Below are 102399 nucleotides of genomic sequence, written 5' to 3'. Positions count from 1 at the left end.
CCAATGGGATCGCAATTGCTCGGATTGTGCGTAGGGAAATGGAAGGGCCAAGGGAGAAGCATTATTGTGCTGTTCTTAGGAAAATCAAGGGGCCTGGGACGGGGGGGGGGATCATTGTTGGTCTATGCTTAGGGCAATGGAGGAGCCAAGGGGGGAACCATTGTTGGGCTGTGCTTAGGGCAATAGAAGGGCCAGGAGAGGAACTGTTGTTGGGCTTTGCTTAGAGCAATAGAGGGGCCAAGGTGGGCAGCATCGTTGAATTGTGCTTAGGGAACTCGTCTGGCCAAAGGGATTACAATTGTTGAGATGTGCTTAGGCCAAAGGCTTTTTTTACCACTGCAATCTGTTAGAGAGGAGGAAATCAGCTGCTTGGACGTTCACCAAATTACGTATTCCTACTTCTGTTGATCCATATTAAAGCTTCTTCCAAGAATGGACCCACACCAAACTGACACATACAAGCTATACAACTCAACTTTATTTTAATAAGAAGCAAATTTTGTACAATAATTTATACTTCAAGAGAATTAGCTGTACAGTTATATACTATATCATACAATGTGCAATAAAAAAATATTTTCGGAAGCATTTCCTAGTCACATTTATTGCATCTATCTGCTGTTTCTGTGCATTTCAGCAGTAAGCTAAGCTGATTTCTTCGTTACACTTGCTTCTCCAAGCCGTGGTTTGTCCGCTTCACCAACGCTTCCCGGGTATCTGACTGCCACTGCTGCACCAGATCTGTCGGGGTTTTCCCATCCTGCGTTGCATACAAAAGGGAAAATTAAGTTATTGGAGAAGTTTTCCCTTAACCAATTCGCCTGCAGAAGATTTTACCCCCCTTCTTGTCCAGGCCTTTTTTTGCGATACGGCACTGCGTTATTTTAACTGATAATTGCGCGGTCGTGCGACGCTGTACCCAAATAACATTGATGTCCTATTTTTTCCACACAAATAGAACTTTCTCTTGGTGGTATTTGATCAACTCTGCGTTTTTTTTTTAATTTTTTTTTTTATTTTTTGTGCTATAAACAAAAAAAGGGCAACAGTTTTGAAAAAAAAAAAAATAATAATAATATTTTTTACTTTCTGCTATACACATCCAATAAAAAAAATGTAGGAAATTAAATGTATTCATCATTTTAGGCCAATGTGTATTCTGCTACATATTTTCGGTTTAAAAAAATCCCAATAAGCGTATATATTGATTGTTTTTTTCGCAAACGTTATCCCGTCCAAAAACTATAGGATATTTTTATGGAATTTTTATTTATTTCTTTTTCTTACTAGTAATGGCGGCGATCAGCGGATTTTAGTGGGACTGCAACATTGCGGTGGACAAATCCCGACACTTAACTTTTGACACTTTTTTGGGGACTAGTGACACCAATACAGTGATCATTGCTAAAAATATGCACTGTCACTATACTAATGACACTGGCAGGGAAGGGGTTAACATTGGGGCGATTAAAGGGTGAAATGTGTTCGCTGGCAGTGCTTGCTAACTGTGTGGAGGAGGTGCTTTGACTGGGAGAAGACTGAGATCCGTGTTCCTGCTTAGCAGAGACACAAGATCTCCATCTTCCCCTCTCACAGACCGCCATTCTGCCTCTCTCCCGAACGATCGCGAGGTGCCGGCGAACATTGGGTTTACCAGACCTGCTGATTGGCTCCCACTTCGTCCAATCACAGCAGGAGTGGGTCGCCGGAAGCGCGCACGCGTGCCCCAGTCCCATTGCACTAAATCACGTACAGGTTTGTGATTTCCCGCAGGAGGGCCGCCCTGCCGCAGTATACATATATATATATAATCGTATATATAATATATATATATATATACGATTATAATAAAATATATATATAATCGTTTACATCTAAATGTTTCAGAGAAGGATTGGGAGAAAGTGCTGTGGTCAGATGAGACCAAAACTGAGCTCTTTGGTATTAACACGACTCCCTGTATTTGGAGGAAGAAAAATGCTGACTATGACCCTAAGAACACCATCCCTACAGTCAAGCACGGAGGTGGAAACATGATGCTTTGGGGCTGTTTCTCTGCTAAAGGTACAGACCGACTTTGCCAAATTGAGGGGCCAATGGATGTGGGCCATGTATTGTAAAATCTTGGATGAGAACCTTCTTTCCTTCAGCCAGAACACTGAAGATGGGAAATCCGCAAACAAATATGTGTGGCGTGCATTTGTATTCACCCCCCCCCCCATCCTTTACTCTGATATCCCTAACTAAGATCTAGTGGAACCAATTGCCTTCAGAAGTCACCTAACTAGTAAATGGAGTCCACCGGTGTGTAATTTTTATTCTCAGTATAAATACAACTGTTCTGTGAAGCCCTCAGAGGTTTGTTAGAGGACGTTAGTGAACAAACAACATCATGAAGGCCAAGGAACACACCAGACAGGTCAGGGATAAAGTTGTGGAGAAGTGTAAAGCAGGGTTAGGTTATAAAAAAATATCCCAAGCTTTGAACATCTCACGGAGCGCTGTTCAATCCATCATCGGGAAATGGAAAGAGTATAGGACAACTACAACCCTACCAAGACATGGCCGTCCACCTAAACTGACCGTCCGGGCCCCTACCAAGACATGGCCGTCCACGTAAACTGACCGGCCGGGCCCCTACCAAGACATGGCCGTCCACCTAAACCAACCGGCCGGGCCCCTACCAAGACATGGCCGTCCACCTAAACTGACCGGCCGGGCCCCTACCAAGACATGGCCATCCACCTAAACTGACCGTCCGGGCCCCTACCAAGACATGGCCATCCACCTAAACCGACCGGCCGGGCAAGGAGAGCATTAATCAGAGAAGCAGCCAAGAGGCTCATGGGAACTCTGGAGGAGCTGCAGAGATCCACAGCTCAGGTGGGAGAATCTGTCCACAGGACAACTATTAGTCTGCGCTCCACAAATCTGCCCTTTATGGAAGAGTGAGAAGAAGAAAGCCATTGGTGGAAGAAATCTATAAGAAGTCCGCTCGCAGTTTAGAAGAAACCATGTGGGGGACACAGCAAACATGTGGAAGAAGGGGCTCTGCTCAGATGAGACCAAAATTTAATTTTTTGGCCTAAAAGCAAAACGCTATGTGTGGGGCGGAAAACTAACACTGCACATCACCCTGAACACACCATCCCCACTGTGAAACATGGTGGTGGCAGCATCATGGTGTGGGGATGCTTTTCTTCAGCAGGGACAGGGAAGCTGGTCAGAGTTGATGGGAAGATGGATGGAGACAAATACAGGGCAATCTTAGAAGAAAACCTGTTAGAGTCTGCAAAAGACTTGAGACTTGGGGGGAGGCTCACCTTCCAGCAGGACAACGACCCGAAACATCCAGCCAGAGCTACAATGGAATGGTATAGATCAGGGTTCTCAAACTGGCGGCTTTCCAGCTGTTGCAGAACTACAAGTCCCATCAGACCTCTGCCTATGGGAGTCATGCTTGTCAGCCTTGCAATGCCTCATGGGAATTGTAGTCTTGCAACAGCTGGAGGGCTGCCAGTTTGAGACCCCTTGGTTTATATCAAAGCATAAAGATATAAAACTTCCGCGCTAGTGGTCTACTCGGAAAAGGGATATATGTACAACTAAATGTAAAGGTGATGTAAGATTAGGCTGCAGCCTCCCTAAATAATAGTCCGAGGACTATCACCATAAATAAATGAAAAAGAGGGATAGTGGCGCTGCCTAAAATGTGCAAAATATATAATATGTATAATGTAACGAAAATCTAGATAATAAAGTGACTGGTGCATATAATAGTATAATGCAGTGATATCAAATACTATATATCAATCCAAAATGCAATCAACTTTAAAAACTTGCTAACAGTGCATAATAAATCACAAAGTGCAATATTAAAGGTGCTGACTGTACAGGTTATAAAGTGACTGGTGCTTGCAAAAAAATATATCATGCGATGAATAAATTAGAAATGATAATAACCAGCAAATATATTGATGTGCAATAAAGTGCTTAACAAAGGAGTGCTTCAGTGAATAAAAAGCCCCTCCCTACCATATGCTATGGTATGAGGGTAATATATAAAGTGCCAATAGTGAATGGCAATCAATATGCACACAAAGGACAGTCCAGTGAAAAATATACAGTCTTTATATCACGTGCAATAACCAAAAGAAGGTGTAGAGAGTTCAAGATCCATATAGGTGACCACAATCTGGTAGTGCTATATGAGGAGTGACCCCGTGGTGGACAGTGAGGTAATGGGTGACCCTTCTGGTAAGAGGACACACTTACCATAAACCCCCACCCCACACAGGGGTATAGAGCGGGTGTAGGAATATATCCAGCGATCCCTCGAATCCGATTGGTCCTGAGCAGGGACGTCCTATCGGAAGCCTAGCTGGTCCTAATGTGAGGTATCCCCCTATGGTGTACTTGGGTCCTAACAGGCTCTTAGTGTTGGATGGGTCCAAGGTGTTCACCGGTGTCACTCCGGAGTGTATACCAGGGAGTAATGATAAACAAGGGACATAGCGTAATTCCGTATAGAATTTTATTAAATGCAATAAAGAGAGGTACTCACAAATCGGTAGAATCAAACAAGTATGTAGCAGGAAGGAGCGCGATGCGGTCCAAGCCTTTTACCAGAAGGGTCACCCACGGGGTCAATGGATCTTGAACTCTCTACACCTGCTTTTGGTTATTGCACGTGATATAAAGACTGTATACTTTTCACTGGACTGTCCTTTGTGTGCATATTGATTGCCATTCACTATTGGCACTTTATATATTACCCTCATACCATAGCATATGGTAGGGAGGGGCTTTTTATTCACTGAAGCACTCCTTTGTTAAGCACTTTATTGCACATCAATATATTTGCTGGTTATTGTCATTTCTAATTTATTCATCGCATGATATATTTTTTTGCAAGCACCAGTCACTTTATAACCTGTACAGTCAGCACCTTTAATATTGCACTTTGTGATTTATTATGCACTGTTAGCAAGTTTTTAAAGTTGATTGCATTTTGGATTGATATATAGTATTTGATATCACTGCATTATACTATTATATGCACCAGTCACTTTATTATCTAGATTTTCGTTACATTATACATATGATATATTTTGCACATTTTAGTCAGCGCCACTATCCCTCTTTTTCATTTATTTATATCAAAGCATATTCATGTGTTAGAATGGCCCAGTCACAGTCCAGACCTAAATCCCATTGAGAATCTGTGGCAAGACTTGAAAATTGCTGTTCACAGACGCTCCCCATCCAATCTGACAGAGCTTGAGATATTCTGCAAAGAAGAATGGGCAAAAATGTCCCCCTGCAAAGCTGGTAGAGACATCCCCAAAAAGACTTGCAGCTGTAATTGCAGGGAAAGGTGGTTCTACAAAGTATTGACTCAGGGGGGTGAAAACAAATGCAGCCACACTTTTCACCGATTTATTTGTAAAACACTTTGAAAACCATTTATCATTTTCCTTCCACTTCACAATTATGTGCCACTTTGTGTTGGTCTATCACAGGGATATGCAAACTGTGGCCCTCCATCTGTTGCAAAACTACAAGTCCCATCATGCTTCTGGGTGTCATGCTTGCGGCTATCAGAGTCTTGCTATTCCTTATGGGACTTGTAGTTCTGCAACATCTGGAGGGCCACAGATTGCATATCCCTGGTTCAAAATCCCAATAATAAAAACATTTACATTTTTTGGTTGTAACATGACAAAGTTTGGAAAAAAATCAAGGGGTGTGAATACTTTTTCTCAAGGCTCTGTACATGGTGGTCATTAAAGTACTTACTCCGTTCTTTGTCATCATGTTGGCTCCGTAGATTATCAGCATTTTTATAATTTTGTAGCGGTTGAGTCTGACCGCATCATGCAGTGCGGTGTCACCTTCCTGTAAACAGCAAAGAAGAAGACCTTAGTGTATGTGTCATAGAAACTCGGCATCAGAAATAATGACCAACCCCCAGCTAGCCAGATAGCAAGATTTGTATATGTTCGGGATCTGAATACTGAGTTATTAACCACTTAAGCCCCGGAGGATTTGGCTGCTCAAAGACCAGGCCCTATTTTGCGATTCGGCACTGCGTAACTTTAACGGACAATTGCGCGGTCGTGCGACACTGTACCCAAACGAATTTGACGTCCTTTTTTTTCCCACAAACAGAGCTTTCTTTTGGTGGTATTTGATCACCTGTGCGATTTTTACTTTTTGCGCTATAAACAAAAAAAATAGCGACAATTCTGAAAAAATAACAATATTTTTCACATTTTTTTATATGAAATTCCCCAAAAAAAATGTAAAAATCAAAATTTTTTAACATTTTAGGCCAATTTGTTTTCTGCTACATATTTTTGGTATAAAAAAAATTGCAATAAGCGTATTTTGATTGGTTTGCGCAAAAGTTATTGCGTCTACTAACTACGGGAAAGATTTATGTCATTTTTATTGTTTTTTTTTTAATAGTAATGGCGGCGATCTGCGATTTTTTTTTTTTTGCGGGACTGCGACATTGCAGCGGACAGATCGGACCCCTGACTGACATTTTTGACACTTTTGGGGGTACCAGTGACATTTCTACAGTAATCAGTGCTATAAATATGCACTGTTACTGTAAAAATGACACTGGCAGGGAAGGGGTTAACTTTATTGGTGATCAGTGGGTTAAATGTATCCCTAGGGGCGTGATTCTAACTGTGGGGGGGGCGTGGCTTGTGATGTAACCACAGAGACATACGATCCTACATAGCAGGATCGTATGATCTCTGCAGTTACACCAGGGAGAATGACTGCAGTTACACCAGGGATAATGACGGACGGCTTTGTTTACATCAGCCGCCTGCCTTTCTCCCTCTCCAGCGGGAGATCGCGAGTGACCGGCGGACACCGTAGCCGCCGGTCACTCGCGCGGGGAAGGCAGGGAACGAGTGGGGGCGGGAGCTCACCCCCTAGAGCAGGGATCCTCAAACTACGGCCCTCCAGCTGTTGCAGAACTACACATCCCATGAGGCATTATAAAACTCTGACATTCACAGACATGACTAAGCATGATGGGAATTGTAGTTCCTGAACAACTGGAGGGCCATATTTTGAAGATCCTTGCCCTAGAGGCTCGAGGGCGAGCGACGTAGCCCTACGTCGTTTTGCCTGTAGGGGGCTGACTGCCGCCGTAAATAGTCGTGCGGCGGTCGGCAAGCGGTTAATACTATAGTGGGTATAGAAAAGAATCACCCCCTTTAAAATAATCACATTTTGTTGTTTTGCAGCCTGAAATGAAGACAGACACAGTTTTTGTTTTATCCACCTGTATTTACTATAAAAAACCAACACGTTAGAAAAAATAAAATTAAAACAATGACTGAGTTGGAAAAAGGACCCCCCCTCCCCTTGTGTCAGTATTTTGTTGAAACACCTTTTAATTTCAGCCTTCAGTCTGTTGGGATTTGTCTCTACTAACTTTGCACATCTAGAATTTGCAATTTTTGCCCGCTCTTCATTGCAGGAGGGGGGGGGGGTGATCCTTTCTCCAACTCAGTAATTCTGTTTTTTTTTTTTTTTTTTTCTGATATGTTGGTGTTATATCTTTCACTTGGATGTTATAAGAGTAAATACAGCTGGATAAAACAAAACTTGTGTCTGTCTTCATTTCAGACAAAGTTTGATTATTTTAGAGGGGGGGGGGTGATTCTTTTCTTTACCCATTGTAATTCTTAATCATCCAAAATGATATGATTAAAAAAAAATTTGATAAAACTGTTGTAGCAAATGGCGCAAGTGTATGGAGTTTTATTTCCCCCTTTAACCACTTAAGGACCGCCCACCGCAGTTATACTGCGGCAGGCAGCCCCTCCTCCGCGAACCGTCGTAGGTATATGTTGGTCGTGTCCCTGCAGCTAGGGGGCGCGTGCCCCTGGCAGCGCGCTCCCGCCCTCACTCGGCAGCGGGGAAGCCGATGCATGGGGCAGGTGGCTCTGATTGCCGCCTGACACCCGTGATCACTCCCCGCTGAGAGAGAAGAACGGTCAGCTGTTGTAAACACATCTGACCGTTCTTCTCCCTGAAATGACCACAGAGTTAATGTGATCCTTCTATATAGGATCACAGGTCTCTATGGTCATTTCACAAGCCATGCCCCCCACAGTTAGAATCACTCCCCTAGTCTCACATTTAACCCATTGATCACCCATAGGGTTAACCCCTTCCCTGCCAGTGTCATTATTACAATAACAGTGCATATTTTTAGCACTGATTACTGTAGTAATGTCACTGGTCCCCCCAAAAGTGTCAAAAATGTCAGTTAGGTGTCCGATCTGTCCGCCGCAATGTCGCAGTCCTGCTAAAAATCGCAGAACGCCGCCAATACTAGTTTAAAAAAAAACAATAAAAATGACATAAATATTTCCCGTAGTTAGTAAACGCAATATTTTTTGCGCAAACCAATCAAAATACGCTTATTGCGATTTGTTTTTTTACCAAAAATATGCAGCAGAAAACAAATTGGCCTAAAATGTTAAAAAAAATTTAGATTTTTAAATTTTTTTTGAGAATGTTATTATAGCAGAATGTGAAAAATGTTGTTTTTTTCAGAATTTTTGCTCTTTTTTTGTTTATAGCGCAAAAAATAAAAATTGCACAGGTGATCAAATACCACCAAAAGAAAGCTCTGTTTGTGGGAAAAAAAGGACGTAAATTTTGTTTGGGTACAGCAGCACACGACCGCGCAATTGTCCATTAAAGTAACGCAGAATAGGGCCTGGTCATTAAGGGGGCAAAACCTTCAGTGGTTAAAGCAAAAGGCGGTTCAACAAAATACTGACACAAGGGGGAGGGGGATCCTTTTTCCAACTCAGTGATTCTGTTTTTTCATTTTTTTTTTTTCTGACATGTTTGTGTTATATCTTTCACTAGGATGTTATAAGTTGCACTGAGGAAATACAGCTGGATAAAACAAAACCTGTGTCTGTCTTCGTTTCAGGCTGCAAAGCAGCAAAATGTGATTATTTTAGAGGGGTGGGGGGGCAGGGGTGATTCTTTTTTTATACCCGTTGTAATTCCTAATCATCCAATAATATGATTAAAAACAAATTTCGATAAATCTGTTGTAGCAAATGGCGCAAGTGTATGGAGTTTTATTTCCCCCTTTTAAAGCGGAGTTCCGGGCACAAAAACGATATTTTTTTTTTTGTGCCCGTCCGCTATTTCAGCCTAACCTGAAAAGGAATTGGATAGTTAGATTTTTTTTTTTTTAAAACTCACCTTGTAATGGACGATCGTAAATACTCACCTATGACAGCTTCCTCCTCCAGCGCCGAGGCTCTCCCCGTCACTTCCTGCCTCGCAATGATTCCTGGGAGCTAAACGTCATAGCTCCCAGGAATCAATGCGCCGCACCGGCCCCGCTCGTCATTTCCGGGCGACGCCGCATTCCCCTGCTAAACAGCTTCTGGGCATGCCCAGAAGCTGTTTAGGAATGCGGCGCCGCACCGGAAGTGACGAGAGGGGCCGGTGCGGCGCATTCTGGGACACGAAGACGCGGAAGAAGACAGAGAAGAGGACCGCGCCGGCTTCAGCTGCCCACAACCAAGATGGAAACGCTGTGGAAGAAAACTTCTAAGTAAGTATTTCTTCTAAAAGGTAAGTGCGAACCGGGACAGATCAGAGGCTAGCCATTGTGGAATGTGCTAGCCCTGACTGTCCCGGGGGTATGTTAAAAAAAAAAACGTTTCTCTGCCCGGAACTCCGCTTTAACAATTAATTTTTTTTTACACTTCCAAACTTGCATATGTTTGCACATTTTCATGCGCCCCTGGGCTGATGTTGTAATGCGACACGAGCAGGTTGGACGCGTTTCAGCTATTTCTAGAATTTCGAACATTCTCCAGACTGACTCATTCCAAACACATTCCTATGTGATCAAAGGGGAGCAAATCCTTGGAAGGGATCCCGAGGACAGGGAAGGGATCTGGCTTAGTGCAAGCAAATCCTCCTATTTGTATATTCAAAAATCGATAAATCAATCTTTACATAGTTAGTGAGGTCGAAAAAAGACATCAGTCCATCCAGTTCAACCTACGATGTGTGTGTGTTTGCTGTTAACCGTACATTGTATACCCCTGTATGTTGTACATTGTATACCCCTGTATGTTGTACATTGTATACCCCTGTATGTTGTACATTGTATACCCCTGTATGTTGTACATTGTATACCCCTCTATGTTGTACATTGTATACCCCTATATGTTGTACATTGTATACCCCTCTATGTTGTACATTGTATACCCCTGTATGTTGTACATTGTATACCCCTCTATGTTGTACATTGTATACCCCTATATGTTGTACATTGTATACCCCTCTATGTTGTACATTGTATACCCCTGTATGTTGTACATTGTATACCCCTCTATGTTGTACATTGTATACCCCTCTATGTTGTACATTGTATACCCCTCTATGTTGTACATTGTATACCCCTGTATGTTGTGGTCTTTAAGGTGCCCATCTAATAGTTTTTTGAAAGTATCAATGCTCCCTGCTGATACCACTGCTTGTGGAAGAGAATTCCACATCCTTACTGCTCTCACAGTAAAGAACCCCTTACGTATTTTAAGGTTAAACCGCCTTTCCTCTAGTTTTAGTGAGTGGCCACTTGTCTTATTGTATTCCCTTTCTCTAAATAGTTTGTTCCTTATGCTCGGGTCACCAGTACAGTATTTGTACATTGATATCATATCCCCCCTCAATCGTCAAAAGTTCAGTGCTTGTAGTCTTTCCTCATAGCCGATGTCCTCCATTGCCCTAATTATTTTTGTTGCCCTTCTCTGGACTCTCTCCAGTTCCAGCACATCCTTCCTGAGGACCAGTGCCCAGAACTGGACAGAATACTCCAGATGTGGCTGGACCAGAGTCTTGTAGAGAGGGAGAATAATCTCTTTATTTCTGGAGTGAATCCCCTTTTTTATACATGCCAGTATTCTGTTGGCTTTGCTTGCAGCAGCTTGGCATTGCATGCCACTGCCAAGCCTGTTGTCTACCAGTACCCCCAGGTCCTTTTCCATCCTAGACTCACCCAGAGGTTCCCCCCCTAGTGAGTAACTTGCTTTCGTGGTTCGGACGCCCAAGTGCATTACTTTACATTTTTCAACATTAAACCTCATCTGCCATGTAGTTGCCCAGCCCATTATTTTGTTCAGGTCCGCTTGTAAGGTTTCCACATCCTGCATAGAAGAATATTGGCATGCTTAGTTTAGTATCATCCGCAAATACCGAGAATCTCGAGATTGTGCTGGATATCCCATCCTGTAGATCAGGGGTGTCAAACTCAATTTCATTGTGGGCCGCATCAGTATTAGGGTTGTCCTCAAAGGGCTGGTTGTATCTGTAAGACTATGTCTGTAAGACTATGCATCTACTTAGATACTTAGAAGTATACAGTGTACACAGTGTAGAGTTCACAATTGTACTACATACAGATTGAAGAGTTCAGGAGTGCGTTATGTACAGACTGCAGGGTTGAGGAGTGTTTGACATACAGAGTGCAGGGTTTATGAACTACGTGGTGTGCAGAGTTCAGGAGTGCGTTATGTACAGACTGCAGGGTTGAGGAGCGTTTGACATACAGAGTGCAGGGTGTGCAGAGTTCAGGAGTGCAGAGTGCCCCCACCCCCCAAAAAGCTTCCTTACATCTCATCTGCCTGGCTGTAGTACCTCCCGGCAGTGTAGGTGGCTCTGCATCTCTCTCCCACTTGAAGGGAGATTATTGGTCGGTACTGCTGTGCAGTGCAGGCAGAGTAGGGAGGGATCTGCAAGAGCCAGAGGTGGCGGAACGGAGTTTCACCACCTTCCAGCTGAAAAAAAGTCCTGGGTGCAGGGGCCACAGAAAATGGCCTGGTGGGCCAGATTCGGCCCGTGGGCCTTGTGTTTGACACCTGTGCTCTAGATCATTTATAAATGAATTAAATGAGAGGGGTCCCAGGACAGATCCTTGGGGGACCCCACTTTCCACACCCGCCCAATACAAGTACTCCCCATTTATCACCACCCTCTGGACTCTCCCCTGGAGCCAGTTCTCTATCCAGGTACTCACCCTATGGTCCATACCTACCTTCCTTAGTTTGTACAGTAAGCGTTTGTGGGGAACGGTGTCAAAGGCCATTGCAAAGTCCAGATACACCACATCCACAGGCTTACCTTTATCTAGATGGCAGCTCACTTCATCGTAGAAGGTTAATAGTAATTAATCAATATAAAATAATGTACAGCTGGTATCAGACCACTAATTTTTTTACCATTTATAAATCCTGCAGTTTTACGCAATTGTTGGCGATGCTACTGGCTTATGCATTGGACATGTCAGAAACTACAATCCTATTGGAAGACAGTCCACAAATGACTTGAACGACTAACTAAGCAATCCCTACCATTAGGTCCTCAGTCCTACTTTCTCAGGCCTTCCTTTCCAACCAGTTGTTTAAATGTCTTGGGAAGCTAACCTCTCCAATACTAATGGCCACGTTCAATGTATGGGGGTGCTCTTAGTTTCTCTATGGGTTTGGGACTCCACTGTGAGAAGGAGCACTAGGTCTAGGCCAGTGATGGTGAACCTTGGCACAGATGTTTTAGAACTACATTTCCCATGATGCTCATGCACTCTGCAGTGTAGTTGAGCATTATGGGAAATGTAGTTCCAAAATATCTGGGGTGCCAAGGTTCGCCATTACTGGTAGGCTATGACACGCTTGCTTTTTTTCTGCACTATGCCTGATGGGCTAGGCCTTTTTGTTAAGACTTGGGCAATTTTTGTTACCAAGCCACAAGGCCTAGCCAATGCACCTACTCTGGCACATTTTTTTTGCATATTTATTTGCTCTCCATGTGTGTTACACTCTACTTATGTTTGCGTTAACTTTTTTACTAAGGATGTCGATCCTTGTGCCTACTATGAAGTCTATGAGGGGGGGGGGAGGTATGGCCATTAGGTTCCACCCTCCCCTGCCTTGGAAAGTCTGTCTTCCAAGGAGCTCCCCACCTAGAACTCAGAGGTCTACTAGGCCTTTTGGCTAGATGGACCTGAGTGTGCCTTACCCTCATTAGGAGCCTTGTGGGAAGTCTCTCTTCGGGGGAGCTCCTCACCTAGAACTGAGTAGTTGGCTTTTGGCTGATCAGGAGGAGAGAGGTCTGCCAGGCCTTTTGGGTAGGTGGACCTGAGTGTGCCTTACCCTCGTCAGAAGCCTTGTGCCCCCAGGGGTCAGGGAAGTCTCCCTTCGGGAGAGCTCCTCACCTAGAACCCAGTAGTTGGCTTTTGGCTGATCAGGAGGAGAGAGGTCTGCCAGGCCTTTTGGGTAGGTGGACCTGAGTGTGCCTTACCCTCGTCAGGAGCCTTGTGCCCCCAGGGGTCAGGGAAGTCTCTCTTCGGGAGAGCTCCTCAACTAGAACTCAGTAGTTGGCTTTTGGCTGATCATGAGAAGAGATGTCTGCCAGACCTTTTGGCTAGGTGGACCTGAGTGTGCCTTGTGCTCCCAGGGGTCAGGGTGGGGCACACTCTAAGTGCACTTTTAGAAGCGATCCAGTCCCCAAATCACCACTAACTGTGGAAACTTCGCACTGGACCTCATGCAACTTGGATTCTGTGCCTCTCCACTCCTCCTCTAGACTCTAGGACCTTGATTTCCAAATGAAATGCAAACTTTTCCACAGTCAGTGATGATTTGGGGAGCCATGTCATCAGCTGGTGTTGGTCCACTCTGTTTTATCAAGTCCAAAGTCAGCGCAGCCCTCTAGCAGGAAATTCTAGAGCACTTCATGCTTCCCTCTGCTGACCAGCTTTATGGAGATGCTGATTTAATTTTTCCAGCAGGACTTGGCACCGCCCACACTTCCAAAACTATCAATACCTGGTCACATGATCATGGTATCGCTGTGCTTGATTGGCCAGAAAATTGGCTTGACCTAAACTCCATAGAGAATCTGTGGGGTACTGTCAAGACTAAGATGAGAGACACCAGACCCAACAATGTAGACAAGCTGAAGACCACTATCAAAGCAACCTGGGCTTCCATAACACCTCAGCAGTGCCACAGGCTGATCACCTCCATGCCACGCCGAATTGATGCAGTAATTCATGCAAATGGAGCCCCGACCAAGTATTGAGTGCATCCTACACTGTACATGGACAGACTTTTCACAAGGCCAGCATTTCTGTATTAATAATCCTTTATTTTTTAATGGTCTTATGCAATTTTCTGAGATACTGAATTTTGGGGTGTCACTAGCTGTAAGCCATAATTATCAAAATGAAAAGAAAAAAATGGTTGAAATATATCACTCTGTGTGTAATGCATCTATATAAAATATATGAGCTTCACTTTTTGAATTAAATTACTGAAATAAATAAACTTTTTTGATGATATTCTAATTTTATTACTTGCACCTGTATAAAATGTTTGGGGGGTTCTAAGTAATTTTCTATAAAAAAAAAAAAAGAAAATATACAGATTTTTAGTTGTAAACAAAAAATGCCAGAAGCAGTTCCAGTGATTGGCTACCAAACTGAAAACAAGGTACAATAGTCTAAGGCAGGGTTTCTCAAGTTTCTCAACCAGGGTTCAGTGGAACCCTAAGGTCAGGGGCAGACTGGCAACTTTCAGCCCAGGGGGCAAGTACAAACCAGAGGCCCAAGGGGCAACGACTTGGCCCCCCTCCCACTCTCCCTCTTCCCATCCTCCTCCTGACCCCCACTCCAGGCTGAAGCCCTGCTCCAGGTACTCTCTACTCACTGTCTGAATCCGGGTTCCCAACCTGGCCAGCAGGGGGCGGTTGGGGGGAGCTAGGACAGCTTGGTTGGGGCTGGCCAGGGGAGGAGAGTCTCCAGTGGGGCATGGAACCGGCCTCGGCTCAGACAGTTTACACCATCCATGCTGGGGAAGGAGGCCTGCACTCTGTCCTTGCCTTCAACCCACAATCAGTAGGTCAGTGGTGGGGACTTTTTTCTTCTCTTCACCAGAAATCCTTTAGGCATGTCTGTGGCAGAAGCGGTGCAGCCTTTCTACAGGACATCAGAGCAGCCCAGGGGGCAATTGCCCCCCTGGCCCAGTCCTCCCCTGCTTAGGGTTCCTCCTGTGGTTGCTAGGGGTTCCTTAAGAAATAGGCTCTCGGATAAATTCCTAATGACACCATTATTCTTTTTAGCTATTTGTAAGGGGGTAATCCTTCCCAATGATGACAAGGAGCATTCTTCCCACTGACTGTCACACTAATGTGTCATGAGTTGTAGATTTTTAATTTTTAGCAGGGGTTCCCCGAGACCAGAAATTTATTTCAAGTGTTCCTCTGTGTTGAAAAGGTTGAGAAAGGCTGGTCTAAGGAGAATGAAGTCAGCTTGCCATTTGGTAGTACGATTGTATGGATGTTGGCGTTGGGGTCTGGTTAGTAGGGTTGGTGCCTTCCAGTAAAGTGCTGAAATTAGAAGTTCAGGAACAGCTACAGAACGTCCCTATTTCTATGTACAAAAATTTAAAAAAAGCAAAGACTCACTCTGTCCTTGGAGTTGATATCCACCCCAGTGGCAATAAGATGTTCCACGATGTCTGCGTGACCGGTACGAGTGGCAACGTGCAGAGGACTGCTCAAAGCCTGAAACATGGCATGAAAAATGAAAAACAGACATCAGAATTCTCTGCAGTTACTGGATGATTTCACAGCTAAAAAACAGAAATTCTAGTAAAATATAATTCCAACAAGAACCATAGACTTTTTAATATTTCTCAACCCATCAGTTGTTTGCACAGTTGTCTTAAGGCCCCTTTCACACTTGTGCAACCTAAAAGTCATGCGACTTAGACGCAACTTGAAGCAATGCCTGTGTAGTCTTGAGGTCCATGGACCAAAAGTCACATCAAAGTCGGACCAAAGTAGTGCAGAGATAACTCGAGTACTTAAAGCAGAGTTCTACCCTGGTTATACATGTTTTAATAAAAATACCCCCGGGACAGTCAGGGCTAGCACATTCCACAATGGCTAGCCTCTGATCTGTCCCGGGTTGCACTTACCTTTTGGGAGAAATACTTGTCCAGCGCTGCCATCTCAGGTGTGGGTAGCTTGAAGCAAGCGCGATCCTCTTCCGCGTTCTCTTCCTTCTTCCTCAGTCCCACGATGCACTGCACCGGCCCCGACGTCACTTCCGGTGCGTGTGCGTCATCCCTCCACAGCTTCTGGGCATGCCCAGAAGCTGTTTAGAAGGGAATGACACGCGCGCCCCGGAACTGACGTCGGGGCCGGTGCAGGCGCAATGATTCCTGGGAGCGATGACGTTCAGCTCCCAGGAATCATTGCAAAAGCCAGGAAGTGACGAATCGCCGTGGCCGCCGAGGGGAGGAAGAAGGAAGTAAGGTAAGTATATTTTCTCTACAAGGTAAGTAAAAAAAAAATTGCGATTATCCATTTGTTTTTCAGGTGACCCGGAGCGAGAAGATGGAGGTAAGTATAAATTTAGGGTGGAACTCCGCTTTAAGTAGTACTTTTGGCTCTGAAGAAGAGGGTTCTCTCTCGAAACGTGTCAGCCAGACATATACGGATGCCATCACGTCATCCAGCAGCATCAAGGAAGTATTCTGGCAGTCCTGGAGGCGATTGGTTCCATTTTTCTCACATGTGTGCTATTATCATGCGTTTGTGAGTACAATGTATGCTTTTTTGGATTTTAATACATTTTTTAAGTGGTAATGTATGAGGTTGGTGCGCCCTTCTCTTGCTATGGTATTTCAGTATATTTGGATACCCTTGGTCCTGAGAGGGCAACAATACCCTAGGTGGTGATAACAAAGACCACACAAGACCACTCACCTTCCCACATACTACTTGAGCGCAGGAGAGATATTGTTTTGGATTACCCCAGTACATCCCCCAAGGTCATTCTGTACCCCAGTATAATCCCTCCTTGGTCAGTACACCCCCCCCCCCCATGTCAGTCTGTCCTCCAGTACAATCCCTGCTTGGTCAGTCTGTCCACCAGTACATCCCCCCCCCCCCCGCCAGGTCAGGAAAGGGTCCACTGTGAAGTCGATGCAAGACTGGGAAATTACAATATGCAAACCCTCCTCTTATAGATTGGGTGTCAGCTGTGGTGTCTCCCCTGAAAGGGGGGGGGGGGGGATTCCCAGACAAGATCCAATCATACTCTACATGTTTCACGGATATACTGCCTTTTCAGGAGTTTGACTCAAGAGGGTTGTATAATCCGTAACAAAATATAAATCCATAAATAATATCAAAATGTCAGTGTTAATTGAAAAAAATCTATAACAGTGAATGTACCATTTCAAAAATTTCGATCAATAATCCCAAACAAAATAAACCCAGATCTTAATCAACTATATCATACCCCCAAATCCCCAAAGGAACAACGTGCCGGACTCACCAGTGATAACCCAGATGGAATGGAGGACAGGGCCAGAGAAAGCCTCCCGGGTCCCTCTCGAGTCAAACTCCTGAAAAGGTGCTATATCCGTGAAACATGTATAGTATGATTGGATCTTGTCTGGGATCCCCCCCCCCCTTTCAGGGGAGACACCACAGCCGACACCCAATCTATAAGAGGAGGGTTCGCATATTGTATTTTCCCAGTCTTGGATCCACCTCACAGTGGACCTTTTCTGGATATTTGTGATGTAATTTTATACAATCATTTTTTTTTGTGTTGCCCCTTTAGGGGATGTCTGTTATCTATGTATACATAATAAACTTTTGTATTTTTATAATATCTTCTCATTGTTTGTTCAACTCTCTTGAGTCAAACTCCTGAAGAAGCGGTATATCCGTGAAACATGTAAGGAGGGGGTAATCCCAGACAAGATCCAATCATACTCTACCTGTTTCACGGATATAGCACCTTTTCAGGAGTTTGACTCGAGAGGGACCCGGTAGGCTTTCTCTGGCCCTGTCCTCCATTCCATCTGGGTGATCACTGGTGAGTCCGGCACGTTGTTCCTATGGGAATTTGGGGGTATGATATAGTTGATTAAGATCTGGGTTTATTTTGTTTGGGATTATTGATGAAAATTTTTTAAATGGTACATTCACTGTTCTATATTTTTTCAGTTGACACCGATATTTCGATATTATTTATGGATTTATATTTCGTTACAGATTATACAACCCTCTCCAGTCAAGCTCCTGAAAAGGCAGTATATCCATGAAACATGTAGAGTATGATTGGATCTTGTCTGGGATTACCCCCCCCCCTACATGTTTCACGGATATACCACTTCTTCGGGAGTTTGACTGGAGAGGGTTATATAATCTAACTAAATATAAATCCATAAATAATATCAAAATTTCAGTGTTAATTGAAAAAAATAAATAACAGTGAATGTACCATTTCAAAAAATTCAATCAATAATCCCAAACAAAATAAACCCAGATCTTAATCAACTATATCGTACCTCAAATCCCCAAAGGAACAACGTGGCGGACTCACCAGTGATCACCCAGATGGAATGGAGAACAGGGCCAGAGAAAGCCTCCCGGGTCCCTCTCGAGTCAAACTCCTGAAAAAGGGGCTATATCCATGAAACATGTAGAGTATGATTGGATCTTGTCTGGGATCCCCCCCCTTTCAGGGGAGACACCACAGCCGACACCCGACAACCCAATCTATTAGAGGAGGGTTCGCATATTGTAATTTCCCAGTCTTGGATCCACCTCACAGAGGACCCTTTCTGGATATTTGTGATGTAATTTTATACAATAATTATTTTTTCTCCAGTCAAGCTCCTGAAAAGGCGGTATATCCATGAAACATGTAGAGTATGATTGGATCTTGTCTGGGATTCCCCCCCCCCCCCCCTACATGTTTCACGGATATACTGCTTCTTCAGGAGTTTGCTAGTTTATTGTGTTCAATTTTAGGACGAAGGTACCAAGGTAATTACTTAATACTTTCTGTAGCACATACCATATATGTTTAACTTTAGAGGCTGTTTAAATTTAATAAAAGTTGACATCCAACATTGACTTCTCCAATTATTTGTCTTCTTTTTCTTTATTCTTCCTTTTTATTATTATTATTATACAAGAATTTTTTTATTTTTTTAAACAAGGAACAGGAATGTGAATAAAACTCATACCTTGTCTTTTACATTGATTTCAGCTCCGTGCTGCTGAAGAAGATTCACAACATCCAACTTCCCGCCACGGCAGGCCCAGTGAATGGCCGTGCTATCCAACTACAAGGCAAAGAACAGGTAGAATTTTCATTGAACCATTTTCCGGCCGCAATACGTATATATACGTTGGGGATTGCAAGTGGCATCGTTTTTTTGCAGCGAGCGGCCGGCTTTCCCATGAGCCGCTGGACCCCCCCTGCCCCCTTTCCCTCTTCTGCCGCTCACTGGTGTTTGATGGGCTTACTGTTTCCTGCTCCTCCCATATGCGATCAAAGAGTAGATCCTCTCTGATCACCTCTATGGCCTTTGGGGACCGGAGTGACGCCATGACATCACTTCTGGTCCAGGCTGGCAGTAATTTTTTTTTTCATTTTTCTTAAAGCAAAAGTTCAAAAAAAATTTTTTTTAACCACTTCTTGACTGGAAGATTTTCCTCCTTAATGACCAGGCCATTTTTTGCGATTTGGCACTGCATTATTTTAATGGACAATTGCGCGGTCGTGCAACGCTGTACCCAAATAAAATTGATGTCCTTTTTTCCCCTCAAATAGAGCTTTCTTTTGGTGGTATTTGATCACCTCTGCAACTTTTTTTTGCGCTATAAACAAAAAAAAGGGCGACAGTTCTGAAAAAAAAAACAATATTTTTCACATTCTGCTATATAACATTCCCAAAAAAAAATTTAAAAATCGAAATTTTTTTACATTTTAGGCCAATTTGTTTTCTGCTACATATTTTTGGTTAAAAAAAAAATCACAATAAGTGTATTTTGATTGGTTTGCGCGAAAGTTATCGCGTCTACTAACTACGGGAAAGATTTATGTCATTTTTATTGTTTTTTCTTTTTTTCTAGTAATGGTGGTGATCTGCGATTTTTAGCAGGACTGCGACATTGCGGTGGACAGATCGGACCCCTAACTGACATTTTTGACACTTTTGGGGGGACCAGTGACATTACTACAGTAATCAGTGCTAAAAATATGCACTGGTACTGTAATGACATTGGCAGGGAAGGGATTAACACTGTGGGTGATCAAGAGGTTAAATGTAAGCCTAGGGGAGTGATTCTAACTGTGGGGGGGCGGGGCTTGTGAAATGATCATAGAGACATGTGTTCCTATATAGAAGGATCACAGGAGCTCTGTGATCATTCCAAAGAGAAGAACGGTCGGCTGTGTTTACAACAGCTGACCGTTCTTCTCTCTCAGCGGGGAGCGATCGCGGGTGTCAGGCGGCAATCGGAGCCGCCTGCCCCATGCATCAGAGTCCCCTCTGCCGAGTGGGGGCGGGCGCGACCTATACATACGTCGGTTCGCGCAGGAGCGATACAGCACTGTGTCACTTTAACCACTTGCCGACCAGCCGCCGCCGTCAGGTTCCCGCGAATCGCCGCACCTGTACAGCGGTTTGCAAGAGCGATCCTGGGGGCCGCCTTTGAGGACCGGAGTGACGCCATGACATCACTTCTTGTCCAGGCTGGCAGTCATTTTTTTTTTTTAAAAGCAAAAAATAAAAACAAAAATTTTTCTTTTAATATTTTGCCTTTAACCACTTTAGCCCCCCGAAGTTTGACCCCCCCTTAACGACCAGGCCATTTTTTTCCCCTGCGATACGGCACTGCGTCCCTTTAACCACTTGCCGACCAGCCGCAGATTCCCGCAAAATCGCCGTACCTGTACAGCGGTTTGCAAGAGCAATCCTGGGGACGGCCTTTGAGGACCCGAGTGACGCCATGACATCACTTCTTGTCCAGGCTGGCAGTAAATTTTATTAATTTTGTTTTTTTTTTAAAGCAAAAAAAAATTTTTTTTTAATCTGTTGCCTTTAACCACTTCAGACCCAGGAAGTTTAACCCCCCCTTAATGACCAGGCCTTTTTTTTGCGATACGGCACTGCGTCACTTTAACCACTTGCCGACCAGCCACCACAGATATACAGCAGCAGGTTCCCACGAATCGCCGTGCCTGTACAGTGGTCTGCAGAAGTGACCCTGGGGGCGCGCATGCCCACTTGCCAGCTGTGAAGCCGATCCACGGGGCCGCCGGGCACCCGCGATTGCTCCCCGTGAAGAGAGGATGGCGGTCTGCTGTTGTAAATACAGCAGACCGTTGTTCTCTCTGCTATCAACACAGAGCTCCTCCTATTTAGGAACACAGGTCTCTGTGTTGATTTCACAAGCCCATCCCCCTCACAGTTAGAAAACACCCCCTAGGCCAGTGATGGAGAACATTGGCACCCCAGAGGTTTTGGAACTACATTTCCCATGATGCTCAACTACTCTGCAGAGTACATGAGCATCATGGGAAATTAAGTTCCAAAACATGTGGGGTCCTGTGTGTTCCAATTTATCAGCTTACCGACCATATAACAGAGACAACGGGTGCCCTCCGCCTACCCGTAAAATGCCAGCTCACGTACTAGGTACACGATCTGGTGCAGCAGAGCCGCCTTGCCGCCGTTCGACTCTTTTATATGGTCGGCAAGCGGATAAATTACCAAACAAATATTGGAGTTGAATTGTTGGGAGAACCCGAACTTCCATGTTTTTCTGAGAATACGGCGGGCCGGTCACCGCTGTCATGTGAATGGATGGAGGAGTCCGGCCCGTCTCGCTGTCATACCCGGTCTCTCAAGTTGACGGACGCTCCACCGTCGAGGAGTTTCTTGATGATCTCTATGTGACCCTCCAGTGACGCTCTGTGAAGGCCGGTCCGCCGGAACTGCAACAAAAAACACGCCAAGGTGAGCTGATAGAGAGTCATAGAGAGTCATATAGAGTCATAGTGAGTCATATAGTGTCATAGAGAATCTTAGAGAGTCATATAGAGTCATAGAGAGTCATATAGAGTTATATAGAGTAATATAGAGTCATAGTGAGTCATAAAGAGTCATCGAGAGTCATAAAAAGTTATATAGAGTCATGGAGAGTCATATCGTGTCATATAGAGCTATAGAGAGTCATGGAGTCATATTGAGTCATAGAGAGTCATAGAGATTCATAGAGAGTCATAAAGAGTCATAAGGAGTCATAGAGAGTCATAGAGAGTCCGAGAGTCATATAGAATCATAGAGAGTCATATAGAGTCATAGAGAGTCAGGGAGTCATAGAGAGCCATAGAGAGCTATAGAGAGTCATAGAGAGTCATAGAGAGCCATAGAGAGTCATATAGAGTCATAGAGAGTCATATAGAGTCATAGAGAGTAATATATAGTCATATAGAGTCATAATGAGTCATATAGTGTCATAGAGAATCTTAGAGAGTCATATAGAGTCATAGAGAGTCATATAGAGTTATATAGAGTAATATAGAGTCATAGTGAGTCATATAGAGTCATCGAGAGTCATAGAGAGTCATGGAGAGTCATATAGAGCTATAGAGAGTCATAAAGAGTCATAGAGAGTCATGGAGTCATATAGAAACATAGAGAGTCATATAGAGTCATATAGAATCATAGAGATTCATATAGAATCATAGAGAGTCATAGAGAGTCACAGAGAGTCATAGAGAGTCACAGAGAGTCATAGAGAGTCATAGAGAGCCATAGAGAGTCATAGAGAGTCATAGAGAGTCATAGAGAGCCATATAGAGCCATAGAGAGTCATAGAGAGTCAGAGAGTCATAGAGAGTCATAGAGAGTCATAGAGAGCCATATAGAGTCATAGAGAGTCATAGAGAATCATAGCAACACTACAAGAATTACTTCCTAGAAAGATTACAGCATTTGTTACCCCAACACTTCATATTCCTGATATGTGGTGGCTGTACCATCTACTTGTATGAGAAAGTCTCCTGTTCTCTTTGTATCGCTTCCTTTGTGTGAAATCCCTGGGTGTTCCTGCCAGCTTTTCTATTAAAAACTGACCACACTAAGCAGGAGAGGACAGCATGGTCAGTTCTCCAGCTGTGCTGGTAACTCAGCCTGCTCTCCTCCGTCCTGACACCACCCCCCCCCCACTGCACAGCCATTCACTGGGAAGCTTAGTGTGCTGCTGTTTCTACTCCCCCTCTCATTCAGCTCTTTTGCAGCTGAGAACAAAGGGAATGTGATTACTTATAAAAAAAGGGTAAAAAATTTATTTATGTGATAGGAAAGAAAGAATATTGAAACATGTAAAATCCACAACAGTCCCAGTGATCCAAGGTTGATGGGCACTGATGAGGCGGCACTGATGAGGAGGCACTGATATGCAGCACTGATGGGCACTGATGAGGAGGCACTGATGTGCAGCACTGATGGGCACTAATAGACAGCACTAATATGCAGCACTGATGGGCACTGATGAGGAGGCACTAATGGGCACTGATCGGCAACACTGATATGCAGCGCTGATGGGCACTGTTGAGGAGGCACTAATATGCAGCACTGATAGGCAGCACTGATGGGCAGCACTGATGGGCAGCAATGATGGTCACTGATTGGCACTAATGGGGCTGCACTGATGGGCACTGATGAGGCGGCACTGATGGGCACTCATGAGGAGACACTAATATGCAGCACTGATGGGCACTGATAAGCAGCACTGATATGCAGCACTGATGGGCACTGATGAGGCAGCACTGATGGGCACTGATTGGCACTGATGAAGCAGCACTGATGAGGCAGCACTGATGAAGAAGCACTATTTTGCAGCACAGATGGTCACTGATATGCAGCACTGATGGGCACTGATATGCAGCACAGATGGGCACTGATATGCTGCACTGATGTGCAGTAATATGCGGCACTCATGGGCACCAATAAGAAGCACTTATAGACACTGATAGGTGGCATAGATAGGCGGCACTGATAAGCATTAATATATGGCACTGATGGGCACTGAAAGGCATCACTGATGGACACTGACAGGCAGCACTAGTGGGTAATGATGGGCAGCACTGGTGGGTACTGATTGGCAGCACTGGTGGGCACTGTTGGGGCTGCACTGATAATCAGGACACTGATAATCAGTGCCCTGATTGTCAGTGCACATGTCCCTACTGAGGAATGCTGCTTACCGGCTCTCCTCTCCTCACGCCTTGTCAGCATTAGGAGAGGAAAGCCACTAACCAGCATTTCCTCAATACACTGTGATCAGCCGTGATTGGACACAGCTGATCACATGGTAAAGAGCCTATGTCATAGGGGACACGGCACACCACCAATCTCCACGTGGGCATGCATGAATCATATGACCTCCTCCCAGAAGGAGAGTGCTCCCACCCATCCGTCATTTCACTATACGGCAGGTGGGAAGCAGTTAAAGCCGATTTCCAGGAATTCAGTTACTTTGTAATAACTACAGGCATGCTATGAGCTGAGCGTACCGAGGTGCCTGTCACCTCCTAGACTTATCCCTGTTATTTACATCTTAAGTTTATTGCTCCAGGACGATAAGTTCCGGAGCTCCAAAGCTGCTCACTGCGGGTCTCAGTTCCTTCAAAACCATAGTCGCTGAAACTGCTATGCCCGGCCCCTCCCCTCCTTCTGCCCATTCACAGAAGCCTTGGTATTATGTGAACTCATTCACAAAATACAAAGGCTTCTCTGAATGGGCAGTAGAGGGCAGGGGCGGGCGTAGCTTCTGTGTGTGCTTCTTTATACTCACAGCTTGAGTATGTCCCCAGGGCAGTGCAATAAACTGTCACCTATAAGTCATAGAGATAAGTCCCCAAGGTGACAGGCACCTAATTGGACGTCACTCATAGTGTGCCTGCACTTTGTGCAAAGTTGCTGAATTCCTGGAAATCAGGTTCAACTACCTTTTCTGGTCACATGTAACAGTGTTTGGTCATATGTAATCAGTATTTTTTTGGTTAAAAAGTAATTAGAACCCTTAAACATTAGATATCTTTTTTTTTTATAGGTAGAGGGCCCAGAGAATAAATTGGTGGATTTTGAAATTTTTTTATGTCACACGGTTTGCTCAGCGGTTTTTCAAATTCAGTTTTTTTTTGGGAAACAATACCATTTTTTGAATTAAATCAATACATAACCCAATTATTTTTTTTTGTAATAGATAAAAGATGAAGTTATGACGAGTAAATAGATACCAAACATATTAAACCAATACAGTAAACAATTAAGCGCTGCTTCTAAAATCACAGTATAAAAATCAATATTATAAACAGTGTTACATAAAAGTGCAAAATATATATAAAGCCCATAAGTGCATAATAAAGTGTCTTTGCTTGCTGAATTTTCCTGGTGCTCTCAGAGTGCCACTCCGTGCTCCCCTCCTGCAATCCCCACTCACCAGCAACAATGCCGGGACAAGGCCATCCAGCTCCCAGGGCAAAGATGCCAATCTGCGCCCCCCCCTTCCCTTAGGGTTAGGTTCAGGGTGCCCCCATCCCTGCAATAAACTATTGCGCCCAGGGCAGCTGTCCCTGCTACCCACCCCTTGTTCCAGCCCTGGATGCCCCCAAACCTCACATGATACCATAGTACCCAGGGCAGCCGCCCCTCCTGCCCACCGCTTGTCCCGGACCTGGATGCCCCCAAACCTCACATGATACCACAGTGCCCAGGGCAGCCCCTCCTCCTGCCCACCACTTGTCCCGGACCTGGATTTACCCGAACCTCACATGATACCACAGTACCCAGGGCAGCCGCCCCTCCTGCCCACCTCTTGTCCCGGCCCTGGATGCCCCCAAACCTCACATGATATCACAGTGCCCAGGGCAACTTTCCCTCCTGCCCACCCCTTGTCCTGGCCCTGGATGCCCCCAAACCTCACATTATACCACAGTACCCAGAGCAGCTGCCCGTCCTGCCCACCCCTTGTCCTGGCTCTGGATGCCCCAAACCTCACATGATACCACCGTGCCCAGGGCAGCCTCCCCTCTTGCCCACCCCTTGTCCCGGACCTGGATGCCCCCAAACCTCACATGATATCACAGTGCCCAGGGCAGCCTCCCCTCCTGCCCACCCCTTGTCCCGGACCTGGATGCCCCCAAACCTCACATGATATCACAGTGCCCAGGGCAGCTGTCCCTCCTGCCCACCCCTTGTCCCGGCCCTGGATGCCCCCAAACCTCACATGATACCACAGTGCCCAGGGCAGACTCCCCTCCTGCCCAACCCTTTTCCAGGACCTGACCAGCAATATGAATCAAGTAGGCATATAGTGCTCCCAGACACAAGATGTATAAAGCTATGATTCCTCTCCTTCTCCTCCAATCATAAGGTGCTAGGTATGTAGCGCTCCCTGGAGCGGGGTGTCCCTCTACGATTCCTCCCCTTCAGTCACAAGGCACTCATCAAATAGGTGCAAATGAGAGAAAGGTGCCCATAGTGTAATACCATTTGATTTATTAAAAGTTTAAAAGCAAATACACTTACAAGCAGTACATAAATCCAAGCATGTAAAAGCAGGAGGGGTTCGCCGCTCGGCGTGCATTCCAGCCACGCTGCTTGACGCGTTTCACCCCTCCTATAGGGCTCTTCAGAAGCTACAGGGCTGCAACACACCTAAATCTGCACCACAATATCCACTCTGCAACAAACCCCTCAATCCGCACTGCAAGGTCTGCCCTGCAACACACCAAAATCTGCACTGCAAGATCCACCCTGCAACACACCCAAATCCGCACTGCAAGATCCGCCCTGCAACACACCCAAATCTGCACTGCAAGATCCGCCCTGCAACACACCCAAATCCACACTGCAAGATCCGCCCTGCAACACACCCAAATCTGCACTGCAAGATCCGCCCTGCAACACACCCAAATCTGCACTGCAAGATCCGCCCTGCAACACACCCAAATCTGCACTGCAAGATCCGCCCTGCAACACACCCAAATCCGCACTGCAAGATCCGCCCCGCAACACACCTAAATGTGCACTGCAAGTTCCTCCCGGCAACACACTCAAATCTGCACTGCAAGATCCACTCTGCAACACACCCAAATCCGCACTGCAAGATCCGCCCTGTAACACACCCAAATCCGCACTGCAAGATCCTCCCTGCAACACACCCAAATCCGCACTGCAAGATCCGCCCTGCAACACACCCAAATCCGCACTGCAAGATCCGCCCTGCAACACACCTAAATGTGCACTGCAAGTTCCTCCCGGCAACACACTCAAATCTGCACTGCAAGATCCACTCTGCAACACACCCAAATCCGCACTGCAAGATCCACCCTGCAACACACCCAAATCCGCACTGCAAGATCCTCCCTGCAACACACTCAAATCTGCACTGCAAGATCCACCCTGCAACACAATCAAATCCGCACTGCAAGATCCGCCCTGCAACACACCCAAATCCGCACTGCAAGATCCGCCCTGCAACACACCCAAATCCGCACTGCAAGATCCGCCCTGCAACACACTCAAATCCGCACTGCAAGATCCGCCCTGCAACACACCTAAATCTGCACTGCAAGATACGCCCTGCAACACACCCAAATCCACACTGCAAGATCTGCCCTTAAACACACCCAAATCCGCACTGCAAGATCCTCCCTGCAACACACCCAAATCCGCACTGCAAGATCCGCCCTGCAACACACCCAAATTTGCACTACAAGATCCGCCCTGCAACACACCCAAATCCGCACTGCAAGATCCGCCCTGCAACACACCCAAATCCGCACTGCAAGATCGGCCCTGCAACACACCCAAATCCGCACTGCAAGATCGGCCCTGCAACACACCCAAATCCGCACTGCAAGATCGGCCCTGCAACACACCCAGATTTTCACTGCAAGATTCACCCTGCAACACACCCAAATCCGCACTGCAAGATCGGCCCTGCAACACACCCAAATCCGCACTGCAAGATCGGCCCTGCAACACACCCAAATCTGCACTGCAAGATCGGCCCTGCAACACACCCAAATCCGCACTGCAAGATTGGCCCTGCAACACACCCAAATCCGCACTGCAAGATCGGCCCTGCAACACACCCAGATTTTCACTGCAAGATCCGCCCTGCAACACACCCAAATCCGCACTGCAAGATCCACCCTGCAACACACCCAAATCCGCACTGCAAGATCGGCCCTGCAACACACTCAAATCGGTACTGCAAGATCCGCCCTGCAACACACCCAAATCCACACTGCAAGATCCGCCCTGCAACAAACCCAAATATGCACGGCAAGGTCCCCCCTGCAACACACCCAAATCCACACTGCAAGATCCGCCCTGGAACACACCCAAATCCGCACTGCAATATCCGCGCTGCAACACACCCAAATCCGCACTGCAAGATCCGCCCTGCAACAGACACAAATCCGCACTGCAAGATCTGCCCTGGAGCACACCCAAATCCGCACTGCAAGATCAGCTCTGCAAAACACCCAAATCTGCACTGCAAGATCTGCCCTGCAACACACTCAAATCCACACTGCAAGATCTGCCCTGCAACACACTCAAATCAGCACTGCAAGATCCGCCCTGCAACATACCCAGATTTGATCTGCAAGATCCGCCCTGCAACACACCCAAATCCACACTGCAAGATACGCCCTGCAACACACCCAAATCCGCACTGCAAGATCCGCTCTGCATCACACTCAAATCCGCACTGCAAGATCCGCTCTGCAAAACACCCAAATCTGCACTGCAAGATCTGCCCTGCAACACACCTAAATCCGCACTGCAAGATCCGCCCTGCAACATACTCAAATCCGTACTGCAAGATCCGCCCTGCAACACACCCAAATCCGCACTGCAAGATCCGCCCTGCAACACACTCAAATCCGCACTGCAAGATCCGCCCTGCAACACACCTAAATCTGCACTGCAAGATACGCCCTGCAACACACCCAAATCCACACTGCAAGATCTGCCCTTAAACACACCCAAATCCGCACTGCAAGATCCTCCCTGCAACACACCCAAATCCGCACTGCAAGATCCGCCCTGCAACACACCCAAATTTGCACTACAAGATCCGCCCTGCAACACACCCAAATCCGCACTGCAAGATCCGCCCTGCAACACACCCAAATCCGCACTGCAAGATCGGCCCTGCAACACACCCAAATCCGCACTGCAAGATCGGCCCTGCAACACACCCAAATCCGCACTGCAAGATCGGCCCTGCAACACACCCAGATTTTCACTGCAAGATTCACCCTGCAACACACCCAAATCCGCACTGCAAGATCGGCCCTGCAACACACCCAAATCCGCACTGCAAGATCGGCCCTGCAACGCACCCAAATCTGCACTGCAAGATCGGCCCTGCAACACACCCAAATCCGCACTGCAAGATTGGCCCTGCAACACACCCAAATCCGCACTGCAAGATCGGCCCTGCAACACACCCAGATTTTCACTGCAAGATCCGCCCTGCAACACACCCAAATCCGCACTGCAAGATCCACCCTGCAACACACCCAAATCCGCACTGCAAGATCGGCCCTGCAACACACTCAAATCGGTACTGCAAGATCCGCCCTGCAACACACCCAAATCCACACTGCAAGATCCGCCCTGCAACAAACCCAAATATGCACGGCAAGGTCCCCCCTGCAACACACCCAAATCCACACTGCAAGATCCGCCCTGGAACACACCCAAATCCGCACTGCAATATCCGCGCTGCAACACACCCAAATCCGCACTGCAAGATCCGCCCTGCAACAGACACAAATCCGCACTGCAAGATCTGCCCTGGAGCACACCCAAATCCGCACTGCAAGATCAGCTCTGCAAAACACCCAAATCTGCACTGCAAGATCTGCCCTGCAACACACTCAAATCCACACTGCAAGATCTGCCCTGCAACACACTCAAATCAGCACTGCAAGATCCGCCCTGCAACATACCCAGATTTGATCTGCAAGATCCGCCCTGCAACACACCCAAATCCACACTGCAAGATACGCCCTGCAACACACCCAAATCCGCACTGCAAGATCCGCTCTGCATCACACTCAAATCCGCACTGCAAGATCCGCTCTGCAAAACACCCAAATCTGCACTGCAAGATCTGCCCTGCAACACACCTAAATCCGCACTGCAAGATCCGCCCTGCAACATACTCAAATCCGTACTGCAAGATCCGCCCTGCAACACACCCGAATCCGCACTGCAAGATCCGCCCTGCAATACACCCAAATCCACACTGCAAGATCCACCCTGCAACAAACCCAAATCTGCACGGCAAGGTCCCCCCTGCAACACACCCAAATCCACACTGCAAGATCTGCCCTGGAACACACCCAAATCCGCACTGCAATATCCGTGCTGCAACACACCCAAATCCGCATTGCAAGATCCGCCCTGGAACACACCCAAATCCGCACTGCAAGATCCGCTCTGCAACACACCCAAATCCGCACTGCAAGATCTGCCCTGGAGCACACCCAAATCCGCACTGCAAGATCCGCTCTGCAAAACACCCAGATCTGCACTGCAAGATCTGCCCTGCAACACACTCAAATCCGCACTGCAAGATCTGCCCTGCAACACACTCAAATCAGCACTGCAAGATCCGCCCTGCAACATACCCAGATTTGATCTGCAAGATCCGCCCTGCAACAAACCCAAATCCACACTGCAAGATCTGCTCTGCAACACACCCAAATCCGCACTGCAAGATCGGCCCTGCAACACACTCAAATCGGTACTGCAAGATCCGCCCTGCAACACACCCAAATCCGCACTGCAAGATCCGCCCTGCAACACACCCAAATCCACACTGCAAGATCCGCCCTGCAACAAACCCAAATCTGCACGGCAAGGTCCCCCCTGCAACACACCCAAATCCACACTGCAAGATCCGCCCTGGAACACACCCAAATCCGCACTGCAATATCCGCGCTGCAACACACCCAAATCCGCACTGCAAGATCCGCCCTGGAACACACCCAAATCCGCACTGCAAGATCCGCTCTACAACACACCCAAATCCGCGCTGCAAGATCTGCCCTGGAGCACACCCAAATCCGCACTGCAAGATCCGCTCTGCAAAACACCCAAATCTGCACTGCAAGATCTACCCTGCAACAAACTTAATTCTCCACTGCAAGATCCACCCTGCAACAAACCCAAATCCGCACTGCAAGATCCGCCCTGCAACAAACCCAAATCTTCACGGCAAGGTCCCCCCTGCAACACACCCAAATCCACACTGCAAGATCCGCCCTGGAACACACCCACATCCGCACTGCAATATCCGCGCTGCAACACACCCAAATCCGCACTGCAAGATCCGCCCTGCAACACACTCAAATCCGCACTGCAAGATCTGCCCTGCAACACACTCAAATCAGCACTGCAAGATCCGCCCTGCAACATACCCAGATTTGATCTGCAAGATCCACTCTGCAACAAACCCAAATCCACACTGCAAGGTCCGCCCTGCAACACACCCAAATCCGCACTACAAGATCCGCCCTGCAACACACCCAAATCCGCACTGCAAGATCCGCTCTGCAACACACCCAAATCCGCACTGCAAGATCCGCTCTGCAAAACACCCAAATCTGCACTGCAAGATCCACCCTGCAACAAACTTAATTCTCCACTGCAAGATCCACCCTGCAACAAACCCAAATCCGCACTGCAAGATCCGCCCTGCAACACACCCAAATCCGCACTGCAAGATCTGCCCTGCAACACACCCAAATCCACAGTACAAGATCCGCCAAGATTGTAGATGTACACAAGGCTGGAATGGGCTACAAGACCATCGCCACGCAGCTTGGTGGGAGGGTGACAACAGTTGGTGCGATTATTCGCAAGTGGAAGAAGCACAAAATAACGGTCAATCTCCCTCGGTCTGGGGCTCCATGCAAGATCTCACCTGGTGGAGTTTCAATGATCATGTGAACGGTGAGGAATCAGCCCAGAACTACACAGGAGAATCTTGTCAATGATCTCAAGGCAGCTGGGACCATCCACTATGATCTGCTAATGCCCTGTGCCTCCCTGTGTTGAAGCTGTCCCCATACTGCAATATCCCTGAACTCCCTCTACTCCTCTAGCTGCTGCATTTCCTGTTTGACTCAACTCCTTTGGTCGTCCATGGCGAGGCCTGTTCTGAGTGGAACCTGTCCTGTTAAACCGCTGTATGGTCTTGGCCACTGTGCTGCAGCTCAGTTTCAGGGTCTTGGCAATCTTCTTATAGCCTAGGCCATCTTTATGTAGAGCAATCATTCTTTTTTTTTCAGATCCTCAGAGAGTTCTTTGCCTTGAGGTGCCATGTTGATCTTCCAGTGACCAGTATGAGAGAGTGGGAGGGATAACACCAAATTTACCACACCTGCTCCCCATTCACACCTGAGACCTTGTAACAATAACGAGTCACAGGACACCGGGAAGGGAAAATGGCTAATTGGGCCCAATTTGGAAATTTTCACTTAGGGGTGTACTCCACGCTGTTGCCAGCGGTTTATACATTAATGGCTGTGTGTTGAGTTATTTTGAGGGAACAGCAAATTTACACTGTTATACAAGCTGTACACTCACTACTTTACATTGTAGCAAAGTGTCATTTCTTCAGTGTTGTCACATGAAAAGATAGAATAAAATATTTACAAAAATGTGAGGGGTGTACTCATTTTTGTGAAATACTGTATTCTTTTATTTTAAAAAATCTGCAACATTTTGTGGTTTCCTCTTCCTTCTTGCATTGATATTTTTGTATGTGTGCCGTATTCCATTGTACAGGATGTGTGTCCCTCTTACGTCCTTCATATCACCCTCACACCGAGTGCTGGAGATCTCACGTGTAATTCAAATCACTTACAACCGTCTGTCCCAGAGGTCTTTGTGCTATTTATACCCTGTTAAATAAATAATTGCAGAGACCGAACATGATCTGATCGGTTTGCAGCTCGTCTGGGAATAAGTGCAGCCTGCGCGGTTTTCACCGCCTTGCCAGTACATTTTTTTTTTTTACAAACATCGCCCGGCCCCTATGGGACAAGAAGCTTTAAATACAACCAAAGAAGAGACCGAAAGGCTAAATTTGTGTAGCCATTCGTCCAGAGAATTTGCATTTTTATTAGTTCTGTGGAAACTTTACAAAAACGAATGTTCTTCAGGTTATTTTCTCTTCTAAACAAATGTTCTTTTATGATGGGAAGTAGTAAAATTCATTAGGTGTGTGTGTATACCCGCACTAAGGTATTGTAAAGTGCTCAGTAAGTGTACAACTATCAATAAATATCTTTAACCACTCCCCCTTAGGTGGACGTCATGTGACGTCCTGGGCTTTAAGTGGGGATAACTGAATGATGGGCGCATTCAGATATCATTTTTTTCCCCTGGTGATTCCCTTCACCATAAGAACAATCATAGCGGCTGAACAGCCACTTTATCGTTCTTACAAGTGGCGGGAGGAGACACCCCCCCCCCCTCCCGCTGCCCTCCGGAATCGGCTGCTGCCGGAAGTGTACCATAGAGACTACGAGGACCAGATGGTCCCCGGCAGTCTCTATGACTCTCGGAGGCCCGGCGCGACGTGGTGACGTCACGCCCGGCCTGGCAGTTTCAATACTACACTGATCTCGGCATTGAGCTTTTTTTTTTTTTTAGGCTTTCTAGCCTGTAGGAGAGATCTGAGGTCTTATTGACCCCAGATCTCTCCATAAAGAGGACCTGTCATTCACTATTCCTATTACAAGGGATGTTTACATTCCTTGTAATAGGAAGTGATCAAAAAATTAAAATAAAATAAACAATAAAAAAAAAAAGTAAAGTGCCCCCGTCCCCGCGTGCCTCGCACGCAGAAGCGAACGCATGCGTACGTCGCGGCCACATATGTAAATGACGTTCAATCCATACATGTGAGGTATCGCCGCGAACGTTAGAGCGAGAGCAACAATTATAGCCCAACTGTAACTCTAAACTGGTAACCTGTAAAAATTCTTAAAGCGACGCCTATAGAGATTTTTAAATACCGAAGTTTGACGTCATTCCACGAGCGTGCGCAATTTTAAAGCGTGACAGCTTAGGTATCTATTTACTCGGCGTAACATCATCTTTCACATTATACAAAAAAATTGGGCTAACTTAAGTGGGGTTTTTTTTTTTTTTTAATTCACAAAATCGTTTATTCCAAAAAAAAATATGTTTGAAACATTTCTGCGCAAATACCGTGTGACATAAAAAGTTGTAATGACCGCCATTTTATTCCATAGAGTCGCTGCTAAAAAAAAAAGATTTAATGTTTGGGGGGGGTATAAGTAATTTTCTAGCAAAAAAATGATGATTTTTACATGTAGGAGCAGAGTGCCGGAAATCACCCGGTATGGAAGTGGTTAAGAAGCTGCTGCTGGTTATAAAGGTGATGACCTCATGAGATGTTAGTAAAATAGGAACAGGATACTCCCAATGGGAAATCACGTCTAAAGGGATGCCAGTATACCCGTGCTAACGTACTTTAGGGCACCATTCACATATGGGCGTCTCAGATCACGGGCAGAATTGCCGCGATTCTGCCCGCAATTCCGAACCATTGAAAGTCGCGGGGCGCCCGTGTGATTCCCGTGACTTGCAGTGGCACCCCAAACATGACGCGATTTTGCCGCGATTGACACAGTAAAATCGCGCAAACAGAATCGCGAGACGCCTATTGTCCAAAAGACGTTGCTGTACTTTTTTTTAGGGCGACAGGCATCCCGCAATTCTCTTTGCGTGATTTTACCGCAATTCGTCAGGCGACAATTGCGGCAAAATCACGCCATGTTTGAGGTGCCATTGCAAGTCACGGGAATCACACGGGCTTCCCGCTACTTGCAATGGTGCAGGATCGTGGGCAGAATCGCGGCAATTCTGCCCGCGATCCGTGACGCCTATATGTGAATGGAGCCTAAAGTGCTCAGGAAGTGTAAAACTATAGATAAATATCTTTAAGAAGCTGCTGCTGGTTATAAAGGCGATGACCTCATGAGATGTTAGTAAAATAGGATTAGATACTCCCAATGGGAAATCACGTCTAAAGGGATGCCAGTATACCCGCGCTAAAGTACTGTAGGGCACCATTCACATATAGGCATCTCAGATCGCGGGCAGAATCGCAATCAATCCCGAAGCAAGTCGCGGGACGCCCGTGTGATTCCAGTGACTTGCAATGGCACCCCAAGCGTGGCGCGATTTTGCCGCGATTGACACAGTAAAATCACGCAAACAGAATCGCGAGACGCCTGTTGTCCAAAAGAAGTTCTTGTACTTTTTTGGGGGGGGCGACAGGCATCCCGTGATTCTGTTTGCGCGATTTTACCGCGATTAGGATAAGCCAGCGCTGCTTCCACAAAACCTTCTCAATAATAAAAGATCAATACGTCAAACAATACTAAATAAAGTGCAATACATAAATAATAAATAATCAATGCATCCACAATACTAAATATTAGATAAAGTGCAGCGCATTAATAAATAAAGTCCTTTGGTGCTTTCAAAGTGCCAGTGTTGATGCGTTCTTTAGGTGGGTTCAAAGTGCCATTCGGTGCTCCCCTCCTAAAATCCCTACTCACCGACAATATGATGGAAAGCTTAAGTATAAGCTTCTAAAGATGCCCAGTGGGAGGGGTGAAACGCGTAAAGCAAGGGACCGCTAAGTGACGTCATATCTAGTGGTTGGAAAGCACACCATGGGGATTTATAGTTGCTTTCAGGGAACTATTGTTGCTGAGGTAGATCTATTTTTGGTGGGGGAAGGGGGTTGTTGTATGTGGATCTATTGTTGCTGGGAGTGCTTTTGTTGTGGGGGGTCTATCGTTGCTTGGGGGATTTACTGCTGCTGACGGTGTCTGTTGTTGCTGGGGTGAATCTATTGTTGCTCGGGCTGGGGGGGGAGGAGTTATTGTGGGGGGTCTTTTGCTGCTGGGAGGGGTTTGTTCTGGGGGGGTCTATTGTTGCTGCGGGGATTTATTGTTGCTGGCAGGTGTCTATTGTTGCCAGCAGCAATAAACACAAAATTATACTTGGTTCTGTATTCTCTAAAAGAGCTGGTTCTGGGAGGTGGGTAGGGGGCGGAAGAAAGGGACAGTGCTTGGCGGTGGGTAGGGGACCGAACAAAGGGACAGTGCTTGGAGGTGGGTGGGGGGTGTAACAAAGGTACAGTGCTTGGAGGTGGGTAGAGGGCTGGTTCTGGGAGGTGGGTAGGGGGTGGAGCAAAGGGACAGTGCTTGGAGGTGGGTAGGGGGCAGAACAAAGGGACAGTGCTTGGAGGTGGGTAGGGGGCGGAAGAAAGGGGCAGTGCTTGGAGGTGGGTAGGGGGTGGAACAAAGGGACAGTGCTTGGAGGTGGGTAGGGGGCGTAACAAAGGGACAGTGATTGGAGGTGGGTGGGGGACGTAACAAAGGGACAGTGTTTGGAGGTGGGTAGAGGGCTGGTTCTGGGAGGTGGGTAGGAGGCGGAACAAAGGGACAGTGCTTGGAGGTGGGTAGAGGGCTGGTTCTGGGAGGTGGGTAGGGGCGGAACAAAGGGACAGTGCTTGGAGGTGGGTAGGGGCAGAACAAAGGGACAGTGCTTGGAGGTGGGTAGGGGGTGGAACAAAGGGACAGTGCTTGGAGATGGGTGGAGGGATGGTTCTGGGAGGTGGGTAGGGGTGGAACAAAGGGACAGTGCTTGGAGGTGGGTAGGGGGCGGAAGAAAGGGACAGTGCTTGGAGGTGGGTAGGGGGCGGAACAAAGGGACAGTGCTTGGAGGTGGGTAGGGGGCGGAACAAAGGGACAGTGCTTGGAGGTGGGTGGGGGGCGTAACAAAGGGACAGTGCTTGGAGGTGGGTAGAGGGCTGGTTCTGGGAGGTGGGTAGGAGGCGGAACAAAGGGACAGTGCTTGAAGGTGGGTAGGGGGCAGAACAAAGGGACAGTGCTTGAAAGTGGGTAGGGGGCGGAACAAAGGGACAGTGCTTGGAGGTGGGTGGAGGGATGGTTCTGGGAGGTGAGTAGGGGGTGGAACAAAGGGACAGTGCTTGGAGGTGGGTAGGGGGCAGAACAAAGGGACAGTGCTTGGAGGTGGGTAGGGGGCAGAACAAAGGGACAATGCTTGGAGGTGGGTAGGGGGCAGAACAAAGGGACAGTGCTTGGAGGTGGGTAGGGGATGAAACAAAAGGACAGTGCTTGGAGGTGGGTCGGGGTGGAACAAAGGGACAGTGCTCGGAGGTGGGTAGGGGACGGGGCAAGGGATGACTCAGAAGAGGGGAGTACCTGCACCTATTCTCTGAGAGAAAAAGCCCTACAAAGACGTATGTATTTCCTATGCTTATCAGTGCCATCTAGTGGCCATTATGCAGTTTTTTACTATTGCCTATAATAAAATAACGTTCGTTCATAAGAGAAAATTGCTCATGTGGTCATATTAGGTCAGTGATGTCACAAGCACCCCTCCCCTTTGTTGTATGCAGCTGCAGGGAGGGAAATCTCCTGCTTGCATCTCATTGGGTTAGCAGGGATGCAATCATGTGACAGCGTTCGTGGGTTTGGGCAAATTGGGTTCAGATATTTGGAATTACATGTAAAGCTTTAGAGATTTAGGTTTATATCTACTTTAGGTTCAATAAAACAGTAAAATATTCTCAGCGACGGAGGTAAGGGATGTTGATTTTGGGTGTCTATGTGCACAGGCACTGATAAGGCAGTACAGCCAGCCCTTCTGTACTGGGCACGGGCCCCATCAGTTCAAAAAGGGGGCCCAGACACCTGCTGAGCATGAGGGCTGTACTGTCGTATTCAGACACCAATCCTCTTCTGTCTTCCACTGCAGCACTTCCGACTTCTCCTTCTCTCCCTCCGTCCAGCTGCACTTCAGGGGGATTAATTCTAGCACATGGCCCCATTCCATCTGCTGTCCGGACCCCCCCCCCCCTTGTGTGCCCCTTTCCCCCATATCACTGCCAGCTTCCCTCCTCCCCTGTCCCACCGGCAGCTGCTGAGGGCACACAGGTGGATGTCATTTACTGGCCCCCTTCCTTTCCGGAATGAACACAGTGAGTGATTTGTACTAATCACTCCTATGTCCATTCATCACTGAAGCATAGTAAACGGTGTTAACTATGCTTCCGTTTGTGAATGAGTAGGAGGCCTCAGAGCGCTTCCTATTCATTCATCTGTACAGCTGAGGCTGCAGAGAAAGGGACTGAGAAACCTATGTCCTGTCACTTTCAGCCACGGGGGGGCCTGTCAGTTAGGCTGTTTGGACTGCCCATGATTTCTAACAGCAGCCCTGCCTACAGTAGCCAATTTCAACCAGGGTTCTGAGGAAAGCAGTTGTCCCTGAGATTGTTTTAGGAGGCCACACAAAAAAAAATATGCATATAAAATATATACTGTAAATGTTAATTACTTTATTGAAAACATAAAAAATGATTTAAAAGCAGAAGGTGCGCCAACAACAGAGCATAGATATTACACTTCCTTCTTCTCGATACATAATTACAGAATTTATCATACAATGTTCAATAAACAACGTGTAAAATTAATGATCAACATCTTAAATTCAACGCGTTTCTTCAAACATAGTTCACTTCATCAGGAGTAATGTAATGAGTCTGTAATTAATTTCAAACATAGAAACAAAATATAACGTAATAAATGACAAAATGAAAAAAGGAAAAAACAGTTATAAGCTGGTGTTTTATTTTTTTATTCCTTTATTACATTATAGTTTGTTTCCATGTTTGGAGTCATCTTTGGATTTAATTACAGACACCCTGCCAGGAACATCCTGAAGAAGTGAACTATGTTTGAAGAAACGCGTTGAGATTTTATTCTTTATTAACCAGTTCCAGCGGGAATGGTACACTGATCTGGGTGGATGTCGTATGGCGTCCTCCCGGATCACGCGCCGGCCTGCGCTGCAGCGTGATCTATCACCGGTTGTGTCCATCGCAGACCGCACTGAAGCATGGTCCTGCGTGCAATCCAGGAGAATGCCATATGAAGACTGATCAGAGTCGTGGCCCGCTGCCACTACCATGTGATCGCAGTGATCAATCACAGCAGATCACATGACAATTGTAAACAATTTATGGCTTTCTTTCATGCCATCCATTGTGTACAATTGTGTTGCTAGCTGTGATTGGTCGCATTGATCATATGGTACAGACAGGGCCAATCACAGCTATACGATGATCCTGTACTGCACTGGTGACAGTATGTAAAATAAAAAAAATTTGAAAAAAATAAAAATTTAATTTTAATTTTCAAATAAATAGTGACAAAAAAAAAAACGACAACTTCAAAATACTCGCCATGCCCCTTACTAAATACCTCAGACTGTCTACTTTCAGAAAAGGGGTAATTTTGGGGGTATTTGTACTGTCCTGGCATTTTAGGGTCAGTACATTAGGATTAATCAGTTTTTTTTCTGTAAATATATACACCAAAGTTTGTGGACTCTATATATTTCCCACAGACTGAAATAATATACACTGATTTGGGTAATTTTAACCGAAAAAAAAAAAAATGTAGCAGAATACATTTTGGCCTAAATTTTTGAAGAAGGATACATTTTTTTGCAATCTTTTATAACAGAAACGAAGAAAAAATTGTTTTTTTTAGCACTTTAACCACTTCCCGACCGCCCGCCACAGTTATACTGCGGCAGGCAGCCCCCCCCCCCTGCACAAAACGATATAGGTATTTCACAAGCCACGCCCCCCACAGTTATAAACACATCCCTAGGCTCACATTTAACCCCTTGATCACTTACTGTGTTAACCCCTTCCCTGCCAGTGTAATTTTTACAGTAACAGTGCATATGTATAGCACTGATTACTGTAGTAATGTCACTGGTACCCCCAAAAGTGTCAAAAATGTCAGTCAGGGTCCAATCTGTCCGCCGCAATGTTGCAGTACGGCAAAAAAAAATCGCAGATTGCCGCCATTACGCGTTAAAAAAAAACAACAAAAATGACAAAAATCTTTCCCTTAGTTAGTAAACGCAATAACTTTTGCGCAAACCAATCAAAATACGCTTATTGTGATTTTTTTTACCAAACATATGTAGCATAAAACAAATTGGCCAAAAATTTTAAAAAATTTTGATTTTTACATTTTCTTGGGGAATTTCATATAAAAAAATGTGAAAAATATTGTTATTTTTGCAAAATTGACGCTCTTTTTTTGTTTATAGCGCATGATCAAAAAATCGCACAGGTGATCAAATACCACCAAAAGAAAGCTCTGTTTGTGGGAAAAAAATGACGTCAAATTCGTTTGGGTACAGCATCGCACGACCGCGCAATTGTCCGTTAAAGTCACGCAGTGCCGAATCGCAAAATACCCCCTGGTCAGGAAGGGGGTAAAATCTTCCGGGGCTTAAGTGGTTAACCAATTATACTGCGCAAACCGATGTAGGTATATGTCTGTCACGCGCCTCCAGCTAGGGGGCGAGCGCGCAACCGCCCCCACTCGGCAGCGGGGATGCCGATGCTCGGGGCCGGCGGCTCTGATTGCCGCCTGACACCCGCGATCGCTCCCCGCTGAGAGAGATGAACTGTCAGCTGTTGCAGGCACAGCTGACCGCTCTTCTCCCTGGAATGATCACAGAGTGCCTGTGATCCTTCTATATAGGATCACAGGTCTCTATGGTCATTTCACAAGCCACGCCCCCCACAGTTATAAACACACCCCTAGGCTCACATTTAACCCCTTGATCACTTACTGTGTTAACCCCTTTCCTGCCAGTGTCATTATTACAGTAACAGTGCATATTTTTAGCACTGATTACTGTAGTAATGTCACTGGTCCCCCCCCCAAAAGTGTCAAAAATGTCAGTTAGGGGTCGGATCTGTCCGCCGCAATGTCGCAGTCCCACTAAAAATCGCAGATCGCCGCCATTACTAGTAAAAAAAAAAAAAACAATAAAAATGAGAAATCTTTCCTGTAGTTTGTAGACGCGATAACTTTTGCGCAAACCAATAAAAATATGCTTATTGGGATTTTTTTTTTTTACCAAGAATATGTAGCAGAAAACAAATTGGCCTAAAATGTTAAGAAATTTCTGATTTTTACATTTTTTTTTTGGGGAATGTTATACAGCAGAATGTGAAAAATATATATTTTTTCAGAATTGTTGCTCTTTTTTTGTTTATAGCTCAAAAAATAAAAATTGCAGAGGTAATCAAATACCACCAAAAGAAAATTCTGTTTGTGGGAAAAAAAGGACATCAATTTTTTTTTGGGTACAGCGTCGCACGACCGCACAATTGTCCGTTAAAATAACGCAGTGCCGAATCGCAAAATATGGCCCGGGTCATTAAGGGGGCAAATCCTTCCGGTCCAGGAGTGGTTAAGCCTTTTTTATTTATTTAGCAAAAAATCAAAACCCCAGTGGTGATGAAATACCACCAAAAGAAAGCTCTATTTGTGTGAAAAAAAAAAAAGGATAAGAAAGTCTAATGGGTACACTCTGTTGCATGACTGCGCACTTACCATTCAAAATGTGACAGCTGAAAATTGGCCTGGGCAGGAAAGGGGGTGAAAGTGCCCGGTATTAAAGGGGTTCATTTTACACGTTGTTTACTGAACATTGCATGAAGAATTCTGTAATTACATATCAAGACGAAGAAAGTGTAATATTCATGCTCTATTTCTGGTGTGCTTTTCTTATTATTATAATTTATTATTATACAGGATTTAAATAGCGCCAAGAGTTTGCGCAGCGCTTTACAACGTCAGGGCAAACAGTTACAAAATAATTTAATACAGGTTTAAACCATTTTTTTTTGTTCTGTTTTCAATAAAGCGATTAACATTTATACATTTTAAATGTTTATTTTTCGTGTCACCTCCTAAAAAATTCCAAGGGGCAACTGCATTTGACTTCTTTGTAAGTATTCTTTAGGATGGAGGCATTTTGGCCTTTATGGTAGACCCTTTACTATACATTTCAAGGTTCTGTGGAACCCTGGGGTTCCTCCAGAGGTTAGTAGGGGACCCTTGAGCAGTGGTGGTGTGGCCCATCCATTGGGGGCGCAGGGATGCCACCCCCCTATCTATACATCCGGCCCCCTAATCTACATGCAGAGCGCAGAACGCATGGATTCCAATAGGAAGCTAGAGGCTCTAATAGGCTTCAAAAGGCCACCCTTCAAAAAAGGGTGGGCTCGGGGCGCAGAGCACTGCGCCCTGAGCCCACCCAGTTGTATGGCAATAGCAAATAAATATTCGCTATTCCCATATGGAAGAAAAATATATTTCCAATATATTTAGGGAACAATTTTTAGAAATATATTGAATATGGCCAAAATTGTAGCATTTCAAATATATTTCCAATATATTTAGGGAAACATTTTTAGAAATATATTGAATATGGCCAAAATTGTAGCATTTCACATATATTTCCAATATATTTAGGGAAAATTTTTTAGAAATATATTGAATATGGCCAAAATTGTAGCATTTCAAATATATTTCCAATATATTTGGGGGAAAAAAATGAATTTTTTAAAAAATATATTTTAAATATATTTTTCTTCCATGTGGGTTGTCACACTGACTCTCCTCCCAGACAATCAGGAAGAGGGTTGTGAGACCCCATTCCTGACTGGGCAAAAAGAGAAGCAATCTTACTGGCCAGTGGCCAGGAAGAGGCAGAAGACACACGGCTGGAGGAGAAGCACAGCGGCTCAGCCATCCAGCACTCCCCCGCTCGGACAGGAGGAAGGAGGAGGTAAGGAGGCAGACTGTTCGGGGGGGGGGGGGTGTTGCCTGCTGACTGACCGACCGACCAACCGGCCATGCATTGGTTTGCCCCCCCTCCCCCCTGAATTACCAAGCATCAGCCGCCACTGCCCTTGAGCCGTGGCTGAGTAATCTCCCATCTGCCTGCATAGTTTCGATGCCAACACCACTTGGCGGAACTACCTGCATGAACCCAATCATATTTGTAGCTGTCTGTAAAGATGAAAGTCTGACCACAGCTGTAAGGGAAACATTCTTCCCAATAGCCACCAATGTAAGGGGTGTTCTATCACTGACCACCAATGAATTGGTTATTGCAAGGGATAAGGATCTAAAATTTCTTTCAAGGGTTCCTCAGGGGTAAAAAGGTTGAGAAAGGCTACAGATTTTACAGATGAATCCCCGAGAGCAGTGGTGTATTTTGTTTTTTTGCTGCCCTAGGCAAGACTGAAATTGGGCGCCCCCCCCCACTTCCCTCTCCTATGTAAATTTGCCCCCACTCCCTTTTTTAACGGATTTGACTCCCTCCACAATTGAGGTATTCCAAGTCCCAGCATGAACCCCTGAGATCTCACATGAGGGGGGGGTGAGAGGGGGTGGGAGAGAGAGAGAGGGGTTGGGTGAGGGAGAGAGAGAGGGGATGAGAGAGAGAGGGGGTGGGTTAGGGGGAGGGAGAGAGAGGGGGGATGAGAGAGAGAGGGGGAGAGAGAGGGGGGATGAGAGAGAGGGGGGTTGAGAGAGAGAGGGGGAGAGAGAGGGGGGATGAGAGAGAGGGGGGTTGAGAGAAAGAGGAGATGAGAGAGAGAGAGGGGGGATAAAAGGGAGAGAGAGGATGAGAGAGGGGGGCAGTGAGAGAGAGAGGGGGGATAAGAGAGAGGGGGGATGAGAGAGAGGGGGGATGAGAGACAAGGGGGGTGAGAGAAAGAGAGGGGGTGAGAGAGGAGGGGGAGAGAGAGAGGGATGAGAAAGAGAGAGAGAAAGAGGAGGGGTGAGAGAGGGGGGGAGGAGAGAGGGAGAGAGGGGGGGAGCGAGTGAGAGAGAGAGGAGAGAGGGTGAGAGAGAGAGAGGTGGGAGAGGCGACTCTAGTAACCAGTGGACAAAAGAGTCTCAGGTGGAGGGGGGGCGGCTTTTTTGCTGCCCCCCTGCAAAGTGCCGCCCTAGGCCTGGACCTTGTCAGCCTATGGCCAAAATACAGTACTGCCCGAAAGGTGAAACATGTTGTATTTGACATAAGAGAGTATCTTCTGTTCGTTATCTGGGTGTCCAGTCCTTCCTTTGGATGCATTTCCTGGAAATGAGGGGAATATTGCTGATTCATCACATGACTGAACACAGAGCCATGTCCCGGAGTATACTTGCATCTCAAGGTTCTCCGGGGGAATGCAAGTCGCTGTCCAAGCAATGCGTTGATGAGATTCTGTCCTGCTCAGGTTTCTCAGACAGAGTGCCAGGCCAGGCCGGCTCATTCAAGGGATTCTTTTTATAGACCTACCTCATCACAAGTGTCTGGAGATCCACCATCCTCCAAAAACTTCTCAATGATGTTCATCTTGCCCTCAACCACGGCTTTCAGGAATGTTTCTGGCAGGATCGGCCCCGTCTATAGGACAGGAATTATATGCAATGAACATCCAGGTTCATGGGCGGTGATTAGTATATAACACAAAGCAAACATTTGGAAACAAAATACCCTGAGAGGAATTTATTTATAAATGTTTAAAGCTTAACTTGGGGCAATATACAGTTTATATTCACATATGTGAAGTGTCTTATCGGCCAAAGGATTGGTAATTCTGTCCAGCCAACTTTGTGATTCAACTCTGCCAGGAGGGTGACTGTGTTGGAGTTAGAGAACCAATGTAAGGAAATATTCTTCCCACTGACTACCAATGTAAGGAGCATTCTTCCCACTGACCACCAATGTAAGTAACATTCTTCTGTCTGGCCACCAATGTAAGGAGCATTCTTCCCACTGATCACCAAAGTAAGGAGCGTTCTTCCCACTGACCACCAATGTAAGGAGCATTCTTCCCACTGACCACCAATGTAAGGAGCATTCTTCCCACTGATCACCAATGTGAGGCGCATTCTTCCCCCTGACCACCAATGTAAGGGGTATTCTTCCCACTGATCACCAATGTAAGGGACATTCTTCCCACTGACTAACAATGTAAGGAGCATTCTTCCCCCTGACCACCAATGTAAGGGGCATTCTTCCCACTGATCACCAATGTAAGGAGCATTCGTCCCACTGATCACCAATGTGAGGCGCATTCTTCCCCCTGACCACCAATGTAAGGAACATTCTTCCTACTGACCACCAATGTGAGGAGCATTCTTCCCACTGACCTCCAATGTAAGGAACATTCTTCCCACTGACCACCAATGTAAGGGGGCATGCTTCCCACTGATCACCAATGTAAGGAACATTCTTCCCACTGACCACCAATGTAAGGAACATTCTTCCCACTGACCACCAATGTAAAGAGCATAATTCAAGGGCACCTTTATGTTAAAAAAGTTGAGAAAGGCTTCTCTGAGTTGTATTATATAGGGTTGGTAGTAGGCTAAAAAACTAGGCTTGTTCTGTCTAATTTTGATGTATAAGATGTATAAGGTTGCCTTGTACTTCCCCAAGAAAATAATGTAATCTCCACACTGGCCTTTTGTAGGGTCTTTCATCAATAACTTGAAAGTCGACCCTTAATATTCCCCCCCCCCATACACTTTATCTTTCCTTTTGTAAGATGAGAAGAGGAGAGTGCACTAATAAGCAAACAGTCCTGAATTCTCCCGATTGGCCAATCCGGGCCTGGGTGTCACCCTCCCCCCCCGGTAGAAACCCTGGTAGGGTCCGCCCCCTCCGCACCCCCCCTTGTGACGCCCCTGCTAATAGACTTACAATCTCTTCCACTTCAGGTTCCGGTTCTGGTGCCACCACCAGGGACTTCTTTTTCTTTCTCTCCTGTCTTCTTTTGCGTATTTCAATGAAATTCTGGATTCCGCCAGTGTCGATAATTTCCTTTCTTAAGTCCACTGATGTCTTTCTCACTCGATCTTCACCCTGCAGATGTAAATGTCTGTAAGAATACATTTTCGAATAATACATCCAGGTTCAGATTTCATAGGAATAAAGGCAATGGGCAGAGTGAAGTCATCTATAGCAACTGTAGCACCACCCCCGCAGGAGCTGCTGATTAGATTATTGGGTCTAAGTCCTGCCTAACAACCCACAGAATTGGCTCGAACCCTCCCTAGGCACAACTGACCCAGAATAGGACTGGAATACCAAATGGCTACACAGATTGGAATATAACACTTCAATAAATAATAATGACCTGTTACCTCTCTCCAGCTGCAGTCCTTCTGGGTAATACAAGGTGACCACACACAAGCTTGCTTTTAAACAGGAAAGTTATTTACTGTGAATCAAATAAACAGTTTCGATACAGTAAAATATGACTTTGTAAAAGGATATACTAATTAATTAATCAAAGATAAGATAAATACTGTGATATCACTCCTCAAGGGCACATTAATTGTTTCAGGAAATGTCTCAGAGCCTATAGGACCGCCATCTTAATCACTATTATACTTTTGGAGATAAGGCTCAGCATTCAGTTAGACACAGTATCAGAATGTCAGACCTATCTGAGTCCGCTGTTTCTTCTCTATATCTTCGCTAGCAACGTTGGTGCACTCGCAATTTGTAATCCACATTGAGGATGGGTGATCAATAGAGAGAATGGCAGCAAACAGTTAGTAATCACCGCGGGGTGTCTGTGCAGGATTGCCGGTAAAACTTCTGTGAGAGATGTACTGGGCCACCTGGTATATTGCCTTCTACTACTCTAAGGCTAATCCTGACTAAAGTTACTTCTTTGATAGATAGAGTCAGTTTTTGGGCAGGTGCCCTCTCACCAACAGGACTGTCTCCCAGGAAGCCTCCGCTGCTGTCTCAGTCTCCGGCCTCTGTCACCAGCCGCGCTAGGTATTTGGGGTGGATGAGTCTGGTCTCTGTAGAACATCGATGGGACCTCCAGGAGGGATCCTCTACTGGAGATGAAACACTGCAACTTAGTCACTTAAGGCCCAGGAGTTTCGGCCTAGCATACAGCATCAGCCCACAGCACTGGCATCCTGCTTGTCTCACTGTGTCTTTCCCAAGAGAGTGAGCCTGGCTCCTCCCTTCCTTTATAAAGCTTCCCCCAGAAGGCTGTGCGGTGCAGCAGTGCACCCTGGTATTCTCAAAGCACTATGGGCGATGAAGACTGCTCAACTTCCTGAAAGGAAAATAACATCAAAAGACATTCCATAGCCGCTGCAATGTGTCCTTTTGGCCACTAGATGGAGCCGAGTTCCTCTCAAATGTCAAGCAGCAGTCTTTTAGAACTTGTATAATGGAAGACCCCGCTACACACTCCCCCCACTTGAGAAACTTTGGTCCCCAAAGAGGACAACAGCATGTACTCCAGTGCATATGTTGGCAGTACACAAAAAAAACATTAACATATGCATAACAGGGAATCATCTTCCTTTTCATAAGCAGAGTTCAAACTTAACAACTGCATATTACAACACAGGTTCGACATAGGAACCTCCCACCAATTGTCAGGGGAGGGAAGGTAATTCTGTTCACAGACCCCTGACACTTGAGTGGCTTGTACAGATGTGCCTGGGGGTGAGCTAGGGTTGTCCTCCACCAAATCTGCGGTGGAAGAACTAGGCTGATCAAGAGTTCGTTTGGAAGTAAAGATAGCCTCTTCTGAGCATTCACCCAATTGGTCATAGGTCAGTCTTTTGGGCGGGTGAATGACTCTTCTTTCCCTCTGTTCTTTGGGATGCACGATCTCAGAGGTACTAGGACCAGCCACTTCTGGGGATTCTTCAATGTCCTCCTCCTCATGTTCCAACACACAGGAATCTGATGCTTCAAGAGCGGTCAGTTCTTCTTCAGAGGAAGGTGCAACCTCCTCCTCAGGATCTTCATCATCAACTACTTCTTCTGGAAGCATGTGGAAAGGTATGAATTCGGGGGCTTCCGCCCGAAGGGTTCCTCTGTCAGCCAATTCGGATGAAGACAGGGAGGCAGGTGTGGGTTCTGGTAACTGAGACGACCACATCCAGTCAGGTACCTCCTCTTCATCTTCCAGATCTTCAGATGGAGAATTTCCCTCCCTCACATCTGGGAGTGTCGACTGAGATCTGGTGACTGGTCTGGACAGGCGAGAGGTCGAAGGGGTCTCTGGCGAATCTACGACAGGAGGCATGCGAACTGCTTCAGAGAGAGGCAGTAAATGGTTCCTATGCCAAGTCTTCAATGGACCCACACTTCCTTCAGGCCGAATTTGATACACAGGGAGGTTTGGTAGTTGCTTGCAGATAACATAAGGTTGGGACTTCCAGCGGTCTGCCAACTTGTGTTTTCCCGGGACACCCAAGTTCCTCAACAATACCCTGTCCCCTGGTTGCAAGTCTTGGATCCGAACTTTTAAGTCGAAATTCCTTTTATTCCTCAGTCCACGTTGATCAGATGTGGCCTGAGCTTTATCATAGGCCGATTTCAGACTCTTCCGCAGTCGGTCCACATATCCCTTGTGCGATGCTGAAGAGGTGTGATCGGGCGAGATGCCAAAGGCCAAATCCACTGGCAATCGAGCCTCTCGTCCAAACATTAGACGATAAGGGGAATATCCAGTAGCATCACTGACAGTACTGTTGTAGGCATGCACAATGGCAGCTACATGTTTGCCCCAATGCTGTTTCTTCTCTGAGCTTAAAGTCCCCAACATGTCCAAAAGAGTCCTGTTAAATCGTTCCGGCTGGGCATCCCCTTGTGGATGGTAGGGAGTAGTTCTAGTCTTTTGGATGCCTAACAGATCTAACAGTCTCTTGATCAGTCTGCTTTCAAAGTCTCTTCCCTGATCTGAATGGAGGCGTTGTGGTAACCCATAGTGTACAAAGAACTTTTCTACAAGAACTTTGGCTACTGTAGAGGCCTTCTGATCCCTTGTTGGGAATGCTTGGGCGTATCTGGTAAAATGGTCTGTTACCACAAGGACATTCCCTTGGCCACTCAGATCAGGCTCTAGGCAAAGGAAATCAATGCACACCAGTTCCATGGGTCCCTGGCTTTGCAGATGGCCCATTGGGGCTGCTTGACGTGGCAGAGTCTTCCTTTGTATACATCGGACACAAGAATGACAGTATCCTTCAACTTCGGCCCTCATACAGGGCCAGTAGAACCTGTCTCTGACAAGCTGAAAAGTTCTTTCAGGTCCCAGATGGCCATGATTATCATGAAGAGCAGCCAGAACTCTCTCCCTGTATTTAGCTGGTAAGAACAGTTGCCACTTCTCCTCCAGATCTTCAGATGGGCCTCTTCGGTAGGCCACCCCTTCTCGGATCTGTAACCGGGTCCACTCTCTATGCAACAGACGGGCCCCCTGAGGAGAGTCGGTGAGAAGCAACTCAGGGCGCTGGATCTCCAAGGCTTCCAAAAGAAGTTTTCCCAGAGGGTCTTCCAGCTGCTCCTTCCTCAAGTCCCTTTTGGACAGCCGGGGTAAATCTTCCCCTTCAACCTGGGTCACCCTGCAATAGTATTTGGGTACTCCGACAGCCGAAACCCCAATCTCTTCGGCTCTTGATCCTCCTCTGGATCGAAGTTCAGTTCCCTGATATAGGGCACGCACCCCTTCTGGAGCCAAATGGGTCCATTCTTCATCAGGTTCGTGTGGTGCATGCAACCTTCTGGATAGGGCATCTGCATCCCTGTTCCCGATTCCTGGCCGATACTTCAGGCTGAAGTTGAAGCTAGAGAGGGCAGCCAACCATCTGTGTCCTGTTGCATCCAGCTTAGCTGTAGTCAACAGATAGGTAAGGGGATTATTATCCGTCTTGACAATGAATTCAGCTCCGTACAGGTAATCTTTCAGTTTGTCGACCACTGCCCACTTTAAGGCCAGGAATTCAAGTTTGTGGGTAGGATAATTCCTTTCAGCAGGTAGTAGACTCCTGCTCACGTAGGCTACGGGTCGCAGGTGGCCCCCATGTTCCTGGTAGAGTACCCCACCCAGCCCATCTCGGCTGGCATCGACATGTAGTTCATATGGTTTCGTGGGGTCTGCGTAGGCCAACACAGGGGCAGTGGTTAGATTCTTTTTCAACTGAATGAAAGCCCCTTCACATTCTGGGGTCCACTGATCCTGGATGGACTCCTTGGCCTTCCGGGGTCCCATGGTGGACTTCATTGGCTTGACCAGTTCAGGAACGTCATCTTCTTCGTTCTTTAGTAACTCATTGAGGGGTCGGGCAATCTTGGCGAACCCCTCTACAAACCTCCTGTAATAGGAGCAAAAACCCAGGAACGACCGAAGTTCGGTCACATTTGTAGGTCTCGGCCAGGAGGCGACAGCATCCAGCTTGTCCGGGTCGGTGGCCACCCCTTCTTCAGACACGATGTGGCCCAGGTAATGGACCGAGGACTGATAGAATTGGCACTTCTCAGGAGAAAGTTTCAGGCCTTCTTCATGTAGCCTCTTCAGGACCTTTTCCAACCTCTCCTCGTGTTCTTCCAAAGTTCTGCCAAACACGATAACATCATCCAAGTATACCAGTACCTCTATCAAATTCATATCTCCAACGGTCCTTTCCATCAGCCTTTGGAAGGTAGCAGGGGCCCCTGACAATCCCTGAGGCATGCGATTGAACTCAAAGAACCCCACAGGGGTGATGAAGGCTGTCTTCTCCCGATCTTCAGGGTGCATGGGGATCTGATAATACCCACTCTTTAAGTCCATCACACTGAACCACTTCGCCCCTGACAGGCTCTGTAGGGCGTCTTCGATTCGAGGAGTGGTATACTGGTCTGGGATAGTTCTTCTGTTCAGTGTTCGGTAGTCGATACAAAGCCTCAGAGATCCGTTTTTCTTCCGGACTACCACTATCGGAGAAGCATATGGGCTCCTGGATTCTCGAATAACCCCAGTCTTCTTGAGTTCCGCCAGCTGCTGACGTAGATCTTCTAAGTCACCTAAGGGAACTCGCCGGACTCTTTCTCGGAAAGGTTTGTCCTCACTCAGGCGGATCTTATGAGTGGCACTCCTGGCGCATCCCACGTCGAACTCATCCCTAGAAAATATTCCTCGCCATCCAGCAAGTTGTGCCTTGGCCCTCTTCACCCATTCTGGTGGGAGGGCAGCGTTTCCAGAGCAGAGCTCTTCTATAACATCTTCACCCCTTCCCTTCTCTTTAAGATCAGATGGGACAACTGGGGTAGCCGGGTTAACTTGGCCCAACAGCACTCTGGCCGGTACCTTCACCGGTGTAGTAGAGGTGTTTCTGACACTCACTAAAACCCTTCCATGGTTTTTCTGTAACACCTTCAAAGGGATCACTTCAGGGATTACTTCTATCCCTCTCTCCTCTTCCTGTGGACCTGATTCAAAGATGATAAAAGGGCCCGGCTGTTTCCATGTGAGTTTAACGGAAGCTTTCAGACAAGCCACCTCTCCTGGCTGCAAGACCTTTTCCGTTCTGTCCAACTTCCAGAGTCTTCCAACTCCTTCTGCAGGAGTCTCTTGCTCCAATACTAATCGTTGATAGGCCTGCCGTAGCATGGGGTGAATCCTTGGCGCTGGAGCATCCTGTCCCTGGACCAGTTGTGTCAGGAGGCGCCTTACTAGGTCAGTGTTGGTCCCTACGATGAGAGAGCTTTTGTTGGCCCCTGGCGGACGAGGACAGACCACCGCTAGGGTGTCGAAGGTTTCAGCTTCACCAGCCACTGATGGGTCAAAGGTCAACTTGATTGGCAGATACCCGTCATAGGGAAAACTTTGAGTCCCGATACCCCATATCTCCAGATCTTCCAACTTCTGCAGAGGTAGATGGGTAAGGTGTTTATCATAGAAGTCTCTATACAGAAGAGTCACTTGGGCCCCAGTGTCAAGGAGGGCTCTTGTGTAAATTCCTTCTACCTGGACAGAGACTACAGGGGAAGGCCCGACCAAGTTAGTTGGGAATTCTCTTGAAGTGGCCTTGTTGTCTGATTCAGTTCTCTGCACCCAGGCTCTTTTCTTTTTTTTTCTTCTGGACTTCAGTCCCCTCTGGGCCTGGTGTGCATTGATTTTCCTTCTCTCAGTAGCCTGGAGTATAGAACTAGGGGCGTTGTACCTGGATCTGACTCCCTGACTCAGATTCCCTGAATCATTGAGTCTCTTGGATTCCCTTGAAACTGGCGGGCACCCGGTCGACTCCTTCACGGGTGCCCTCTGAAGTTTTTCCGCTGGCTTGCGAGGTTCTGAGGCGACATTTCCTGGGCTGGGACATACTCCTCTAACATGTCCTACTCCCCCACAGTTGAAACAAGTTAGCGATCTCCTAGGTCTCGGTTCCGGGTCTACTCTAAGGTTAGAAGGTTTATCCGGCTTCTCTGACACGTTCCCATCAGGTAGAGTAGATGCCTGACTAGTCAGGATGGACACCATTTCTATCAACTGGGACACCTGGGTCTTTAGGAGTTCAACTTGCGAGTCACTTTCTTTTGCACTTATCACTCTGACACGAGCAGTTGAGTCAAACTGCCGACTCTTCCTTTTGTTGTCTAACATGACCTCTTCTTCTCTGACCATTCGGATCAGGTCAGGGTATTCCAGAATGCCACCATCTTGGCGAGTTCGCAACAGTATGGCAATGGGATCTAAGGGTTGAGCCCCTCTCAGCACCTGCCGTGCACGAGTCTCATCTACCTTCCGGGGGTCTATCCCTTTCTTTATCAAGATCTGGTGGATGATCTTATCTAGGCGTCTAATAAATTCGGACAACTTCTCTTCCTCTTCTTGGTAACAGTGGTCTAACTGGTAAAGAAGTTCAGCCACGTTCTCCGTCCGACCAAATACATCTTGTAGAATGTCTAGATAATCCTGTGCAGTACAGTTCTTTTTGCTTAGCTTGAGATTACGTACGGCCTCTAGTGCAGGTCCCTTTAAACTTTCTGTGATTCTCTGTTTCTTGTGCTGTTCTGGTACCTCCCACTCTTCCAAAGCCTGAGTGGCGGTATCTAACCACTCTTCAAACCCATCTTCTGTCGAAGGCACAGGCTGTTTCCCAGAGAATGTCCTGAGCTTCCTATATTCAGTCATCAGATAGTTTGGGGAGTCCTTACTACATTTTGCTACGATTTCCCCGAGAACAGCACACAGTTCTGAGCTAAAGGTAGACAAAGGTGGTGACTCTGGACTCCCTTCTTGGACACCTTTTTCTTTGCTGGATCCCCCAGGAGTGGTGGATGAGGGACCTTCAGTAAGGACTTCTGGATGTATTAAGAAAAGTTCTGTTTGGTCAGTAGTCTTTACACTGGTTCCCTTAAAGTAATCAGGGACCCCCTTCCTCCACTCACACAATGCATACGTGTGTGGAACGGTGGTGTCTGTCTTTATGTCAGTCACCCAGAATTTCCTGTCTGTGGACAGTGCCCTTAAAACTGGGAGGAGTTTTTCCTCAGTCCAGACCTCTCCCTTGATTTCAACCACCAGGCCATTTTCCACTACGACATTCTCTTCCCTGCACCACTCGGCTGCAGCGGTAGGATCCATTTCTGCGTTGAGGGGGATTCTGTGGCTGAGAGGGTTGTGTTGCAGGACTGTAGATCATCCCGGACGAGCCCCCACGTGTAGCACCACCCCCGCAGGAGCTGCTGATTAGATTATTGGGTCTAAGTCCTGCCTAACAACCCACAGAATTGGCTCGAACCCTCCCTAGGCACAACTGACCCAGAATAGGACTGGAATACCAAATGGCTACACAGATTGGAATATAACACTTCAATAAATAATAATGACCTGTTACCTCTCTCCAGCTGCAGTCCTTCTGGGTAATACAAGGTGACCACACACAAGCTTGCTTTTAAACAGGAAAGTTATTTACTGTGAATCAAATAAACAGTTTCGATACAGTAAAATATGACTTTGTAAAAGGATATACTAATTAATTAATCAAAGATAAGATAAATACTGTGATATCACTCCTCAAGGGCACATTAATTGTTTCAGGAAATGTCTCAGAGCCTATAGGACCGCCATCTTAATCACTATTATACTTTTGGAGATAAGGCTCAGCATTCAGTTAGACACAGTATCAGAATGTCAGACCTATCTGAGTCCGCTGTTTCTTCTCTATATCTTCGCTAGCAACGTTGGTGCACTCGCAATTTGTAATCCACATTGAGGATGGGTGATCAATAGAGAGAATGGCAGCAAACAGTTAGTAATCACCGCGGGGTGTCTGTGCAGGATTGCCGGTAAAACTTCTGTGAGAGATGTACTGGGCCACCTGGTATATTGCCTTCTACTACTCTAAGGCTAATCCTGACTAAAGTTACTTCTTTGATAGATAGAGTCAGTTTTTGGGCAGGTGCCCTCTCACCAACAGGACTGTCTCCCAGGAAGCCTCCGCTGCTGTCTCAGTCTCCGGCCTCTGTCACCAGCCGCGCTAGGTATTTGGGGTGGATGAGTCTGGTCTCTGTAGAACATCGATGGGACCTCCAGGAGGGATCCTCTACTGGAGATGAAACACTGCAACTTAGTCACTTAAGGCCCAGGAGTTTCGGCCTAGCATACAGCATCAGCCCACAGCACTGGCATCCTGCTTGTCTCACTGTGTCTTTCCCAAGAGAGTGAGCCTGGCTCCTCCCTTCCTTTATAAAGCTTCCCCCAGAAGGCTGTGCGGTGCAGCAGTGCACCCTGGTATTCTCAAAGCACTATGGGCGATGAAGACTGCTCAACTTCCTGAAAGGAAAATAACATCAAAAGACATTCCATAGCCGCTGCAATGTGTCCTTTTGGCCACTAGATGGAGCCGAGTTCCTCTCAAATGTCAAGCAGCAGTCTTTTAGAACTTGTATAATGGAAGACCCCGCTACACAACCTTAAAAGAAAATCATTTTTTATTAGGCTAAATATGCGAAACTGCTGAAGGTTAAAATGCAGGTTGCCTATCATTGCTATATGTGATTATATTTAAGTCAACCTGTGGTTAGCCCAAACAGGGCAAAAAAACAGGTTAGCAGCCTGTACTCACCTTATCTTTGCTCCCCCAGCACTACATTTAGCTGCTGGGGATGAGATAACCAAGTCCTGTGTAAGCTGTAGTTTGAGTAAAGTAGCCCTCTTCTAGAGCCATTGTTACAAAAAAAATGTATTTAGTACAGCAGCCTCCAAACAATGGCCCTTTGGTTGCCTTCATCTGGCCCTTGGAGCACTTCTCCTCCCACTGACACCATCATTGGGGCACTATTCCTCCCACTGACACCAATGATGGGGCACCACTATACCTCCCGACTGACTACAACGATGGGGCACTATACCTCCGACTCCAACGATGGGCCACTATTCCTCCCACTAACTCCAACGATGGGTCACTATTCTTCCCATTGACACTGACGATGGGTCACTACTCTTCCAACTGATGCCGACAATGGGGTGCTGTTCCTCCCACTGACATCCACCATGGGGCAGTTTTCCTTCCACTGATACCAATGATGGAACACTATTCTTCCCATTGACACCAACAATGGGGTGCTATTCCTCCCACTGTCACCAACCACGGGGCACTATTCCTCCCACTAACACCAACAATAGGGCGCTATTCTTCCCACTGACACCAGTGATTGGGTACTATTCCTCCCACTGACACCAACCAAAGGGCACTATTCCTCCCACCAACACCAACAATGGGGCACTATTCCTCCCACTAACATCAACATTAGGGCACTATTCTTCCCACTGACACCAGTGATGGAGCACTATTCCTCCCACTGACACCAATGATGGGGCACTATTCCTCCCACTGATACCAATGATGGGGCACTATTCCTCCCACTGACACCAGTCATGGGGCACTATTCCTCCCACTGACACCAACAATAGGGCACTGTTCTTCCCACTGACACCAGTGATGGGGCACTATTCCTCCCACTGATCCCAATGATGGGGCACTATTCCTCCGATTAACACCAACAATAGGGCATCGTTCTTCCCAATGACACCAGTGATGGGGCACTATTCCTCCCACTGATACCAATGATGGGGCACTATTCCTCCCACTGACACCAGTCATGGGGCACTATTCCTCCCACTGACACCAACCATAGGGCACTATTCCTCCCACCAACACCAACAATAGGGCACTTTTCCTCCCACTAACATCAACATTAGGGCACTATTCTTCCCACTGACACCAGTGATGGAGCACTATTCCTCCCACTGACACCAATGATGGGGCACTATTCCTCCCACTGATACCAATGATGGAGCACTATTCCTTACAATGACACCAATGATGGGGCACTATTCCTTCCAATGACACAAATGATGGGGCACTATTCTTTCCAATGACACCAGTAATGGGGCGGTATCCCTCCCTCTAAATATGTGGCATTGTTTACTCCCACTGACACTGGGACATTTTTTTCTCCCAATGGCCACAGTCTGGCCCCCTTTAGGTCTGCTGTATTTATGGAGAATAAAGGAGTCCTATTGATTTTCATTTAACATCTCTGAGTGCGGTCTTTCTCTTTTTGGGGCACTATTCCTCCCAGTGATACCAATGATGGGGCACTATTCCTCCCACTAACACCAGTCATGGGGCACTATTCCTCCCACTGACACCAACAATAGGGCACTGTTCTTCCTCCCACTGACATCAGTGATGGGGCACTATTCCTTCCACTAACACAAACAATAGGGCACTGTTCTTCCCACTGACACCAGTGATGGGGCACTATTCCTCCCACTGACACTAATGATGGGGCACTATTCCTCCCACTGATACCAATGATGGGGCACTATTCCTCCGATTAACACCAACAATAGGGCATCGTTCTTCCCAATGACACCAGTGATGGGGCACTATTCCTCCCACTGATACCAATGATGGGGCACTATTCCTCCCACTGACACCAGTCATGGGGCACTATTCCTCCAACTGACACCAACCATGGGGCACTATTCCTCCCACTAATAGCAGCCGTGGGGCATTATTACTCCTACTCCCATTGACCATCAAGCCTGGGGCATTTACTCCCACTGAAGCTTGGGCATTTTCTACTCTCACGGAGCAGTCCGGCCCCCCTAAAGTCTAAAGGAAAGTAAACTGGCCCTTTGTTTAGAAATTTTGCAGACCCCTGATTTAGGACTTAATCTCAGGTACAATCAAAGGCGAATAAAGAAATGTCTCAGACAAAGTAGAGAAATCTTGGTACATTACTCAAAGATAGACTATAGACAGGAAATACAGATGTATATGACATTCCATAAAGTATAGTTCTAGTGCTCCAATAATGTTGAAACACTGTTGCCAAAATTACACAAGTCGTTCCTATGATTGACATCCATATCTAGTGTCAGATGGTCTAGAAACCTGCCTGTACCGGTTACATCCAGTTGGTATTTTTATTTTTTTGGGAAGGTAAAAAGTAACATTTCATAATGGGGATGTATACGGAATCAGTTAACAATGTAACGGAATGAACTCTCAGGGCTAAGATGGGAAGTTACTGAGGGTAATAGGAAAGGGTGGCAGTGAAATAACATCGGGAAGGGAGTTGGGGGTTATGTAGACATGGTTCGGTAAAATTGTTTAGGGAGGAATTGTGGAATGGTTGAGTAATGGGGGAGGAGGGGCTGTATGGCAGTAGTCCCGTTGGGAGGAATCCTGGTTTCTCAGAAGCTATATAGTTTTAGGTATAAGTCACCTCCATGTCCATTAAGGCACCCTTGGGGGTCAGCCAAACCAAACTTGGGTGACCAATCATGGATTGGGGAAGTGAGCATATGGAAGATTTAGTGACATTTTGTATGCTGGATCCATTAAGCTGTAGTTGTTGTAACTTTGTGATATGAAACACTAATTCTAAATGAAGTGGAATAGTGGTGGCTTAGCAAGTTTTTAAAGTTGAACTTACATTGTTCCAGCTTGGTTTGGTATTCGGAGAACCACTGGGTTACTGAAAACCACTGTAGTAGTTTGCCCTTCATACAGTGATGGCCCTAATTTTCTGGGCCCTGGGGGTCACTCTCTTGGCACTGCCACCATTCATAGAATGTCTTGTATTTTTTTTTTTCAATTTATACAAGGCTTTCTCTGATTGAATGAGGTGTGAAGAATGGGTGAAAATCGTATGTCACCACCCCTCCACCCCACTCATCCAAACAGAGAAAGCCTTGTATTTATTGGATGTGTTGGAGCTGGAGAGAGTCCAGAGAAGGGCAACTTAACTAATTTATTGGATTGGAGGACCTTAATTATGAAGAGCGTCTACAATAGCTTAATTTATTCTCCCTGGAGAAGAGACGCCTGAGAGGGGACATGATAGCAATTTACAAATACCTCAATGGTGATCTCATAGAAAAAAAGCTATTCAGTCGAACGGATTGCATGAGGACGTGAGGGCATCCAATGCTATTAGAGGAGAAGCGTTTTAACCTCAGGCAACGCGGGGGTTCTTTACTGTTAGGGCTACAAGATTGTGGAATTCTCTACCACAAGAGGTGGTTTCTGCGGGAAGTATGGCTACTTTCAAAAGACTCTTGGACATACATCTCAAGGATCAGAACATTCAGGGGTATGAGAGATGATTATGGTCACACACACCTACACAGGTTGAACTGGATGGACTATTGTCTTTACTCAACCTCAACTACTATGTAACTATGTAACTATGTAATTGATTTTAAAAAATACAAGGCGTTCTATCAAAGGCGGCGGTGCTGAGCGAGTGACCCACTGTGGTCAGTGTGTAGAGAGCAAGCCGCTTGGTACAGGACCTGGAAGATCACTGCTATCGTTGTATGTAGTGCCGAGATTTTCAGCACCCCCAGTGGCCCTCTGGATATCACAAAAAAGATACATAAATCAAGCCAAGCTGGCCCAGTGTAGACATAATTTAAAGATAATTCCTGGAGTTCCGCTTTAAGTGTAAATTTTGATTCATAACAACATGAAACACAAACATTACACTATCATCACTTAAATGATATTTACAAAGAATACCTTCAAGTTGGCCAGATTTCGATTGATTGGGGGTTTGATGGTCTCCTCATTAATGGCAGTGCAGTCTATGTCGATCACTCCAATCTTCCTAAATCGAGGTTTATTTATCTAAAGAATAACAGATTAAATATGATATAAGTATCATTGCAGAAATTCCCCGGCATAAACATTTGATGACTTTAAATGATGTAACAGACAGCAGAGAAGTTCCACACAATTTTGTATTGTAAAAAAATAAATAATAAGGCTAAATGAGAAACAGGCTATCAGATGCTGTGGCTCTATATGTCAGAGTTTCATTTTTTGGGATCACCACTGCAGTGGTGTATTTTGGTTTTGTGCTGCCCTAGGCAAGACTAAAATTGGGCGCCCCCCCCCCATGTAAATTTTCCCCACTCCTTGTAAATCCATCCAAAACTGAAGGACTACAAGTCCCAGCATGAACCCCTGAGATCTCATGGGGGGGGGGTGAGAGGGGGCGAGAGAGAGAGAGAGAGAGGGGTGGATGAGGGAGGGAAAGAGAGGGGGGTATGAGAGAGAGAGAGAGAGGGAGTGGGTGAGGGAGGGAGGGAGAGAGAGAGGAGGAATGAAAGAGAGAGGGGGATGAGAGAGAGAGGGGGGATGAGAGAGAGAGAGAGGGGGGATGAGAGAGAGAGAGAGAGGGGGGTGAGAAAGAGAGAGGAGGGATGAGAGAGAGGGGGGATGAGGGAGAGAGAGGGGGGGTGAGAGAGAGAGAGAGAGAGGGGGAGAGAGAGGGGGGATGAGAGAGTGGGGGGATGAGAGAGAGGGGGGATGAGACAGAGAGGGGGGTGATAGAGGGGGATGAGAGAGGGGGGTGAGAGAGAGAGAGAGAGAGAGAGAGAGAGAGGAGGATGATAGAGAAAGAGAGAGGAGGTGAGAGAGAGAGAGGAAGTGAGAGAGAGAGAGGGGGGATGAGAGAGAGGGGGATGAGAGAGGCGGTTCTAGCAACCAGTGGCCAATAGAGTCTCAGGTGGAGGGGGGTGGCTTTTTTGCTGCCCCCCCTGCAAAGTGCTGCCCTAGGCCTGGGCCTTGTTGGCCTAGGCCAAAATACAGCACTGCACCACTGTGACTTTTCAGGTATTTCAAATTCACTCAATGGCTTTCTTAATAGAACCCATCTGAATAATATTTGGTCTATGGACCAAAAAGTACTCTGAGAGCCCATTACAGTGTAGATCTAGTAGTACCGGTAGTTAGTTACATTCAAGTGAACATGTTCTGTAATATTAAAGATGTTTTTCAACTTATCTGATTCACATCCTCAGTTCTAATGAGTGTCAAGAAACTTACAGAACAAGTCAAGTTGAATGTGACCAATTACTACTAGATATACCATGACCTGGATACATGAGAACCTTCTCAGAAATGAGTGGTCACAGCATAGCTGGCAGTGGTAAGTCACATTTAACTGATCATGTTCTGTAATGTTGAAGACGTTTCACAGCTTATCTGAAGATCAAGAACAAGAACAGCTGGATGTGACTAACCACTACTGGCAATGTTGGGATCACTCATGTATGTGAAGGTTCTATGTGTATCCAAATCATGGAATATCTAGTAATAGTTGGGCACACTCAACTAGACCTGGAGTGTAATGTTGAACCGGTATCATTGCTTCTCCAAGACACTTCTTCAGTTCTAATAAATGTCAGAAACATACCCTATAACATACCCTGAAACTTATGAGAACTGAAGATGTGGCTCGAAGAAGCTACAAAACGTCTTCAACATTAACCACTTTACCACCGGAGGATTTTGCTGTCTTACGTCCAGGCCACTTTTTGCGATTCGGCACTGTGCGAATTTAACTGACAATTGCGCGGTCGTGCGGTGCCGTACCCAAACAAAATTTATGTCCTTTTTTTCCCACAAACAGAGCTTTCTTTTGGTGGTATTTGATCACCTGTGTGATTTTTACTTTTTGCGCTATAAACAAAAAAAGAGCGACAATTTTGAAAAAATAACAATATTTTCCACATTTTTTTATATGAAATTCCCCCCAAAAAAATTTAAAAATCAAAATTTTATAAAATTTTTGGCCAATTTGTTTTCTGATACATATGTTTGGTAAAAAAAAATCACAATAAGCATATTTTGATTGGTTTGCGCAAAAGTTATTGCGTTTACTAACTAAGGGAAAGATTTCTGTCATTTTTGGTGGTTTTTATTTAACGCGTAACGGCGGCGATCTGAGATTTTTTTTGCGGTACTGCGACATTGCGGCAGACTGATCGGACCCTTGACTGACATTTTTGACACTTTTTGGGGGTACCAGTGACATTACTGCAGTAATCAGTGCTATACATATGCACTGTTACTGTAAAAATGACACTGGCAGGGAAGGGGTTAATTTTATTGGAGAGGGAGGGGTTAATGTATGCCTGGTGCTTACTGACGTGTGTGGGGGGAGGTGACTGAGTGACACAGGGACAGATCGCAGGTTCAGCTATGCTGAACCCTGCAATCTGGCCCTGCCTGTCACTTAGGAGATCCACCCGCTTTGTTTACACAAGCGGGCGGATTTCCACACTAGATCCCCGACGATCGCCGCCGCTCCTCCCCTGGCCCGACTCCCGCTGTGACTGAATACAGCGGGAGCGAGCCTCCGGCGGTGTGCGAGTGCCGCCCACAAGGGTAGGAGTCCAGCGACGTAGGTCTACGTCGCTGGACGGGAACTAACCACTTTATTGATATTGGCATACCTTCCCGACACTCTTTGGAATTGAAGAAGTGGTTGGAGAAGCTAGGGAACAGTTCTAATAAGTCTTCTTCAGTCCTAATAAGTGTTAGAAAACTTTAGAAAAGGTGTAGTTGGATGTGACCAGCTACTACCAGATATAACATTACAAGGATGCACGTGAACCTTCACAGGCATGAGTGATTGCGGCATTGCTAGTTACAGTCAATTAGACTTCCTCTGTAATGTTGTTCCCTAGCTTCTGCAACCACTTCTTCAATTCCAAAGAGTGTCGGTAAGGTTTGCCAATATCTTTAGAGGTGTGTTATAGGGTATGTTCCTGACATTTATTAGAAATGAAGAAGTGTTTTGTAGAAGCTATGAAACATGTTCAACATTACATACCAATTCCAGGTGAATGTGATAAACTACTACTAGATATACCATGACCTGGATGAATGAGAACCGTCACAGACATGACTGGTCATAACATAGATAGTAGTAGTTAGTCATATTTAACTGGACATGTTTTGTAATAATGAAGATGTTCAGTAGCTTCTCCAAGCCACTTCATTAGTTCTAATGAGTGTCAGAAAACGTATAGAACAAGTCCAGTTGAATGTGACCAGCTACTACTAGATACACAATGACCTGGATACATAAGAATCTTCACAAACATGAGTGGTCACAACATAGCCAGTAGTGGTGGGTCACATCCATCTGATCTTGTTCTGTGATGCTGAAGATGTTTTGCAGCTTATCCAAGCTTCTTCTTCAGTTCTAATGAGTGCTGGGAAGCTTAGATAACAAGTCTAGTTGAATGTGACCAACTACTACTAGATATACCATGACCTGGATGAATGAAAGCCTTCCCAGACATCAGTTGTCACAATAGATAGTAGTAGTTAGTCTCTGTGACGGTACTAACCGTCACTATGTTTTTAAAAATCAGATACTTGGTGGTTTGGATTGCTTCAAATGGGGTCTGTATTTACAAGTGATGCTAACGTGTATTGTACTGCAATGTCAGCAATGTCTTTATATAGAGATGTGAAGATTTACTGTTCTAGACTGCTAATACTGTCTGTGTTTTGAGATGGAATGTGTATTGTGCTAAGTATTCCTGTTCCATTGTTAGATGTTAATGACCCCACATTGTTCTGGCCAGGTGGCTGGATAATTAGTTTATGGTTATTCTGTTTCTGTATACAAATCTATCTGCATAGGTTAATGCGATCACATCTGACCTGGTAGTGTATATAATGTGTGTGTATCAGTTCAATAAACAGTTCTTGCTTAGACTCTCAACATAGAGTTTCATCTCATGTTTGTGGGAGAAGGCTATGCCAGCTCTATCTCTCTTCAGCTTGGATTGCTAAATCCCTAGCTATGGTAAGAGCGGTTCCTGCTCTACTCTACAGCATCCCTCCCACTAGGGGGAAGAGAACATCTCTGGCGGCAAAGCCCCTCTTTCCATCGGGGCGGCCGCTACAGTCTCATTCAACTGAATTTGTTCCGTAATGTTGAAGACGTTTTGTAGCTTCTTCGAGCCACATCTTCAGTTCTAATGAGTGTCAGGGTATGTTCCTGACATTTATTAGAACTGAAGAAGAGTTTTGGAGAAGCAATGAAACATGTTCAACATTACATACCAGGTCTAGTTGAGTGTGCCCAACTACTACTAGATATTCCATGACTTGGATACACGAGAACCTTCACAGATATGAGTGATCCCAACATAGCCAGTAGTGGTTAGTCACATCCAGCTGATCTTGTTCTGTAATATTGAAGATGTTTCACAGCTTATCTAAGCTTATTTTTTAGTTCTAAAGAGTGTTGGAAAACTTTAGAACAAGTCTAGTTAGATGTGACGAAGTACAACTGGATATACCATGACTGGGATGCATGTGAACCTCAATAGACATGACTGATCTCAGTATACTGTAGCTAGTTGTGGTTAGTTACAATCAACTGGACTTGCTGTGTAATGTTGTTATGTAGCTTCTCTGAGCCACTTCTTCATTTCCAAAGAGTGTCAGGAAGGTACGCCAATATCATTAGAGGTATGGTAAGGGGTATAGGGTTATTATAACTAAAAAAGTGTGGTGAATACGCTATGAAACATCTTCACCATTGCATACCAAGTACAGTATAGTTGATTGTGACCAACTACTATAGATATACCATGACCTGGATAAATAAGAACCTTCACATACATGAGTGGTCGCAATAGATAGTGGTTAGTCACATTCAACTGGACTTGTTCTGTAATGTTGAAGACATTCCGTAGTTTCTCCAAGCCACTTCCTCTTTTCTAATGAGTGTCAGGAAACTTACAGAACAAGTTCAATTAAATGTGAGCAATTACTACTAGATATACTATATCCTGGATGAATGAGAACCTTCACAAACATGTGTGGTGTGAGGGGTTAGCTCGGTAGCGGGTGTGGGTGACCCCTTGGGGAGGGGGTTCGTTACACAGAGAGACAGCTGAGGAGTGGTTGAAAACAACGGTCTATGGTTTATTCTTCCAATTTTCTTCAAACAAGTGCAAGCATCCAAACAGCATGAATCAAACAAACATAAAATAAATCCTGGCCACTTTGGGGCGTCTACCTTCACACACAGGAACCTACCTATGGTGTCTGTCCCAACCTACTGCTGGGCAGACACTGCTGGTCATACAGCAGAAAACCAATAGTCTTTGTTTTCTTTTCACACAGAAAAAGTCCAACATCTCACCTTCAGAAGTCTTTCAGCTCACTGCTCTCCTTAACGCACAAAGCCTCAGGATGCAGCAATCAGTAGTCATCCTCTGGATAACTTATAGAGGCCTTAATTGCCTCATCCTGAACAGCTGAAGCTTTTTCAACGTCCTTACACCTTTCTGGCTACCTCTGCAGCCGACACCCTATAGTAATTGGTGAATTGTCTAAACAAAGCAGAAATGTATCTCCCGTCTGTGACAACACCCACAAATTTACCTGACTTCCTGTCACAGTGGTCACAATCAAGATTAGTAGTTAGTCACATTCAACTGGACATGTTCTGTAATGTTGAAGACGTTCCGTAGCTTCTCCAAGCCACTTCTTAAGTTCTAGTGAGTGTCGGGAAATGTACAGAACAAATCCAGTTGAATGTGACCAACTACTTTTAGATATACCATGGCCTGGTTAAAGGAGACAATAGTTAAATCTGAAATCGAAAAGTAACACCAAAATCTTAGAGTTCAAAGTAAGGTTTTATACCAGATATTACTTAGATGTAAAAGTCAATGTGTTTCGGGGGCTAGACATTGTCCCCTTCATTAGGGTAAATATAAATTAGGAGTGACTCTTCTAATTTAAATGACTCTCTAGACCAGCCTCTCTCATGCTTTTGACCCAGAGGAACCGCTGAAGTAATTTTCAGGTCTTGGAGAAGCCCTGCTAAAATAATAAAATTGTTTTTTTTTTGGGAAAAATGCCCCCCTCACAAGGATGATCAATGAGAAGAATGTTCCCTTACAGTGGTGGTAAGAGTTTCACCTTTAGGCCCCTTTCACACTTGTGCGACTTGTCCTGCAATTTGGGACTGCAAAGTCGAATGACAAGTCATACTCCATGGTTTCCAATGAGTACTGTTCACATCTGTGTGACTTCAAGTTGCAACGACTTTAAAGTAGTCCCTGCACCACTTTGGTCTGACTTTGATGCATTTTGAGGTCCATAGACCTAGGCATTGCTTCAAGTCCAGGCAAAACCACGGGTAGAAATTCTGGTAAAATCGCAGCAAAATCGCGCGACTTTTAAGTCCCACAAGTGTGAAAGGGGCCTTAAAGACAGCTAACCACTTCAGCTCTGGAAAGGTTTACCTCCCTTCATGACCAGGCCATTTTTTTTTTTTTTTGCAATACGGCACTGCATTAATTTAACTAACAATTGCGCGGTCGTGTGACGCTGTACCAAAATAAAATTGATGTCCTTTTTTTCCCACAAATAGAGCTTTTTTTTGGTGGTATTTGATCACCTCACGGTTTTTATTTTTTTGCGCTATAAACAAAAATAGGGTTAAGAATTAATAAAAAAAAAAAATATATATTACTTTCTGCTATAAAACACATCCAATAAAAAAATGTAAAAAATCTAATTTCTTCATCAATTTAGGCCAATTTGTATTGTGCTACATATTTTTGGTAAAAAGAAATCCCAATAAGCGTATGTTGATTGGTTTGCGCAAATGTTATAGTGTCTAAAAAAAAACATGGGATATTATTATGGATTATTTATTTATTTATAATAGTAATGGCGAAGATTAGCGACTTATAGCGGGACTGTGACATTGTTTCGGACAAATCAGACACGAAAGTGACACTTTTTGGGGACCAGTGACACCAATACAGTGATTATTGCTAAAAAAAAAATAATGACAATGGCAGGGAAGGGGTTAACATCAGGAGCAATCAAAGGGTTAATTGTGTCCCCAGGGAGTGCTTGCTTACTGTGTGGGAGGTGCTTGCACTGTGGGAAGGCAGAGATCCGTGTTGCTGCTTAGCAGAAACACAGGATCTCTGTCTTCCCTTGTCACAGAACGGTGATCCGCCTTGTTCACATAGGCAGAATGCTGTTCTTCCTCTGTCGGGAACAGTTGGTGGGAGCTAGTGGACATCGGGTCCACCAGGCTCGCTGATTGGCTCCCGCTGTGTCCAATCACAGTGGGAGCTGGCTGCTGGCGGCGCACATGCGCACCACAATCCCGGAAGTAGAAGGCGTATGTGATTTTGCCTGTAGGAGCCGGGCACCCCGCAGTTCATATACGTGGGGTGGTTGGCAAGCGGTTAAAGTGATGTCATGCTGATGGCTGTGCCAAGTTGCATTGGTGCATGGAACTCTGCAGGCATCATCAGATGGGAGCTCCATTAGCCTCAGCTCAAGGAACCTCTAGAAACCTCTTAGGGTTCCACAGAATTCTGGCTGAGAATGGCTGCTCTGGACTGGTTCTCTAAAATCCCATCATGTATAGCATTCAATGTTCATTTTTGTAGTTCTACTTTGTCTTTTTGTCTCCTTATATCTGTCTTTTCTATCTCTTCACCAAGAATCCTTTAGGCATGTCTGTGGCAGAAGCGGTGCAGTCTCCTTACAGGAAATCAGAGCGGCCCGGGGGGCAATTGCCCCCCTGCCCCCTGGCCCAGTCCTCCTCTGCCTGGAGGCCACTGTCACCATAAAAGTGTGAAAACCCAAAACAGGAATGGAAGGGAAATCTTTCAATGGGGACACTCGTTCCGGTGATAGTGTAATGTTCTGGTACCTCTGGTACCCTTGTTCCCTATTTCTCTCTTACTAAATTGCGTCCCATCTTGTTATCCAAGAGACGCATACACCTTTAAGACCGGATGACATCATTGCCGAGCGCCGCTATGAGCAGCTATTTCAATCGCCGGCTTTCTCTCACTCATTGCTCGTTCAAACCACATGTTTACCGCACCTTCTCCTGTGAAGTCGGAGCTGCTGACATTTCCCTTTGCTGAACTGAAGCCGGAACCTCGCTGCTGATCCGTTTCTCGCTACGGGATCACCTCTCTCTAAGGACACTGTTACTACTAACCTATCTAAGTGATAAGTACCCCACAGGGGATTCTTACTAACCAATCTCCTACTGTCATCTACTGCAATTACCAGGACTATCTGTATCTATCTATCTACTATCATCTGCATAGACAGTTAGCTCTTGGGACTACCTTCAACTATCTTTGCACTAGGTTACTCTGTCTAAGTATACTCCATCTGTGTCCTCTCACCATCTGCACTATATTTGACATCAGAACCTATCTGCTTACCATCACCTGCAACTCTCCTAATACTACTCTTAGTGTTCACCATACAATTGCCTGTCTCTCATCTATACATTCTCATATATTCTATCCCTCCATTAAACATCTGATTGAGTATATGTATATTGCATAACAGGCTGTGCACTGTGATGAAGTCCTGAGAGTTGGATATGTTGTTCAACAGAATCTCTACAAGGCTACTGAGTGTAATAATTCTGCAGCTGTAAATCCATCCACTAACAAAAACGCATGAACGTTACAGATAGCTGCCTAAGATGGCATAAAAAAACAAGAGCAAAGAAGAGAAGAGCTGCCAGATAACTCAACCCCAGTAGAATGGGAGAGTTGGCTCACAGATTTCTTCTTCTTGAAAATGGGGTTTTAAAGGCTGTGAAGTCGTCACTAATGATCAGACAACATATTCTTAAAACGTAACACATCTTTATTGAGTTCATCAAATAAAAGATAAAGACAAGATATATATATAAAACTTGATTTTACATCCATAGTTGAAATATAATTGCCATGTCCATAAGGTGAAACAAGGTACTGGTAGGTCCTACGCGTTTCGCTGAGCGATTAGGCTTCTATAGTAGCTTCTTCAGGGACCATATACTTTATTGAAAGAACTGTTTCTAAGGACCTTTTGGTCAAACCACTGCCAAGTATGCTAGGCACATTAAGACAGACGCTCCATAGCATAGGGGATGAGTGTAGAGGACCGGAGGTAATCCCCACATGGACACCAAAAGGGGCCAGACCTGAAAGGGTAGGGCCTAATTAACGGGCACTGGACCTGGCTTGCATCCTACAGAGGTCCACAAGGGCACATAGAGTGGGGGAACAAGCAGAAAATCCCTCTTTCAATAGTCCGGACGCGGCTCCCAGCACACACAGGACTTGGACGGAGGATTTCTCTTTCTCTCCACGCTGCCTGTCACCCATAGGAGACTATTTAAAGAGTGTTTTTCTGCTTGTTGTATGATTATTAATGACAACTTCACAGCCTTTAAAATCCCATTTTCAAGAAGAGATCTGTGAGCCAACTCTCCCATTCTACTGGGGTTGAGTTATCTGGCACCTCTTCTCTTCTGTGAATGTTTGTCTTTAGAACCGATATCTCCTTATTTGTAGCTGTCTAAGATGGGTCTTTCCTCACTTTGGAGAGATTTCTTCTCAGTTTCTGTTGGGTGTTAAGATCAACAAGTATAGGCAGGGGGGGATTGGACCAGGGGGCAGGGGGGCAATTGTCCCCTGGACCGCTCAGATCCCCCGTAAAAAGGCTGCATTGCTTCTCCCTTAGACATGCCTAAGGGATTCCTGGTGAAGAAAAGTAAAGAAGTCCCTGCCGCTGACCTACTGAGTGCGGGTTGAAGACAACGACAAAGCGCAGGCCTCCACCCCCCCCCCCCCAAGCATGGATGGTGTAAACTGTGTCTGAGCAGAGGCCAGTTCCATGCCCCACTTGAGACTCTTCTGCCCCGACCAGCCCCAACCTGCTGGCCATGTCGGGAACTCGGATTCAGCCGGTAAGTAGAGAGTATCTGGAGCAGGGCTTCAGCTTGGAATGGGGGTCAGGATTGGTGGAGAGTGGGAGGAGGTGAGGGAAAGTGGGAGAGGGGCCAAGTCGCTGCACCATGGGCCTCTGGTTTGTCCTACCCCCTTGGCCGAAAGGTTGCCAGTCTGCCCCTGAGAATAGGATAGAGAAGGCAGAAAAAAAGGAAAATGAAAAAAAAAGAAATAGGTTTTGGCTGTAGCTATAGGTACTCTAAGGGGCCTCTCACACTATTGCGGTAACACATACATGTTAAGCTACATATTAACGTGAGTTGCATTAAGGCAGTTCATTCTTCATTTATATGAATGGGCTGCCCAATAAACCAAAACACACCAAATCCAAATGGAGCATTATTGGCAGAGCACCGTACACAACACATTGGTGCATTGCATTGTGCTGCAACACAGGTCCATCAACAAGGTGCATTGGGGTGTCATTGAATGGCACTGCATCGCACCAATGTGCATAATACATTACCGCAGCATAATATTTTGAATGGGCCCAAATGGTTTTAACATGCAGGCTGAACACTTAGAGTAGTAAGAAAAAAGTACAGCCTCTAAAGCATGAATGATAAATAGGGGTCAATTGAGAATCTGTGTTTATAAAGATGACAACAAAAAAACTTCCTAGTCAACTTCCTGGTCTATTCAAACATGGCCTCAGGTCAACTTCCAATTCTCCGGCAAGATGGCTGCGTAACCACTTTCGGTTGTGGTCTTTCAATGAAAATTGGACGCACCTGCAATTGGAGACACTATTCTTTATAAACTGCACCCAGGTGTCATAGCCAAAGGACCCCTTGACAAAGTCCCTTTGGACGAAATGCGTCGGGCGGGATACTTGGTACTGCAGATTCCAATGACTACTGGGTTGAGCAGCAGTCAAAGTGAGCTCATGTAAAATCACTTGGTCAGCGAATTCAGATTCCTTAGAACCATGAAGACAAACTCCAAAGCGTATAAATGAAGAAATGGAAAGCATACTTTGCGCAGATGCCTTTTATGTTTTGTATGAAGGTACAGTAAAACCTTGGATTGGGAGCATAATTTGTTCCGGAAACATGCTTGTAATTTAAGGCACTCTTAAATCAAAGCCAATTTCCCCATAAGAAATAATGGAAACTCAGATGATTCGTTACTCAACCATTTATTCATAGGTCTTTCCGTTTATAGTCCATATAAAAAGATTATAGCAATGTGATAGGTTGTGTAACCATAAAATGTCCATCCACAAATGGCGCCTCCACAAGGGGATTAGAAGCAAAATCAGTGTCAGGGCTTTTTTTCAGATGGAACTTGGTGGAACTCAGTTCCACCACCTCTGGCTCAGGCCCTCTGCTCCCTGCTCACCACTGTCTCTCGTAAACACAAAAGTCTGGCTTTTTTGTTTACTGGTGACAGCTTACCTCCCGATGGCACCCACAGATCTGATCTCCTGAGCACCCCCTCCCCCTCTGAGTGCAGGATGGGGACATGGGAGATGTAGGTGCCTGGGGTGCAGTCAGTGGCGGTTCTACATTAAATTGCTCCCCGGGCAAGACTCCCTCCCGGCGCCCCCCCCCCCCAAAAAAAAAATAACATGACAACATAACAGTAAATGCAGAGTGCCACACCACTGCCCCCCAATAAATGCAGAGTACCACAGCATTGCCCCCAATAAATGCAGAGTGCCACAGCAATGCCCCCAATAAATGTAGAGTGCCACAGCAATGCCCCCAATAAATGTAGAGTGCCACAGCATTGCCCCCAATACATGCAGAGTACCACAGCATTGCCCCCAATAAATGCAGAGTGCCACAGCATTGCCCCCAATAAATGCAGAGTGCCACAGCAATGCCCCCAATAAATGCAGAGTGCCACAGCAATGCCCCCAATAAATGCAGAGTGCCACAGCATTGCCCCCAATAAATGCAGAGTGCCACAGCAATGCCCCCAATAAATGCAGAGTGCCACAGCATTGCCCCCAATAAATGCAGAGTGCCACAGCAATGCCCCCAATAAATGCAGAGTGCCACAGCAATGCCCCCAATAAATGCAGAGTGCCACAGCATTCCCCCCAATAAATGCAGAGTGCCACAGCAATGCCCCCAATAAATGCAGAGTGCCACAGCAATGCCCCCAATAAATGCAGAGTGCGACAGCATTGCCCCCTTTCAATGTAGAGATGCCAGCGTACCACCTTTCAATGCAGAGCGCCAGCGTTCCCCCCGCGAGACCCGTCCGTGCACTTACCTCACTTCTCTTCAGTTCAGTCCCCGGATTCCCCACGTCTCCTCAGTCCTCCCGCGGCGCCTCCTCCTCGTCCAATGGCGTGGGGTTTGCCTTTCGGCCAATCAGGGAGCGGGAGGTCCCGCTCCCTGATTGGCCAGGAGGAGGATTAGTGTGACAATAGCGAATTTTCATTCGCTATTGTCACACAATGGGCGGGCTCGGGGGGGAGCAATGCTCTGCGCCTCGGCTCGGCTGCCACAGTGAAATTATTCAAAGTTCCTCGGGCGGCCCGGTACCATTTGATCCACGGACCGGTACCGGTCCGCGGCGCGACCCGGGGTTGGGAAACACTGTCATGCGCCCCCCCCCCACGTGTCATGAAAAAATGCTGCCCCGTTCGCCCATGCCTAAAACCGCCACTGGGTGCAGTGCAGATTCCGACACCCCCACTGGATGATCTCCCTGAGAGAGGTAGAGCCACCTACAGTGTGTAGGGAGGTGCTAAAGACGGCTGGGTGCTTCAGCTTAACATAGCAACACAAGTAAGACGTGTGGAAGATCGTACAGCTGTTAAGGAGGGAGGGAGAAGATGAGGGCAGTGGAAGGGGGGGTTGCATGCAGAGGTCAGAGCTGAAGAGGGATGAAAGTCAGATGAGGATAGGGGATGCAGAGGTAAGCAGCTGTAGAAGAAGGCTGAACTCTGCACTCTATGTGTAGCGCACCCCTGAACTCTGCACTCTGTACGTAGCGCACCCCGAATTTTTGCACCTAGCGCACCCCTGAACTCTGCACTCTGTGTGCAGTGCACCTCTGAACTCTGCACTATGTATGTAGCACACCCCCAAACTTTGCACCTAGCGCACCCCTGAAATCTGCACTCTATGTTTAGTGCACCCCTGAACTCTGCACTCTGTGTGCAGCACACCCCTGAACTCTGCAATATGTACATAGCGCACCCCGAACTTTGCACCTAGCGCACCACTGAACTCTGCACTCTGTGTGCAGTGCACCTCTGAACTCTGCACTAATGTATGTAGCACACCCCCAAACTTTGCACCTAGCGCACCCCTGAAATCTGCACTCTATGTGTAGTGCACCCCTGAACTCTGCACTCTGTGTGCAGCACACCCCTGAACTCTGCACTATGTACGTAGTGTACCCCCAAACTTTGCACCTAGCGCACCCCTGAAATCTGCACTCTATGTGTAACACCCCCCCCCCAAACTCTACACTCTGTATGTAATGCACTCCTGTTATTTAACATCTCTTTAAGACTCCTCCATTGTTGGTGAAATTTGACCACACCCACTGTTCAATGAAGTTTGTAGGGTGTGTGGGGAGGGGGGTTATGGGGGGTTGTGGGTTGGGCTCCTGCACGTATTTTTTGACAAAAAAAAAAGCCCTGGGTTGTGTAACCATAAAATGTCCATCCACAAATGGCCGTCTCCACAAGGGGATTAGAAGCAAAATCCAGCATGAGCTACAGAGTATAAAAGAGAAGAGAGGTGCCTCTAAGTGTAGAAATATGGTTACATTTAATGAAGGCTCAATATTTAGCAACTCGCATGGTTGATCATTAAAACTGGGACATCTAAGTATGCAGGCATGTGGGGTAAAGCTGTCCACATAGACCGTCCTCCTCACCGCCGGCTTTCACCGCTGTCAGTCTGCAATCGTGACCGGGAAGACTACCCTGCAGTAGAGCGATCTGAAAGCGAGGCGTAAAGCACTCGTGGAGTGCAGGGTGGAAGGGATGAAGTCGATGGCGGTGTGGAGGACGGTCTATGTGGACAGCTTTACCCTGGATGCCTGCATACTTAGATGTGTCTCTTTTAATCAACCATGTGAGTTGCTAAATGTTGAACCTTCATTAAATGTAACCATATTTCTACACTTAGAGGCGCTCTCCTCTCTTTTATATTCAGTTGTGACATGCCACTACTTGTATATCAAGACATCGCTTGTTTACCAAGTCAAAATTTCTAAAAAAAATTTTGCTTGTCTTGCAAAACGCTCTCAAACCAAGTTACTCTCATTCCAAGGTTTTACTGTAATTGTAGCCATCTTTTGAAATAAATGCTTTTTATATCATGATGGGCTTCCAATGGGAGTTTTCCTTTTTTTTTTTTTTTTTATCATTGTGAATCTCCTCTATAGGATCTGTGATCCATATGACGGTTACCCTCCTGGATAAACTTCCCACTTCCTGTTTGACCATTATAATTGATGGTCCTGGACATCTGGTAAGAGGGTGCTGCTGGTGACGGATCCCTTTACTTTCACTTTGATCATTCCTTCATTGCATTGTTTTGCACTTATGGGCTGTTTGGGATTTTTTTTTTGTGTTGCATTATTGAGTTTCTATTTTGCACATGGAGACTTTTTCACTTTTTATGTTCAACTGAAAGTTATTCATTGTTGCACTATTTGGAAAGCTGCTTTTTTTTTTCCTTTTATAATTTACTAACTGGTATCGTGGATTTTATATTCTATTAAAATTGGCTATACTGCTTATGTGTGAGCTGCCCCAGCTATATTCACTTTTTTGACACTCAGCACAGTAATTTTTTACATTTTATTTTGAACGCTTAGATTGTCAATTGCAAACCTTCCATCAGGAAGATGGACCCCCCCCCCCCAAACCCCTCCTCTGCACTTCAAATTATTAAAAACCCTAAAATCTGCACTTTTGAAATCTTTGGATCAGAGTCGTAACTAGAACCTTCAGGGCCCTGATGGCAAGAAACCATGAAGGCCCCTCCCCCCCGGCCTTCCCACTGATCCTAGGGCCCTTTACACTCATTGTGTGGCCCTTTATTATGGTCCCGCAGTGGGACCCTTTCACAAGTTCTGCAGTGGGCCCCCTTCCTGCCATCTTGGGGCCTCCCCACGGTGGTGGAATGCCAGGGGCCCGGTCGCAAGTGTGACCTTTGCGATCCTGGAATTTCACCCACTGGTGTCAGTAGTTTTTATTTTTTGATATTTTAATTGTATTATTTTTTATCTTTTTTTTTTTTTTTTTTTTTTTTTACAGTGTCACTGACTATGACTCTGTCCATTCAGAAAAGGAAGGAGCTGGTAAATTACATATTTAACGACCCCTTCTTGGTTCTCTATTGTGACATATCCTCTGCCCCTGGAGGGGCAGCAAAGTGGGGGGGGGGGACCAGGGGAGCACACAGGGGCCCAAAGACAGCAGAACACAAGTGAAGTGGATAGGAGGAGTGGGGGGGGGCAGCATACAGAGTAACCAATCTCCTCCATTTTCCTCCTGCAGCTACAGGAGGAAAAAGGAGGACAGTGATTTCTCTACATGCTGCCCCCGCCGCCCCTCCTATCCAGGTGTACAGGGGAGATGCACAGGCCCCCTGGAGCATGGGTCGTGGTTGCAATTGCAACCCCTGCAACCCCTGTAGATACGCTCCCCGGTACAACTACTTCCTCAAAATGACGTACAGGTTCCTGATTTTGCGGGAAGTGGTTAATTCTTGAAAGTAGGTGAGTAAATAGGTGCCAGTTGGTAGGGGGCCCAGTGCATTCCTTTGTCCAGGGGCCCATGATGCTATTAAGATTGAGATTGCCCTGGCTCCTACTTAGATTATACTGTATATCGGGGCTTTTTTTCCTCAAAGAATAGGTGCAGGAACGCCACCTTTCTGAGTCACCCCATTTCTCCGCCCCCACCCACCTACAAGGACCGTTCCTTGGTTCCACCCCCTGCCCGCCTCCCAGTACTTTAAAGAGAATACAGAACCAAGTATTATTTTATGATGCCAAGTAATTTGTATGGAATTTGTGAATGATAACAAGAAAAGCAGTAAAATAGATCCCCTGCAGCCAGCAACAACAATAGAACCTCCAACAACAATATATTCCCCCCCAACAGCAGTGGACCACCCAAAGCAAAATATGCCTCCAGCAGCAACAACAGGTTTCCCCACAGCTAGCAACAATAGACCATTCCCTCAATCCTAGATTTCTCCTAGGAACAACTGACCCGTAGTAACATAAAACCCAACCCTAGCAATAATAGACCCCACTCCATTAACAGACTTCCCCAGCAACAATAGGCCCCCTGTGTAAAAAAAAAGATCTCCCACAGCTACAATAGATCCTCCAGCAACCAGCATCAGTAGACCCTTTAGCACACCCCAGAACCCCCCTTGCATACATTCAGCGCTGGAGGTGCCGGAGTTCCCCCGCGTTGCTGCCTGCTGCCTGCTGAAAAAAAGCCCTGCTGTATATATATATATGTGATGAGTTCCAAACAAATGTTAATATATAAAATAGTTGGTGAAAAAAAAAAATCCAATAGCATAGTCACTAAATTGGCTGGACTATCTTTGTTGCTATTAGGATTTTTTTTTCTTTCCGCCAATTATTTTATATATTAACATTTGCTTGGAACTTATCACATATATGGTCATACATATATATATTGGCACTTTGTCACATTGTATTCATTTTGATTACATTTTCTCATTATTCACATTTTTATATTTAGTGTGGTTACGATTTACACACATTTTTTTTAACCACTTGCCGACAGGTCACGTTGACTGTACTGCGGCAAAGTGGTTTGTTATCGCCCAGCGACGTAGACCTACGTCGCTGGACTCCTCCCCTTGTGGGCGGCGCGCGCGCGCCGCCTGAGGCTCGCTCCCGCTGTATTCAGTCACAGCGGGAGTCGGGCCAGGGGAGGAGAAGCGGTGATCACCGCTGCTCTTCCCCGATCGTCGGGGATCTAGTGTGGAGATCCGCCCGCTTGTGTAAACAAAGCGGACGGATCTCCTAAGTGACAGGCAGTGACAGATTGCAGGGTTCAGCATAGCTGAACCTGCGATCTGTCCCTGTGTCACTCAGTCACCTCCCCCCACACACGTTGGTAAGCACCAGGCATACATTAACCCCTCCCTCTCCAATAAAAATTAACCCCTTCCCTGCCAGTATAATTTTTACAGTAACAGTGCATATGTATAGCACTGATTACTGCAGTAATGTCACTGGTACCCCCAAAAGTGTCACAAAAAAAATCGCAGATTGCCGCCATTACGCGTTAAAAAAAACCCACCAAAAATGACATAAATCTTTCCCTTAGTTAGTAAACGCAATAACTTTTGCGCAAACCAATCAAAATATGCTTATTGTGATTTTTTTTTACCAAACATATGTAGCAGAAAACAAATTGGCCAAAAATGATAAAAAATTTTGATTTTTACATTTTTTTGGGGGGGGAATTTCATATAAAAAAATGTGAAAAATATTGTTATTTTTTCAAAATTGTCTCTATTTTTTTGTTTATAGCGCAAAAATGAAAAATCGCACAGGTGATCAAATACCAAAAGAAAGCTCTGTTTGTGGGAAAAAAAGGACGTAAATTTCGTTTGGGTACGGCGTTGCACGACCACGCAATTGTCAGTTAGAGTCGCACAGTGCCGAATCGCAAAAAGTGGCCAAGACGTAAGACAGCAAAATCCTCCGGTGGTAAAGTGGTTAAACAGTGCCTGCTTATAATATGTTGTTCCATTTTTGCACCCCCCTTTACCATGTGCTGTTGATTGGAAAAAGCTAGGAAAGGAGCTGGGAAGCAGAAAGTGCAGGGTTTGGAGGAGGACCAAAGGAGGGCTGGAGTTTGCTGAATGCTAAGACCAGGGGAGGCAGAGATGAGGTGGTTCTGCAGATGAACATAGAGGTACAGAATCTGTATGAGGAGTTCTATCCTCTTCTCTGCTGCCGACTGCTGACAAGGTGGGGACAGAGATGAGGGGGTAGCTGCAGGAGAGGTGCGAGGGCCACATGAAATGGCCTGGAGGGCCGCATTCGGCCCGCGGGCCTTGTGTTTGACATATGCGTTTTAGAGTATGGTAATTAATAATAATAATAATATATTTATAGGTACCTTTAAAAACACCCAAGGTCACCTTTCATTATACATTATATATATAAATTAACTGGCAAGGGGTCCATTCGGGTCCCGAATGACAATGTTTTGGGGATTTTTTAGACAATATTAGTAGCATTTATTTTAATTTTTATAAAGGATACAGATTGCATTAATTATGACCAACATAAAATATACACACATTGCTGAAATATATACAAATTCAAATAAGAGTCGGGTGAAATCTCGATTTGGACAGATCAATTCGCTCTTTACTTGTAAATTTCATTTATATTTATATATTCAATATAATTTCCCCCCATTTAGGTATTTCAGGAAAAGAATCTCATTCACAAGAAACTTAAAATGTGTTTTTAAAATTGTGTATATTTCTGCATTATGTATCAATTTTATGTTGGGGATGGGCTGGGCATAATTAATGTAACCTGTATCTTTTATTAAATCCGAAGAAATACTGTAATTATATTTAAGTAGTGTTGTAGCCTGAGAAGTGTTGGATGGTGTACAAAACCGTATTAATATTTGGTAACTGGGATGGTTTACTGACAGACTAAAAGTATTAAATTACCGGCATGATGCTTCTTGTTTTATTTGGTTCTACAGTAGGTTATAAGCTCTATAAAAATGTGTTGCATCAGTTAATGTTAACAAGTTTTCATTATCATCCTATATACATTTAAAAAATGTATTGTAACTAAAAGTATAATAACTACATTTCAAAAGTCATTATCGTTTATAAAAATAAATAACCTAAACATTTTATTTATTAAATACATTTGAAATCTTGTATTGTAATTAAAAGTATATTAACTAAATTTTAAATGTCATCATTTATTAAAATAATTAACCTAAATATTTTATTTATTAAATACATTTGAATTCTTGTATTGTTACTAAAAGTATATTAACTAAATTTTAAATGTCATCATTTATTAAAATAATTAACCTAAATATTTTATTTATTAAATACATTTGAATTCTTGTATTGTTACTAAAAGTATATTAACTAAATTTTAAATGTCATCATTTATTAAAATAATTAACCTAAACATTTTATTTATTAAATACATTTGAAATCTTGTATTGTTACTAAAAGTATATTAACTAAATTTTAAATGTCATTATCATTTATAAAAAATAAATAACCTAAACATTTTATTTATTAAATACATTTGAAATCTTGTATGGTAATTAAAAGTATATTAACTAAATTTCAAATGTCATTATCATTTATAAACATAAATAACCTGAATTTTTTATTTATTAAATATATTTGAAATCTTGTATTGTAATTAAAAGTATATTAACTAAATTTTAAATGTCATCATTTATTAAAATAAATAACCTAAATATTTTATTTATTAAATACATTTGAATTCTTGTATTGTTACTAAAAGTATATTAACTAAATTTTAAATGTCATTATCATTTATAAAAAATAAATAACCTAAACATTTTATTTATTAAATACATTTGAAATCTGGTATTGTTACTAAAAGTATATTAACTAAATTTCAAATGTCATTATCATTTATAAACATAAATAACCTGAATTTTTTATTTATTAAATATATTTGAAATCTTGTATTATAATTAAAAGTGTATTAACTAAATTTTAAATGTCATTATCATTTCTAAAAATAAATAACCTAAATATTTTATTTATTAAATACATTTGAAATCTTGTAACAAAGGTATATTAACTAAATTTCAAATGTCAATATAATTTCTAAAAATAAAATAACCTAAAAATTGTATTTATTAAATACATTTGATATCTTGTATTGTAACTAAAAGTATATTACCTAAATTTCAAATATCATTATCATTTATAAAAATAAATAACCTAAACATTTTATTTATTAAATACATTTGAAATCTTGTATTGTAATTAAAAGTATATTAACTACATTTTAAATGTCATTATCAGTTATAAAAATAAATAACCTAAATATTTTAGTTATTAAATACATTTAAAATCTTGTATTGTTACTAAAAGTATATTAACTAAATTTTAAATGTCATTATCATTTCTAAAAATAAATAACCTAAACATTTTATTTATTTAATACATTTGAAATCTTGTATTGTAATTAAAAGTGTATTAACTAAATTTCAAATGTCATTATCATTTATAAAAATAAATAATCTAAATATTTTATTTATTAAATACATTTGAAATCTTGTATTGTAATTAAAAGTGTATTAACTAAATTTCAAATGTCATTATCATTTATAAAAATAAATAATCTAAATATTTTATTTATTAAATACATTTGAAATCTTGTATTGTAATTAAAGGTGTATTAACTAAAATTCAAATCTCATTATCATTTAAAAAAATAAATAACCTAAATATTTTATTTATTAAATACATTTGAAAGCTTATCATTTATAAAGATAACTAAAAATACATTTCAAATACTATTATTTATAAAGATAACTGATCGGAACATTGTATTTCTACATCATTTCTACCCAACATTAGTTGCCTAATTACCATTTGGCGTTTACTTTTAAATTCAATTTTTTTTATATGTTTAAATTTTTTTTTTTTGCTCAAACATATAAGCCGTATGCATTTTTTAAATAACATATTTGGCTCAATCACCTACCTCATTTTCTTCTTCTAGCCTTTGGTCAATGAGATCTGTGGCCCATTTCACTTCGTCTTCCATTTCCGCGTTTTTATAATCCAAAACGTAACGAAAGTCAGGAAATTATTTCCAATGAGTTCTATCAATATTAATTATAGATTTTTTTTTTCTGTAATGGAATAATTTGTAGAAAGTTGTGTTGGTATTAGAAGGATGATGAACTGTCCATCTCTGCCCCAATTCTCAGAGAACTTTATAGGGATCCTCCAGAGGACGCTCCACCCTTCTCCCTTTCAGAATAGTCAGGACCACCATTCCAGATGAACAGGTGTAGGCCTCTCGCACATGACCTGGGGGCCTTTACCATGAGCTCATCTTCCACATTATGTCATGTCTCTCTCTCTGACCTTAGGTCACCTTTACAATCCATTCCTCAATCTGCGGGCCCTCGTGTCCTGATTACTCCAGTGACATCTTTCATAAGGACTTGTCTGTACAAAGTGTCAATTTAGGTTTCCTTTCTCATCTCCATGTTTACTATATAAGTACACTGATTTTATATACACAGTTTTATTTATTTATTTTTTTTTATGCAGGAAAATAATTTTCAACATACAGTATCTCACAAAAGTAAGTACACCCTCACATTTTTGCAAATAATTTATTCTATCTTTTCATGTGACAACACTGAAGAAATGACACTTTGCTACAATGTAAAGTAGTGAGTGTACAGCTTGTATAACAGTGTAAATTTGCTGTCCCCTCAAAATAACTCAACACACAGCCATTAATGTCTAAACCGCTGGCAACAAAAGTGAGTACACCCCAAAGTGGAAATGTCCAAATTAGGCCCAATTAGCCATTTTGCCTCCCCGGTGTCATGTGACTAGTTAGTGTTACAAGGTCTCAGGTGTGAATGGGGAGCAGGTGTTTTAAATTTGGTGTTATCGCTCTCACTCTCTCATCCTGGTCACTGGAAGTTCAACATGGAACCTCATGGCAAAGAACTCTCTGAGGATCTTAAAAAAAAACATTGTTGCTCTACATAAAGATGGCCTAGACTATAAGAATATTTCCAAGATCCTGAAGCTGAGCTGCAGCACAGTGGCCAAGACCATAAAGCGGTTTAACCACTTGCCGACTGCGCACAGTATATTTACTGTGGCAGTCAGCCCATCACAGGCAGAGCGACGTAGATCTACGTCGCCAGCCTGTGAGGCTCTGGGGAGCGAACGTGCGCCGCCGGAGGCACGCTCTCGCTCCCGCGCGGTCACGGACCCCCCTGCGAGTGTGACCGGTGGACCCGATGTCCGCCGGTCACTCGTCGATCGTCGGGGGAGAGGGAGAAAGGCAGGCGGCTAGTGTAAACAAGCCGCCTGTCATTCTCCCCTGTGTAGAAACAATGATCATACGGTTCTACTATGTAGGACCGTTGATCATTGTTCCTACACCTCAAGCCACAGCCAATCACAGTTAGAATCACGCCCCTAGGGACACAAACCACCCCTCCCTCTCAAATAAAGTTAACCCCTTCACTGCCAATGTAATTTTACAGTAACAGTGCATATGTATAGCATTGATTACTGTAGTAATGTCACTGGTAACCCCAAAAGTGTCAAAAATGTCAGTCAAGGGTCCAATCTGTCCACCGCAATGTCTCAGTACTGCAAAAAAAATTGCAGATCGCTGCCATTACGCGTTAAAAAAAAAACAACAAAAATTACAAAAATCTTTCCCTTTGTTAGTAAACGCGATAATTTTTGCGCAAACCAATCAAAATACGCTTTTTGCGATTTTTTTTACCAAACATATGTAGCATAAAACAAATTGGCCGAAAATGTTAAAAAATTTTGATTTTTACATTTTTTTTGGGGAATTTCATATAAAAAAATGTGAAAAATATTGTTATTTTTGCAAAATTGACACTCTTCTTTTGTTTATAGCGCATGATCAAAAAATCGCACAGGTGATCAAATACCACTAAAAGAAAGCTCTGTTTGTGGGAAAAAAAGGACGTCAAATTCATTTAGTTACAGCGTCGCACGACCGTGCAATTGTCCGTTAAATTCACGCAGTGCCGAATCGCAAAATACCCCCTGGTCAGGAAGGGGGTAAAATCTTCTGGGGATTAAGTGGTTAACAGGACAGGTTCCACTCAGAACAGGCCTCGCCATGATCAACCAAAGAAGTTGAGTGCACGTGCTCAGCGTCATATCCAGAGGTTGTCTTTGGGAAATAGATGTATGATTGCTGCCAGCATTGCTGCAGAGGTTGAAGGGGTGAGGGGTCTGCCTGTCAGTGCTCAGACCATACGCCGCACACTGCATCAAATTGGTCTGCATGGCTGTCGTCCCAGAAGGAAGCCTCTTCTAAAGATGATTCACAAGAAAACGCACAAACAGTTTGCTAAAGACAAGCAGACTAAGGACATGGATTACTGGAACCATGATGAGACCAAGATAAACTTATTTGGTTCAGATGGTGTCAAGCGTGTGTGGAGACAATCAGGTGAGGAGTTCAAAGACAAGTGTGTCTTGCCTACAGTCAAGCATGGTGGCGGGAGTGTCATGGTCTGGGGCTGCATGAGTGCTGCCGGCACTGGGGAGCTACAGTTCATTGAGGGAGCCATGAATGCCAACATGTACTGTGACATACTGAAGCAGAGCATGATCCCCTCCCTTCAGAGACTGGGCCGCAGGGCAGTATTCCAACATGATAACCACCCCAAACACACCTCCAAGGCGACCACTGCCTTGCTAAAGAAGCTGAGGGTAAAGGTGATGGATTGGCCAAGCATGTCTCCACACCTAAACCTTATTGAGAATCTGTGGGGCATCCTAAAATGGAACGTGGAGAAGTGCAAGGTCTCTAACATCCACCAGCTCTGTGATGTCGTCATAGAGTATGTTAAAGAAGAGATTTGGTTCCCCAATGATTTGGCCTGCCCCCCCCCCCCTAATCTAACATGTGTACAGATTAGAGATTGACCAATTATCAGCAAGGCCGATATATCGAGGGCCGATATGCACTTTCCCCGATATATCGGTATCGGCCCCGGAGGTTAACGATATTGCCGATATTGTGAAATGTTATGTTTTCCGCACTATAATATTGTTCTACTTAACTGGGAGTATTGATAGTGTAGTAGTAGTAGTATAGTACTAGTGTCCACTCCAATCCATTCCACTGTCTAGCTTTTGTCTAGCTTTTTTTTCTAGCAGTTTTGCAGATCACCGCCATTACTAGTTTAAAAAAAAAACAATAAAAATGACATAAATCTTTCCCGTAGTTAGTAAACGCAATAACTTTTGCGCAAACCAATCAAAATACGCTTATTGCAATTTGTTTTTTACCAAAAATATGTAGCAGAAAACAAATTGGCCTAAAATGTTGAAAAATTTTGATTTTTAAATTTTTTTGAGAATTTCATATAAAAAATGTGAAAAATATTGTTATTTTTTCAAAATTGTCACTATTTTTTTGTTTATAGCGCAAAAAGTTAAAGTTGCACAGGTGATCAAATACCACCAAAAGAAAGCTCTGTTTGTGGGAAAAAAAGGACGTCAATTTCATTTGGGTACAGCGTGGCACGACCGTGCAATTGTCATGCAGTGCCGAATCGCAAAATAGGGCCTGGTCTTTGAGCAGCCAAATCCTCCCCCATGTATGTCCAGACATGCCTCAGGTGTCTGGCGGTTCCCAAAAGAGTGTTCCAAATGGCCAAAATCACTGACGGGGAGCACAATATCAATGTTGTCTAGACGAAAAAGACAGAAGTTCTGCGAAGGAACCCTATGTGTCAAAAACAACAAATAAAGATTTGTATTACCTAATTGTGGATTGGGAGGAGCCAGATGTAAATTAGTTATTTAAATGGCTGAAGGTCTGCTTTTAGTATACTTAGATTATGCAAAAGCGTTTGACCCAGTTCCCCACACACGGCTAATGTGTAAGGTAAAGTCTACAGGCTTGGAAAGATCGGTTTGTAAATGCATAGAAAATAGGCTAAAAGATAGAATTCAGAGAGTAGTGGTTAATAACTCTTACTCTGAATGATTTAAGGTTATCAGTGGTGTACCCCAAGGTTCAGTGTTGAGACCCCTATTTTTTAATATCTTTATAAATGATATCGGGTCTGGGATTAAAAACACTATTTCAGTCTTTGCAGATGACACCAAGCTTTGCAGTGGAATAACTTCATTACAGGATGTCTCCAACTTACAAGCCAACCTCAATGCATTTCATTGGACAACTAAGTGGCAAATGAGGTTTCTTGTATTAACAGAGGCATGGACTCCAGAGAGAGAGGAGAGAGATATCATTTTGAGGTCAATAGTGAGACCTCGTCTGGAATATGCAGTTCAGTTTTGGGCACCAGTTCTCAAAAAGGATATCGGGGAACTGGAGAAAGTGCAGAGAAGGGCAAACAAACTGATAAGAGGCATGGAGGAACTCAGCTATGAGAAAAGATTAGAGGAACTGAATTTATTCTCTCTTGAGAAGAAGAGATTAAGGGGGGGATATGATCAACATGTATAAATACATGCGTGGTCCATATAGTGAACTCGGTGTTGAGTTATTCACTTTAAGGTCATCACAGAGGACAAGGGGGCACTCTTTACATCTAGAGGAAAGCAGATTTAATCTCCAAATGCGAAAATGTGGAATAGACTTCCTCAAGAGCTCATTCTGGCCAGCTCAGTAAATTGCTTTAAAAAAAAAAAATCCTGGATTCTTTCCTAGGTGTACATAATAGGGATTGACCGATTATCGGCAACACCGATATATCGGGGGCCGATATGCACTTTCCCCGATATATCGGAATTAGCCTTTGGATTTACTGATATTGCCGATATTTAGGGAAAGTGCATGTACCGGGGTGATGCCTGAAGCTAGAGGCATCACCCCGGTAGCAGTGTCCATAGCCAATGGTCGGTTGGCTTGTAATGACAACCAAAGCGGACGCCCCTCCCGCCACCTTCGGCGGCTCGGCCCAAGTCTCCCGTCCCACCGGGAGACTCGGGCATCCTACCTGCACTGCTGCCATCTGACCGGGTCTCCATGTTTTATAATTCGGCGCCGAGTACCCGGAAGTGATGTCATGACATAACATCACTTGCGGGTACTGGCGGCGCCGAATTAAAAAAACTTACAGCATTCAAAACAGCCAAACTTGGCGTTTTGAATGCTTTTAAGTGCAGAGGAGGGGTTTGGGTTCTTTTAGACCCCCAGATCCCTCCACCACATTACCTGTAGACATTAAAAAACTAAAAATTATTATTTTTTAACCACATAACGATTGCCCGCCGCAGTTTTACTGCGGCAGGCAGCCGCTCCTGGGCAAAGCGACATTATGTTACGTCGCTCGCTCAGGAGACTCTAGGGGGTGAGCACGCGCCGCCGGTGGTGCGCTCCCACCCCCGCTTGCTAGCTGGGGAGCCAGCGCGTGTGACCAGCGGCTCCGCTGGCCACTCGCGATCTCCTGCAGCAGAGAGAGAAGGACAGACGGCTGATGTAAACACAGCCGTCTGTCATTCTCCCTGAAGTAATCACAGAGGCTATGTGATCCTGATATATAGTATCGCATGTCTCTGTGATTACTTCACAAGCCACGCCCTCTGACAGTTAGAATCACGCCCCTAGGGACACATTTAACCCACTGATCACCAGTAATGTTAACCCCTTCCTTGCCAGTGTAATTTTTACAGTAACAGAGCATATTTTTAGCACTGATTACTGTAGTAATGTCACTGGTCCCCCCAAAAGTGTCAAAAATTTCAGTTAGGGGTCCGATCTGTCCGCCGCAATGTCGCAGTCCTGCTAAAAATCGCAGATCGCCGCCATTACTATTAAAAAAAAAAAACAATAAAAATGACATAAATCTTTCCCGTAGTTAGTAAACGCAATAAATTTTGCGCAAACCAATCAAAATATGCTTATTGCGATTTTTTATACCATAAATATGTAGCAGAAAACAAATTGGCTTAAAATGTTAAAAAATTTTGATTTTTACATTTTTTTTGAGAATTTCATATAAAAAAATGTGAAAAATATTGTTATTTTTTCAAAATTGTCACTCTTTTTTTGTTTATAGCGCAAAAAATAAAAATCGCACAGGTGATCAATTACCACCAAAAGAAAGCTCTGTTTGTGGGGGAAAAGAAGGACATCAATTTATTTTGGGTACAGAGTCACACGACCGCACAATTCTCCGTTAAATTCACGCAGTGCCGAATCGCAAAATAGGGCCTGGTCATTGAGCAGCCAAATCCTTACATAGTTACATATAGTTACATAGTAGGTGAGGTTGAATAAAGACAATAGTCCATCCAGTTCAACCTGTGTAGGTGTGTGTCACCATAATCATCTCACATAGCCCTGAATGTTCTGATCCTTGAGATGTACGTCTAAGAGTCTTTTGAAAGCCACCATACTCCCCGCAGAAACCACCTCTTGTGGTAGAGAATTCCACAATCTTGTAGCTCTAACAGTAAAGAACCCCCCTCCGTTGCCTGAGGTCCTTAAATGGTTAATGTCCGAAAATATCAGCCAATATCGGCCGATACCGTTATCCGATGACCAAAATATCGGTATCGGCATTAAAAAAACGATATCGGTCAATCACTAATACATAATATTACTGGATACCCACATTTATAGGCTGATTCAGGGAATATCTGATTGCCTCTTGGGTATCAAGAAGGATTTTTATCCCCTGCTGTAGTAAATTGGATCATGCTTTGCTGGAGTTTTTGCCTTCCTCTGGATCAACTGCGGGTATTGGATTGTGTATATGGGATTGTATAAAAAAAAAAAAAAAATTTTTTTGTTTTCCCTTTTTATTGGTTGAACTGGACAGACTTTGTGTCTTTTTTCAACCAGACTAACTATGTAACTATGTAGGTAGGGGGCTGGGTAGTTGAGGTTTACCTTTTTTCTTTAAGAATGAACACATTTTTTGGGACCCTATTCTTCATATTTGGCAGAATTTACAGCCACTTGTTGATTGTTTGTTACCTTTTCATACATGCATACCATTGCTGGATGATGAGCAGTACAGTCTGTAACAGAGGACGGTGATAAAACAAGCAGTTGTGTAATTCATGTACAAATACATTCTACTAGTACACAGGAAGTTTTAAAGACACCACGTACTTAGTGCTTGCAACAGACGACTAGTAATAAATGGGCAATCCACCACCCGGTACACCGGTATAACTGAGGGCAACCCGGAAATACACAGTGCCTTGAAAAAGTATTCATACCCTTTGAAATTTTCCACATTGTCATGTTACAACCAAAAAGGTAAATATAGTTTATTGGGATTTTATGTGATAGACCGACACAAAGTGGCACATAATTGTGAAGTGGAAGGAAAATGATAAATTGTTTTCAAAATTGTTTACAAATAAATCTGTTAAAAGTGTGGCTGCATTTGTATCCCCCCCCCCTTCATAGAGTCAATACTTTGTAGAACCCCCCTTTTCCTGCAATTACAGCTGCAAGTCTTTTTGGGGATATCTCTACCAGCTTTGCACATCTAGAGAGGGACATTTTTGCCCATTCTTCTTTGCAAAATATCTCAAGCTCTGTCAGATTGAATGGAGAGTGCCTGTGAACAGCAATTTTCAAGTCTTGCCACAGATTCTCAGTTGGATTTAGGTCTGGACTGTGACTGGGCCATTCTAACACATGAATATACTTTGATGTAAACCATTCCATTGTAGCTCTGGCTGGATGTTTCAGGTCGTTGTCCTGCTGGAAGGTGAACCTCCACCCCAGTCTTTTGCAGACTCTAACAAGTTTTCTTCTAAGATTGCCCTGTATTTGGCTCCATCCATCTTCCCATCAACTTTGAACAGCTTCCCTGTCCCTGCTGAAGAAAAACATCCCCACAACATGATGCTGCCACCACCATGTTTCACGGTGGGGATGGTGTGTTCAGGGTGATGTGCATTGTTAGTTTTCCCTCACACATAGCGTTTTGCTTTTAGGCCAAAAAGTTAAATTTTGGTCTCATCTGAGCAGAGCGCCTTCTTCCACATGTTTGCTGTGTCCCCCACATGGCTTCTCGCAAACTGCAAACAGGACTTCTTATGGCTTTCTTCCACCAATGGCTTTCTTCTTCTCACTCTTCCATAAAGGGCAGATTTGTGGAGCGCACGACTAATAGTTATCCTGTGGACAGATTCTCCCACCTGAGCTGTGGATCTCTGCAGCTCCTCCAGAGTTCCCATGGGCCTCTTGGCTGCTTCTCTGATGAATGCTCTCCTTGCCCAGCCGGTCAGTTTAGGTGGACGGCCATGTCTTGGTAGGGTTGCAGTTGTGCCAAAATCTTTCGGATGATGGATTGAACAGCGCTCCGTGAGATGTTCAAAGCTTGGTATATTTTTTTTTATAACCTAACCCTGCTTTAAACTTCTCCACAACTTTATCCCTGACCTGTCTGGTGTGTTCCTTGGCCTTCATGATGCTGTTTGTTCACTAAGGTCCTCTAACAAACCTCTGAGGGCTTCACAGAACAGCTGTATTTATACAGAGATTAAATTACACACAGGTGGACTCTATTTACTTATTAGGTGACTTCTGAAGACAATTGTATCCTCTAGATCAGGGATCCTCAAACTACGGCCCTCCAGCTGTCGCAGAACTATGCATCCCATGAGGCATTGTAAAACTTTGACATTCACAGACATGACTAGGCATGATGGGAATTGTCGTTCCTGAACAAATGGAAGGCCATAGTTTGAAGATCCCTGCTCTAGATTTTAGTTAGGGGGTGAATACAAATGCACGCCACACTTTTCACACATTTATTTGTAAAAAACGTTTTATGGACACACAGAGCGGGACATAGCAGGCGGCTTGCTATGGGGGCACTCCAAGAAGAAGAGAAGCCAGAAGACCCAAGAAGAGGAGGATCAGGGCTGCTCTGTGCAAAACCATTACACAGAGCATATGTAAGTATAACAATATTCTGAACAATTTCTGACAATTCTGAAAAAAAAACAATATTTTTCACATTCTGCTATATAACATTCCCAAAAAAAAAAAATTAAAAATAATTTTTTTTTAACATTTTAGGCCAATTTGTTTTCTGCTACATATTTTTGGTAAAAAAAAAAAAAAAAACAATAAGTGTATTTTGATTGGTTTGCGCAAAAGTTATCACGTCTACTAACTACGGGAAAGATTTATGTAATTTTTATTGTTTTTTTTTTTGTTTTTTTTTACACTAGTAATGGCAGTGATCAGCGATTTTTAGCGGGACTGTGACATTGCGTCGGACATATCGGACCCCTAACTGACATTTTTGACACTTTTGGGGGGTTGGGGGGACCAGTGACATTACTACAGTAATCGGAAAAAATGGATTCGGATCCAGTGGTTATCTTTGGAAGTCTCAGCCACCTGCAGTCCAAGAGACGTAACATATGGCCACTTGTTGTTTTAAAGTGTTGTTTATAAATTGTTATTCTTTTGAAATTAATTTTCATAACTTGTTTGTATAATAATAAATCTGCTGAAATATATTTATTACTCAAAGTCTGGTTATTGCCATTAAAGTCCCATATCCTAGGGGAATTTGTTCTTTTGTTTTACTACAGTAATCAGTGCTAAAAATATGCACTGTCACTGTAACATTGACACTGGCAGGAAAGGGTTAAGCCTGTGGGTGATGAAGGGGCTAAATTTCAGCCTAGGGGAGTGTTTTCTAACTGTATGGGGGAGGGATTTGTGAAATGATCATAGACACATGTGATCCTATATAGAAGAATCACAGGCACTCTGTGGTCATTCCAGAGAGAAGAACGGTTGGCTGTGTTTACAACAGCCGACCGCTCTTCTCTCTCAGTGGGGAGCGAACGCAGGTGTCAGGCGGCAGTTGGCTGCAGGTGCGCGGCCAACGTACAGCTACGTCGGTTATATCTGTGGCGGGCTGTCCTTAACCGGTTGCCGACCGCCGCACGACTATATACTGCGGCGGTCAGCCCCGGCCAGGCAGAGTGACGTATCGGTACGTCACTCGCCTGTCACTGACTTGCGAGCCTATCGCGGGCGGGCGCGCGCCCGCCGCGGCTCGTTCACAGGCAAGTCAGTGCGTGTGACCGGCGGACTCGATGTCCGCCAGTCACACTGCGATCGCTCCTGTGAAGGGAGAAAGACAGAGCAGCTTGTGTAAACAAGCTGCCTGTCAGTTCTCCCTGTGTAAAAGTGAAGATCTGACCGTTCTACTATGTAGAACGGTTGATCTTTGCTTTTACACCAATAGGAATGTCCCTGCACAGTAGAAAGCACGCCCCTAGGACACACTTAACCCCTCCCTGTCCAATAAAGTTAACCCCTTCCCTGCCAGTGTCATTTTTGCAGTAACAGTGCATATGTATAGCACTGATTACTGCAGTAATGTCACTGGTACCCCCAAAAGTGTCAAAAATGTCAGTCAAGGGTCCGATCTGTCCGCCGCAATGTCGCAGTACCGAAAAAAAAAATCGCAGATCGCCGCCATTACGCGTTAAAAAAAAAAACACCAAAAATGACAAAAATCTTTCCCTTTGTTAGTAAACGCGATAACTTTTACGCAAACCAATCAAAATACGCTTTTTGCGATTTTTTTTACCAAACATAGGTAGCATAAAACAAATTGGCCGAAAAATGTTAAAAAATTTTGATTTTTACTTTTTTTTTGGGGGAATTTCATATAAAAAAATGTGAAAAATATTGTTATTTTTGCAAAATTTACGCTCTTTTTTTGTTTATAGCGCGTGATCAAAAAATCGCACAGGTGATCAAATACCACCAAAAGAAAGCTCTGTTTGTGGGAAAAAAAGGACGTCAAATTCGTTTAGGTACAGCGTCGCACGACCGCGCAATTGTCCGTTAAAGTCACGCAGTAAAAAATCGCAAAAAAAACCCTGGTCCTTTAGCAGCCAAATCCTCCGGGGCTTAAGTGGTTAAGTGGTTAATATAATTTTAACAGGGAACTTCCCCCTTTTAGTGGAAGCTCCGGTTTAAGGGTGTCAATCATGGACCAATCCCAGAATAATTTGACCACCAACTCTGATTATCAGACAAGAATGGGCTGTGCCAGGTATCCCCTTGGGGCAATAAATAAGAGCTTCTCACCTAGCCTATGTAATGCATAAGCTCTAAAAATAAAATAAAATAAAAGCCACAGCTAGTACACATTGTAATTGTCAGCGCCCCTGGGACTTTCTCGTAAAGTTGTATTTTGGTCTTGAGTGACAAGGTCACGCACCCAATACACAACGTAAATGTCAGATGCTTTCAGACAAGGCCGACCTCCATGCTACATAACATTTTGATTGAAAGCCCAGAGCCAGCTAACACTTTTGTTTGTTAGCTTTGGATATTGTGGAGAGGTGTTTGAACCTCTGTCAGGTTGTTGGGGATCAGGCAAAGCATCTTTGAATTATTCGTCCATTTTTTACTTCATAAGTCTTTGCCAGAGCAGATTGAAGTGGGAGTGCTCACCTTTTGTTCTTCCATATCCATTTGCCGACCAGGACTTTTCTGGCACTTTTTGTTTACAAGTTGAAATTAGTATTGTTTGCTAAAACATTATGTATTTTTTAGCAGAGACCCTAGAGAATAAAATGGCGATCATTGCAATATTTTATGTCACACGGAATTTGCGCAGCGGTTTATCAAATGCAATTTTTTCCGAAAAAATACACTTTAATGAATTTTATTGCAAAGAAACACAATATATAGCCCATTATTTTTTTTTAGCAGAGATGCTAGAGAATAAAATGGCAATCATTGCAATATTTTATGTCACACGGAATTTGCGTAGCGCTTTATCAAAACGCAATTTTTTGGGGAAAAAATACACTTTAATGAATTTTATTGCAAAAAAACACAATATATAGCCCAGTATTTTTTAGCAGAGACCCTAGAGAATTAAAATTGGCGATCATTGCAATATTTTATGTCACACGGAATTTGCGCAGCAGTTTTTCAATTTTTGGAAAAAATACACTTTAATGAATTTTATTGCAAAAAAACACAGTTTTTGGTAAGATATAAAAGATGATGTTACGCCGAGTATATAGATGACTTTAAATTGCGCCCGCTCGTGGAATGATGACAAACTACGATACCTAAAAATCTCCATAGGCAATGATTTAAAAAATTTTTACAGGTTACCTTTTTTAGAGTTACAGAGGAGGTCTAGTACTAGAATGATTGCTCTCGCTCTAAGGTTTGCGGCGATACCTCACATGTGTGTTGCGAATACTGTTTACATATGTGTGCATGACTTGTGTATGGGTTCGCTTCTGCGCACGAGCACAGAGAGATGGGGTGCGTTAAAATATTTTTTTTTTGTACACTGTTCCTTTATTTTTTTCCCTTTTATTCCTATTACAAGGAATGTAAACATCCCTTATATTAGAAATAAGGGATGATAGGTCCTCTTTATGGAGAGATCTGCGGTTAATAAGACCCAAAATCTCTCCTCTACCTTTAAAAGCAAAAGATTAAAAAAAAAAAAAAAACTTGATCTTTTGCTTTAAAAAAAAAAAAAAAGTTTATTTCCGCCCTAGACCGGAAGTGACGTCATGACATTGCTCCAGACCTCCAAGGCTATAGAGGCGGTCAGAGATATTTGACTCTCTGGGAACCTCTATGGCCAGCTGCGTGACCTGTCGGAACGTTTCTGGGGTGTGTCGGCAAAAATGGTAAGCCACCAGCAAGTAGCGGGAGGGGTTGTCCCCTCTTCTGAAAGCGATCCAGTGGCTAATTACCTGCTTGGAACAATTTTATGAGAAAGCCACTCGCCGACTGTCAAAAAAAAAAACCACTTGAAAACCAAAATGTATATTGTATATACTGTACGTATTGCAGTCGGCAAGTGGATATTTACGTTTTTATGGTTGAGTTCTCACTTTGAAGATTTACCCTCTATTTCTGTCCCCCTTTTACTAGAACAGACATTCCATACCAGGGTTCCTCCAGAGGTTGCTAGGGGTTCCTTGAGCTGTGACTGATTGACCTTCTATTTGATGGCCCCTGTATAATTCCAGGGCCAATTCCATGTGACAAGAAGTGTTACTGTAGAGTTACAAAGTTAACAAAATGCTGTACTAGACAAACCAGGGGCATAACTACAGGGGTTGCAGGGTTGCAATTGCAACCGGGCCCCATGCTCCAGGGGGCCTGTGCAGCTCCCCTGTACTTCTGGATAGGAGGGGCAGTGGGGGCAGCATGTAGAGAAATCACTGTCCTCCTCTATCCTCCTGTAGCTGCAGGAGGAAAATGGAGGAGATTGGTTCCTCTGTATGTTGCCCCTGCCACTCCTCCTATCCAGTTCACTTGTATTCTGCTGTCTCTGAGCCCCTGTGTGCTCCCCTGGTCTGGTACACCCCCCCCCCCCACTGTGCTGCCCCCCCCCCCACACTTTGCTCCCTCGCCTCTCCTGCCGGCTGCTGCAGGGGATGTGTCACAATAGAGAACCAGGAAGGGGTTGGTAAATATGACATTTACCAGCTCCTTCCTCTTCTGAATGGACAGAGTCATAGTCAGTGACATTGTAAAAAAAATACAATTAAAATACCAAAAAATAAAAACTACCGACACCAGTGGGTGAACTTCCAGGATCGCAAAGGTCACACTTGCGAACGGGCCCTGGTTCCACCACCGTGGGGAGGCCCCAAGATGGCAGGAAGGGGGCCCACTGCAGAACTTGTGAAAGGGTCCCACTGCTGGACCGTAATAAAGGGCCCTGCAACGAGAGTAAAGGGCCCCAGGATCAGTGGGAAAAGCCCCAGGCTTGAAGGGAAGGGCCCCGGCCAGGAGTCCGGGGAGCCCTTTGTGGTTTCTTGCACCGGGGCCCTGAAAGTTCAGATGTTATGGGTGAATTTTTTCAACAGATATAAACATGTAATGGAGTGTAGAACCTTTTTATGGAAGGCCTTGAGCATGCTGATAGGAAGCCTGGTATGCCCATCATCCTGGTTTTCCTGGGTAGTGATTAAGGTCGAAGTGAGAGGGGTTGAGGGGCTTGAGGAGTTAAGAAGACATCGTGTTGGTGGGAAGGTCTTGTTCCCTGTTCCACCATATGAGTGACCTGTTGGCGATAGCGTTCCCCCCCCCCCCCTTGGGGAAGGAGGGGAAGTGATGGATCCCTCTCTGGAAGAAGAGATTTGGAAGGGTATAAAGTCCTGAACTCTGAGCAATACCCAGCCTTGTAAAGATGGGCACTGAAAGTTAATGCTATGGATGGTGCTCTGCCAAAACCAGATGCAAAGATGCGGTCAACAGTAATCCAAAAGAATGTGTTTTAAGTGTTTATTGTAAGGATAGCATCACATAAAGCGTAAGAAACCTCACAAGGTCCCAGTGTCCCCTGTGAAGCACATTTATTTTGAGTGCTTGGGATTTGCAAGGGACACTTATTTTGGATGCCAAAGATTCCTTTTTGCTTGACGAGTGTGGGTACTAAGCTGACTGGTGACTTCAAATGGCACTGGGATAAGTTTCTTGCGGATACAATGTTACAACGATGATGACCTTGTTGAGGTGTATACTGCTGTGCTGGATTTATTGTATATCAGAATTTCTCTCAGATGTAAAACCCTCCTAGTTCAGAGTAGGCTGCTAGGCAAATTTAGTTGGCTCCTCTATAAACAGTAAAGTATTTGGTGATTACTTGGGGCTTTTCAGTGTCTCACAGGCTTCTGTTCTGCTACTTACCCCGCCTTCTAGAGATTACTAGAAGCATAGTGGAAAGAAGAGCAGGACAGGCATCCTGAATTTTTTAGGGTAATCCAACCAATCCCTGGAGAGGTGTTCCCAGAAGGTGGAGGAAGAACCCATAAATATTCTGAGGACTGTCAGCAGAGTGCAGAGTTTTAAGGTCCAGCCTTCTGGATAAGGCCCTGCCCCAGGTGCAGAGAGAGAGAGTCAAAGGCAAAGCCAAGTAGCCCTTTTTGAAGACAGCAGGTAAGCAGCTAGGCTTAGCTAGGAGCCTACCGAATAGAGAGAGCCTGGATCAGAGTCTCAGTAGAACCAGGAAAGTTGATAAGGAAGCTTATTAACCCTGGGTACAATATAATATTTGCTCACGCGATTTATCTTAAAAACAAGTGCAGTGCAGCCAGGAGTAGTGCAAGACAGCCAGTAGCATGCAATAATGCTAACGGGTGCTCGGTGCAGTCACGAGCTGTGCAAGACAGTCGGGAGTTGTACTATTCAGCCAGGAGAAATACAGTGCAGCCTAGGGTTGTGGAAAACAGCCTGTATTTTTGTACAGAGCAGCCGGGAAGCCTGGCAGTCCTCAAGTTCTACAGTTTAGGGTATCCCATGCTCACCATCCCTATCCAAGTTCCAGTTCCCAATTAAACGTCTTAAAGAAACATCTAGACCAGTGGTCTCCAAACTGTGGTACATCGCTTGCCTTTATCTGGCAATTGGGGCACTATTCTTCCTACAGCCACCAACATAATTCTTGCCACTGACACCTACAACAGAGCACTATTCCTCCCACTTACACCAATGATGGGGAACTTTTCTTCCCACTGATAGCAGTTAAAGGGGTCTATACCTCCCACTGACAGCAATAATGGGGCACTATTCCTCCCACTGATACAAATGATGGGGCACTATTCCTCCCACTGACACAAATGATGGGGTACTATTCCTCCCACTGACACCAATAATGGGACACTATTCCTTCCACTGACACCAATGATGGGACCCTATTCCTCCCACTGACACCAATAATGGGACATTATTCCTTCCTCTAACACCAGTGATGGGGCATTATTTCTCCCACTGATACCAATGATGGGGCACTATTCCTTCAAATGACAACAATGATGGGGCACTATTCCTCTCACTGACACCAATGATGGGGCACTATTCCTTTCACTGACACCAATGATGGGACACTATTCCTCCCGCTGATACCAATGATGGGGCACTATTCCTTCCACTGATACCAATGATGGGGCACTATTCCTCCTACTGACATTAATGGTGGGGCACTATTCCTCCCACTGATTCCAATGATGGGGCACTCTTTCTTCCACTGACACCAGTGATGGGACACTATTTCCTACACTAACACCAATGATGGGGCACTATTCCTTCCACTGACACCAATGATGGGACACTATTCCTCACACTGATACCAATGATGGGGCACTATTCCTCCCACTGACACCAATGATGGGACACTATTCCTCACACTGATACCAATGATGGGGCACTAGACTTGCCTGCCTTTGCCAGGCTGGAAGTTCCTCATGTCCCAGTAGGTCTAATGCATGGGGAACTATATTGGAACCTGATGTGATGGCCCTGAGTGTGCGGAATAATTTATCCCTGGTTCGGAATGTGAAGTGCTCTAGCTAGACTGATCAGGAGGTCGCTGTTTGGTCCCGGGGTTTGAACTCCCTCCATGGACCAGAGGGTAGAGAAGAGCCTTGAGTTTGAAGAAGTGATTTCAGATAGTCCTAGAAAACGTCATGCAGTGCATCAAGCAATGTCTGCTTTGCAGAAGTTGGTTCACATTACATCGACAATACAAACCAAAGACATTATTATTTAATAGACAATGGGTTAGATCCTCTCTCAGGCTGTTATCAATGTGCCTTCGTTGGGAGCAATTCCCTCTCAATTCCTGTCCTAAATGACATTCTATTTGTCATCATGTAGCAGAGTCACCCCTGAGAAACATCATGTTATACTTATTTTTTCATTTCTTTTTATCCTTTGTAACCTACTGAAGGTCTTCTTTCCCTTATACATCAGTTACTCAAGAAACCACATTCCTCACTGGAAATGATTAAAGAGTCTTACAAGTATTTGCTGACAGAATACAGTAGGAATAAATTAAAGCTTGGATGAACGCTATGAAAACTTTCAAAAGTTTTATTCAGCAGCCACAAGGGAAACAAAACCCAAATATATTTGTGTAGCACCCTCCTAGTCAGGTGCTAGGTAGTGACTATAGTTTTGGCTCTGTCTGCCTATCAGAGGAGCAGCAGGCAAATTCTATATTGCACTCTGCTTATCAGGGAGCAGGATCTGTGAGTTATGTCTGCTCAGTGTGCCCAGTATGTGATTCATTTGGTCTTAGGGAGTGTCCCAAGCTGATCCAATGAGGAGGCACGTTGGATGCTGGAGGAAACCTGGCCAATGACACACAGGCTTTTGGTACTGCCCCAGGGATTGGCACAGACAGTTGGTCTCGATGCATTATGGGGCAGGGTATAAAAAGCCACGGGCACATGAGGTAGAGGTCTTTTGGCAGGAAGCAAATTCCCAGAAGGAGGGTGGCGGCTGCCTCCTCTTCTGCAGCATTTGGTGATGGTCACAGGTAGTCGGCCTGGTGAGCCAGTGGTGTGAGGCTGAACCCAGAGATCCAGGAGAGCTAACTGGAGGAGTCAGAGACAAGATCAGTCACCCTGCATAAGCAGCAGCTCCACCCAGGAGGGGAGAAAACTAAAGAAGGGAGTGGAGACAAAATCAGTCACCCTGCACAAGGAGAGAGTGCAAAGCTGTGGGAGGGGCTCAGCAGCTCCACCCAGGAGGGGAGAAAACTGCAGGAGGGGGCAGAGACAAGATCAGTCACCCTGCACAAGGAGAGAGTGAAAGCTGTGGGAGGGGCTCAGCAGCTCCACTCAGGAGGGGTGAATACTACAGGAGGGGGGGTGGAGACAAGACAAGTCATCCTGCACAAGGAAAGAGAGCAGAGCTGTGGGAAGTCTCAGCAGTTCCACCCAGGAGGGGAGAAAACAACAGGAGTGGGCAAAGACAAGATCAGTCACCCTGCACAAGGAGAGAGAGCAAAGCTGTGGGAGGGGCTCAGCAGCTCCACCCAGGAGGGGAGAAAACTACAGGAGGGGGCGGGGACAAGACCAGTCACCCTGCACAAGGAGAGAGAGCAAAGCTGTGGGAGGGGCTCAGCAGCTCCACCCAGGAGGGGAGAAAACTACAGGAGGAGGCGGAGATAAGATCAGTCACCCTGCACAAGGAAAGAAAGCATAGCTGTGGGAGGGGTTCAGCAGCTCCACCCAGGAGGGGAGAAAACTCCAGACCTCCAGCGCTTCTGCCTACCAGCTCCACCCCCGAGTTTTTCCCGGCAGGGTGGAGGACTCTTGACTTCTGATGTAAGGGGAGGTGGGTTGTTCTGGTCACCTGATTATAAATATTATGAGATTAATGCAATTTTACACCAGTTGAAAAAGAGGATCACACACAGCCAATATCATTCAAAAGAAATTTCATTGTAGAATTCTCAGACAGAACGCGGCAGTCTCCAATAAAGTTTCTTGTGGATGATACCAGCGGTGTGTGCGATCCTCCCTTTCACACTTGTGTCAGTAATGCGAGTGTGCTCTGTGGCGGTCTGCACCTGCCCTTCACAGCTTAAGTCTTAGGTGGGACTGCAGTCACTTTGGTTGGGGGGCCCGTGGAACCCAGCTTACCTTAGAGAGGTTGAGAAATCCCAGTCTCAGCTCCCTAGGCCCCTCTTATGTGTAAGTCACCATGTGTCGATTAGAGGTACAGGGTGACCAAAGAAATGATTGACAACTACTTAATGGACGCTGAGAATATGGTTCGGATTACTTCAAATGGGACAGTAATATTTATCAACCATATATCTCCAGAAAGTAATGGAGACTATTCCTGGCTTGTTTGATTCTGAACATGTTCATTGAAAGAGCTGGTCACATTGGCCTCTGTTTCATGTTCTTCAATGTACGAGATGGGGAGTCTGTTACTGGTGGTCTCCTGCTATTGTCTGTGGTGTATTAAGGTGTGATGTGTTTTCTGTTAAGCATGTCTGTCTCATTGTTAATTGTTAATAAACGCACCTATTGTTTCTCTCCAGATGGCTAGGTAAATAGTTCAGGTTAATTATATTTCTGTACACAATTTCATCTGCATATGATATTGTAATCAGGTACCTGACCGGTGTATGGTATATATTGTGTGTGAGTCTCTTCAATAAATGTTCCAGATCTATACAAGCTATTCTCAGCTAGTTGTGTATGGGGGCGCTGTAATATCTGATACCTATGTTCAAAACTGAAGGAAGCGGTATTCTGACGGAAGCCCTCAAGCACAGTGTGGGTTGCGGTTCTGTTACACTTAGGTATTACTAAAACCAATAATAATGGAATGCTGAGGCAATGATTTCATATGATAAAGAGAAGATACATTTATATAGGACGGAAGAAAGACAAAACCAGACAAAAATTCCCAGCTCAACACACCAACCATATTAAAAAAGAATAGCGCGCAAATGCAAAAGAAATAACTACCAAATCTGAAGACAATCCATAAATAAAAATGGGGGTTTGGTCCCACCATATGGCCATATCGTGCTCAAGCCCACTACTGCGTCAAAGTACCCCATTATCAGTGGGTCCTACACTATCCATGAAAAAGAGATGAATCCAGCCTAACCCTTGGAGATAATACTCCTTGCTGGGAAGGATGTGCAAATGCACTACAGGGGACTCCTCCTATATACACACCAACCAGTCTGCTTACCAATGGAACTAACCTGTCGAACAGTATGTGTTAAAAACAGGGGTTTAGTTAGCACACATTTGCAAATGCTTGCATAAGCTGCAGGGCCCCTTCACGGCACCCTGTATTACTTACAGTCCTAACCCTTCTAAATTTATGAGAGTCCAACATGCACCAACATGTCTATCATGAGATTTCAACATAATAACGATCCCAAACACACCTCCAAGACAACCACTGCCTTGCTAAAGAAGCTGAGGGTAAAGGTGATGGACTGGCCAAGCATGTCTCCAGACCTAAACCCTATCGAGCATCTGTGGGGCATCCTCAAACAGAAAGTGGAAGAGCACAAGGTCTCTAACATCCACCAGCTCCGTGATGTCATGGAGGAGTGGAAGAGGACTCCAGTGGCAACCTGTGAAGCTCTGGTGAACTCCATGCCCAAGAGGGTTAAGGCAGTACTGGAAAATAATGGTGGCCACACTAAAGCTTTGGGCCCAATTTGAACATTTTCACTTAGGGGTGTACTCACTTTTGTTGCCAGCGGTTTAGACATTAATGGCTGTGTGTTGAGTTATTTTAAGGGAACAGCAAATTTACACTGTTATACAAGCTGTACACTCACTACTTTACATTGTAGCAAAGTGTCATTTCTTCAGTGTTGTCACATGAAAAGATAAAATATTTACAAAAAAATGTGAGATGTGTACTTACTTTTGTGAGACTGTAGTTACCCTTCTGAAAAGGAGGATTGTAGTTTGCCCCCCAAGGATCCTGCTAAAATAAATTCCAAAATCAGCCCATGAATACTGTGGCAGAGGCCAAGAGGAAAGCCAGGTTCTAATAAGCCAAATAATTCCCCATATTTAATCTTATGCACATGCACTCGGCAAAGTTAATCCAGAAGTAGAAGGTCTGAAAATTAAGAAATGGCATTCGAAAAAAACATATTCTAAAAATGTTAAGTCTACAAAGACACCAGCAAATCCCCAGGCAAGCAATTGTTTTATACTTTCTCATCCTAACATCTGAACAAAATTCTACAGGTGTAGGGCCGTTGCCCGTTGTAGACAACAATCCTCAGTTTGGCTAAGCCTTGAAGTTGCAAAGATTCCAGAAGAAATCTACACCAGTGTTTCTCAACCTTTTTTCAGTCAAGGCACCCTTTAAAATTTTGGACAGTCTCGAGGCACCCTCCAAAATTATGGACAGCCTTGAGGCACCCTCCAAAATTATGGACAGCCTTGAGGCACCCTCCAAAATTATGGACAGCCTTGAGGCACCCTCCCAAATTATGGACAGCCTTGAGGCACCCTCCAAAAATATGGACAGTCTTCAGGCACCCTCCAAAATTATGGACAGCCTTGAGGCACCCTCCAAAATTATGGACAGCCTTGAGGCACCCTCTAAAATTATGGACAGCCTTGAGGCACCCTCCCAAATTATGGACAGCCTTGAGGCACCCTCCAAAAATATGGACAGTCTTCAGGCACCCTCCAAAATTATGGACAGCCTTGAGGCACCCTCCAAAATTATGGACAGCCTTGAGGCACCCTCTAAAATTATGGACAGCCTTGAGGCACCCTCCAAAATTATGGACAGCCCTTGAGGCACCCTCCAAAATTATGGACAGCCTTGAGGCACCCTCCAAAATTATGGACAGCCTTGAGGCACCCTCCCAAATTATGGACAGCCTTGAGACACCCTCCAAAAATATGGACAGTCTTGAGGCACCCTCCAAAATTATGGACAGCCTTGAGGCACCCTCCAAAATTATGGACAGCCTTGAGGCACCCTCCAAAATTATGGACAGCCTTGAGACACCCTCCAAAATTATGGACAGCCTTGAGCTACTCTCCAAAATTATGGACAGCCTTGAGGCACCCTCCAAAATTATGGACAGCCTTGAGGCACCCTCCAAAATTATGGACAGCCTTGAGACACCCTCCAAAATTATGGACAGCCTTGAGGCACTCTCCAAAATTATGGACAGCCTTGAGGCACCCTCCAAAATTACGGACAGCCTTGAGGCACCCTCCAAAATTATGGACAGCCTTGTGGCACCCTCCAAAATTATGGACAGCCTTGTGGCACCCTCCAAAATTATGGACAGTCTCGAGGCACCCCATTCTAAAATGTAAAAAGATATTTTAATAATTTTATATAACGCATCAACATCCACACACGTAGGACGCCAAACGTTAGAGGCAATTTCTTCTTCCAAATGAAATACACTTCTGCACACTGGTACTGTCTAGTATTCCAATGTTTCTCTTCTCCCTCAGTTTTTCTCCATCACTCAGCTAATGTGACCCTCAGCGCTAACAGAGGAACAGGGGGAGAATCAAACAAGGATGCTATGCAGACAACCAACATCCATCTTATCAATTGCATATGTCATTGGCTGTTAGGATGCCGGCGGCAAGAAGGTTATAATGGTGCATAATAAAAATCTGTGGTTTTGTGTAACTAAAAGTCAGGCTTAATCCACCTGCTGGTTTGTATACGACTTTTGGGCACCCCTGAAGAAACCTCAAGGCGCCCTGGTTAGTTTCCACTGAGCGGTACGGTTCGGTACGGTACGCTATTATTGCCGTTTTCATTGTGAATGGTACCCTAATTCCGAACCGTACCGTACCACTTTTTTGGGACCCTTTCGTTGGGGTACCAAGCACATTAGTACCGTACCAACAGGGTGAAGCTACACTCTGCAGAACTTTGATTGGTTGACAGAGAATCGTCTATCACTGCTTTCCTGCTACACCACGCCCATCATGAAAGGGTACTATTGGCAGTGGAAACGCAAGGTGTACCGTTCTGAACCGTACCGTACTGAACCGAACCGTACCGTACCACTCAGTGGAAACGAGGTGCCTGGGCACCCTGGCTGAAAAAGGCTGATCTACACCACTATCACTCTGTCCTTACTGCATTGTGCCTTTCTGTCTTAAATTTGGATTTATTCTGAGGCCCACATTGAAATAGTACCAATGGTCAGACCTGTAGTTAAGAGTAAGCAGAAACGGAAGAAGAAACACGATGGAACGTGAGCTGCCACAAGCCCACCCAAGTTGTCATTTGATTTATATATCCTCTGCCATCTAAACCAGCGGTCTTGGGAAGCCAGCTGAGAAATGTCTAGCCATGGTCAAAGAAGTGGAGAACTTGCCCTATCATTGATTCCTCCTCTCAGCAAGGGGGAGCAGCTGTTAAAACTTGCATCAGCATGTCAGACTATGAGAACCATCTCTGAAGACACTTCAGTCTTGGATTGCTATTTAAAACATCACGAGGAGTCACTTCACACATTGCATTGTT

The 102399-nt window shown here is 44.8% G+C and overlaps 1 protein-coding gene across 1 annotated transcript; it reads right to left on the bottom strand.

The window, feature by feature from the left end:
* Positions 1 to 458: 458 nt before the first annotated feature.
* On the bottom strand, positions 459 to 79771 carry ANKRD2 (ankyrin repeat domain 2). The gene is made up of 9 exons (XM_082269269.1): positions 79591 to 79771; positions 58793 to 58900; positions 45648 to 45809; positions 44238 to 44345; positions 21788 to 21886; positions 19128 to 19226; positions 15538 to 15636; positions 5800 to 5898; positions 459 to 760 (listed from the first exon to the last, which is right to left on the bottom strand). The coding sequence occupies exons 1-9, from the start codon at positions 79651 to 79653 to the stop codon at positions 662 to 664; spliced, it is 936 nt and encodes a 311-aa protein (XP_082125395.1). The 5' UTR covers positions 79654 to 79771; the 3' UTR covers positions 459 to 661.
* Between the last annotated feature and the right edge of the window lie 22628 nt (positions 79772 to 102399).

The sequence above is a fragment of the Pelophylax lessonae genome (assembly GCF_965119305.1).
Source record: "Pelophylax lessonae genome assembly, chromosome: 9".
Taxonomy (NCBI): domain Eukaryota; kingdom Metazoa; phylum Chordata; class Amphibia; order Anura; family Ranidae; genus Pelophylax; species Pelophylax lessonae.
The sequence above is the reverse complement of the archived record's forward strand: the minus strand, read 5'-3'. Positions and strand labels throughout refer to the sequence as shown.

Bases quoted from the DNA above. Each gene is read 5' to 3' on its own strand.
- ANKRD2 (XM_082269269.1), bottom strand. From the start codon at position 79,653: ATGGAAGACGAAGTGAAATGGGCCACAGATCTCATTGACCAAAGGCTA. The intron at 45,810-58,792 runs GTATTCTTTGTA...TTACATCTGCAG, and splicing joins GAAATCTGGCCAACTTGAAG to GGTGAAGATCGAGTGAGAAA. The intron at 5,899-15,537 runs GTGAGTCTTTGC...TGCTGTTTACAG, and splicing joins ATATCAACTCCAAGGACAGA to GAAGGTGACACCGCACTGCA.